Source organism: Garra rufa, chromosome 7 (assembly GCF_049309525.1).
Source record: "Garra rufa chromosome 7, GarRuf1.0, whole genome shotgun sequence".
In the NCBI taxonomy this organism is placed as follows: domain Eukaryota; kingdom Metazoa; phylum Chordata; class Actinopteri; order Cypriniformes; family Cyprinidae; genus Garra; species Garra rufa.
The window spans coordinates 29,698,787-29,819,107 of NC_133367.1; the positions used below are offsets into that span (position 1 = coordinate 29,698,787).

At 37.9% G+C, this 120,321-nt stretch overlaps 5 protein-coding genes across 5 annotated transcripts; 2 read left to right on the plus strand and 3 right to left on the minus strand.

The window, feature by feature from the left end:
* Positions 1-19,528: 19,528 nt before the first annotated feature.
* On the minus strand, positions 19,529-38,458 carry zbtb7a (zinc finger and BTB domain containing 7a). The gene is made up of 4 exons (XM_073844121.1): positions 38,351-38,458; positions 30,297-30,833; positions 29,363-30,216; positions 19,529-27,322 (listed from the first exon to the last, which is right to left on the minus strand). The coding sequence occupies exons 2-4, from the start codon at positions 30,753-30,755 to the stop codon at positions 26,875-26,877; spliced, it is 1,761 nt and encodes a 586-aa protein (XP_073700222.1). The 5' UTR covers positions 30,756-30,833; positions 38,351-38,458; the 3' UTR covers positions 19,529-26,874.
* A 2,463-nt stretch (positions 38,459-40,921) lies between these two features.
* Positions 40,922-53,544, minus strand: map2k2a (mitogen-activated protein kinase kinase 2a). Its single transcript, XM_073844227.1, has 11 exons — positions 53,014-53,544; positions 52,727-52,937; positions 52,498-52,644; positions 52,349-52,426; positions 46,629-46,680; positions 45,591-45,715; positions 45,182-45,395; positions 44,999-45,063; positions 44,807-44,868; positions 43,362-43,407; positions 40,922-42,490 (listed from the first exon to the last, which is right to left on the minus strand). The coding sequence occupies exons 1-11, from the start codon at positions 53,094-53,096 to the stop codon at positions 42,380-42,382; spliced, it is 1,194 nt and encodes a 397-aa protein (XP_073700328.1). The 5' UTR covers positions 53,097-53,544; the 3' UTR covers positions 40,922-42,379.
* A 1,627-nt stretch (positions 53,545-55,171) lies between these two features.
* On the minus strand, positions 55,172-72,365 carry pias4a (protein inhibitor of activated STAT, 4a). The gene is made up of 11 exons (XM_073843988.1): positions 72,325-72,365; positions 69,259-69,640; positions 69,068-69,152; positions 67,746-67,787; positions 67,557-67,647; positions 64,935-65,063; positions 64,732-64,837; positions 59,591-59,664; positions 59,348-59,508; positions 59,122-59,273; positions 55,172-57,874 (listed from the first exon to the last, which is right to left on the minus strand). The coding sequence occupies exons 1-11, from the start codon at positions 72,349-72,351 to the stop codon at positions 57,606-57,608; spliced, it is 1,518 nt and encodes a 505-aa protein (XP_073700089.1). The 5' UTR covers positions 72,352-72,365; the 3' UTR covers positions 55,172-57,605.
* Positions 72,366-78,233: 5,868 nt separating this feature from the next.
* On the plus strand, positions 78,234-81,079 carry foxq2 (forkhead box Q2). Its single transcript, XM_073844894.1, has 2 exons — positions 78,234-78,786; positions 80,248-81,079. The coding sequence occupies exons 1-2, from the start codon at positions 78,412-78,414 to the stop codon at positions 80,587-80,589; spliced, it is 717 nt and encodes a 238-aa protein (XP_073700995.1). The 5' UTR covers positions 78,234-78,411; the 3' UTR covers positions 80,590-81,079.
* A 22,248-nt stretch (positions 81,080-103,327) lies between these two features.
* Positions 103,328-115,477, plus strand: onecut3a (one cut homeobox 3a). The gene is made up of 2 exons (XM_073844815.1): positions 103,328-104,375; positions 115,173-115,477. Exons 1-2 carry the CDS (start codon positions 103,328-103,330, stop codon positions 115,475-115,477), a joined length of 1,353 nt encoding a protein of 450 aa, XP_073700916.1.
* Positions 115,478-120,321: the final 4,844 nt, after the last annotated feature.

Genomic DNA, 120,321 nt, shown 5'->3' on the forward strand with positions numbered 1-120,321 from the left:
AAACCAATGGCCACCATTGAAGCCAACTATATGGAGAAAAATCCTGAAATGTCTTTTATTCTTCACAAAGAAATTAATTTTTTTTGAGGAAAACATTCCATGATTTTTCTCCATATTGTGGACCACTGGTTTGAAGGTCCAAATTGCAGTTTAAATGCAGCAGTCTTATCCAGTGACACAATTGGTCATTTTCTAAAAAAAATAAAATTTACATACTTTTTAACCACAAACGCTCATCTTACATCAGCCCGACCTCACACATTATGTAATGATGTTGGAAAGGTCACACGTGACGTAGGCAGAAGTACCAAACCAGTGTTTACAAAGTGAACTTGCAAAGAAAGTCAAACACAACACGATGTTGTACGATTTTGAAGTTGGAAGACAAAATAAGTTGGAGTTTTTCGCTCTACCCTACCTTTTTGAACCGAAGTAGACAGATGCGTGTTGCAGAGCTAGTGCAAGATGAGCATTTATGGTTAAAAAGAATATAAATATATATTTTTTTAAGAAAATCACCAATTGTTTGGCTAGATAAGACCCTTATTCCTCGACTGGGATCATGTAGAGCATTTTGAAGCTGCACTGAAACTGCAAGTTGTACCTTCAACCCATTGGTCTCCATTGAAGTTCACTATATGGAGAAAAATCCTGGAATGTTTTCCTCAAAAAAAACATAATTTCTTTGCGACTGAAGAAAAAAAGGGAGGTCAGTGTCCTTGTTTTGTGTGTTTCATGTGACTGACAACAGTAATGAATTACATTTTTGTCAAAATATAATACGAAAATAATCTCAGCATGTAATAAGTGTTACATTTAACATTCTTGAACAGAATTATTTAATGGTTATATGTGACCCTAGACCAAAAAAGCAGTTTATATACTTTTTAATCTCTACACAGAGCTAAACAAGACAAGCATTTGAGGTTAAAAACAATATAAATTCAATTTTTTTTTAACCGATCGCTTTGCTAGATAAGACCCTTTTTTCCTCGTCTGTTATCGTTTAGAGCCTTTTGAAGCTGCATTTTGGAAGTTCAAACTCAGGGGCACCATAGAAGTCCATTATATGGAGAGAAATCCTGAAATGTTTTCCTCAAAAAACTATTTCCTTACAACTGAAGAAAGAAAGACTTCAAGAAGGTGAGTACATTTTCAGTTAATGTTTGTATGGGTCAAAATTGATCATGTATTTTTGGCTATGGCTACAAATATTGCAAACCGTTTTTTAATGTATGTTTTCACAGTACTAAGCTGTACATGGAACCAAAGCGAAACTGAGGTCTACAGTGATCTTCACAGCAAATATTTTGCCCTACTGAGTAGGTACTCTCACCTCAACCACATAATCAATTCCGTCTCTCCCTGTGGCTGATTCATAGAGCTGGTCTAGTGAGGGGGGAGAGGAGCATGGGATCACAGAATACAGGGATCATAACAGAGTGTGTAGTGGGGGGATGGGACGAGAGGCCATGCAGCGTGGCCAGAAGAAGAGAGAGGGATGATGGCAGGAAACAACAGATGAAGAGGTACAAGTCAATTGTAGATAGCATACCACAGCCAATCCCACAGAAAGGAACAAGCAGGAAGAAAAGGAAATGCAAGAAACGAGGTCAACCCGAGCAAAGAGAGGAGTCTAAATATTAGGGAAGATCATGGAAAATGTCACGAAGGGGCTTGAATTCCAACAGGGAATACGTAAAGCACAATTATTTAGTTAAATTCTAGAGAGATCGAACAGCCGAGAAGGGTGTGGTTCGCATAATAATAAAAATAACAATAATTCGAAGGAAAGTTTTACAGTGGAAAAGAGGATAAATTGGCTAAATCAGAGCACCGTTTAGGACCTCCACAGCAGGGAGCTAGCAAATTAGTAAATAATATCATGGATCTCTCTTGAATAACAAAAAGCACAGTAAATTGCAATAATTAGCCCCAAGGGTCCTATATGGTGGACAATGGAGCTGTAAGGCAAAGGAATACAGCTGGGTTACACATACCTTTACTAGCGTGCAATAACTATAACGTTTGATCATGCATGCATTTATTTGCACATATAGGCTATAGTTTAGCAGTTTTTCAAAAGACGAATGAGCCTACTGCTATAGGTCAGATTGCGGTTCACAGCGAACAGTGGGATTTCGAGAGCGAAATTAGCGAGCTTGTAAGATCTCCAAGTAGTTTGTAGTAACAGCTGGGACTGACGTGGAGAGCATGCAGTGGGTCATGAAGAAAGGAGGGTAAAAACACAAAGGAAAAGAAAATCTTGAAGCAAAGAAGCGTTGTCAAAAAAGACAAGAAGATATGTAAATTTCCGGATTGAAATATCACTTTGATGGACACTGGGTTTGTCGTAATATGTGAATAATATGTGAAATGTGATTGATTTGCATGGACAAAAAATCCATGATGGTTTAGTATAATATCTTGTTTCCATGCATGGTAGGATTCATTATCTAAGAGCCTCTGTTGAATCCTCCTTCCAGCCATCCTCCGCCCTCTGTCTGTAATTAACGCCAGATGTAGAAGTAAAATTAGCATATGTTTCACACGTTTCTGCTAATCATTCATACATTTGTGTGAGCGTCTAAAATATTTATCTATGTAGAAAGTCTGAATAAAGACTATTGTTTTGCTATTGTGCCGTTTTCCTTGGCATAATATTATACTACTCAATTTGAAGCGTACAATGAAATTACCATGCAATTATCGTTAAATTGGTATATGGAAATTATTCACGACAGCGTGTATTTATTTGGTTTAACAGAGCGTAAGTATTATTTTCGTATGCGCTCATGAATGGTTCAAAAAGCACTTGTTTGGGGGAGTTTAGATGGTTTGGTGCAAAAAAAATCTAAACAAAGTTAAGCACCTTTCACATAATTGTCAAGAAGCATTTTGAAGATGCAAAACTGAAATTAGCATAACAACAGACATTAAAATCAAAAGAAAAAACATTCTGTATATTTTACAATTCCTGTTTTTATGGTTTTATGAATTGGTAATTGAAGCACTTTTTTCTTTCCCAAACTCTAAGTGACCCCACACTGAAAACACTATGAAAATACAACTTTAGGTGAGGTTATTTTATTGATTTATTCATGTTAAAAATGATTGGTATAAAAATAGGTAAACTAATTTCACCCAAATCAACAGAAAGAGACAAAAATTGTCAAAATAAATATGAATAAGTTAAAAAATATATATGGGTCAAAGACGTTAAGATGTCCACGTCAAAAGAAATGTACAAAAGTCATTTTATGTCCATAGAAAGCACATTAAATTAAGTAAAGTGTCTACTTTTAAGGTTTCATACGTTTTTGGAGAATAAAATGTCAAAATTTGGTTGAAATAATGTTACATTTTTCATTCGGTATTTATGAACAAATTCAAACAACATGCTTTTTCTGACATATTAAAATATATAAAAGAATAAGGGAGCATATTACATTTTATTCTGTTTTAAATGAGTAAAAAAAATCTTACTGACAAATGGGCAAAACCTAGCATAGTTGCAAATTTGAAAAATGTAGAATTACAACTAATTAGTATTTTGGGAGAAAGTAATTCATCTTGTAATATGTCACAAATTGATTTTTATGCTTTATGCTAATGAACATGCAGGTTGGGTAAATTTTTAAAAATAAAAAATCATGTCACATTGTACTTACAAAACCTTAATAGTCCTACAATATGTATATTTTATGCCAAATTGATTATTTTACTTATTTATTATTATTTATTTCTTAAATTCATAATTCATAAAATAGTATAAATTAGTATGAAAATAGGGGTCCGGGTCAACCAATTTCAAGAAATTATGTTAAAACAAATGTAAACATATATATGTACGTTTTCCATTATTGTCAATAATAATTTGATTTCTATTATTATAATATAGTAAGTTTTATAGTAAGTGCTTTATGCAAATGAACATGCAAGTGGGTTCATAAAAAAAATCATGTTACAATGTATTTACAAAACCTTAATAGTCCTACAATATGTATATTTTACGGAAAATAATAAATTTTATTTATTTATTGAATTTTTAAATAGGGGTCGGGGTCAATCAGTTTTACCCTAAAATCAACAGAAAGAGACAAAAAAATTGTCCAAATAAATATGAACAATTAAAAAAAAACTGTAAATAAATAATTTTTTACAAAATTCTCATTAACTAGTAAAAATAAAAAATAGTTGAAAATTAAATGAAAAATCTTTGTTACATTATTTGTGTGACAATTTAGCTCATTTTCATCGCCGGAATGAATTTGCTTTTCAATATTGTCAGTAATAATAATTTGATTTATATTATTTTATGCTAATGAACACTAACACAAACACTAATATATATTACAGACAATAATTAATTTTATTAAGTTATTCTAATTTATTTATTTTATTTATTCATGTAAAAAAAAATTAATTAGTATAAAAATAGGGGTCCAGGTCAACCAATTTCACCCTAAAATCAACAGAAAGAGACAAAAAAAAAATTGTCAAAATAAATATGAACAATAAAAATATATATATATATATAAAAAAACAACAAGTATATAACGATTTTTTTATTGCAGTGCAACATTATTTACAAAATGTTGCTTCTTTCATACATTGAAAAATAAATGATTGAAAATGAAATTTTAAAAATTATATACAATCATTTTATAATAATTAATTTAGCCTATTTTTGATTATTAATCTTTGTTACAATATTTGTGTTAATCTCATTTTCATAAACTGTCATCACTAAAATGTGTACATTTTCCATTATTGTCAATAATATTTTAACACTCAGTTTTGCTAATATACATTCATTTATTCATGTAAAAAAATTAATTTGTTTCAATGTTACCCTAGAATCAACAAATAATTGTTAAAATAAATATGAACAATATAAAAACTAATGAAAACAAATATATCTATATACAAATATATATATATATATATATATATATATATATTTTTTTTTTTTTTTTTTGCTACACAATTCTCATTACCGTAATAAAAAAAAACATTTCTGAGATATATATATATATATATATATATATATATATATATATATATATATATATTTTCTTTCATATATTGCTCATTACCATTATACAATTATACAGTGTTATTATTTAAGTAGTAAATAGTATTTGAATAGTATTGTAGTAGATTTTTGTGCTGTAAATGTTCTATTCTAATGCTAATTAATAAATTATTTTTAATCCAACCTGGACAGAATTAATGTACTTCAGTAATGAGAATCTAATGACAATCATTATAAGAATAATGACGAAGCTCAGAAGTGAAACTATGGGTGGATTAATTATAGCAGAAATGTATTTCTCGGTATGTTTTCACCCGATAATACAAAAATACTGCAAAACATCTCGAAATGCAATCAGCGGGCAACCGAACTCTTCTATGGAACGGAGCACCTGCAGTCGGTTGGTTTCAACCTGAAGCTTCTCGCCGTGTGCATCTCCAGAGTTTTCCATTTCCAGGTCATCTGAGCATAGAAACCCACCTTTTATCTCTGTTTGCTCTACAGCACTGCACAGTGTGAACCCCTAACCTTTTCATGCATTCATCCTCCTCAGCGAACTGTCTAATCTCTGATTTACTTCTCTCTTTTCACATCACTAAAAGCCATCTGAGCTCTTCAAAGAAACTCCTCCATGGCTGCTGTATCACACAGATGTTCGGGGTGCGCTGTGCTGCCCTCGTTGACTACCTGCAGCGGAGGGCGAGATCTTCGGTGCATACGGTAGTGATCAGACATGAAACTAGGCCAAGCTTCGCAACCCCAAAGCCTCACCAACCCCCATCAATTCAAACAGTGACATCTCTATGACAATCGCCAGCTGAATTCCTTCTTTCGCAAACAGGAATCTTGATTTATTTTGAGTCTTTGAAATACAGCTGATGCTAAAAATGATTGTGTAGCCTCATGGAAACATTTTTTCTGAAACTCTACTTCGCAGATTGATGTCTTTGGCATCTTGCCCATGTTCTGGGACTATCTGAGTCGAAGGGGAGGTGAGAGGCAGAGCGCGGAGTATCTATCTGTTTTGCTTGCCCTGCACATGGTAAACTGACCCCCGCTGACTTCGCTCGATTGGAGGCCAGTCAACGGACACTAAAACGAAGGCTCCCACCTTTACTGCGCCCTGGGAAAAGGACCATCAATCCAGCATGTTGATTAGTAGCGATACCAATGCTTACCAAATGCCTTGGCTAGATAAGACAAGACCAGACACCTGAGCATGCCTGAAACCGTTGCACTGCACTAAACCTAAAAGAAAAAAAAATCATTTACACCATTATTTTTATAACCATTAAGCAAAAAAGTAAAAAATTACCCCCCCAATAATAAAAGACTAAAACATATCAATTGTATACAGTTATGATCTAATAATTCGCTTAGCCTGTTTTTGATTATTAATTATTATTGTGCCAATATTTTTGTAACAATTAAAGGGATAGTTCACCCGAAAATGCAAAGTCATTAATTATGGTAATCACTGCATTGCCTTGAACGGATCGTCTTTTCTTAGTTACTTAAAGCATGAAAAAACATGAATAAACATCAAAAGGTATTTTATTTCAACTGCGGAAAGACGTCTATACACACGGTTTTTCAAGTTCATGTTCACCGAAGTTAATCTACTCTCCTGTCGGATTTCTGCTAATCATTCATACATTTGTGTGAGCGTCTAAAATATTTATCTATGTAGAAAGTCTGAATAAAGACTATTGCTTTGCTATTGTGCCGTTTTCCTTGGCATAATATTATGCTACTCAATTTGAAGCGTACAATGAAATTACCATGCAATTATCGTCAAATTGGTATATGGAAATTATTCACGACAGCGTCTGATTTGTTTGTCTGACAAAATGGTGGATTTGGCATTATGATTGGTCAGATCGCCTGTTAATCAAGCTGTTTGTGAAGGGTCAATTGCGAGTTTGTATCTCAGTTCTGTGAAAAAAGCCAGAATTCACAAGAAAAATAGTCAGAATTGCTTGATACAAACTCACAATTGCAAGAAAAAAAGTCAGAAAATTCTGCAACATATAAAACTCGCAATTGTGAGATTATATCTTACTATTCTAACTTTATAACTCGCAATTGTGAGTTTATATCACACAATTTTAAGAAAAAAGTCAGATTTGTGAGTTTATATCCCAGTTCTGAGAAAAATGTCAGAATTACAAGAAAATTAGTCAGAATTGCTTGATAAAAACTCACAATTGCAAGAAAAAAGTCCGAATTGCAACATATAAAACCACAATTGCAAGAATAAAAGTCAGAATTGTGAGTTTATGTCTCGTAATTCTGACTTTATAACTCGCAATTGCGAGTTCATCTCGGTTCTGAGAAAAAAAGTCAGAATTACAAGAAAAATACTCAGAATAGCTTGATAAAAAAGTTGCAAGAAAAAGTCAGAATTGCAACATATAAAACTTGCAATTGCAAGAATAAAAGTCAGAATTATTATATCCCACTATTCTGACTTTAAAACTTGCAATTGTGAGTTTATATTACACAATTCTGAGGAAAAAGTCGGAATTACAAGAAAAATAGCCAGTATTGCTTGGTAAAAATTCACAATTGCAGAAAAAAAAAACGAGAATTGCAACATATAAAACTCACAATTGCGAGATTGTATCCCACTATTCTGACTTTGTAACTCACAATTGTGAGTTTATATCACACAATACTGAGAAAAAGTCAGAATTGCGAATTTATATCCCACTATTCTGACTTTATGTTTGTGAGTTTATGTTTCATAATTCTGACTTTATTTCTCGCAATTGCAAGTTTATATCCCACTATTCTGACTTTATAACTCGCAATTGTGAGTTTATATTACACAATTCTGAAAAAAAAGTCAATTGCGAGATTGTATCTCAGTTCTGTGAAAAAAGCCAGAATTCTCAAGAATTACAAGAAAAGTAGTCAGAATTGCTTGATAAAAGCTCACAATTGCAAGAAAAAAGTCAGAATTACAGAGATTATATCCCACTATTCTGTCTTTGTAACTCGAAATTGTGAGTTTATCACACAATTCTGAGAAAAAAAAGTCAGATTTGTGAGTTTATATCTCAGTTCCGAGAAAAAAAATCAGAATTCCAGGAAAACTACTTGCCTGATAGAAACTCACAATTGCGAGAAAAAAGTCAGAATTGCAACATATAAAACTTGCAATTGCAAGAATAAAAGTTGGAATTGTGAGTTTGTCTCACAACTCTGACTTTATTTCTCACAATTCTGAGAAAAATATTCAGAATTACAAGAAAAATAGTCAGAATTGCTTGATTAAAAAAATCTAATTTGCAAGAAAACAAGTCAAAATTGCAACATAAAACTCACAATTGCGAGAATAAAAGTCAAATGTGTGAGTTTGTCTCACAATTCTGAGTTTATATAACAATTTAGAATCACAAGAAAAATAGTCAGAATTGCAACATATAAAACTCGCAATAGCAAGAATAAAACAAGTCAGACATAGAACTGCTTAATAAAAAAAATAATTGCAAGAAAAAAAAGTCTGAATTGCAAAATATAAAACTCAAATGTGATTTTATATCACACAATTCTAAAAAATAAAAAGATTAATTAAAGTGAAAGTTATCCAGAAATGAAAATTCTGTCATTAATTACTTACCCTCATGTTGTTCCAAACTGTGTTTATCATAACTTTATTCAACAATTTCTTCTCTTCTGTGTCAGTCTTTAGCGTGTGTTCACGAAAGTACCACATCGCATACTTGTAGTGCCGGCTTTCTGAGAAGAAATTGTTGAATAAAGTCGTTATTTTTGTTTTCTTTGCGCATAAAAAGCATTCTTGTAACTTCATAACGTTACGGTTGAACCACTGATGTCAAATGGACTATTTTAACAACGTCCTTACTACTTTTCTGGGCCTTATGGTGCGTTCACACCGGACGCGACTTGCGCGGAAAAAACGCGCTATTCGCGCGTAGTTGAACGCTTGAACATTTGAGTTTACTCGCGCCATTCGCGCGGTAAAATTTGCGTCATTCGCGCGTGACATTTTCTTCACAACAGACGCGAATTCGCGTCAAGGGAGGGGCTTCTGCCACTCGTCAGCGGGAAAGTAGTTGTAAAATAGGTGAATGAGCTCAATTTGCCAGCTTTAGCTTGCTTGTAGTCTCAATATGTATGTATAGGTAGGTCAAATTGAGTAAAGAGCGTTTTTTAAAACTAACCAGATTGTCCGACCTCTTCACTCACTTTATTCCTAGCAAGATCCCTTTTATTCCTGTTTCTACAAAAGTCCAAAGATGTATCGTACAGCTCCGAGGAACCACAGACAGCAACGGTGATTTTGTCCGCCATTGTTGTTTCGGATTTCTGCCTCCGTCACTACTAGAGCAAGCTCCTGATTGGTTAACGCGGCGCGGATTTTCGCCAAAGTTCAGATTTTTGAACTCGCGCGAATGGCGCGGCAATCGCTTGAAACGCTCAATGCGCGCCATTCGCGCGTTTCGCGCCGCAGGATGGCTATTCGCGTCTTTGCATTGACTTAACATGTAAATCACTCGCGCTTGCCGCTTCATTCGCGCACCATGTGAACGCACCATTACGGGAAAGACTACGACACGTGTTTCCACCAGTTTCGGAAACATGCGTCATAGTCTTTCCTTGCCAACTTCTCACACCGATTGGTTGTCGCCGGCGTTTTGCGCTCGAAATTTGCATAAAGTTGAGGAATGCCCAACCTTTTGACGCTCTCAGCTGCTCTCAACGCTTTCTCCGCGCCGCTTCCAATCCCAAAATGCACCACGCGACCGTTTATGCCCAACTTCCATATGAATGAATTGAAAACGCTCGCTTCGCCCCGCTCGCTACGTGCCAGTGTGAATTACCATTACGGTGCGTTCACACTACAGTGTCAAATTTGCGCTCAGTGCCGCTGGCAACGCTACAACGCCACTGCTTTGGGGTGTGTCAAATTTAGGGCTGAGCACGCCTCTGAAAAACAATGTTCACACCCTATTTACGTTCCATTGTCTTCTTTTCGCAAACTAAACTGTAGCGTATACTAACAACATGCAAAGTACATTTACTTCTGCGTGACTTTTTCAATAATATGTGATTTCAGCTCAGTAATCCACCAGTTTCGGTAACACGCGTCATAATCTTCCCTCGCCTACTTCTCACAGCGATTGGTTGTCGCCCAGCGTTTTGCGTTCGAGATTTGCATAAAGTTGAGGAATGCCCAACCTTTTGACGCTCTCAGCTGCTCTCAACGCTTTCTCCGCGCCGCTTCCAATCCCAAAATGCACCACGCGACCGTTTACGCGCAACTTCCATATGAATGAATTGAAAACGCTCGCTTCGCCCCGCTCGCTACGTGCCAGTGTGAACGCACCGTTAGACGTGACGGCTGCATTGCTGTCTATGCAAGCTCTCTGATTTCATCAGAAATATCTTAATTTGTGTTCCAAAGTTAAATGAAGGTTTGGAACGACATGAGGGTGAGTAATTAATGACAGAATTTTTATTTTTAGGTGAACTATCCCTTTAAGTGTTACAAGAAATATTGGCTAAATATGTCACTTTATACAAATTTTATTTACTGGCATGTTTGATCTTATTTTATTTATTTATTCATTCGAAATATTACCTAGTAAGGTTGTTGGTTTTCGTCAGATTCATCTGCACATCAAAACGCGTTTGAGAACTCAAAGAAATAGGGCAATGTGGTTGTCTCGTAAGATTATATCACGTGTTCCCCTATCTCTGACACACCTGCCATTTTTGGATCCCAACGTTGCACATTTTGCTCGGGCAGCCCCTGCTCTATCACCCACGCATCAGGTACAGTGAGTGTAGCGTAGACTTCCTGTTTACAAACCCCAAGACCTCCAGCTTCCCGCCACACAGACCTGCGGTCGCTCAAGCGCTAACTTAACGTGACACGGAGTGAGATGCAGTATAAGTTCATTAACCCCTTCACAATCTGTAGTGAGTCTGTTTATATACACGTCCGCATTTGGTAAATGATCTTTCGAAACTTTCGAAACATGTATATGTTGTAAGTAAAACAATAGTTAGGCATGTGTGTGTGTGTGTGTGTGTGTGTGTGTGTGTGTGTGTGTGTCTGTCAGTGGTACACCCACACTCACGTTCACGTTAAAGGGATAGTTCAGCGGAAAATGAAATGTTTTACTTACATTCATGTCGTTCCAAATCTGTATTAATTTTTTTTTTTTTTCTGTGGTACACAAAGGAAATCAGTTATTAAACTGTCTGCTTATCATAAAATTACAATAACTGGAGTTTTAAGCTTCCAATGAGGAACATAAAAGTAGTTACTTATAAGTAATTTGTCAATTTTATGGATCTGGCTTCTGGTCTCATGCACATCCAGCTATTTTTAGCTATAGGCTACAAAACAGCTTGTTTTGCTGCTTGATATTGCAAATTGATGTGTCTTACTAGGTTATTTTAATGTATTAACCTAATTATAAACAGTGGTTTGTAGTGCAAACATTTTACCATTTACCGGATGTTGTTATTCTTATCGTTATTTCCCCATAGCGGCGAATGAACCAGAAGTCTGACCCATAGGCCTACTTCTGCATTAAAGAAAAAGGTGGATATCTTCTGAAATCATACAATAGATATGTGAGAGAGACATGTATAAATTTAAGCCAGTATTTACTGATAAACTTCCCTGCGAGTGAGCTGTTAACCACTGTGAACGGATTATTGAGTATGGAAACCCGTTTCCACCACTGAATTAAAGATAAAAAAGGTAATTGCAATTTTTAATCTCGCAATTGCGAGATTACCTCTCGCAATTCTGCCTTTTTTCTCTGAATTCTTAATACAGACTAGCAGTTAAGTTATAAAGTCAGTTTTGCGTGATATAAACTCGCAATTGCACGAAAACAACTTCAGAATTGCACTGTAAAACCTAACAGTGAAATTCGCTAAATGAAATGAGTTCATTTAACTCAAAAATTTCAAAAAGTTATTTTAACTCAATATATATTTGTGATGTAAACTCAAAAGCTAATTAGGTTAAGCAGAACTCATTTTAAATAAGTTACTAGAAATGAATTGAATCTATTATTGCCATACACTCTAGGTTTATGGCTGATCACAAAATATTTAAAAGAAATGTAAGCTTAATACATGATTTCTAATATTGTTTTTCGAGAAGTCACGTTTGTATAACAGTTCTAGGTCATTATGCTTTAGATATTTCATAACTAATTAAATAGCCTAAATAAATGGTAATATATTACCATTCATAACTAATTAAACAGCAAACGATAATATAATAAATACATCTTTTTCATTTAGATTAATCGTTTTAAAATAATTCCTTCTACTGGCAAATTATCAGAGTTTTTTTTTTTTTTTTTTTTTTTTACAAAAAAGGCGTGCATTTGTTACCTGAATACTGAGTGGAATAAAATTATTTTTTTAAGTTGAGTTTACACTAATAATTGCCTAAGCTAATGTTAAATAATAAGTTAACTTAACTTAATTTATATGAGTTTATAGTACTCATATTTATTGGTTTTAAAATTTAAATGGTTTAAGGCAATCAGTTTCCTCAAACGGTTTGAGTTACCATAACTTGTCGGGTTTTACAGTGTGAGTTTATATCTCAGTTCTGACAAAAAGGCAGAATTACAAGAAGAAAGTCTGAATTGCGAGAAAAAAGTTAGAACTGCAACATACAAGCAATTGCGAGATACAAACTTGTAAAAAGTCAGAATTACAAAAAAAATCTGAATTGTGAGACAAACTCACAATTCCTAGAAAAAAAAGTCAGAACTGAGTTTTTATCCCGCTGTTCTGACTTTACAACTTGCAATTGTGATTTTATATCACAAAATTGAAAAAAAAAAATTAATTAAAGGGATAGCTTTATTTTTCAGTTGAGTTTATATTACACAATTCTGGGAAAATTTTCAGAATTGCGAGTTTATATCACATAATTTTGAGAAAAAAAAGTCAGAATTGTGAGTTTATATCTTGCAATTCTGATATTTTTTCTTGAAATTCTGAGTTTATATCCCACTATTCTGACTTTATAACATAAAACGTAGTATGTTTATATCACACGATTCTGAGTTTTTATCCCAGTTCTGAAAAAAGTTAGATATACGAGAAAAATAGAATTCGAGATAAAAACTCATAATTGCGACAAAACTCGCAATTGCAATAAAACAAGTCAGAATTGAGTTTGTCTCACAATTCTGACTTTATTTCTCACAACTGTGAGTTTATATCACACAATTCTGAAGAAAAATCTGAATTAGAATTGCGAGATAAAAAACTTGAAATTACAAGAAAAAAGTCAGAATTGCAACATAAACTCACAACTGCAAGAAAAAGCAAGAAATTGTGAATTTATATCTCGCAATTCTGACTTGCAATTGTGATTTTATATCCCACTATTTTGACTTCATAACTCGCTATTTCGCATTCATATCTCGGAAAAAAAGCCAGAATCGCAAGATGTAAACTCGCAATTGCGAGAAAAAAAGTCAGAATTGCGACATAAAACTCGCAATTGCAATAAAACAAGTCAGAATTGAGTTTGTCTCACAATTCTGGCTTTATTTCTCACAATTGCGAGTTTATATCACACAATTCTGAGGTAAAATCTTAATTTCTAGAAAACAGTCAGAATTGTGAGATAAAAACTCAAAATTACAAGAAAAAAAGTCTGAATTGCGACAAACTCACAACTGCAAGAAAATGACCTTTTTCTCGCAGTTTTGATTTTATATTCCACTATTTTGACTTCATAACTTGCTATTTTGCATTCATATCTCAGAATTCTGAGAAAAAGAGTCAGAATCGCAAAATGTAAACTTGCAATTGCGAGAAAAAAAGTCAGAACTGCGACATAAAATGACAAAACAAGTCAGAATTGAGTTTGTCTCACAATTCTGACTTTATTTCTCACAATTGTGAGATTATACACAATTCTGAGGAAAAATCTTATTTCTAGAAAAAAGTCAGTATTGCGAGATAACTCAAAATTACAAGAAAAAAAAGTCTGAATTGGGACAAACTCACAACTGCAAGAAAATGACTTTTTTTCTCGCAATTTTGATTTTATATTCCACTATTTTGATGTCATAACATTAAAAATGTAAACTAGCAATTGCGAGAAAAAAAAGTCAATTGCGACATAAGACATAAAACAAGTCAGAATTGAGTTTGTCTCACAATTCTGACCTTATTTCTTACAATTGTGAGTTTATATCACACAATTCTGAGGAAAAATCAGAATTTGTAGAAAAAAGTCAGAATAGCGAGATAAAAACTCGAAATTACTAGAAAAAAAGTCTGAATTGCGACAAACTCACAACTGCAAGAAAATGACCTTTTTCTCGCAGTTTTGATTTTATATTCCACTATTTTGACGTCATAACATTAAAAATGTAAACTAGCAATTGCGAGAAAAAAAGTCAGAATTGCAACATAAAACGACAATTCGCAATTTTGATTTTATATTCCACTAGTTTGACTTCATAACTAGCTATTTCGAGTTCATATCTCAGAATTCTGAGAAAAAGAGTCAGAATCGCAAGATGCAAGAAAAAAAAGTCAGAATTGTAAGACAAAAAGTCGTAACTACCTTTTTTTAATTTCATTTTTTATTTGTTATTCAGTGGCGGAAACGGGCTTCCATATTTGAGTCAGTGGATTGAATGCGAAAATGAATCTGATTTATAGACGAATCATTCAAAAGAACACTTTAACATTCTAAATCTCTCCTCTTGCGTTCCACTACACATCATACAGGTTTGGAAGGACCTGAGGGTAGGTAAATAGTGCCAGAATATTCATTATTCCATTAAACAAAAAAATATGTATCACATTTTGAATGAAGTTCAGCTAACAAGGAGGTGCAGAATGCGAAGCAAAGAGCGAGTGAAAGAAGGAGAGATGGATGGGGAGGGTGGAGGGGTGAAGTGGGAGATTGTGGGTGTCGTGGGACTACTTCAGTAACAATAACAGCATGTTTGTGTGTGCCTGTGTGAGCGAGACAGAGCGAGGGAGTGTGAGTGGGGGGTGTTTTCACTCGCAAAAGTGATGAAATAACATCTCCTCTCCACAACACAGCTGGTGCTGCCATGCAGACAGTCATGCTACCTGACCTCTCCGACATTCTCTCTGTCACTGTGTTTCTCAGGAACTCACCTTCGCCGCGATATACCATAAAACAAGATGTCTGCGATGTCTAGCATAGCCCTACAGCATCCTGTTTATTGTTTAGGAAGTCTTTCAAGGCCTTTGGAATGTCAGCGTTTTGGATTCGCTCAGGGCCAATTGTTAGCATTACTAGCAAATGTTTGGCTGTGGTTATCGAGTGACCTGCACACATTAGTATTGTTATGCAACTCTGGATAGTAAATAAGATCTTTGTAGCTTCCGTAAGGGATTGTGTGATTACATATAGAAGCGACTTTTTAATATTTAGCTTTTTTTGTCTGATTCTTTCATCCTTTTCTCTTCGTTCCCCTCCCCCCTTCTTTGCAGATTAGAATTCATTAGCAATCAAAGAGCCTCCAGAGAGCTCCAGCTCTTAATTACCCACTCATTTGCATTTTTGCATATTAATGACTGCAGAGTTTTGGTGGGGATTTTTGCCGCAGTGGTTTAAAGGTACCTCGCTTCCCAGTCTCCAGGGACCCGGAGATGTCCAGAGGCAAGGCTTCGGGGCTGCGGTGCGGCCCTGAAAGCAGTCTGTGTGTGGAACGGGGTTGGGGGGCACTCGCGATACGGGATGTGAGGTTCAGGGGGTTAAAGGTCAAGGTCCCTAATCAACATATGAAAGGGGGTTGTCTTGAGCGGCACCAAATTATTGACATATGGAATAGTTAACGACAAATCCGCGCTTGAATGGAGACTAGAGTGATACTATTAGCTTTTTCTTTATTTGAATAAGCAATTCGGTGGCAAGTGTACCCAAGTTCCAACCAATTCAAGTGTGATTCTAATGTCATTTGACTCCCAGTAATAATAGGCTGTCAATGAGGCCGATTAAGACATATTTTTCTCTTTGAGATATACCTCCTGGAGTTCATTGTTGGGAAATCTGCAGGGGTTTTATCTAGTCCTGTCATAGCGTGAAATCTCTCTCTCTCTCACTGACTCACACACTGCAAGAGAAAAAAAGGAGAGAATACAGAGTGGGCCTGCAGATATTTAAAAAAAAAAAAAAAATGTAACAGGCTGCTTCAGGGTTTTCTTTGATCCCGGTGACCCTGTTTCCAACTCAATCTGTTCGGACAGAAAAAACACCCCTGAGTGAGAAAAACAATGTAACCCCTTCGCCTGCTCTGTTCTTCTTAATTATTAATCGCCCCTCGATTCTCTGTTTTCATCCTGTTTCTGTCGTGTCTGGGACATCACGAGGAGAAGGACACTACGCATAGTCTCAAATAAGCGGGTTACCTGAGAAGAAAACAATGTTTTCACATATTTTCCATAGAAAAGGCCTAATCAAGTCTCCTTGGATAGTGTATTTATCACACTAATTTCTGTGATTTTACCACACAAGATGTTTTCAAACCAAATAATGCCACAAAATGTAACAGAATTCATATAAATCACTGCTAATCCTGATGTTTGTGTTGTTTCCTGTCACAAACTGTCACTTTTCCACACTTTATTAAGGATGAAGTTCATATTAGTAATATTTCATCCTAAATATTAGACTGGTGAATAACAGAAATCTCTAACCATGGTTTTACCACAAATAAAACAATAGTTAAACCATGTTAACCACAAGTTAACTATGGTTTTGTTCTGCTAACCATAGTTTAACCATGGTATTTGTAGTAAAACTGTCGTTATACACATGGTAATCAATACGCTAAAACACCATGGTTACTACACTTTTACTATAGTATAACCATGGTTAATTTTCGTAGCCTATGGGATAGTCTGTAAGAATGGCCACAGTTCAAAATGAGATTCGTTTATTAACTAATACTAGTTATTTCAGACAACTATTGTAAATGACACTCACTTTACACAAAGAACAATGCAGATAATTTAGATATACACCCGCAAACACATGGGACATCTTGAAGAGTTTGTCGAGGGGGAGAACAGTTAAGGTCTAGTGACATCTTGTGGTGATATAATGAACTACATTGGAATGCTTGTTTTGGCGCCGTCATTGAGCGGTCGATTGGCCTGAGGTAAGAAATAACCAAATGTAATGGCAAAAGTGCGTGTCTATTTGGATAAAGAGTACATGACATGGCACGTAAGTGTTTATTTCAAATTATATTCAACATTACAAGTAATCATATTAAAGTCTCAGCACTGAATTATCGTTTGAATTCATTAGTTTATGTCCTCAGAGCGCTGGCAATTTTTAGAATTGGCGCGTAATGGTTGTTAATTAGCATTGTTGACTATTGTCTCTCAACTTTTGGTAAACTTATAAATGTGAAGGCCAAGTCAACTGACTAAGAAAAGTCAAGCAGATTTTATAATTATGCTTTAGTAACTTTAATATCACATAAAGCCTGTTGGTAGCTGGTAGATGTGTTCTGAAACACATAGCTAACTTATAGCTTGTCTGAGCTGATAATTAACTAGTCTACAATGATTTTTGCTGGCTAGCTACCAGCTTCTATAAACTAGCCTTATGCCACATTCCAGACGAGGTCGGAAGTGGAAACATCTGAGTTGAAATGTGACCCTGGACCACAAAACCAGTCATAAAGGTCGATTTTTTGAAATTGAGATTTATACATCATCTGAAAGCTGAATAAATAAGCTTTCCATTGGTGTATGGTTTGTATATATATGACAATATGTGACCCTGGACCACAAAACCAGTCATAAGGTTAAATTTGACAAAACTGAGATATATACATCATATGAAAGCTCAATAAATAAGCTTTGTATTGATGTATAGTCTGTTAGGATAGGACAATATTTGGCCGAGATACATCTATTTGAAAATCTGGAATATAAGGGTGCAAAAAATCAAAATATTGAGAAAATCACCTGTAAAGTTGTCCAAATTAAGTTCTTAACAATGCATATTACTAATCAAAAATTACATTTTGATAGGTTTACAGTAGGAATTTTACAAAAAATCTTAATGTAACATGATCTTTACTTAATTTCCTAATGATTTTTGACATAAAAGAAAAATCTATAATTTTGACCCATACAATGTATTTTTGGCTATTGCTACAAATATACCCGTGCTACCTAAGACTGGTTTTGGGGTCCAGGGTCACATATTAGGATACAGCTATTTGAAAACCCATGGACGTGTCTCTTTCAGATGTGAAATCTATAAATCGCTAATGATCTTGAACTTACGCACAGCGTAAGCTCTCTGCCTTGTAAACGACTCCTAATTAATGTCATTAACATATAAAAGATCACCATTATCATTCAAATTTAGAACAGCGAGCTGCGAGAACAACTTACATTTATAAAAACCTGCAGTACTCTGACAAGAAAAAGTGTACGTCTGGGCCCTGACGTGACACTAAGCACTTTTCTACGTCAGAGCCAGTTTTTAAGCGCACACACACTCTAAAATCAAATCTGAGCGTACGTATGCTTTATAAATGAGGCCCTAAATCTAAATATTGAGGAAGTTGTCTAAATGATGTTTTTAGCAACACATATTACAAATTAGAAATTAGGTTTTAATATATTCACGGTAGGAAATTTACAAAATATCTGATTTTTGGCATAAAAGAAAAATCGACAGTTTTGACCTATACATTGTATTTTTGACTATTGCTACAAATATACCCGTACTACTTAAGACTGGTTTTGTGGTCCAGGGTCACAGATATGTCACTTTGTGTCAATTATGGCAAAAACAGATAAAAAATAACAATACTTGAAAACAGCTGATGAAAAGCTATAATTAAGGTGTCATTTTATAAACTGTCTAATGTTTTTAAGTTTGACATGGTAGCTCCACATATACTGAGGTCAGGGTAGATCGATTTGGCCCGAGTTTACAGGTCGGATATCCAAACTAAAACGATGTTCCAGACGTTATTTCCAAGTAGGAGGTGGGAAAAATCTTAATTTCAAGTTGTCTGGAATGCAGCATTACCATCTTAAACTAGTAGGACCACCTTGTAAGTTGCTGGACCAAGATGGAAACCAGCTACAGAAAGGCATAATTTGTCCGTAGCCACAATTTATTCAAAATAATAAGTGTTATATTTGATTTGCACACAAGTTATATAATCAAATTAATAGCAGACACCTCATATGTCACACATATTCTGGTGAGAGAAATCTTGATCTATAAAATATGTCTGGATAAGGAGGCTCATGTGAGAAAAAAAGCTTTTTACTCATAAAGATGAAGTTGAGATCACATGATCAGCCAAATAGTGACAACTTAATCTCGGTAACCTCTCTATTATCAGGCACTGTAATTTGAGGAATAAATAAACAAAAAATTTGCAAATACAGACTTAGACTTAGACACGTAAAACTTCACTTTTATGTGATGTTGCATCCACACTGATAGGTGTCAGTATTAAGTTAAAGAACACAACTTAGAAAAGATCAAGGAAAAAGATAAGTACAGTTTTGTTTACTCTGAAATTGCAAACACCGTACATTCACAACTGAAAAAAACATCTTCATCTATAAGCTGGTGTTCCAGCCTGGCTGGTTTTAGAGGGGTTTTAGGTACTTTTTGTGCCGCTGGCCTCCTAAGTAAACTCCAGCTTAGCCAGGCTGGAAGACCATCTTAACACCAGCAAAAAAATAACGATTCTTTATTGGCATCGATGGTTCCATGAAGAACCTTCATCATCCATGGAACCTTTCAAATGCAGAAAAAGTTCTTTAGATTTTTAAAATGTTCTTCAAAATGGCTCTTTTAAGAACTGTTCATTGAAAGGTTGAGGTGAGGAACCAAAAATGGTTCTTCTATGGCATCACCACAAAAACACCCCTTTGGAGTTTTTATTTTCAAGAGTGTGGTAGGTTTTAAAAAGTGTTTTTCTAGCTGGGTTGAGACACTCTTAAAAATAAAGGTTCTTTATTAGCATCGATGGTTCCATGAAGAACCTTGAACATCCATGGAACCTTTCAAATGCAGAAAAGGTACTTTATAGTGAAAAAAGGTGAAATAGTTAATTTAAGAATTGTTCACTGAAAGGTTCTTTGGGGAACCAACAATGGTTCTTCAATGGCATGACTGCAAAAAAAAAGCCTTTGGAGTCTTTATTTTTAAGAGTGTGGTAAGTTTTAAGAAATGTTTTTCCAGCAGGGTTGAGACACTCTTAAAAATAAAGGTTCTTTATTGACATTGATGGTTCCATGAAGAACCTTGAACATCCATGGAACCTTTCAAATGCAGAAAAGGTTCTTTAGATTTTCAAAATGGTTCTTCTAAGAACGGTTCACTGAAATGTTCTTCGAGGAACCAAAAATAATTCTTCTATGGCATCAGCACTAAAACACCCCTTTTATTTTCAAGAGTGTGGTAGGTTTTAAGAAGTGTTTTTCCAGCAGGGTTGAGACACACTCTTAAGAATAAAGGTTCTTTATTAGCATCGATGGTTCCATGAAGAACCTTGAACATCCATTTAACATTTCAAATGCAGAAAATGTACTTTATAGTGAAAAAAAAGATTCTTTAGATTTTCAAAATGTTCTTCGAAATGGTTCATTTAAGAACTGTTCACTGAAAAGTTCTTTGGGGAACCAAAAATGACATTTAACCTCTATATTTTTTTAGAAACAACATAGCATACAAAGACAGGAAGGTCGTAAACATTCTGTTTTTAATAGAAATGTCTTATTTCTTAAACGTCAGACATTTTTGGATATATTTTGTAAAAATAAAACAAAACAAAAAAAAGAAAAAGAATAAAAGGAAAAAGGAAAAACAACATGGAATTGTTTGATTTAGACGATGTAGATTTAGTGGTCTCATATACAATACAAATTCTTTTCATCGCCAAAAGTGCAAATTCTCCCAAATTCTCCTGTACATCTCAATAGCTTCAACACACACTGACAGACAATGGAAAGGAACAGGACTTGAATTAACAAAACAAAAAAAGGGTTTCTGCTGTCCAAGCCTGAGACACTGGGAATTTTCTGCCGCCCCAAAGTGTTAAAAAGTGCCCCCAAAGCCTGAAAATGAGTTATTTATTGTGCAGAGCTTGCGTCCGTTCAGCCGATTACCCATGTAATGAATTAAGCGTACAGATTCGATGTGAGAAACGATAATTTGGAATAGAGTACATAACGAGTCCCTTATAAACTCTTAAACTTTATGCAAAAACATTATGGAAAATACATTTTACTGTCTAACAACAGAAGGAAAGCAATATTGTATATTGTCCATATGCAGGAAAGTTGTATAATGGTCCATTGTTGCATATCTGCAGCCTTTTAGTGGACATTGCTTGGGTTAAACCCTAACAATACCAATCTAGATCTACGTACTTATAAATTCTGTATTTGTCTATGAAGCATATTGCAGAACAATGGAAACCCAGGAAGAAATGTCCTTTAAGCAAAGTCCTTTATAATGGGTTTAAAGGTGCAAAACTGTCGAAAGAAAACATGTATGACAACTTGAACATTGTTTCGTCTGTATTTCCAGAGATGTGTGTGGTACGGGGCGGCAGTTCAAATGGACTTCAACCCAAATATATCGCATGTTCAAGTTTCTTTTTTCATGTAGTTTTTGCATTTAAATAAATCATTACATCCACAATGAGATAACAAAAAATTGCATTAACAAGATGAAAAAAAACAACAACAATAACAACAACAGTAATAATCAAAGGAGACAGCACACAATATTCTGGATGGCCTTTCGCAAAGTGCTTTTTTGTTACAATCACAGAACTGCTATCAGCTTGATGGCTTTGTGAAGCCAGACACACTTTCTTCCCTGCACATTCTGGGTAGAGGAAAACTTTCCTTTAAGACTCAAGAAACCGCCGCCTCTTTTTCCGTCTACCTGCATCTGTTCGTTCTAACAGCTATTAAGAGGAAGTTATGGAATGCATCCTTGACTTGTTGAAGACCTCAGACTTCTTGTCTCCATCCCACAATTCTCATTCTGAGACAATACACCTCTTATCATTTTAGAATGTTAAAACATCAAAAAAACACATTTGCCATTGTGTTTCTACACTAGAACACGTACAGTTATTAGGCAAAACAAAAATGAGGGTGTTGTGGTCACACGGGTAGTTGGCTTTCGATATCATCTTCAAAACTCATAATATATATTCGGTTGGTGTACTCTCAGTACAATAAAGCTTTGATTACACAGAAGGCAAAATTTGAGCTTAAACCAAACGACGAAAATGGACATGGACTGCCGTGATTATTTAACCTGAGAAGCATAGACAATGGCCCATAATCCCAAAATCCCCCCTTGCCTCCCACCACAACCCCTGACATCTGCTCTCCAGAACATCTCCTCGATCAGTGAAACATAACCAGCTGAGGCAGTCAAAAACGTAGATGGCTATAAATTCCTTAGGTATACAGAATGGCACAGCAATACCTGACGAGGCTCTCCAAACCCCCCTTTTAAGACATAGTTCCCCTGCCCGAACTGCACTCCTTGTGCAACATGCCCGCTGGGCATCAAACAGCAGTGGATCAGGTGAGAACAACTGTGCGAATCTAGCCATGCATTATGTCGTCCTCAGCTAGTTGTGCTTCGACCCAGCCAGAACATCTAGAATTAGAGTAATAAGATCATCCTCCTCCATGATTATTACGGTTATCACTGTCATTGTAATCTTTAATGCTTTTTGACATCCTGTCCAATAAATTAAACAAATAAAGACACAAATAGATTAATATTTGGATATTACATACATGGTGCTTTTAAAGTCATGGAAATGGTTGTTTGAGACACTTTCTCGCTGTAGTGTCTGTCAGTGGAGTCACGATCGGGGCGGAAGCAATAAACAGCGCTAAATGGAAGATGACAGAATCTCCTCACTGCAATCAACTTTTTTTTTTTTTAACCAAGTTTTAGCTAGTTGTATTTACAAGTTGAGGTGTAGTAGACAATCTCTGGACTCCATAAGTATTCAAGAATCGTTTGGGAAGCTGGAATGGAAGCCATCTTTTGAATCCTCTTCCCAATCTCCTTTTAAGTTAAGGCACATTCTCTCCAAAATCCTTCTCCACTTGTCAAGCTTCAAGACTCTGCCCCGACTCCGTTTGGACCCACTGAACAAAGTTTACGCCCCCCTGCCCCCCTTCCAGATCAAGCCAATGAGTCTGTGCAAACTCACAAAGACCTCTAATAACTCCACCAAACTGCTTCGCAGACACAGATGCTTAGGGTTTGATCCTGTTAACCATTGGAAAAAAGCCATTCCGTGAATACTGTCTTTCCTCAAGCGGCTTATTTCTCTTGTAGTTGCTTTGGACTCTTGACCTACACTCGTTCTGCTTGAAAATGCAAGATTCACCTCGTTCTTCGAACGGTCTTCAAGTAATCCTAGTCTTTTCCTACTTTGGTCTTCAAAGAGTTAATTGCAGTTGGGAAGTAAAGTGGAGATTAAACAGACTCTGCGTTCACAGAAACTCAAAGGCCTTGCCCGGTTCTCCAGTCCCCCCTCCTCCAAGGACAAGGACATGAGTGACTTTTAGTGCAAAAACTCATTCTCAGCTAAAGCACCATTTCCAGTGCTATCAGGCTTTGTACCTCCCTTACCCTCCCACCCACCTAACCCTCCCTATGATCCACCACCATTTAACCCTAAACCCCACAAAGCTAGCATTATCTTCTCTATAAAAACAAACAAGCTGCAGCAACACATTTTACAACAAAACAAAAGCATCGCAAATTTGAAACTCTCACACTCTGTATCACAGAAGAAATAAAAACAATAGACAGAAAGGGAACTCAAGTAGGCTTTTTCAACAACAATTTGACTCCAACTTCTGCATCTACAACGAGGGAGAATAAATTTGGGTCGTGGTATACACTCTTAAAAATAAAGGTTTTGCAGTTAGAAAGCCATAGAAGAACCATTTTAAAGAACATTTTAAAACCTTTTCTGCATTTGAAAGTTTCCATGGAAGGTTCTTCCAATAAAGAACCTTTATTTTTAAGAGTGTTGGTACAAATACATCCCGGAACAAATCTAAAAGATAAGTACGGGATGGACGCAGGCGATGAGTGAAACGGTTGATAAGAGATGGTCTAGGTCAATGTGTTACCACACACCCTTGCAGGCATGTGATGTATTATTAACTGAGTGTTTTGGGGTGTGAAAAACACAAGCTCTCACACTGGAATTTCCAGAAGGATTAATTCCACCGTGTCGTCCAGTCACACGAAATCGTTCTTCGTAACTTACAGTAGTGTGATGCTTAGGGTGTGGCCTACAACACTACACTTGACCAGCGAAACTCAGCATATCACAATGCACCGACAGAAACTAAAAAGGAGGAGTATGTAGTTGTAGGTAATTATCGTAAATCCCTGCACATCTTGATGCTCTTCCGTATTAAGACAAAATAGAGAACTTTTCGATCAACTTTAAGTGCAATTATTCATTACTCTTTCATATCTCCTTTATTATTCTTTGTTACTCTTCTAACAAACTCTCGAGTGACTGCACTTTTTGGCAGCTCGGTGTCGAGGCCTAAACACTTACGAAGCCAAAATAATAATAATAAAAAAAAATTAAATAAAAAAAATACTAAAGTGTTACTACTCGGATGGGCCTTTATATTTTTGTTTAGCATGTTTGCTCTTTTGTTTGAAGGTACCCGTTTCTAGACTCAAAAGTGCCCCTCTCAGTAACAAAGTGCATTCAAATCTCGCTTCTTTCTTATTAAGGTGCAAAAGGCCAATAAACAGGGTATGATGCCACGGCTTTAACCGTAGTCACCGTATACACTTTCTAGAACGCATGCGCCTAGAAAGTTTGGTTCAAATGTGTCACTTCATCGGCTCTTAAAGGCTCCGCCTTAGTCCTAATTTAACCATAGCACCCACTCTGCTGGATTTTGGGGAGAGCCTGTCTCAACGTGCCCACAAAGTGCCTGCTGACGCTCCAGGCCCCTCTCAGTGAGTCATTCTGCTCTGATGTGGCCATAGGATGTTGCTGCACCCTCTCTCTTACCAGCACAAGGAAGCACATATTATTTTAAAATAAAGGTCTTGGTTTTCAGGACACTTTCTTTCAAAACTTTGCCCAGTCATTTGCATTGAAAAAAGGCGATAAAGTTTGTATAACTGATCCCATTTTGTATCTATATACATTGCGTTTAATAATGACGCTCACATTTTACACTAAAAACTGGACCCTCCCTTTTACTCGGCTACAGCTGTGTGCTTATTTGGAATTGGACGTTAATTTATTGCTCATTTATCGCTCAGGTTGTTTCAGATTTTTTTTTTTTCTTCCGTGGTCCCTTGGGCAAAGAAATTGAATAAGCACTTTGTATCTCTCCTCAACCCAAACTGCCTCCATAAATAGATATTTCTCTATCTCCATTGGATATCTTTAGTAAAGCTGTGCAAATGCATAAAAAAGGTGCTCGCTCTTTATCTCTCCTGCCGTCGCGGAAACAAACAAACAAATAAACGATTCCCTGCTTAAGTTGTTCACCAGCCGTTTGTATAACAGGGGTGAACTCACTCATCTGTTGCATACAGTTTCAATCTCCTGCAGAAAGACTCGAAATGAAGCACATTTATCACAATTCATACTTTGGGCGGAAACTTCTGGGTTCCATTAAGTGCAGCTTAGGAAAAAAATGGGTTTCTCAATAATAATTCTCTAAAACATCAAACAGCGTGTTTCCCCCTGCAAACTTAGCGCGGTGAGAAACCTGGAGTGAAGCTGAAGGAAGATGTAACCCTATCTATCTGCAATATACGTCTTATAAAGGGTCTCATAAGATTACAACCTAATATATACACACGTATACAAATGTAAAGTGTCAAGTACCCAAAAGTCAACTCGAAGGTCAAAAGAAAAATCAAATGACAAAATATTAAGACAATCCCCAAAATAAGAGAGAATATAAGGAAAAGCAGGCCTGTGAGAGGTAAGATTGAACATGATTGTGCCCAGTGGCGAACAGATGAAGGTAGTGCTTTAGAAACACAGGACCTCATCCCTTGTCTTACCCTCTCCCTGCCAGAAACAACGAAATTAACGAAATCTCCCCATGTAGATTCGACTCAAAACGGTAACCTGTTACACCAAAAAAACTAAACAAATGAAAACATCTTTTATAGAGAAAGTAACACTTTAAATCAAACCCCTGTCCAATTCTTTCTGGAACATTTAGAAAAAAGGTGCTGCATCAGAGTATTGCATATATTGCAATCTGAGACAATAGAATTTTTTATAGTGTATGTACATGTTTCTCGTTGCATTAGAAAAAGAGATCTATTGGTTGCCTTGATCGCATCTTAGACCGTTCGTAGCTAACCTGTTGAAGCAGCAGTCAGCCTGGTGTTTGACACCTTACTTTTTAAGACAAGGCCCTGTAGATGCAACCCAGAGATGAGGAACTTGTTTAAACTGCATAGTAGCTTTTTCTCGTACGCCATTGTTACAAAAACACCAACAAAAAGACCCAGAAAGATGGTGACAGCACGGGTGAGTGATTTGAAGTGCTCTTCGCTCTTCCAACATACCAGTAACTTGGTGGTTAGTCTCTATGCGGAATGCAGAAGCTAAAAAAAGGAGGAAAAAGAAACTAGAAGATTAGATTTGCGTGACACCCTGATTTGTTTTTTTAAAGAGGACCATGTAGGTTTTTTTTGTTTTTCTTATTTTTCGCTTTCGTTCTTCCTCTTCTGTTTCAGTTGAGTAAAGCCCTCTCTGACGAAGTCCGATTCATGTTGTCACGAAGTTCCTTTGTCCAGAGGTCAACTCTTCACTACCTTCCCCATCGGCAGCCGGACTGTGCGTGTGACTACCGTGATTTTCCTCCATGACTGCTGTTCCGGTGCCCCTGTCCGAAAGCTGCCGACCTCTCTCGATGTCTGCTTCTGGGCCGTGAAGTTCCATAGGACCTTCCAGGAGCTCAGAATCTCGTATGCGTGGCTTGCGGCCTCGACGGGAAGGGATGCCGTTGCAGCCGTCTTTCTTGAGATGGCGGTGGAGGTGGTCCGAGCGTACAAAGGTTTTAAAACAGCTGGAGCACTGGTAGGGCCGCAAGCCTGTGTGCACGCGCATGTGATTCTTCAGGTCGTAGTTGTGGGCAAAGGCGGCGCCACACTGAGTACACAGGTAAGGCTTTTCTCCCGTATGCTTGCGCATGTGAACCTTTAGCTTGTCCTGCCTAAAAAAAAAAAAAAAAAAAAGCACACGAAAACTTCAGATAAGCCGCTAGCCATGGGTTTGTGCGAATTAAATACCTAGTCTAAGGTAAGTACACTGTTCAGGTAAGTGAATGGCAATTTAAGGCTGGGGTTTTACAAAACAACACCATTATATGCACAAATACATGCTTAATACACTTAATGCACTTATAATTCTTTAAAATGCCCACTCCCAAATTACTCGATGTGCCAGAAAGACCATTTATGACAGTGGGGTGAGTCACTAACTACTGCCTGATGTTGATTTACAAGACACACCGGTAAGGTTAGCCACACAGATCATTAGCAAAGGCAAACATGCACGCATATATTACATAAACTACATATAAACAAAAATCTAAAGATTTGCACATCAAAGACAACATGTGTTCTCAAAAGGAGTCTGACCTCCTTATCTTTCCTTTTAGAGTAAAGTCAAGTTTATTTATCATTCTTTTGTGACGAAACCACCCAAGGTCATATGAGGAAAAGAGCCATAAAGCTCACAGCTTTATCACCATAATTTCTTTTTAGGCCAATGAGGCACCAAAGGGCTCAACGTTCAGTTCAGAGTCATAGTGGGCCCTATGTTTCCCAAAAGAGCCACTTCAAAATGCGCAATTGCGCTTATTTTACAAGCAAAAATTTAAATCTTCTGTGGTGTCGGAGTTCAACTGAGGAGAGCGTTTAGTTTATGGGAAGAAACCAGTGTAAGATCGAAAATCAAAAGGTGTGCTGGGTTGAAGAACAGGTTTGGAAGAATGTGGTTTAACCTTTAATGTCTTTCCTCAATTGTCCTCGAACAATTTCAAAGCACTATTAAAACCAAATTTTGCACTCTATATTTCCTAAATGTTAGTCTAACTTCATGTTGGTCATCAGTTTATATACATTTCTGACTTCCGAGGCACACTATGGCTAAAGAGTAGGCTTTCTTCAACAAGAGACAGTGTACTGTCAAAGTGTATTGTTTTGCACCAATAAGGGAGCTATAACGTGGTGTCAAATGCAAGGCCCTCTGTTGTAAGACTCTGCTCTCAGCTTACCCTACTCAGTCCCTCCCCCTAAGCTTGTGACCGGGGCAGAGTACAACTAAACAAACTAGGGTGGTTGACCCGTCCAGAATACTGGAGGCTTACCGAACACACATAGGCACTCGCTTGCGTCCATGGACAGACACACGCCCGAATATGTAAACACAAACGTGCACACGATGACGCCTACTTGTGTATTTAAACATGTTCGAATGTATCTGGAGATTCTCTCACTCGTAGTTTTCTCCACTTTCGCATTCATTCTGCAAAATACGGACGATATATACATACGCGCCTGTGAGAGAACGTGTTTTCACGCACATACGCTCAATGTAACAGAGTGGGGCACAGAGAGATGAATTATTTAGAAGATGGGATTGATTTATTGCAGTGTGAGTGAAGCGCACTCTTAACCCTGATCAAACAGGATTAAGATTACAGTACCCCTTCCCAATAGGTGGCGTATTTAGGTGGCAAATTTAGATCCATCTCTACGCAAATAGGGTACTGGATATTTTTGGCGCAGTGTCTATTTCCAATGTGTGTCTCCTGATTAATTCATTAAGGCGATGGTTTCGTGGAAGAGGTGATGCCCTTAAGTGCAGGGTAAGCCACGCAAGCAGCTTGCTAACAGAGATGCAGTATTTGTCGGAAAGAGGGGCTGTATGTGCCAGGGGCAATAATCAACGTAACACCCAGGGTCACAAGTTCAGCTGACTCACTGGCGTAGATAGGCCACCGTACTGTAATCCCTTTCAATATCGGTATGGAGAGTTTTATAACAGCATCATCTTTGATAACAGCAGACCAGGCTGTGCTACCACAACCCACTTTTATTGGACCCCCCTTGTTAAAATTCCAGGACTTTGTCATGCAGCCTTTCTGTCAACATAAAACACAACTTTATGGCTGACTGTGTTCTCTTTAGTATACTGAATACCTGACCATTTAAATTTGATCGCACGCAAGATGCTCTCAAAGGCATACCTGGTGAATCGCACTTTGCAGATGGCGCATTCGTAGGGCTTTTCTCCTGTGTGTGTACGGATGTGGCGTGGAAGCTTGCCTGCACCTTGGATGACCTTGGAGCAGATAGGGCACTTCTGGAAGGCCTTAGAGCGCATCTTCCTCTCACTATTGTTACCCCCTCCAGTCGCTTGGTTTCCACCTCCGTTGCCCCTTAGTGACCACAGTGGTAGCAAACTTGGAGACATCGGGGCACTGGCGACTTCCTCATTCTGCACACTATTAAAGTACTTCAAGTAAAACTCCACATCTGGCTCTTCGCCCTCCGGCCCGTCCTCCTCAGCCCCACCACCTGCCGTGGCCTGTTCCCTTTTCCGCTCCAAGGAGTCCATCATCTGTTGTAGCAAAGCACTGGCTGGGCCTTGTTCGTGCTCCCGCTCACCTGTCCCCTCCACCTCTCTCTCTGATTTGGGCTCTGCTTGATGGAGGTAGTAATGTCCATTCTGAGTGGGAGCATAAAGGGACATCATAGCCTCTGCACCTTTCCCTCGAGCTAGAACTGAAGGTCCATCCTGGCACTCCTCATCCACGTTCTCATCTTCAGGGTCACGAGGCGGCTGCGATAGGGCTTGGGCCAGGGAGGAGTAGTAGTCAGCAGGGCCGATGGGCGTGCCATTGCTGTCAGCGCCATTGCGTTGGCTAAAGTGCAGGTGTGCGGGCAGGTCCCTGAGCTCTGGCGTGCTGCAGCTGCTACCCCAATGCGCCCCCCTCTGGAAGAACTCCAAGTACTCACGGGCACGCAGCCGGATGCCCTGCTCTTTTCCATTCTTTCCTCGCTCCTCCTCTTCCTGGTCTTCTTCTTGCTCACTGCCCGCCTGCAAAAAGAAACGGGACTACGTCATCATATCGCCCAGAACATTCAATAGCCAAGTTGTAAGAAACACACGTTACCCACCGGCGGGGAGAGCACTTTGGTGTCCAGCAGGTGTGTGCAGACGTCTTGGACGGGTGAGATCTCCAGCACACGGGCGGCGCTTAAAATGTCAACCACACTGTTGCGGCTGACTGTGAGTGTGGCCGTGTAGGCAAAGTCCAAGAGGGCGGCCAGCGCCTCAGGCCGCACAAAGTCCAGCGCATAGACTTTCTGGCGGTCAGCAGCCAGGCCCGAGGTGAAAAGCTTGTGGAAGTAGGTGCTGCAGGAGGCCAACACGGAGCGGTGGGCAGGGAATTCTCTCTCTTGAGCCACTAGTAGCACATCGCACAGCAGTCCACTTAGCCGTTGCCGGTTGAGACTGCCCAGCAGGTCAGCGCTGTGCTCAGGGAAGGGGATGCCCACTGGTCCTTCCTCTACCTCGCCTGCACCCCCACAGGCCCTTGCCTCACGTCTTCCCCGCCCACCTGCTCCCGACGACATTTTCCACCAGCCTGCCGCCGAGCCGCCAATCGCAGCCGCCACCCGTCCGTCCGTCCTGCCGTCTGTCCGTCTGCCTGTCTAATTAAGAGAAATAACAGTTACTAATCATAAAGTGATTAAAAGAAATGTTATTGATACTAAATTGAGGGAGAAACATTTCTCAAGTATTTTTCAAACTCTCCAATCTAAAACTTTATTGACCTAAAGAGCTCAATTCATGCTACTGCTTAATACACTAACACTTTATGTTTGAACATATTTATGCTGTCCAGTAGCAACCATTTGGCCACTCCATCACCGTCCAGGGTAGAATTACCAAGCCCTGTATGCAAATGATGCAGAGAGGTTAATAGATAGTGGCCAAATGGTTGCTATTATATGAAAGACCACTGGTCAAGATTATCTAAACTGCAAATGGAAGAAACAAGGCCATGACTGCAAATACACAATCTGCTGGTTGCAAGCCTTATTTTAAAGTCCACAGTGAATTGGTGTAATTATTGAAATAAAGAAAAGGTATCAATTATGCATATGTGACCTTGGACCACAAAACCAGTCATAAGGGTCAATTTCCAGAAATTGATATTTATACATCTACTGAAAGTTGAATAAATAAGCTTTCTGTTGATGTATAGTTTGTTAGGACAATATTTGGCTGAGATACAACTACTTAAAAATCAGGAATCTAAGGGTGCGAAAAAAATCTAAATACTGAGTAAGTTGTCCAAATAAAGTTCTTAGCAATGCACTTTACTAATCAAAAATTAAGTTTTGATAGTAGGAAATTTACAAAATTTATTTTTGGCATAAAAGAAAAATCAAACATTTTGACCCATACAATGTATTTTCAGCTATTGCTACAAATATACCAGTGCTACTTAAGACTGGTTTTGTCATCCAGGGTCACATATAATAATGACATGTTCCAGTTCAGTTTACCTTCTCAGTTTTTTTCACTAGTAAAATCCTTTGCCTAACCTTATTGATTTGCTGTGTACTGATGATGGCAAAAATGTTGCTTTAAAGTGATCTTAACAATCAAACAATCTACAGGTTATGTACAACATCTCATTGTGCTATCAAAAAAAGCTGTTTGACCTCAACTTGTGGCATTTGAGACTTTAATCTGTCTTGAAAAGCACTCTAAACAGCCTTCTAGTTTACAGCAATCAGTTCAGAGTGTTAACTGAATTAAAATGTAGCAGCATGTCAGAGGGTGGCAAGCCTGCTGTCATGATGGCAGTGGAAAAGGAGAATCTGTACTGTGCAGCTTTGCTGGGGTGGGGGAGTGCACGGCACATAGAGTAGGGCTGGGCACCATGTGCACTGAATTGCGTGTCAGTTGGCTTCTGGGGAAGGGGGGTGGGGGCAGGGGGTTGCCGGCTAAAGGCCCGAGTGGAAAAAAAAATCCACTAGAGGAGGAGGAAGAGTAGGAGGACACACGCAGGGCTGCAAGGGAACAGTATTAAATAGGGAGGTTGTCAATCCGGTCTGAGCCGGTTACCCCACCCTGCACTGTGTGCCAAGTTTCAGGAAAGGCCTGTCCCCTTGATCACGTGTGGGGGGAGATTAAAATGATCGACCGCAGTACAGGCGAGGGTAGAGGGAGGGGGGCTCTGGAAGGCAACCCTCCTTGATTTGTCCACTGGCAAACACACGTTCACGCGTGAACACCAAACAGCCTAACTACCCCCCGCCCCTCCATCTGCCAGAGTGACCCAGCAGGGGGTGAGGCCACAGGGGGATTATACTCAATAAGAGCAATGCATTCAAATGACATTCCTTCAGATCAAGCCCCTTGGTATGTATGCAAGACCTGCTCAACCTGGCTGCTTGCTCGCTCTCTCTCTCTCTCTCTCACGCTTGCACAAAGCTGCCTTCCTCCACACCTTGAATGCTGGCACCAAGTCAGGTCACTATTGGTGTAGCAACTGAGAGGTAGTGGGAAGTTAAAACACAGCAGCAAATCCGACCCCCACTACCTGTCTTGCGTGCATTATTACTGTGGATGACATTCAGGCTCACCTTTCGTGTGCCGTTTTTTCACGCCATCTAACTTCAGCGAATACAGTTAAAGAGTTCAGTGTCAGAATATGATGAAAATACCATAATCTAGGGCACATATGCACTACACAATTCTATATAGCACACTTCAGTGAAGCCTTTCCAATAATAGTCCCCCCACTGGACCACATCTTGACTTGTTTAAGTTAGATGGTAATGCCCATAAGCCAATGGCTTAAGCCCTTCTCTTTCTGTCTCTACCTTCACCTTTGAGCTAAATGATGGGCACCTGTAGGGCAAGCTTTGATACCACACACTTTTCTCTTTGGTTTTCTGTTATCTCACTGATAACTCCCCCCACCCTAACAGGTGCATTCTATCTCATTGTTTTATTGCGGAGAATTTGAATAAGTTAAGGTAGAAGGCAGGCTGGAGGTTGGGTTAGACAAGTATTTCCAGGTATGGTTCCGCATAAATCAAGGAAAATTGTCTGACTCAAAAATGGTGTTTATTTTAAATGGATAGCACAGGATCAGTTTTGTCTCATTAAACACTAAAACATACCTTTTCAGGTCAGACAATTTACCTTGATTTACAAGGAACCTGTGCCACACCTGAAGAAAACATGAATTTCAGACAAAGACAGCAAGAGTAGTTTTGCTATCATAGGGGAGTTTCTTATAAGTGACACTCAAAACCAAAAGTCATTTCTCTGCACTTCAGCTTGTGGGTGATAGCCCGGCACTAGTTAAGCAGCATCTATGTCCCTGAATAAACCCAGGGCAAAGCTGAAAGAAAGAGGAAACAGTGCAAACAAACCTGATCCTGACACCTTCTCAGGGCTCCCAACATTCTTCATCACTTATTCATGGCTATGGGTGACAGGGGCCATGCAACGGCCCCAACGTCTCATTTCAGACCTCTTCTGATGGCCGCACACACTGGCCTCAACTACTTTGCAAGTCAAACCACAAGTTACTGCGAATACTCATCCCACCCCAGCCCTAACCCTCCCCTAACAGCCCCTCCCAGCCAATGTGAGTGAGGCTATTGAAAATAGATTTCGGAGACTGTCAAACTGTCTTAACGAGTATTGTTTTAATTAATCTGAGCAAGTGTAAACCAAACAAGTTTAGAAGTTCAACTAACATGTTATCTTTTGGTATGATATAACTAGTTCAGAAATAGTTGTGTAAAAAAAGTTGTGTAATCGGTTCGAAATACCACCAACACAGTAAAATCTTTTTACAAAAATCATGAGGTAACTACTGTCAATCAAATTGTGTCAAGGGTGGTTAATGTGTTTGGAGATTAAGTTCTTAGAATGCAGCTGCTTCTTCTCTCAACTAACTCTAAAACAACACTAATCCAGCACCAAACGGCAAATTTACGTTCTCATTATATGAACCAAAAACTGACACCTCAGAATGAAACATCTTAGGCAAGCACATGCCACACATTCCAGGAACACACATTGACTTATGACATAAACCAAAACAAGCAGGAGGGTTTTACAAAAACACTTCGGCGTCTTGCTATTAACTTTCTTCATAAGTCACACCTTTCACTTTGTATTTCACTAGAGCTTGGGAATCCTTCGAAAGAATCTTTTGAGAGGATTAATGACAAACATGTGACCCTGGGCATCTCTCCGACATGCATGTCCACTATGTATGTATGTATGTACGAGCTAGTGTTTGTGTGATTAGCTCCTCCTCATGAGGGAGGGAAGTGGAGTCACTACACTAGGTTGACAGGGTTCAAGGTCAAGGCAGAGAGGATATTACCGGATAATCATAAACAGTATGGAGAGGGGCTGACTGGTTCCAAGAAGAACAGGATTTTGAGCAAGGCCCTGCAAATGAGTCACTCCTGCCAGAATTGGTTAGGGAAGCATGATTGGTCGCAAAAAGAGCAAGCAGGAAGTGGGCGAACAACTGATAAAAAGTTGTAGTGCTGGGCCGTTTCACTGGAGATATGTCAGCAGGCTGCCAAAAATCCAGACTTGTATTCACAATGCCCCCCAAAAGGTATTGGGTGAGGCTGCTTGAAACAAGTGCACACTAGTGCAATTCTTTATTTTACTTCACTTTAGTTGCTGGAAAATTACCTTCTTCTTTGAGCAAACTATGTTCTCTTCATGGTAAGAAATTAAAGGTCTTAGATGCAGATCAGATAAGAGCAGAGCATACAGCAAAAGGTATAGCAGATAAGTCAAGAAACCCAGCTTGAAAAGCAACAACGTGCCTACAATCTTTCTCGACCAGCAGCAGCTTTGTTAGAATCCCATGTTAGAATGAAGCCCACGTGTGAAAATGCCACGACGCCCCCTCATAGTTTGACCAAACTTTTCCAGGCCTAACTCCCTGCATCTGTCTTTGAGCTGCCCACAACTTCGGAGTCTTTTGGACAAACTGTGGCTGGGCCAGGAAATAAGGAAAGAGCAAGAAAACCAACACACGAAACAGAAACAAGATTGAGTAATGGCGGCAGCGCTACTCCAGCCCTTCCAGTGCCCTTGTGCTCAGGCCTCAGTCCGTGTCTCGAGCTTGTCTGCTGCAGTGGCAGCCTGGCCGGTTGGGCGGAAGAAGACTTCCTGCGTGACTCTGGTGATGGTGTAACAGAACCCGCTCTGTTATCAGATGACCAGCTCTCCCAGACACTGCGCTGCACACTCCACCACCAGTCCACCACAGCTTCCACTTCCCTCTTCTGCCTCTGCTGAGGAGGCAAAACGACATGACAACCCACCCAGGATTTTCATTTTCAGCTCTACCTCCCAGCGTATCTCTGAACGAACGTGCTAAGGTAAGTATGTCAAGGACTCCTCCACCTGCTGGAGGTCGAGCTCCACAATAGCGAATGGGGGCGAGAGCATAAACTTACAGCAATTGGATTCCACATTACCGTCAAGGAAACCAAGAAGAAGGCCTCAGTCATCATGTCGACAGACTCTCAGCAGATAAGAACAAGTGGAAGAAGGCCCTTTAAAGAGCGCAATGAGAGAATAATGAGATGAGCTCTCTGATTACCGATAGTGATGCTAGCTTGCAGCAGCCCATCTCCCAGCATCTGTCTTTAATTTGATCACTTCAAAAATGTTTCACAAACGTCCACTGTCCCCCAGACTTAGTAAGTAAAACTAAACCTTATTCAGAGATACTGTTTAGCAAACAGTTGCTGGTAACTTCTACTGCCTTCAGCCCTCAGTCCTGCACTGCACAAGGACACAAAAACAGATGCTTTATATGTCCCAATGACAGACCACAATTTTACCTAACTTCTCAAAAGGATTGTGTAAGTTCAAATAAAATTGTATTTCATAAGCATTCAAAAGCTAGTCGAATATTCCATACATTCAAGTGCATAAAACACTAACCAAATCACACTGGAACAGTTTCTAAAAAGCTAAAAAAAAAAAAACAAGGCAACCCATCACGTTAGTACGAAAGTAAAAACATCACTACATGATGTGTATCAGCGTAAAGTTCACAAATACTTTACCTGTTGTAAACGCTGTCCTGAAACGACCCTACCAGGTAATTTAACTATATACAGGGTTAACTGGTTTATGGTGGGTAAGAATCTCTTTGCCACTTAAACAAGCAAAAGACAATAAAGATCGGCCTCACCCCAGTGAGACAAGGAGCCTTGTCTGTGCATTATTCAGACACTGGGCGTCATCTGTGAATAAAAATACCCCTTGCGTCCTCCCTGTACCCGCACTAGTGAAAACGAGTCGAGCAAGTATGGGTTGGAAATGATCTGCATACATCTTTGAATAAAAAAAGAGAGAGAGCGAGAGCGAAAGAGACTGCAGCTTCCTGCAACGCCTTTGAGTCCAGGACAAACATGCAGTATACTTATTTGACAAGTCCACGTTAAAGACCCTTACCAAGGGAGATGGTGATGTGCATTATGGCACAGCTATAAAAAGAATGAGGGGGCAGAGGAGCCTACAAGGCATCTGCCAAGAGAAGAGGAAAAACTTTCCAAAGTCCAAGGTTCTTGGAGATCACAATGAGCAGGATGTCTTTGATGTGAATTTCACTTTATTCAAAACCACTTCAGCAGTCCACCGGAGATACCAAAGTGGTAAACCCACAGTCAACAACGACAATTGGTAACAGTCAGATCAGATAAAAATAAGAATCACAACAAAGACAGAGTTCAGTTAAGAAAGTATTCGGAAAGTCAAACTCGCTGCACAGAAGCTCACCAAGTCATACCTTAATACAGCAGGCCTCCGTTTTCCATCTCTATGCCATCTGCAAGTGGGTCAAGCGCTCTGAACTTAATCAAGCCAAGTCCCTCTCTTTCCCCTTTTAAGATTCCATTATTTCTCTTCTAGCTTGCCTTTCCCGTCTCAGACACCAGAGAGAGTGAGAGTGCATTTGGAGCTCTTACCGGCCGGCCAGAATTTCGTTTCCCTGTGGGTCAGCTCAGTCTCCCTCTGCCTGCCTGCCTGCCTCTGTGCCTGGGCAGGGCTCTGGTCTGGAGCAACTGCAGACAGGAAACTTCCGAGTGGCCCTAGTTACACAGGCAAGCCCTTGCCTGATCCCACACAGGCAGACACCTACTAACTCCCCCACTCTATTTTCAGCCCACTGCTCTGGCTTCACTTCCCCCTCTGCGATTGGCTTGCCCGCTCCTCAATCACCACACCTCCCCACTGGGATAGGCTACTGGCTGTTCCCTTTCCTGTATGGCCAAGGGCAAAGCACTCTGGGAAGCGCAGTCCTCGAGTATGACTTCACCTGCTTCTAGGCCACTGCTAAGAACTACAAGTCCCAAACTGTCTGCTCTTGCCACCCCCACATCGCAGAGCTTGCTTCAACGTAAGCATTCAGAGCTGAATTATATACTACCGTGTGTTGCTAGCAGGATGCCAGGTATTAAAAGTACAGAGCAGCCAACAAGCAGTGCCAAGCGCTGTACGTATGAAAAAAAGACAAAGGGATCCAAACGCAACTCTGTAGAACTTCAATACACTAAATTTATATTGGCACACCACATCATCTGACATATTCAGCATTCTTGACCCAAATGAGACATTTTTTTAAACCTAAAAATATTCCATCATCAATGCGTAAATGCAATTTGAGACAGAAAGGTGTGTGCAGAAGTTATCAGAGTATGTTTCTTCATGAGTGACACCAAAGGTTTATAAAAAATTAAAAAAAAGAAGTGGACCCCAGTGCGTAGCACTGTACCTTGTCCTATGGATTTTATTTTGGTTCCTTCCTACTACGTTCTCCGTTTGTCTAACCTCCGACAAACACACCCCTTAAGGGCTGCCTCCAAAACAACAACAACGACAAAAGTTAACAACTGTAAAAACAAAAAAAAAGTTTATTGAAGCATCACCAGTGAAGCGAATGTGTACCAAAGCAGTTATTCGGAAGACCAAAGAAAAAGAGGAATAATTCCTTATTGGCACAGGAGCCCCCTCCTACCCCCCACACACACACATTCTCTCTCTCTCTCCTCTCTGTCCCCCTCCCTCATTCCTTCCTCCTCAGCCTTGCTCCCTTCAGTCGATAGGCCCTGGGCAGACGACACGGGGGACAAGCAGGGGGAAACGAGCTCACCTGCGATGGCCGTGGCGGTGCTTGTTATGGGTTAGCTCTTCCCTCCTCTTCTCTCCTCCTCTGTGGAGCTCTCTCTCTCTCTTAGCCGTCCCTGCTGTTCAAAGCTCTGTATGCGCTAACCAAGCACCAGCAGATCAACTCAATTCCCTTCCTGGTTTCTGGAGGGCAAAAAGGTCCCTCCCTTTCTCTCTCTCTCTTGCTCTCCCTCTCTCTTAAAGAAACAGCATTCCCCCATGCTGCTCTCCTCTGCTCATCTCTGGGGAATACAGTAAAGGCTGTTATCATGGCACAATGGCCACCAGCACTCATGACAGCAACACAACAACAGAGTTCACAAGGATATCGCTGGTAGAACCGGCCTGTATTTGTACTAAGTTGTTTGCTGGAGTGTTGCACGTGTACTTTGGGTGAGCGCGTGTGCCAAAATAATGAGAGTTAACCGTCCTTCTTTCTCCCCTGTGTGTGCGAATGCAGTCGCACCCACCCATCCCATTGCCTGAGGTCATGGAGTCCCACCCCAGAACAAGCCATGGCACATTCCAGGACACTCAGGGTCTGCCAGCAGTCCCCCCCGCAATACATATACACACACCCTCCACTGTCTCAAACTAATACAGCTCGCAGAGCGTACCTACTCTCAAGGGGTCGTCGGATAGAACTGACACTGTTCACTTACTGCTACACACCTTTTTGACACGTCTTCCTACTTTATATGTAACAACCGAACCCTCACGAATGTTAATTAAAAATAAGTAACCAAACAACTAAACTAAACTAAACGTACTGTGATTCTCCATACTCACCAGAATCATCCTGAGAGAAGCGATGAGTGCAGTCGACCAGCGGGACAGACATGGATTATCCTCCACCACTTTAGAGACCCGTTCACCCGCTTACCTGCTGCTGGACTGAAAGTTCTCAAAAACAGGAGGAGCAGTATATGACCTCTCTCAGAGTGACTGTACAATCGAGGACTCTCCCGTAAAACAGGGAGTGGACGCAGAGGAGCGTAATTGTGTATGACACCGAGTTGTGCTTTAATGCTGAAGTATTAAGTAGGAGACGAGCATGATGAACTAACACACACCAGACACAGAGGGCAGTATAATTGGGACGCTTAAAATTGATTCATAATTAAAAGAAGCTGTAAAAGTGCATTTCAAGTTACTAAATTCACATTTCTGCACACATTTGCAGAAGTGATGCCAAAGTATTTTATAAAACATGTCTCTGCAGCTTGGTTCTGCAACAACTCATTCCTAAAAGGTGAGCAGCCTTGAAGCATTGGCTAAATGTTAATCTACTTTTTTCTTTATAAATATACCAAAAATTAACAGTTATAATGAAAATCACGTTTGTCTAGATGTCTACAGTTGAAGTCAAAAGTTTACATACACCTTGCAGAGTCTGCAAAATGTTAATTTTACCAAAATAAGAGGGATCATACAAAAATGCATGTTATTTTTTATTTAGTACTGACCTGAATAAGATATTTCACATAAAAGACGTTTACATATATTCCACAAGAGAAATTAACCATTGAATTTATAAAAATGACCCCATTCAAAAGTTTACATACACTTGATTCTTAGTACTGTGTTGTTACCTGAATTATCCACTGTCCGAGGTTCTTCAGAAAAGCTCTTCAGGTCCCACAGATTCATTGGTTTTTCAGTATCTTTGTGTATTTGAACCCCTTCCAACAACGGTATGATTTTGAGATCCATATTTTCACACTGAGGACAACTGAGGGACTATTCAACTACTACAGAAGGTTCAAAGGCTTGCTGATGCTTCAGAAGGAAAAACGATGCATTAAGAATTTGAAGATCAGGGTAAATTTAACTTATTTTGTCTTCTGAGAAAGCTTCTGAAGGGCAGTACTAACTGAAAATATATTTAGACAAAATAAGAACAATGTACACATCTTCATTCTGTTCAAAAGTTTACATCCCTGGCTCTTAATGCATTGAGTTTCCTTCTGGAGCATCAGTGAGCGTTTGAACCTTCTGTAATTGTTGCATATGATTTCCTCAGTTGTTCTCTGTATGATTTTGAGATCCATCTTTTCACACTATTGTTGGAAAGGGCACAAATACACACAAATGCTGTTGGACCTGAAGGACTTTTCTGAAGATCAGTGGGCAGTTTAACTCTTCAGGACAAAACAAGGGACTCATGAACAACTATCACTAAACAAAAAACACACAGCTGTGTGTATTCTGTTGCATTCAGGTAACAACAGTATTAAGAATCAAGAGTATGTAAACTTTTGAACAGGGTCATTTTTATAAATTCAACTATTTTTGTAAACGTCTGTAAACGTATATGTTTATATATATGTAAACGTCTTTTATGTAAAATAGCTTATTCAGGTCAGTACTAAATAAAAATAACATACATTTGTATGACTTAGTTTGGTAAAAAAAAAAAAAATCTACATTTTGCAGAATCTGCAAGATTATGAATACATTATATTATGTAATGAAATTTACATTAAGTATAGTAAACTGCAATAAAACATTTAAACAGTGACCAAAACATAAGACTGACAACAACTACAGCCCAATAATCATTCACAAATAAGTTTTATTTTTATATTAGAACTGTATTCAACACATTCCATATGGTAATAAAATGACTTATATCCTCTTCTCTAAACTAGTCCAAAGAAACAAACAAACAAAAACAAAAAAAAAATAAAATGCTATTTTAAGACTGAAAACAGTACCATTTGTACTGTACATATATTTTTATACACATAAGTGTGGCGACGCATTCACTTGGTCGGAGCTGAATGCCAGTGTGTAATACAGTTTCAATGTTACTGAAAAGTACTAGAGAAAGAGAAAAAAAGAAACACAAAGCTATTTAGAGCAAGTGGGCTTTAGCCACACTTCACAATGCCCATCTGTAACACCCGTGTATTTATAAGACCTACTAATACAGCAATATCTGCTGAGGTTCATTTGATCTGCATAGCACTGTACATGGTGGCCTGAGACGTTACTTTGCACTTTATACACCACTGAAGACCAGACTATGAGTGTACCTGTTGTAGTCTTTGATGTGTTTAAATTCATTGGGCTTATTGTAAAAGCGCTGTAAAGATAGGTGCAACCCTGGTTGTATTCAAACTTGAACTCAAAAGCAAGAAAATTAAAAGAAAACATTTAAGCATAAGTTACAAACAATAAATCTTTTCAAATATACTCTTCTGAAGATGATTTTAAGTTGAAAAATGAAGCAGGATTTAAGAAAAACCATTCAAGCACCCCCCCCCCCCAAAAAAAAAAACAGTATAGATTTATGAATACTAAATGACTGATCTTTTCCACAGGCACAGCAGTAGGAGAAGGGGCATCTGATACAGGAACTCTAATTAAGCTTATGTTTCTTTCTGCTAATGTGTGGCCATTGGTTGGCATGATGTACTTGGCCATGCACTAGCAGTGCTACCTGCAATGCACGAGCTAAACACCTGTACGTCTGCACTTGAGCGCTGCTGATTTGGCCATCTTACATCTATGATCAACAGTAGCCCTCTTTGGTTTTCTTTTTTGTAGACGGCAGTTGATTCTCAATTAAATGTTTGCCATTGAACCAAGCTATCCATTTTAACACAGTGTAGCGCTAACTGCCAAAAAAATAGCTCTTTAGCAAAAAAATTATTATTATAAACAAAAACATCATAAAACTAATGAAGTAGCTGTTATACAAACAAAACCTAGCTGATCTTTACCAATTTGGACGTTCCTGAATAATGTGGTCGTTAAAAATACAGCCACTCCAACTTAAGTGACTCTAATCTCCATATTCGTTCAAAAGACCGTGTTCCAACACCAGAGGCTCTCATAAAACAATGCCCCAGAACGCACCGCAGTGGAAGGGAAGAGCAAGCAGAGAACGGCAAAAGAGTGCACAGCGGTGTGTCGGAGGCTTACAAGCATACAGGCCTGTGAGAGCAGAAAGGAGAGAAGTAGAGCGGAGGATGAGGATGGCATGGGTGGCTACGCTGTGAGCCAGCGTTCATTCAGCACTATGAGTGGGTGTGCTGGGCTGGTGAAGGCCCATGGTTTTACACAACCATCCGGCGAAATCCACCTCCTCAACCTCGGCCCGCTTGATGAACGTGTGGCCCTGCAAATGAATATCACATCAATTACACCATGAGCAGGTTTTGGTGCCAAGGAGCCGATGTTACTTTTATTCGCAGTACAACGTGCCTTGATTCTCATGCTTGTACATCAATTTACCCCTGCAAGTATTATTTTTTGCAATGCAAGATAATACTGCTTTGAGTACCTGTCAAAGCTATACTGAGTGCAAGGGGGCAAACATTTCAAATTCAAGTTGTAACTAGAGCTAATTGCTGTACTAACATGGCCAAAAACTGACACACTGGATGGGTTGTCATTTCAAATTGCTCTCACTATTTAAATAATAGTGACTCATGTCATTCCAAACCCATAAGACCTTCGTCTTCTGAACACAAATTAAGATTTTTGATGAAATCCGAGAGCTTTCTGAGCCTGCATAGAGAGCAACACAACTGACACGTTCAAGGCTTAGAAAGGTAGTAAAGACAATGTTAAAGTAGTCCATGTGACATCAGTGGTTCAACCATCATTTTATGAAGGTACGAGAATACTTTTTGTGCGTCGACTGACATAGAAAGTGAAGAAATAGTTGAATAAAGTCATTATTTTTGATTTCTTCGCGAACAAAAAAATATTCTTGTAGCTTCATAAAATTACGGTTAAAGCACTAATGTCACTTACTTTCGTTACTACATTTCTGGTCTGAACGTGGTAGTTAAGTTGCATTCTATGGAGGGCCAGAAAACTTGGATTTCATATAAAATATCTTAATTTGTGTTCTAAAGATGAACAAAGGTCTTACAAGTTTGGAATGACACAAGGTCCCATGTTATTATACAAGATGTTGTCATAACTAAAATTTGAATTTAATATAGCTCAGAATCTAATACCATACAGGGTAATGTACGTACCATTAACATCTTAAGGTCGGCTCTGTCAGCAGGGTTCTTAATGAGGCTGTGAAAAACACAGGAAAAAAAAAAACCATTGAGACAAAATAAAATTCTGAAATCAATAAAACATTAGTCCAGAAATCTAGAGGGAGGTGTTGAGGTTTTTGTATTACTGCCTTTATTTGACAGGACAGTAAGTATTTTTTGTGTTTTAGTGTTTAAAGTTGTTTTTTGAGTAGTCTTAATTTATCAGCCTTAGTAAACAATTTTGAAGGACTGAACAGACTACGCATGTCACAACTTATTCTTTCGGAGCAAGTGCACAACACTGGGACCAACTGAAGTCAAATAAGTGTGTGCACATGCCGGACAAAGCTATGCTACAATTATATAGATTAGATTAGTAAGTATGACTTTGCAAAAACCGAACTGGTAGGTTTCAGTCAGACTAAACCGTTTGCGTGAGATTTTAAAGGGTTAGTACAACTAAAAATGAAAATTCTCTCATTAATTACTCACCCTCGTGTCGTTCCAAACCTGTAAGACCTTTGTTCATCTTCAGAACACGAATTAAGATATTTTCGACAAAATCCGAGAGCTTACTGACCCAGCATAGACAACAACGCAACTATCGTGTTCAAGGCCCAAAGAGGTAGTGAAGCCATCGATAAAATAGTCCATGTGACATCAGTGGTTCAACCTTAATTTCATGAAACTACGAGAATATTTGTGTGCAAAGAAAACAAAAATAACGACTTTATTCAACAATTTCGTAGGGATACTCTTGTGAATACACGGTGAAGACCGAGCACAACAGAAATTGTTGAATAAAATAATTTCTTTGCACAAAAAAGTACTTGTAGCTTCATAAAATTAAGGTTGAACCACTGATAATACATGGACTATCTACCTATGACTACCTATGATGTCCTTATTACCTTTCTGGGCCTTGAACGTGCTAGTTGCGTTGCTGTTTATGCAGAGTCAGAAAGCTCTCGGATTTCATCAAAATTATCTTAATTTATGTTCTGAAGATGAACAAAGGTCTTACAGGTTTGGAACGACATGAGGGAATTTTCATTTCTGGGTGAACTAACCCTTTAAAAGGACAAGTAATTGCTTTAGTCTGAACTTTTAACGTCCATTTAAATGCAATCACTGAAGAAATTAATGGAGGTATAGAGGTATGAGAATGGGAACAATGCAGTCCAGATTAAAACTTGCATTCCCCAAAATGTACTACACAAGAGGTGTCCAATCATACTCCTGGAGGTCCACTATCCTGCAGGGTTTAGCACCTGAACCAGGTAATCGAGGTCTTTAGAATTAGATTGGACATCCCTGTACTACAACTCTTTCATCGTGGTCCAATTTTGCCATAGCTCAGGTGGCGTTTTGTTCAACACTGAAGATTCTGCAGGTTCGTACAATAAAAACACCAGGGATAACATGCAGGAGCTCACCATTTGGTCACAAACTCCTCAAAGTCAGTGGTGAAGACGCCATGGGGCAGCTTGGGTGGTGGCTGCAGATGTAGAGACAGGTGGGGAGCAGAAAAAGGGGTGATATTGAAGTGAAACTGCTACATAAAAATACTATAAAAGGCAAAAATAAGCACAAAGGAAGTAAGTTGCACGCTAAGCAAATTCTCTGACCTCATTGACAATGTAGTCCAGTAGCTCAAATATAGCCATGGCTGGCCTGCTGTCCATTCCGTGCCCTGGGGGAAAACAATTCGCAATGCTCAACGAAAACACGCACATTAAGCAGACTACGGAGAAGATCGAATGTGCATAAAAACCAATGCCAATGTTTGGGGAAATTAAAGTAGGTCTTACCGCTAACCGGTCGTCCTGGAGGCCTGGGTCTTGGGGACATGCTGTGGCCTTCTGCCCCACCTGTGTCCAGCACTGGCCGGCCAAATATGGCCTCCAGTTCCTTGGCATCGGGAGGGGGGATGGGGTAGCGTCCAATAGCCAGCTCAACCAGCGATAGGCCCATGCTCCACACATCCGACTGAACTGAATAGTGCGTGCCCTGGAGTCTCTCCGGCTGTCAAGGCAGAGAGCAGAGAGCAAGTCAAAGCTCTACTAGGGTGGGGCGCCGCACCCTGCAGGTGGCCAGGAGGAGTGGGCTAAATCTTGGCAGCCACTTCCTCCTCTCCACATGGAAGAATCCTGGGCACCGGCACAGGGCTTGGAACGAGAAGGACTGGGGGTTGGGGAGGGAAGTGGGCGGGTGACTCACCGACATGTACGACCGTGTTCCAACGAAGGAGTTGGCCATGGAGTCGATGAGCTGGCCACTCACGCCAAAGTCGCACAGTTTGATCTCGCCACGCGAGTTCACCAGGATGTTGGAGGGCTTAACGTCTGTAGGGACCAGAGAGAGACACCATGTAAGATGGAGGGCCAGGGTCCAAATCCCAGCGGCACCACCTGGCTTTTCATCCCTGTTTGAGCGCCCTTTCTCCAGCACGCCCAGTGAAAGCATTTTGCAAGATGCTATGCATACTGCAAAGCTAGCTCTGACAACACCGTCGCAGCAGAAAGGACAGACATGCAAGCCACTTTCCACCTCCCTCCTCTTAAACACAGGGCAAGAGGAGCAAATAACAGTGCGGACATGCAACGATTCCACACATGACGGGCCTCCTTCAGCCCTAACACCCACTGGGAGTGGACAGAGGGGTGAGAGTGGGAGAGGAAAAAGCAGGGAGGGGGTTGCAGGGTGCGGCTGCCATGTAATCACATCCGAGAGGCTGTAATTACCGGCTGGGCTCCTCGACAGCTCTTTGCAAAAGGCGAGCGCTCCCTGCCACAACAGCACAACTATAGGCCTGACCCTCCCTGTCTAACCCTGCAAACCCAGTGTGGCTCCTTCAGACCCTCATACAACCTCACAGAGAAACTGATACTTTGCATCTTCAGACATAGTATTATTGCTCAAATGTTGGTTGTGCCACACTATTTCTAAGCCAACTTGTGATCTACTTATAAAATGTGCCTATGTAGTGTTTTTAATTGTAGCATGGAAATAATATCAACTTTTGCAATATCTTTGCTTCGTTTAATCTCAGGTTGGTAGTTGTGTGAAGGTCTCTGGATGGAGTTCCAAGTAAATACCTTTGAAAAGTGAAACCTAATCTCTCTACAATAATCATTTTTAAGCTTCTTATGCAATTTCAATAGCTGCATTAGGGGGCTACTTCCTGCTGCCATCCAGCGCGTGTACGCACACGTACGTTTTCGAAGATATTAGTAAGGAATGTTGCTCTGTGTGTACCTCTGTGCATTATTTGGTGTTTCTCCCGAAGATACGCCAGACCTCGGAGTACCTGTGGAAAGAGAGTTACAGATATCATCAATAGGGTTTATCTCTCAACGGTCAATGCGGTATCTAGCTTCCTGAATTTACAGAACGTGTTACATAGTCTAGTCTTTGCAAAACAACTTCTGCTTTGTGATTACTGAAAGCTGAGATGCACTCGCTCACACGTGTAATAAACAGTATGGACAAACATAAACAGATCTCTGCACCTTTGTTTGGATTTCGTGCTAAAGTGTTTGTCTTCTGCCGTGCTCGAATGCGAAGCAGAAGTTTAACCCTATTCATTTGGAAGAATACGGCTAAATGTGTGTTGAAAAACGTGCATGTTTTGGTGACTCTGACTTGAAAGGGAGTTTGCACATCTGTGGGTGTGGTCGCAGCTTTATTATATTGTGGTCTGTGCGTACTAGTGCCAGACATGTTACGATGGAGGTTGTGTACCATTTTTTGGATTCTGCTTTTAGACAAGAAGAGCAGGTTGCACTCTGTACTTTGATTTAATAGATTTATGTGGGCTATGCATGCATACGTGCAATTTCTTTAGATAAAGTCTTACACTTATTATAAACACAATTACCATAATTAACTGCACACCAAATCAAAAACAAGAAGTTGGTGGAGTTAAACTATATTCTAGGAATGCAACAATAGTAAAATTCTCCGATACAGATAAGATGGCAATTATTTTCATGTTAAGGCTGATGACCAATAAGTGTACGGCTTTAAAAAAAAAAAAAACATACAATACTAAGGGCTAAATTTATTAACAGTCTTTTGGCGTTAAAATAGCACTGTCAGGATTTACTAAAGACGTGCAGTGAAGAATTAGCGCTGGAAAGACGTGGACACAGTTATTTTTGTGCCTAACCTTATTGAATATGCAATTGTAGGAGTTTCCCTTTCAGACACAAAATTTATGGGAGGAGAGTATTAAAATGTCTCACGCAACATGATTTACTAACGTTTGCGCTCGTCAAATTACTGCTATTTGCACCATTATATAATGCCCAAAAAAAGCAGGCGCTGCTTTTGGTAGATTGCGCTGGTCATTATGGAAATGATTTGGCTAAGACAACATTTTTACCTCCCATCTCATCTTTTATGAAATTGCGCTCTAACACTAATTTGCCCTGTTTAGTAAATCTGATCCTAATTGTCTAGGTAAAACAGAAATAAAGCACTAAGAACTAAAAGACAACACTACATAATAATATACAGAACAAAAAAATATAATTTTTTTTTTAGATTTATATGCTAAATATTAAGTTTTTTTTTTTACTTTTAATCAGTGTTAGATTATGGCAAAGTTAAATGTCAAAATAGGGAAATGAATATGCACAATTAACATCCGATATCAGCAATGCACAGTCAAACCAAAAATTATTCAGACACCAGATATAATTTTGTATATTTTTACTAGTGGGTGCAGGACACTGTAGTTCATTTATGTAAGTGAGGATAGCAAAATAAAGTAAACTGTGACATGTTATACCCAAAAATTATTCATATAGTGGACTATCATTGAAATTTATAAAAATTTGGGACAAAAAATTAGATTTGACACTTTGACCTAACCATCAATGGTAACGTTTTGTTACATACCTTTCAAATCAAAGTTATCTGACATTATCAAGATGAATTTGTTCTGACACAGTTTAACGTTTTCTAAACTATAGCAAATAAACTGTGATTTGGTTTGACCAATTAATTTGTGATCATCAAGATGAATTTGTTCTGACACAGTTTAACTCGAGTTCTTGTCATATTTTATTACCATTTTCTAAACTACAGTGAATAAACTGTGATAATTCTGAAGGTGTCTGAATAAATTTTGTTTTGACTATATCTAATATAGACAAATTATATAGCATCAATAACTTTTTTTCTGTCACAGAAACTTGAAGGTTGTATCAGCGATTTCTAGCCTGAAACATAAAGTGTCAAATTCAGCTGACCTTTCATCACGATCCGCTCGCTGCCTGCCCCATAAATTGTCTGTGAAAAAATCGCGTCTCTCTGGTCAGCCTAGGGTCCGAGATATGCCAAAAAAAACAATCGGCACTACCAACCTTTCCACACATAAACAAACAGTGTTCCAACCAATCAGCGTCAGGGGTTTGGTGTTGTGGACTTTCGCTCCGCCTCCCTCACATCCCTGCACCAGTTTTTCACAGACAATTTATGGGGCAGGCAGCGAGCGGATCGTGAAGAAAGGTCAGCTGAAATTGACACTTTATGTTTTAGGCTAGAAATCGCTGATACAACCTTTAATTTCTACCTGAGAAATCTAATAATTAAAGTCAACCTAGTTGGATAATAGGTGACTTGTAGGTCTTATGAAATCACTTTATAGTAAAATTGGTGAAGGGTCAATTGATAACTATAACTGTTATCTGCACAAAATAAATAAAGTTTACAAAAGGTAAAATTCACCCAATACCGGGGGGCCAACTGAACTCAGATAAGTGTGTGCACATGCTGGACAAAGCTATGCTAAAATTGTCTAGATTCAATTAGTAAGTCTGATTTTGAAAACAAACAAACTGGGGTGCGTTTCCCGAAAGCAACTTATGGTCACAAGTTTTGTTGTTACAAACAGAGCTCAATGGAACTAACAACCATAGTTAGCTAATGATGCTTTTGAGAAATGCACCCCTGGTAGATTTCTGTCAGACTAAACCGTTTGTAACATTTTAAAGGGTTAGTTCACCCAAAAATGAAAATTCTGTCATTAATTACTCACCCTCATGTGGTTCCAAACCCGTAAGACCTTCATTCATCTCCAGAACACAAATTAAGAAGCATAGACAGCAACGCAATTACCACATTCAAGCCCAAAAAAGTAGTAAGGATATCAATTAAATAGTCCATGTCACATCAGTGGTTCAATTGTTTAAAAAAATATATATTATTTTAATGATTTCCTTACTACCTTTCTGGGCCTTGAACATGGTAGCTGTGTTGCTGTCTATGCAGGGTCAGAAAGCTCTCAGGTTATCAAAAATATCTTAATTTGTGTTCTGAAGATAAACAAAGGTCTTACGGATTTAGAACGACATGAGGGTAAGTAATTAAATGACAGAATTTTCATTTTTTGGTGAACTATCCCTTTAAGCAGTGGTTCTCAACAGGGGGGGGGGGGCCCGGAGAGATCGGAAGGGGGGCGCAAATTGTTTTCGAGAAAAAACGGACAAGGCATTATTTGGGTACTGGGTGTATTTTATTGCGTTTCACGTTTCATGTAGAACAGATATTCTAAACCGGTGGGCCTCCAGGGTGCCGCGAGATAGCTTAAAATTCATTTAAATATTATCCTAAAATTGTTTAATTTCATTATTAATGTTTTAAATGAAAATGATCAAAGCACGGTCTCTCTCGTGTTCTGTGATTGATTTCTTTGGACTCGACGCAGCAAGTTTCATCGCACTGTTAAATACAGACTGAACGGCAGCTCAAAACTTTCAACTGCTGCACAAAACTTCATTTTAGAGACCTGCAAGGGACATTTTAGTCCCGCTCCCGCAAGTTTCTGTCCCGCAGAAATATCGTCCCTTTCCCGCAGTAATATATGTTATTTCGTCCTGCTCCCGCCCGCGACATTCATGTTTTGTCCCACTTCCACGTCCGCAAAAGTAACCTATACCCCCCGGGAGTGCAGGTCATTACTTCATCTCTTGGCTGCATGAAACAAACCGTCGCGCTAATGTAGAGTTAAAGACGTCGATCAGAGTTATAGTAACGAACTTGCGCGTGCCTAATGTATGACACTCTTGTATATCAGAGTCGTACATTAGGTACGCATAAGTCCACTATTGAATCACAAACTATTCATGCTTTCGGGGCACTGACCCATAGATCCACATTTTTGCGTGAAATTTCAAAATATTTGTATAGTTGTCAAAATTAATGTCCTAGCTGTGAGTGTTTTATAATAGATGTTCACCCATAGAGCAGGATCTTGTGAGTGTCAGTGGGGTTTATGCACGTATTTGCTGTATTTTTCATTTGTATGTATATTTTGTAATGGATACAAACAGTAGATATTCAGTCAGTCCTTTTTAAATGACAGGTGCACTTACTATAAGTATATATATATATATATATACACACACACACACACACACACACACACACACACACACACAGGGTGCGATTTACCAATTTACCTCTGGTCTATGCATCCCTGCCTCTGCTTAATTATTTTTATCCATGGTGTGGATAAAACGTCCCGCGAACCCGCTCCTACGTCCCGATCTAAATCAAATTATTCGTGATACGTGCTTTAAAGTCGTCTGAATCAAATGATTTCCAATACGCGCTTTGAAGTTTAACGTTCTGAATCAAATGATTCGTGATCCGATTGGAGTGCTTTGAAACTGAATCTTTTTGCGACGCAGTGGTTTACTGATTCGGAGTTTACAAAAAGCTCCGTTGATACCTTGCTCACCTTCTCTATAAAATGTATTCATTGTTTGAAAATAAATCATTACTATTTATAGACCTAACTCACAATGTTTTTATTAAATTGTGATCACATAATACAGCTTCGTCGTATTAAAAACATTTCATGACCCGACACTCATCTGGTTCTTGCCTAAAAAGACGGGTATATAATGCGCGTTGTTAACAGATTACACTAGTTTGGTCAACCTCTGCCTATGGAGAGAGAAAAAAAAGTTTTCAAAAGCAACCCCCCCCCTCTGGTTATTTCACAAATCGCACAAATATGTATATGTATATGTGTGTGTGTGTTAAAATGTTAGAACTGAGCAGAGGGCAAAACTAATGTTTTGGTTAATAAAACAGGCTAAAAAATAAACATCTTTAGAGGAAATGTCAGGTATGGGGGGCCTTGCAAAATTGACCGAAGCAGGAGGGGGGCCCGGCCTAAAAAAGGTTGAGAACCCCTGCCTTTAAGGATCATGCATAATAACAAGAATATTGTTCACAGCAAATCTAGAGAACTTATCTAATGATAAAAGGCACAAAAATTAACAAAAGCATCTGCCAAAAACACCTCTGCATCTGAGTTTTAACACATTACAACCCTCAACAAGAAGGAGCGCCCTTATGTTTATTACACTTGAAAAAGATCAGTTAGGCTTTAAAAAAAATCTAGATAAACTAGTCAACCTTGCTAACCAACTAGGTCCCAAAAAGGTAGTATGAATATTGATAAAATAGTTCCTGTCATATCAGTGGTTCAATTGTAGAAAAAAGTTTTTGTTTTTCTCGTTCATAAAATTAAGTTTGAACTACTGCTGTCAAAAGGACTATTTTATCAACGTCCTTACTATCTTTCTGGGCCTTGAATGTGGTAGTACCAGTGCAGTGTATGCCAGGTCAGAAAGCTTTCGAATTTCATCAAAAATATCTTAATTTGTGTAACTAAGATGAACGAAGGTCTTACGGGTTTGGAACGACATGAGGGTGAGTAATTAGTGTCAGAATTTTTGTTTTTGGGTGAACTATTATTTCAAAATGTCATGCAAATGGTTTAGTCTGACTGAAATCTACCAGTTCAGTTTTTGCAAACCCTCAACAAGAAGTAGCACCTTTGTGTTTATTACACTTAAAGAAGATTGGTTAAGCTTTAAAAATCTAGATAAACCTTGCTAACCAACTAATCACTTTTGTGTCAATACAGTCATACAACAGGGAAGGATAATACTTACAGCTATGCTAACTTTGCCCAAAATCTCTTCAGGGATTCTCCTGGCTTCCTTCAGCACTTGATCCAAAGAACCTCCATCCTACAAACATATACATGTCAGTGTGCTGTAACACTTTTGCTATGAACCTTAAACAACAACGTTAGTCCCACCATGTGCTCCATACAGATGCTGATTTCTCCATCGCTGTAAAAGGCGCCGTAAAACCCTACGATGTACGGCGAGTTACATTCGTGTAGGACCTGCAGCTCTCGTATAATCTGGTTCCTGATGGCTGGTTTGATCTCCAAATGAATGAGCTGGGGAAAACACAAAAAGTTCAGCCTTTGAACACAATGTAAGCAAACTAGGAGCAGGTGCATGAGTGTCTCGATCGCTTACCTTCCTGGCCATGACGAGCCTTGAGGGTTTGTGACGGACTTTGTGGACCACCCCACCGTTCCCTGCGCCAAGTTCACATATGGGGTCAAAATCTTCATCTTTGAGCTCGCCCACTTGGGCTTTCTGGGTGAGGAAAGCCTCGAGACGTTTTCTCTGCTGTTCATCCAAGTCTAGCTCTCCTAACTTCCTCTGCAAGGCCTCCAGGTTGGCCCTGAAAGCAGGAACAGGTAAGACCAGGTAAACCAAACAAGTGTCAGATATAGACTATAGCAAAACTATGTACTTACTCTGCTGCTGCATCAATGTTGGTTGACTGTCCTTCTCCTGTAGGGGTTATAATCAAGGGGACCGGTCTTCTTTTTGGTGCCATAGTGCCTGCTATCTATATCAAAGAGTACAACCAGGTTGTCTCTGCTGACATCCAATCCTTCAAATGCTACACAAACCTATAGAAGTTTCTGAGATTCGTAAGCCCCTAATTTCAACACCCTGTCATGCCTCCAGAAGCCGTGCCAAATAATATTACGTTGTCAAGAAGAAAGAGCGAGTGCCATAGGCGCAAAAGTGCACGAAATGCAGTTTATTTCAGCGCATTCATCGCCGGAATGTCTCTTCGATACGGCCCTCTGACTCGAGAGCGCTCCCACAGACAAAAGGCGGCAAAAGACAAGTCAGGCCTGTCGTTCGCAACCACACGACCCACCGCGAAATGCTGTCCAAAACTGTTTGGCCCGGAGGACCCGCGAAAACAGAAGTTGAAATTTCCCCCAAGAAAAAAAAAGGAGGGGGAAAAAGTCCGTCCAGGAAGCCGCTATCCAACCAAGAGGAAGCGTTGACAAGCTCTCGCGAGAACTGTCGTCAGAACACTCGAGTTATCGCGGGGTTTGACATATTAGTGATTATTTGAGTAAGAACGACATCGAGTGGTGAGCTGAAGAACTAACTGTCAAAAGGACCGTCACAAGGGAAATTGCCGCCCCAAAACGTAAGAATACACATTTCTAAAACATTTTAGCAGCTAGTGTCACGTTTATTGTAATATAATACGAGGTTTTAATGTGTTTAAGTCTGAGCTTCGTCAGTAAACCCTGGTAAGTTGTGCAGTTGACGAGTAACTTGACAACATACTACAGTAAACTACATTAAAATGAAAAAAGGTAGGTGATAATAATACTTTACCAGTACTTTACTTTACCAAAGTAGCAAAATACTCAAATACCTCCTTGCTGAAAAAACAAAACAATGCAAAACATCACAGAAATTTTTATGGTTTCCACTACAAATACCATTACATACATTACAAACCATCAACTTTTAACCGTTAAAACGATATATTAAAAAAAAAAAAAAAAAAAATTGGGACGCATTCCATTAGGATTTAGTGGTTTTAACAAGCCACCAACAGAAGGTGACCAATTACCAGTAGAGACCCACAGGGTCCATTACAGTTTCCATTAAAACCAATACAAATAGGCCTACCATTACAAACCATTAACTTTTAACCATTCAAACAATTAAAAATGATTTTCAGTAGTGTGTTTTGAGACATATTCCATTAGTACTTAATGGTTTTAACAAGCCACCAACAGAAGGTGACCAATTACCAGTAGAAACCCACAGGGTCCGTTACAGTTTCCATTATAACCAGTAAAATCATTACAAATTTTGTCATGTTGTCTATTGTTTTGTTTTGTTTTTCTCAGCAGGGCTCAGTAAACTAATGTGGTATTAAAGTCACCAAATCAAAAAACGTTTATGTGATGGACTTGTAATCAGTTTTATTATATTAAAATTAACTGTAACGTTAGTAATTATGGTATTCTGAGGGAAAAACAAACAGAAACGATATTACGTTTTTAAGGAATAGTAGTTAAATACACTACCAGTCAAAAGTTTTTAATGTCTCTTCTGCTCACCAAGCCATTCATTTGATTGAAAGTACAGCAAAAACAGTATAATTTTGAAATATTTTTACTATTTAATGTTTTTTTTTTTATTCCAATATGTTTTAAAATGTAATTTATTCCTGTGATCAAAGCTACATTTTTAGCATTAAATGGTAAAAATATTTCAAAATTTTGCTGTATTTTAAATCAAATAAATTGCTTCTTTAAAAAAAAAAAACATTAAAAAGCTTACTGTTCAAAAGACTAGTAGCGTATATTCTTAAGTAATTGAAGGAGTTAAATCCAAGATTTAAAAATCACTGGAAAGACGTTTATTTTAAATCAGTTTAATTAATTGCACATATAATTGACAGGTGTTAAGAGCTTTTACAGTTCGATTTCAGTTCAGACAGGGATAACTGATTCGCTCCTGTTGTCAAATCCCACGTTGAGGGCATCGCAGAAGGTCACCAATTTACATTTTCCTCCGGAAGGGTTGAGAGTAGCCAATAACAATGTATTTGTGCCCTGGAGCAACTGGAGGCAATTCAAAACTTGATAAAATATTATTATTTTTTATTGGCTTTTAATATGAACATATAAAAAGACACAAACAAAACATTTACATCAAGAACTGCAAGCCACTGCCCATGCTGTCTTAAGCACTGTAATAAGAGGGGATGCCTCCATTCCCAAAACAAAACCACTTCAACCTCACCTGGCTACACAGAGGCCGTCTTCAACTCTGAGCTGGAAATATATTGTCATCAAATCACCAACTTTTCATTGTAAGCAAATGTACATTTTATCCACATCTAATAGATCGTTCTAGGTATCTAAAGATGGACGTCTATTAAGAAGTTCATTACCTTAAATGTGAAAAAGTGTGGTCAAATTTAGGGGAACATACTATGTTACGGGCTTATTATGAGAAACTGTCAACTGCAGCACTGTTTACTCTTTAAAAAAATATAAACAGAAGAGGGGAAAAAAAACTTTTTGAAGATATCATGAAGATGGAAGACCATGCCGACTCAAAGACGAACAAGTATTTTAACCCTTCATGGCGATATTCTTATGTTGAGAAATTCCCAAACACAGATAGGATACAGTACTGAGTATTCAAGTCAGAATTCAGGATTAGTTGAAAAAGAAAACTTTAAAATTACAACTAGTCAGCTTAGTACAGTGATTTTCTCTGAAACCTTGGAGGACAACAAAATGCTATAGCAATATTCATAGGCCTTGAAAGTACATCCTAATTTCCAGATCAGAAACCTAGACTGCCCTACGTGACCTGATGGCGAAGGTAATATTGTACACAATGCTGGAAAACCTGGTTCGAGTGTCAAGTTCGACTGAGAAGAAAATGTAAAGACAAGTAGAACACGTCATCCCTGAGTCCTCCTCAACAGATCAGCCGTCTGGATGTGCCATTTGTGTTTGGTCGTTTAGCGGGAGTTTAATTCTTCCAAGGTTTAGGTCAAGTCTGCATAGTCCTGACTAAGCCCAGTTATGTTCAGACTGTTGCAAATGGCTGAATGTGCGCGTAACAACAGCAGGCCGTGAGAGGACGCAGCGTTATCTACCATCACAAAGCGACATGCTGGAAACTCATTAAATTGCTGCGAAATGCCTCATAAAATGCACAATTCAAATAAAAGAGGCGGAAACTGTTAAATCAATAAATACTCAACAAATTGAGGAAAATATTTAAGATACGCGCCTGTCAACCGGCTGAAATGAACACAAAAAAAAAAACGCCATACAATGGGCTCAAACAAATCAGCCATTTATCTAAACTGAAAAAAGTGAAGTCAACTGAAAAAAATAATCATTTCAGGTATTTTGCCAATAACGTCAGCTCCCCTACTAGATAAACCTAATAATTTACTACAGTCATGTCTAAAAGAAAACTAAAACAACTCTTTGTCCTTTGTCCTCTCCTGAACCTGATTTATCGTTCTACCTTTGTGTAGTAACTTCAGCAGCCTTGTACACACCAAAATGACTGAAAGAAAGCAATAAATGACAATGAGACCTGCAATTTTCTATTAAATGATCAGAAATAATACATTATCATTGTTACATTAGCTATCGTACAATATTTACTCGCTGACAAGCATCTCAAAAAGACCGTTCTGAACCATTCTGAAGTAAATTTGCGCACTACATTCAGTCAGCACACACTAGTTGACCGACAGACTTGACCGGAAACTCGTTGCTCGAGTCAGAATCACTTTTAATATGATGCCTAAATGGGCAAGCACAAATTAATGAGCAATGCATGATGTCTCTCCAGTGTTGCTGCACATGAAAAACATGAAAAGGGATTGAAAACAAAACTTAAAGCAAAAAAAAAATAAATTCAATAACCCTCTGATCAAGTTCGACTGTTAGACTGAGGTAGCTTGTCAACTTCTGTGGACAAAGTCAAAAAAATATATATGAGAGAGAAATATGGAAAATTTTCAGTATCGTCTCCAAATCACATTAAAACAAACAGCTAATGTTAATCTTATGTGGAGGACTAACAGAAAACGCCTGGTTGTATGATCTCGACCCGAAGGAATGAACGTTTTTGAGATACTGTGGCTTGTCTCACGGTGTTTTGAAGGCCTGAACAGCTCCGTATCAAACTAAAACTGGCAAGATCTTAAACGCCCCCCGTCAGAACACAAAGTGGAGAGGAAGTCGAGGACAATAGAGTAGAACTGAAGATGGTGTTACTCTTCCATGGTCTTTAAAGGGAGAATACAGTATTAAGATGCAATGAATGACTGGGAATGGCTTTGCGGGGCATCTGCAAGTTTGTCAACGCGACGCCCGACTGCTCCAGAGGTCAGCAGCAGCGCATGGGTGTGCATGTCTGTGTGCGTGCATGAGTGTGTGTGTGTGTTCGGGAGAGGACACAGGGACACGTTTCTTGAATTTCCAAGGCTCAGATCCCATCTACACCCCTCCCCCCAACAAGTCTTAGTGTCCTGCCAGTCTCAGTAAGCAGTGACCAGGTCTTTGTCATAATCATATCTGCCCCGTTTAGGGGCGGGGCTGTCCTGGCTGTCATCAGTGTCCTCGCTGTCCTCAGCTCCACCCCCTCCTTCTTCATCTGACGAGTCGTCCAAAGTCAGATCCACCACTGCTCCGCCTCCTGACCCGGCGCTGGTGCCGCCGGTTCCTGCCGACGCACCACCCGATCCAGACTTCCCGGTCTGGTTTGTGCCGCTGTGAGCTGGGGAGTGGCCGTTTGCCTCAGGAACACCTTGGATGAGAGTTAAACCCGTTATTTCCCATGAAATACTTTAATTTTACTTTCACAGGGTTCGTACAAGGTGCTTGAAGTACTTGAATTTGACTTTAAGGCCTGAAAAACTTCTGATATTTCTGAAGAGGTACTTGAAAAGTGGTTAAATTATTAAAAGACAATGTATCGATGAAATAAGTGTTTACTTTTTTTAATAAGCACATATTCTTTTGTGCAAAATTCACAGAAAACTATCGAGCCAAACCAGTTGTAGTACTGACAGTGTCGTGTAAACATGGCTGAAGACGCAAAAACTAGAAAAGTTGAGTGAGTCATTAAAGCTGAAACTGCTCCGATTGATTCAAACTTGTAACTTCTTTTCATGTCAAGCAATTAACTAGCAAAATCCATATCAAATTAAAAGTGCCATTAATTTTTACATTTCAACATCGCTTTTAATGATTTTTAAAACCATTGCATCACATGATTTACTGTTTTGAAGCACTCCAATGAATCATTTGATTCAGTTCGGGCCTTTTCCTTTTGTTTGGAGTGTTAGGTGAATTCAGTCACGAAATATGTCACTCAACCTGACCAGTTAGGTTGTGAATGTATCACTAAGCCTTAAGGTTCGGTATCTATAGGTTCACTGTCAAAAATTCCAGTGTGAATGACAAGCGGACCAGGAACAAATTCATTATTTTCCTTTTTGATCTGGACCAAATGAACCAAACTTAGACTTAGATTGGAAATTTGCATATTGCAAATCAATTGATTCAGATCAGGCTTCAAATATTTTTTTCACAAATCATTTGATTTAGATCAGGACTTCGGATGGGATTTGAAAATTTGATTTAGATCAAAATCAATGTGTGTATCGCAAATCATATGATTTAGATTTGAAGTTAAGAGCAGGTTCTTTAATCATTGCGCAAACTAAATGATTTGCAATCTGTGCTCCAAATCATGATCTGAAATTATGGTTTGTTAATCATTATTCAGTTCGGCACTTCGGAGTGTGGATTGCCAATCTTTTGCTTTAGATCGGAACCTAGGAACGCAAAACGCGAATCATTCAATTCAGATTGGGACTTTGGAGCGACTTCGCAAATCTTCTTTTCTTAAACAGTAGAAAACATCAAACCATAAGTGAGATCTTTGATTGAAGTCCTTAAAATAAAAAAAATAGTGCTTGAAAAGTCCTGGAATTTTATTTTACAGTATCTGTACGAACCCTGATTTCTGAAGGGAGAAAACCAGCTTACATATATCAACCACCGGATAGTCAGGCGTGCGGCTGTTTTCCCGCTCTCTCTCTTTCTCCTTGTCGTCCCTGATTGGCCTCCATGAGCCGTCGGTCAAATACTCAATCTCCTCCACATCCTCTGGTGTCTCTTTAAGGATCTCAGAGAGTAATCTGAAATGAGTCGCATTTGATGAGTTCACTGCCAGAGCATGTGAGAAGCAAGCAGTTTAAGTAACGGCGCTTACCCGTCAATAGTTAGAAGCTCAAAGGGAGCGGGTTTGTCGCATACAGGGCAGGTCCATGTGGGTTTCTTTTCATTCATTTGCAAGAAAAAGACAGCGTCGAAACACTGCAGGTGGGCGCAGGTGAGCACTCGACATGGCACCCCGAGTCTCATCTTTACCAGCTGTGTTGAGAAAGACACTTGTTAGGTCTACAACTTTGCTACAGTGGTTCCATAGCGATGAGTCCCAAAAAGGTACACTTACAGGACAGATGAGGGACACTCGCAGTCCTGTAGTGGCGATCTCACTTTCAGGATCAAAGCGCAGCTTGTCTTGAACTGTGTACAAACAAAAATGTTTTAGTAAAATTTTGATGCTAAGATGGGTCATTCTACAGAATTGGTTCAAAGTCAGAGTTGGAAACATCTTGAAAAAAAAAAATTTTTCCACAAATTTTGTATGAATGCAAATTGTATAATATCCAAGGTACACATTTCTAGTAACTGTGCAGGAAATTCTCGTATTTAATTTTCAGAAAGTTTTGGAATATTTGTTCTCTCCCCAAATTTGTCACTAGTGAAACAGTAATATATGATTTAATAAAAGTTATATTGACCTATTAAGATTTTGCTTACATCTATATTGCCAATATGTATTTTTCTATTTTATTAAAATGTTTTCAGAGGTAAATCAACAATCAGAATTTTGACAATATTTCAAGTGTGATTTATAAAATTAGTTGTATTTTGAATCCAATTTTTTCTTTGTAAAAGGCAAAAAGTTGATCATACAGATTTCAAATAAGGATTTATTAGTATGAATATACATTGAACTACTTACCAACATAACATCTTAATGTTGATAATTTAGTATAATTTATTTTTGACAAAACATCCTGTTTCGGTCATGACAGCACATTTTTGGCAGTGACAGTAATGTTTTGGTAGCGACCACGTCACATTATAAAATTTTAACTTGCATACTAAAACGTACTGAAATACAAAAATGTTCATAACTGTACTAAAATTATATTTTTCCCCAAATAAATGATTGTGTGTTCCCTTTTGTCACTAAGCGAACAGTAACATGTCATGTTTCGGTACTGTTATGGTAGTGACAATTTTCTGGGACAATACCCAAAACTAAAACTTAAATAAATAAATAAGATATCCCTCTGAAACGCCACCAAATGTTACGATCGCGACTGTTTTACGGTAATGACAATTTTACAGGATAAAATCCAAGAAGAAGAAGAAGAAAAAAAAAAAAAAAAAAAAAAGGTAATTACCCAAATCAGATCTTTTTTGGGTGTTTAAAGGGATAACACCCAAAAAAAACATGTCACTACCGAAATGTCACCAAATGTTTGGGTTGTGACAATTTTACAGGAAAACACCCAAAAAACAAACATGTCACTACAGAAACACCACCAAATTTTTCAGTCACTACAGAAATCATAACTTTTTGGGGTGTTTTAAGGTACAACACATTTTAGGTACTTTTGAATCTAGCTCAAAGATGCTAATCATCACATCGTTAGCCAGCATAGTTCTGAACCATGGTAAACAAATAACTCCTATAAAAGTGTGTTTAATTATAGAAAAACATGGCAGTGACATGAAAATGTGAGATACTTTTTTTTTTTACATAAAGTTTCATTATTTACAAAGAAAATAGTTTTTTAACTTCACTTTTTTTTATAATCAGACATATATATTAAAAAAAAACAAAATTATTTCAATATAATTTTCATAAGTTGAAATTTAGGGGTTAGGGTTTGGAATAGGGATGCTCATTTCGGTTAATTTTCCTGACCGACAACCGCTGCTCGTTATCCGAACATTAACCATTAACTGATAAAATTTTAATAACAAATTCGTTTAAAATAAAAATAGAATGCACGAGTATCTGTGATGATAAATTAAAAATACAAGCAAATGTTTTATTTTAACGTGCAAACAGCAGCATACAGAGCAACAACAAAAACTGTATTGACATATACTCAAATTATCACGCATCAGCAGCGCTTCTGAACAGAAAAAATCTGAACAGAAAAAATCTGAACAAATAATAATAATAATAATAATAATAATAATAATAATAATATCAATAAAACAAATTAAATAACTATCTAATTAAGATGACAAAACTAAAACACACTGGCGCTTTGAAGAACGGTGCCGGTCTTTTTCTTCCCGTCGGATATAAAAATATATAGCAGGCCAGCCTATACCTCAGTGTGCCTAGTTTTTAACATGTCCACATGCTGTACAGATAGACTAGACCGCTGCCTGTTAACTGTTACTGTGTGTTCACACCGCCGGCGGCGAGAGCGTCAAAGTGGTCGGAAGTCATTCATTTTCAATGTGAGCTGGCGGCGAGAAGCGGCGCGGCGCGGTGTGGGCGTCGGGGAGAGTTGAAGTCAGGTCAAATTTATGGTAATGAGCTATGACGCGGCTCGGCGGCAACCAATCGGAATGTATAAGTTCACCGCTGAGAGGTTTCAAAAGAACGCAGTCCTGTAAACTTGGTTCCGGCCACATTAGTTCCCAAGGAAAATGGAGAAGTTAATTATTGCTGTGGCGGGTTTCCCCATAATCTACGACGTGTCCCTGTTTTTAAGTTTGCACTTAACCATGAACACAAAACCCACACCATACAAATGGCTTTTAATTAGTTTATTTCGTTAGCAAACATGTAACTACTATTAAATTCAATTTCTTATTTTCAAGTTTAAAATATTTAATATGGTTAACTAACTTACACCCAACTTGTGGTCAGTCTGCACAAGATCGACATGCTTGTTTGCTTTGCGGCCGCTTTAAATACAAGATCAAGCGTTCGATCGTCAGAGCGTCAAGGAATCTTTGTACAGCGTTGCTTGCAGGGCGGCCAGAGCGAATTTTGAAGCTCTCGCCGGCGGCGGTGTGAACGCACAGTTAGATCCGCAACAAAAACACCATCACAAAAATCCTTTCAATTTGCGGTTTGGAATTTTCATCCACTGTCATATGCTGTGGAGAAGCGTGTGTTTTACAACGTTCAGCAATAGCCAATCACAGACATGTATGTTAATTTGATTATCACTGTGGCCAATCAGAGGAGGCTATGTTACAATCCACTCACCACTCAAAGTGCCGGTTTCAGTTTTGCTGATTTCTACACTTTCGCGAACTCTCATTAAAACAAAGAAAGTGTATGTATTTTTTAAATAAGAGATTAATTGTGCAGTGTAAAGGTTATTTTATTACTTTTTAATAACTTTATGAGATTGCGATGAACTACTGTAAGATGAGTGACAGCTTTCCAATGATTCTAGACCAGGGGTCCCCAAACTAAGGCCCGGGGGCCGAATGCGGCCCGCCGCCACATTTGGACCGGCCCTCTGAACAATGCCAAAGATATATTTTATCATGTCGGTATTTGATAATAAAGGTTGGCTTTCAACCTAAAATTTCCCTTAGTTATTAACATAGCCTAATTATTTGTTAAATTCACCAACAGAATGGTACATTGCCATAATGTGTCATCGCGATCGTTCCTTGACACGTCTGTGTGTGGTGGCTCTTGATGCCTTGATCCCAGCCTCAGTCCATTGCTTGTGAAGTTCACAAATTCTTGAATCGATTTTGCTTGACAAGCCTCTCAAGGCTGCGGTTCTCTCGGTTGGTTGTGCATCTTTTTCTTCCACACTTTTTTCTTCAACTCAACTTTTTGTTAACATGCTTGGATACAGCACTCTGTGAACAGCCAGCTTCTTTGGCAATCAATGTTTGTGGCTTACCCTCCTTGTGAAAGGTGTCAATGATTGTCTTCTGGACAACTGTCAGATCAGCAGTCTTCCCCATGATTGTGTAGCCTAGTGAACCAGACTGAGAGACCATTTTGATGGCTCAGGAAACCTTTGCAGTTGTTTTGAGTTGATTGTCATATTCACCATATTCTAATTTGTTGAGATAGTGAATTGGTGGGTTTTTGTTAAATGTGAGCCAAATCAACACAATTAAAAGAACCAAAGACTTAAACTACTTCACTCTGTGTGCATTAAATGTATTTATTGCACGGCTCTTTGGAATGCTTGATTCTGATTGGTCAGTTGAGACATTTGCAGGTTCGTTCTTTTCAAATAATCACCGCTCCAAAGTAATAACGCATAGCCGGTACTACTTGTATGTTTAAAATCCCTCCGTGCCAACAAAGATTACCGTTTGGCGCCATCTTGTGACAAACACTGGACAACCACAATTAACAATGGAAAATTTCGACATTAATCTATTTAAATTGTCTTACTAACGTACATAGTTTGAATGTTAGTCACGTGGTACTATATCGTTTCGCGGAAGGATAAAAATGTTAATTTAAAACAAATATGCCAATAAAAGGTTTCAAATTCATATTCATGTCCGCTTCGCGTCGGGTCCTGATCACACTGTCGGGGCTTATTTCTGCGATAACTACCGGCTGCCTGTACATTATCCCTTACTTAATAGACAAGTTTTACAATTTGAGTTGAATTAGTAAAATAAATTAGCTTTTCCATGACATTCTAATTTACTGAGAAGCACCTGTATATCTTTTGAAAAGAAATGATCATTTGTCTGTCTGGTGCATAAAAAATAATAAACTATTCTAGCATTAAAAGGTATAATAAATACAGGAAAAATCATAATAAAATAACAATAACAACAGTAGTCAGTCCAGCCCATGGAATTTTCTTTTATAAACCGACCTGGCCCCCCATTAAAGAAAAGAAAATTATGTGGCCCGCTCAGAAAAAAAGTTTGGGGACCCCTGTTCTAGACTGTAATTCATTCAGAATTTGAATACATTCGCTTACGCATTCACTCTCTAATAACCCATTAACGCCACTTGCCATTGAGTTGCATATACTACATCAGTTTACTAAGCAAAGGTGAAGCGAAATATGTCTGTACACTGCACGTGTCGACACGCGCACGAGTAAACAGGTAACTTACAAAGCATTATTTATTTCACCATGCAGCAAACGTAAAAAAAAATAAAAAAAAAAACCTTTTAAACCGTTTAACTGATAGTAATAATCGGTTAAATTTCTTACTGTCGGTTAACGGTTAAACGGTCAATATGAGCATCCCTAGTTTGGAACAGCCACCTCCCAATTGCAAGTACCCACAAAATGATGATATTTATATATATATTAAGCTTACTAATATTTTTAATATTATTGTTTCAACAGATGATAGTAGGATCTTAGTAAACACCTAAGATTTGAATACTTATGCTTTTTAAATGTGTTTTTTGGTTCTTTGGATCTTGCGCCAATTCTGTAGAATGGCCCATATAACTATAAACTACTTTTAAAAAGTCTGCAGTCTGTAGGATTTTCTGTTTGTTTGCAATGTGTTTGGTCTAGGTAAGAAACTTACTGCGTTCGCGACAACGATCGGGACTCTCGACTGAGCAATGCTTCAGCTGGTTGAAGAGCTCTCCAGATGTGAACACCCTCACCAGGTACACTGCCACCGAGTACCGCTGCATCCAAAACACAGAGGATAGCAACAACACACTTGACTTCATCTAACATGTTCATTCACAAATACAGATAGCTCTTTGTATAAAGTTTTTGTACCTTTCCAAAGTTGCCCCATGTGATGGTGACTCTGTTAGTGACTGTGGAGAGGTGTAACCATGGCGTGATGTTGACGGGTCGACAGGGCCGACGTGGCTCAACACCCGGTTTATTGGAGGGATAGTAACCCTGAATGAAAAGTAAAAATGTATATAATTGAGTTAGTAATATCCACCATTTTTCAATGCGGAAGTAAGCTACTTTCAAATAATGTGTTAGACGTCCGGTTCATAAGCCACCGTAGGGAAATAACGAGAAGAATAACAAAGTGCAGTAAACCGTAAAACTGTTTGTACTAGAAACAAGTAGGGATGCACCGATACCACTTTTTCCAGTACTCGCCCGATACCGATACTTTTATTTTTGGTACTTGCCGATTCCGAGTGCCGCTACCGATATTTTTAAATTTACTGGTAAATTAGTAAAATATTGGGTACAGGAACTAAAATAATGTATAATGGTAGTTTGCTAACTTAATTTTATCAAATAGATACAGTCAAACCAAAATTTATTCAGACACCTTGAAAATTTCTCACATTGTCACAGTTTATTCGCTATAGTTTAGAAAATGGTAATAAAATATGACAAGAGTTAAAATGTGTCAGAACAAATTCATCTTGATAATGTCGGATAACTTTAATAGAAAGGTACGTAGTGCATTACAATAAACCAAAAATGATTTAGACAACTATTAGTATGACAATATTTACACAACTATCAAAACTTTGTCAGGTGCACCCTTAGCCTCAATGACAGCCTGTAGTCTCCTAGGCATGCTGTTAACCGGGTATATTGCTGGTCCCAAATTATCAGTTTTACTGGTAGTCCACTGTATTAAACTTTTTTGGGGGTATATTATGTCTCAGTTTACTTTATTTTGCAATGCTCACTTATATAAATGAACTAGTGTCCCGCACCCACTAGTAAAAAAATATATATAATAAAAATTGTGTATGTGGTGTCTGAATAATTTTTGGTTTGACTGTATATCCTTCAGTTATTTCTACAGTTAATTATGCCCATTAAAATGTATTTTACAAGTTTTTGTTACTTTCACTGTTCATTTTTTGCTCTATGGTACATCTTTAATTCAATAGCATTATAGCAGCTCCATTGCAGCAGCTTATTACTGTAAATTTAACATTTGTTTTTACCTTTTCATATGCTTAATGAGGCTCAGAGGTGGCAGGATTAATGTTTTAAATCTACATTTTTTAAATACAGAAATATGAAAGATTTAAATAACTGCCAGCAGGTGGCGGCAAGACACTGATTTAATTACTGAATCAAATCATTCATTTGATTCGTTCGAACGGATGGTTCGTTCAGGAATAAAGCCACTGACTGTCTTTATGAATGGGAAACTGAATCATTTCACTAGATTCGTTAAAAAATGCACGTTCATTCATAAACAAAACTTTATGTGAGTTTGCTGTGTTTGAGTGGAGATGCGCAACGGCTCAGTTGTGACTTGTTTCAGACTAATTTTGACGACGAAATAGAGCAAAATCAGGCAATGTAAGTCACTTAATAATAACAACTTCTAGTTTATTTAACTGCTGTATTAAATCAATATCTCATTTACAAATGCCCTTAAAAATTAGTAAAAGCTTAGTTCGCAATATCACAAAGCTCTATTATAATCAACGACGCTGTCTATACTGCACAATCAGTCTCTTATTTACTCTCTCTACACTTCATTTATTAAAGGATTCGTGAGATATGTCTGTGATACATTACTCAACGTTGCAAAAACATGTAGAAACCTTTAAATCTCCCATGGTCACACTGAAGAGCCCTGTTATAGTAAACGCACCTATAAATTTTGTTTTAGATTTATAAATTAGTTTTAATTCAAATGATGAAATATTCCGCAACAGAAGTGAAAGTGAATGCGTCTCTCGCGCTCTCTCACTGCCGTTTAATAACTTGTGCATTATTTTCCTTACTTGCTTTTGACCCGAACTACGAACTTTCCAGTGATGTCTGTGAGAAAGGGACATTCATTTGACAAACTTGCGCATCTGCACCACCGCGCACTCGATCCAGCTGCATGCTTTGCTTATCAGCTGTCAGTTATCTTGCGCACATCAGCTATACAGGCATTACTGAATGTTTAACATTATATTAATTGCATACATATAGTTCTTAGACATCCTTAACCTCTAATGACTCCATTCTGCTGTTTGTTGTTCTGTTGTTGATGTTTTTTGTCTGAATACGCACTTGTCACAGCTGGCGTTTGGTATCAGGGCATTTTAACGAGTACGAGTACAGGAGCTCAGTATCGGTGCATCCCTAGAAACCAGTGTGTTCATAATTAAGATAATACATTAAAATATTATGGTAAGACACACCAGTTCAACATCAAGCAGCAAAACAAGCTGTGTACATCTGAAAACAGCTGGAAGTGGATGAGACCGGAAGCCAGACATAAAATTTATTGCATTACAAAAAAATTTATTCTAATTTTTGAAAAAAGGCTGGTGTGTTGCTTATGTGATGCTGAGAAACTGCTTAAATGTTTATTTATATAAAGCAGTTCTGATTTACGATCATCCTGTGTGGTGAAACCACCACACTTCCTCCTTCTTTCAGACTAATCAAATTCACAACACTTACCGGTACATGACAGTAGGACTGATTCACTTTCACAGCAATATTGGGAGGATACTGGTCCTCCTGAACACCGATAGAGTCTGTGTAGCAGATTCTAGGAGAAGAACAGCATATGTTAGCATGAAATAAATGCATCTTTGACACTAAAATTTGACACTTGATTTACAGACATGATTTAGCTTGATGACATACCTGAGAACCACTTGAACCGATTTCATCCCTGGGCGAAGTTCACTGTGCAAAAAATAAATGATGATAATTATAAATGAACACAATTAAAGACAATTAATATTCTTTTGTATTTTCAGTAAGCAAAAAAAAAAAAAAAAAACATATTTAACTTTAAGTGTTTAATTTCCACAATTCTAATAAAAAAAATAATAATTTGAATTCTTTTATGAATACTTTTTATTTTTATGAATTATATATACACTACCAGTCAAAAGATTTTTAATGTTTTTAAAAGTAGTATCTTCTGCTCACCAAGCCTGCATTTAGTTGATCCGATGTACAGCAAAAAGTCAATTTTTGAAGCATTTTTACCATTTAAAATAATTGTTTTCTATTTGAATATATTTTAAAATGTAATTTATTCCTGTGATTTCAAGCTGAATTTTTAGCATTATTACACCAGTCACATGATCCTTCAGAAATCATTCTAATATCCTAAATGCTGCTCAAAAAACATTTAATTTTTAAAATTAAATCAAAAGCCAAGTAGAATTTTTTCAGGTTTCTTTAATAAATAGAAGAACAGAATTTATCTGAAATAAAAAACATTTATTTTTACATTAACATTATAAATGTCTTCACCATCACTTTATTAATTTAAATCATCCTTGCTAAATAAAAGTATTAATTTCCGTAATCCCCTCTCAAACATTTTAAATATTAATAATAAAAATAGAATGTTTCTAGCATATTAGAATGATTTCTGAAGGTTCACTTGACAGTAATGGAGTAATGATGCTGAAAAGTTAGCTTTGATCACAGAAATACATTACATTTTAAAATATATTCAAATAGAAAGCAGCTATTTTAAATAGTAAAAATATTTTAAGATTTTACTGTTTTTGCTGTACTTTGAATCAAATACATGCAGGCTTGGTGAGCAGAAGAGACTTCTTTAAATAAACATTAAAAACCTTACTGTTCGAAAACTTTTGACTGGTAGTGTAACTTCCAGTTATTATTGCCATTTTTTCTTGAAAATTAAACCTTTAGAGTTACATAAATATTTGTCTGATACATTGTTACTAAAAATAAATTTTGTATATTTTTAATCCTTATTGTTAAGCCATGGTTAATTATAAATAAGTGTGGCTAAAGTAATGAATAAGAAACATGGGAAGCACTGCTGAAACATCATAATCCTTTTTCTATCACCAAATCGCATTATGTATATATATTAACTATACACCCTGATTTTCTAAACATCAGCACTGTTATTATTAGCCATTGATTGACTGTTAAATAAAGCCACCAGTTAGCAAGATGACTTATACATTTCTTACCTCGAGTTCCGGATCTGTTCCACCTGACTTGGTGTTAATTCAAAAACGCATTGACTCTCTTGCAGCTTCTCACTGTTCTGAGCGACTGCAAAGAGTGTCAAAAACAGAATTAGCTCACTGCATAACTTACTTGTTGGCTAGAAACGCCTATTATAATTAGGTTATTATTTATTCATAATAATGGCACTCACTTAGTTCTGTGGGTGGCAGCAGCGTTTCTAGGTTGTGGTAGAACGGCAGGGGCACCAGTTTGACTTCGGCCGCAGGAGGCGGTGCCGATTTGGGGATGCCGTTGAGGTAGTCTGTGCCCTGGGCCGTGCCTCTGGGTGAGGAGTTAAGAGCAGGGTAGTTTACGGGCACGGACTCAGGGCGTCGAGCCGCTAGCCAGGCCGAGGCTTTGGGGAAGCGTGTCTCGTAGAGCTGTCGAACGTTCTTTAGCAGCTCCGGACTGTATTCGGTCTGGACGAGTCGAAGAGCTCTTCCCACTAAATCTTGCTTCAACCCGCTTTTACTGCGACCCATCGAGGCCAGCAGCGTCTGCAGATCAGACACCCGGAAACTCTTCACCATGTTCTGGGGGAGACAAAAACAGCCCAAGAGAATGAGAAACAGAAAATGAAAACAGCTCAATATCTAGGTTGTTAACCGAAGGGTCGTGGGTTCGATTCCCAAATGAGAACAAATCGAAAACCAGGGATCTGTTCACACTGGTCCAATATGATAAAGTTTTCACGTGTGTTGTGAAAATTTGCTGCTTATAGAAAAGCAGACATAAGGTTAACAGGTGCAAAAAGCAGCTCTGTGCAGCTTTGTTTCTAAACAGTTTGTCACAAAAAAGTCAGTCACTCAGTCAATAAACACCAAATACAGGACAGCCAGGTCAGAATTTTTCATTTTTTATTTTCTAGGTGGGTTTCCAATATAGATTTGTGCAAAATGTTATAAATGTCAATAAAAACCTGTGGAGAAATGATGGTGTTTACATTGACCAATGTGATGCGTCCAAAACATAATTTTTTCCTCTTGCGATAAGTAATGTCGATGGATGTTGGTAGGTTTACGTATATCGCAGCCACTGCAGCAGCCATTAATTTTAAACGTAGAAGACATAGGTGTTTATCTTTAGCAAAGCAGCTTAACAACTTTTGGGATGCTTCTGAAATGTGCCACGGCACCTCTGGTATAAACACAAACATAGACTAGAGTGACTTTTGAGGTTATATTACATTGAAGAATTATCATGTGACATTTACGTACACAAGGTAATCTGTAAATGAAAAAAAAATGGTTTCTATTTTAGTTTTATGATGTATTCCTTTTTCGCATTGCCTGAAAAACCACCTCATGTGAGCGTAAAAACTTTTTTGCGATATATATGGGAGTTTTTTGCGAAATTGACATGTTTTCGTTATTTTCCAGATATCTTAAATTTGCAACTTCAATTTGCGCAATTTACTGTTTAAAAACATACTGTTGCTCGGCTGAATACTGCCACAAAAGCGCCACAAAATTGTAGCTTTATGAAAGAGCAGCAGCTTTGAGCATGTGACCAAAATCTTGAATCTTGTCTTCTTTATAATACACTACTAGTCAAAAGTTTTTTTAACAGTAAGATTATTAATGTTTTTTTTTTGAAGAGTTCTCTTCTGCTCACCAAGCCTGCATTTATTTGATCCAAAGAACAGCAAAAACAGTAATATTGTGAAATATTTTTACTATTTAAAATAACTGCTTTCTATTTGAATATATATTAAAATGTAATTTATGTTTGTGATCAAAGCTAAATTTTCAGCATCATTACTCCAAGTCTTCAGTGTCACATGGTCCTTCAAAAATCACTCTAATATGCTGTTCAATCCATTTTTTTTATTATTATTATCAATATTTAAAAGTTTTTTTTTCAGGATTCTTTGATGAATAGGAAGATCCAAAGATCATAATTTATCTAAAATAAAAAGCTATACCATTATACCATTCAAAAGCTTGGAGTCAGTATGTTTTTTGGAAAAATAAATTACAGAAAGGAATACTTTTATTTAGAATTTATTTAGAATACTTTAAATTGATGACAAAGACATTTATAGTGTACTTTCTATTCATCAAAGAAACCTGAAAAAAATTCTACTCAGCCGTTTTCAACATATTAAAAAAATAATAAATGTTTTTGAGCAGCAAATCAGAATATTAGAATTATTTCTGAAGGATCATGTGACTGGATTAATGATGCTAAAAATCCATCTTGGAAATCACAGGAATAACATTTTAAAATATATTCATGAATTCGTTGTTTTAAATACTAAAAATATTTTACTGTTTTTGCTGTCCTTTGGATCAAATAAATGCAGGCCTGGTGAGCAGAAGTGCCTTCAAAAAAAAAAAACATTAAAAACTTTTGACTGATAGTGTATGCGTAGATAAACAAGGCAAAATACTAAAATTTCCTAACTTTACAATACTTCACAAAAGTTGTATATACTGTTTTGACTTTCTAATTTCAATCCTCAAGATTCTAAACGACCTCAATCTTTAGTTTACCATGACTGAACTCATGCAGGCCAATGACACTCTCCCTATAAACACTACACATAAATCAATTATGCAAAACAGGTAAAACAACATGAGATTCAAAGCATATTCGTAATCACTCTAGTTCTGAATATACGTATTAATCTGCTGGTATTAGCGATATTACACAAACGAAAATGATTAATCTTTTCAAGCAACCCACATGCATCAATTGTGCATGTGCCTATGTATCTATACATTAACCTGCAGCACTGTAAAGTGTCGAATTGTGTTCATTTCCAACACTACTTGGGGAAAATCCACGTGTGGTTTGAAAAGGAAGAGTCTGTTTTGTTATTTTGCATTGTGCAGACTAATCATTCATTTCTAGAGGCAGCGCGCCCCCGCGCGCGCACACAGACATACTAGCTTTAGTCTCAAAGCCTGGTGAGCTGTTTAACCAAACTGCGTTTTGGACATCAAATGTACATCCAAAACGTTCAAAACTTAGAATCTAGCGTTAGAACACGCCAAATATGTTAGATACATAGACAGCTCACTGGATTTTGAGAGCTAACCATTCACATACACACATATACAAATTGCCAACGCACTTTACAGACTCCCACTTGTCATGAATGAGCACAAAATACATCAGTGTGGAATTTAACTCGAGTTGTTTTAGAAAGCACTGCCTCTGACTAGCCAAATTGCTTTTACTTTAACTATTTTTAAAAATCTCATCTACTCACCATCGCTTCTACCAGTTCGGCCGCCATCTTCGCACAGCAGCCCCGCGAGAGCCTGAAGCGAAAGGCAGCGGCTGGCCAATGAGAAGCCGAGAAGGCGTTCGATGACCGCCGCCGGTGTCCAATCAGCGCGGCGGATTCGCTATAAGTAGGCGGGGTCGTTTGCGAAGAGGCGTGACAACGAGCTTTAAAAGGGACAGTGCAGTCAAAAAAAGAGAACTTGAAGCAAGGTCTACCCTTTCTGATAGGCCTCTGGTGCTTGAAAACCTACCCACCGTCGCCTGAACTTCACAGTCTGATTTGCCCACTTTAATAGTCTGGCGTGAGAGCGAAAGCACATTGCATTTTGCATTCAGATGTGATGCGAGAGGTGGGTTTCCCGCGACAAGTGGAACAGGAGCGCATGGCTCCATTCGATCCATTCCGCGCGGGAAAATCCACTTCGTGGGTTGTAAAAAGCCAGGATATTGAGGTCTGAGTGCTTTGTGTAATTTCAGCCCTAAAATGACTAAGGAAGCACACTAAACAACTTAAACATATATTCACACGCGTTAACTTTGTATTTTTAAATACAATATAACGAACACACTTGTTCACTGAGGATGATTTGGTAAACCGTTTTGAAAAAATCCACACGAGATTGAATCCACAATCCTGTGGAAACTCCATCCCGTGTTTTTCTTTATTGTATGTTGTGGGGGAGGGGACGCAGAAAATGTTTGAGGTCAATAACTGAGGTAAAAATAAGGCGTGAGAGGCAGAACTAGGAAATAAACAGGTGCATTGTTCATTACACATGTTAATAAACCGAATGTAAGTATAATATGCATATATTAAAACAAAAATAATAGCGTTATCAAAGCTGTATCCTCAAGTCATACTGTAACCTCGTACAAGTTCAGCCTTATTACTTCTCTTATTCCACCCTCATGTTGCTCCAAACCTGTATGTCCGTGAAACACAAATGGAGATGTTAGAATTACATCTTAATTCTTTTCACTTTCATTTGGAAAACACACACAAAAAGTGAATGGTCTCTCAACATCTTCTTTGTGTTTTTCTGACGAAAGAAATTTGGGTTTTAAACTTATTGAAAGATGACCGAATTTTAATTATTGGTGGAAGTCTTTCTTTGAGGTAAACCATATGTTAATTTCCCTGTTTTGGCAGAAGATGGCGCTGCTGTCTAACAAGGCTTTGTCTCTGAAGGCCTTCACAAAAGTTTGTCTCCCTAAATGTGACCCTGGAACACAAAACCAGTCATAAGGGTCAATTTTTGGAAATTGAGATTTGTACATCATCTGAAAGCTGAACAAATCAGCTTTCCATTGATGTTTGTTAGGATAGGGCAATATTTTGATGAAATATAACTATTTGAAAATCTGGAATCTGGGGGTAATCTGCATTTTACTCATCAATTAAGCTTTGATATATTTACAGTAGGAAATTTACAAAATATCTTCATGGAACATGATATTTACTTAATATCCTAATGATTTTTGGCATTAAAGAAAAATCGATAATTGTGACCCATACAATGTATTTTTTAGCTATTTCTACAAATATACCCTATTTAAGACTGGTTTTGTGGTTCAGGGTTATAGTATGAAGTTTCAAGAAGTGAAAAAACAGTAACAACAATAACAAAGGAAATTTGTAAATTTACTAATTTAGGATGAAAATCTAATTATTCAATTTGCTCAACCACATGCTAACAATAAAGACAAAGTAACAAAATTAGGATTGGCTCAAGCAAAAGTCGCCCCAGGGTTAAGACGTTGATCTGCAACGCTGACAGTGATGTTATTTCATCTGTTCTCCCACAAAATCCATGTTAACTCACTTCTTGTGTAATCTTTAACAGATAATGTTGTTGTTTTTTTTAGGAAAATGATCTGTTATTATCTCTTTTGAGGTAATTCAGGCATGCAACAAGCAAGCAGTAATTATATACAGTACAGACCAAAAGTTTGGACACACCTTCTCATTGAAATGAATGAGAAGGTGTGTTCAAACTTTTGGTCTGTACTGTATATTTTTCTGTTTATTAAAGTTTTTACTCTACATTTGTGCAGTTTTCAGTGGGTTAGTGATATTTTTTTAAATATATATAAATTAATAAATAAATATTTTTTTAATGGGTTTTTATACAAAAACTGCTTTTTTATCTAAAATTCACTTTATAAAAGACCCACATTTCTAACTTTAATTCATGGGGATAACATGGATAATTTCACATGGTTTAGAGTAAGATTTTTGCCCATCTTTTGGAAAATCCAGTTTTAAAAATAAAAAAAATAATTTTTACCAGTAGGTGGCTGCAGAGCTCCACTATTTGCTATTTGACCACCTGAAAGATATTTTTTCACAAGTTTTTTCAGTTGAATTCATATCAGTACAGTACAGACCAAACGTTTGGACACACCTTCTCATTCATTTGTGTGAAGGTGTGTCCAAACTTTTGGTCTGTACTGTAGATATGAATTCAACTGAAAAAACGTATGAAAAAATATCTATATATATATCTTTACAATATTTGTAAAACTTTAATGTTAATTATATTTTAACACATTTTATAATAACAGTTCTTTTGAATGGTTCTATGTGAATATAACATTTTTACTTGTTTTTATATACTGCCCTACAAAGCAAAAAGGCAGTAACTGCATTTTTGGTCAAAAATGAGTTATTGTCATTTTCATGACATTCAAGGCATCCTTTGTTATGTGACAAAATATCTTATCTCAAATGTGTGTGATTCCGCGTCATCCTCACGGGACGGTTTTAACATTGGATAACAGGCTGGATGACAGGATAACTTTCAAGTCATTTTTCTAATTTCTGCACTCGGCGTAGTTACTGCCTTTTTGCTTTGTAGGGCAGTATAGCTCTTTACTACAAACATTAACAACATGTGCATGCACTTAAAATTTAAAAAAGAGTAACATTGTGTTTTTTTTTAAATAAGACATAAAAGCAATAGAGAAGCATTCAAAATGGAAGACGTAAATATATTTAAAACAATACAAATTATGCACCAATTTACAAAGACAAATAGCTGTTTAACCCTTTTATTTATTTATATGTGACCCTGGACCACAAAACCAGTCTTAAGTCGCTGGGGTATATTTGTAGCAATAGCCAAAAATACAATGTATGGGTCAAAATTATTGATTTTTCTTTTATGCCAAAAATCATTAGGAAATTAAGTAAAGATCATGTTCCATGAAGATTTTTTGTAAAATTCCTACTGTAAACATATCAAAATGTAATTTTTGATTAGTAATATGCATTGTTAAGAACTTAATGTGGACAACTTTAAAGGTGATTTTCTCAGTATTTTGATTTATTTGCACCCTCAGATTCCAGATTTTCAAATAGATGTATCTCGGCCAAATATTGTCCTATCCTAACAAACCAAACATCGATAGAAAGCTTATTTACTGAGCTTTCATATGATGTATACATCTCAGTTTTGTCAAATTTAACCTTATGACTGGTTTTGTGGTCCAGGGTCACATATGTGTATTATGAAAAGCACCATACATAAAACATTGAATTAAACCTTGATTCCATTACAGGACTCTATATAGCACATATGGAGAAGTGTGTGTGTTTGTTCTTGCAGTTTTTTTTTTTTTTAAGATATTTTTTTGATATGCTTTTGCCCACATGTCCAAACTGTCCTGCCTTTTGAGTGAGGACATTACATTGTGTCCCAGTAATATTATTGGCAACTTAAGTGTTAGGTCAACAACAGACAAGCAAGCACACTAACAGTGGCTTTAACGGGAACACAGTTTCACATGTAATCCAATCACTACCCTCATAAGACCGATAATGAACTAATTGACAAAGTCTTTAGGACACTCGTTTGGATAATCTGAAAACAATACAGCATGCTTGTTCACATAAGAGCTCTATGGTATCTAAATGACATTTTACAACTTAAGATTTTGTTTGCCAAGTTTCATTATATACAGTTGAAGTCAAAACCTTGCAGAATCTGCAAAATGTTATTTTACCAAAACAAGAGAGGTCATACAAAATGCATGATATTTATTAGTTATTACTAACCTGAGTAAGACATTTCACATAAAAGACATGTTGTTTGTTTAGTGATAGTTGTTCATGAGTCCCTTGTTTGTCCTGAACAGTTAAACTGCCCGCTGTTCTTCAGAAAAATCCTTCAGGTCCCACAAATTCTTTGGTTGTTCAGCATTTTTGTGTATTTGAACCCTTTTCAACAACTGTGGGGCAGCTGTGGCCTAATGGTTAGAGATTCGGACTTGTAACCCAAAGGTTGCAGGTTCGAGTCTCAGGTCCGGCAGGGATTGTAGGTGGGGGGAGTGAATGTACAGCACTCTCTCCACCCTCAATACCACGGCTGAGGTGAGTCCCTTGAGCAAGGCACCGATCCCCCAACTGCTCCCCGGGCGCCGCAGCAATGGCTGCCCACTGCTCCGGGTGTGTGTTCACGGTGTGTGTGTGTTCACTACTGTGTGTGTGCACTTGGATGGGTTAAATGCAGAGCACAAATTCCTTGTATGGGTCACCATACTTGGCCTCACTCACCCCCTTTCCTTCCTTTCCAATGACTATATAATTTTGAGATCCATCTTTTCACACTGTGGAAAATTTTTTGAATGTGAAGATCAAGGTATATTTAACTTATTTTGTCTTCTGAAAGCATTTAAGTATCTCCTGTAGCTTCTAAAGGGCAGTACCTAATAAAAAAAAAAGATGTACACATCTTCATTCTGTTCAAAAGTTTACACCCTCTGGCTCTTAATGCATCGTGTTTCCTTCTAAAGCACCAGTGAGTGTTAAAATACACAAAATTGCTGAAAAACCAAAGAATTTGTGGGACCTGGAGGATTTTTCTGAGGAACAGCACACAGTTGAACTATTTAGGACAAACAAGGGACTCATGAACAACTATCACTAAAAAAAAAACACAGTATTAAGTATCAAGTGTATGTAAGTGTATTTTTTATAAATTCAGCTATTATTTTCTTTTGTGGACTATATGTAAACATCCTTTTAGGTCAGTACTAAATAAAAATGATCCCTCTTATTTTGGTAAAATAATTAACTTTTTGCTGATTCTGCAAGCTGTATGTAAACTTTTTACTTATACTGTAAAATTTAAAACCGGTGGTTGAAATGTTTACAGTACAACACTTAACAATAAATAAAATAAATACTGGAGCAAAAAGGAAAAATACAGATTATTTATATAGAAACCAAAACCAGTAAAAAGACACTTCACAATCCCATTTAACTTCTGTTATGTTCTGTACTGTTATGCAATGTCCTGTGTGTATTTGTGTGTCGAGTCTTAAATCTCAAAATAGTTTGTAAAATTAGCACCAGGACCTTTAAGAGCATCTTGCTTGAATGACAATAAAAGCTAAAAAAGAATTTTATATTAAACATAATATTTACATGTATTAATTGTATAAATCGTATGTTATAATAAACTAAAATGCAAAATACCTTTGTTTCAGTCCCAAAGACTTGACCCCAACAGCCGAAGCACACCCAGAGGTCATGTTGTACCACTGCAGCCACCACCCGAGACAATTTACATTAATCAAATACATTAATCTGTGTAATCTCTCCTAATTACAAAGATTTGCTTGGTTTAATAAAAATAATCCCCCTCAATTAGACCCCCTGCCTCTAACTCTCTTGTACCCCACTTTGCTTCTTAATTGCGTGGTTAAATATGCGGAGCATTTAAATTAAGTGCCGTTAACGCTCTGGAAGTCCTTCTAGAAGGAGGCTTTCTAGCAAGAGTCGGTGGTGCTGTTGTCTTTGAACAGGTGGCTAATCGAACAAACACACAACTTAACGAACGCATTTACCTGTTTGCTCGATTCACGCATGCCTCAGAGACTGACGTCACATCTGTTACCAAATTAATCGTTTGTTGGACTAATCTTTGCCAACACTTCTAGAAACGGACAAGGAAAAGCACAAGGAAGGACAAAGAAAGTCTAACCAGGACAAAATGTTATAAAGTGGGATCCAAAAACTGGATTTTCAAAAACTAAGCAACAGATTCAAAGATCGAACAATACAGAAATGGAGGACAGCGCATGCCGCAGCAATCAAGAACAACTGGGACTTCGGTTCACCATTGACTATCTTTTGTACAATAAGGGACGAAACAATGAGAAAGCTGAACCAGAGGAACAGCAGAACAATGGCTCTCCATCTGAAGGTCTTCAAAGCACAGTCAATGAAACTCTCTCAGAACAAAATAGTGAAAATGAAGAAAACGGATGTGAAGAGGAACACGAGAAGGCAAATCTGAAAAGTGAAGGAGTGGACGAGAAGCCAGCGCAGTCCTACATCGCCCTCATTTCCATGGCCATCCTGGATTCAGACGAAAAGAAGCTCCTGCTATGTGATATTTACCAATGGATCATGGATCACTATCCTTACTTCAAAAGCAAGGTATTGTACCTTCATGGAAGCAACTAAGATTCCTCAAAGAGTTCTGTCTGGAAGTTGTGGCTAGGTTAAGCTATTTTGTCCAAATCTTTCAAAAAGTCAAAGATCTGTAAGATGTTCTACAACTAACATCTAATTACCACTTCTTATTGATCTACATCCTTGTGATTACTTCCCATTACTTCCCATTCGTTTTACTTTACCAAAGAGTAGCTCTAATCGAATACTTGAATAATCAAATTTTTTACATTTCTTGAAGCGCTCCAAGAAGTCTTTCAGAAGTCAAGAACCATTTCAGAAGTGGCAAAGTACTACTTTAGAAGACCTACTGCACACAACATCATAAGACATTTGGTTAAATTTTGGTTGTGACGTCTGGTGACCAAAATTCAATGTCAACTCAACGTCTAATGTCAACATTATTTTGATATCCAATATGATGTTAGCTGACGTTGATATTTGTGACCCTGGACCACAAAACCAATCTTAAGTAGCAGATTATGCACAAACATATTTATAGCAAAACACTGTATGGGTCAAAAGTTTTCTTTTACGCTAAAAATCAATAGGATATTAAGTTAAGATTTTCAGGTAAAGATCATGTTCAATTAAGATATTTTGTAAATTTCCTTCCATAAACATATCAAAACATAATTTTTGATTAGTATGCATTGCTAAGAACTTAATTTGGACAACTTTAAAGAGGATTTTCTCAGTATTAAGATTTTTTTTGCACCCTTCGAGATTCTCAAATAGTTGTATCTCGGCCAAATATTGTCCTATATAACAAAACCGCTTTTTTTATTAATCTTTTAGATTATGTATAAATCCCAATTAAAAAGGAAAAAAAAAAACTTATGACTGGTTTTGTGGTCAAGAGTCACATTTAGTTGTTTTTAGGTTGTGTAACCAAAATTCAACGTTGAGTCAATGTCAAATTGGCATCAAGTACTGACGTCAAGCCGATTTTCATTCTGAACCAAAATGCAACGTCTCTCCAACGTTGGGAACCAACGTCAACCTGACGTTATATCGATGTCCAGTGCTTTGCTGGGATGAAAGAAAAAGAAACAAAGCAGAACAAATATTATAAACTTGGACCTGAATTTTCAATCTGACATAGCCTTATATTTGGATCTTTATCTGTTAAAGCACAGGATTTTACAGCTAGATTTTGAATCCTACAATTTGAAGAAGACTTACATTTGGATTTTAATCTGTAAAACCAAAGGTTTTGACTTCAAGTGAATTTAAAAATCATGACATCAAACTTTTGCTTAGATATGCTCAATTTTTTAGTAATTTCTTAAAATACATTACAAGCTTTTCCCCTCAACTTTCTCAACAACTTGTTAATAATTTCTACACTGACCATTTCGTTTCTAGACCTTTTCAACTCTAAGATCTCATATTCATTCTAAGAAGTCAAAATATCAAGTCATAATTCAGTTTTCCATTCAACAGGACAAGAATTGGAGGAACAGCGTCAGACACAATCTCTCTTTAAATGAGTGCTTCATCAAAGCTGGTCGCAGTGACAATGGCAAGGGCCATTTCTGGGCTATTCATCCGGCCAACTTTCAAGACTTCTCTAATGGGGACTACCACCGGCGACGAGCCCGGAGAAGAATCCGCAGAGTAACAGGGCAGGTGCCGTTTTCGTTACCCGTGCATTACCAGCTGAAACGGACACCGTGTTGGTGTTGTCCACCGACACATCCGTTGATGTGCTTCCCACCCAGAGTGTACTGGAACTGGGCTGCACTTCAGACACATCGTAGACCATCCCTTCATGGACTGATTTGACCGGATCTACCCTCAAATTATTTCTTTGTATTGTTCAAGTGTTGGAAATTTAAAGGGTTATTTCACCCAAAAATGAAAATTCTGTCATGAATTACTCACTCTCATGTCATTCCAAACCTGTAAGACCTTTGTTCATCTTTAGAACACAAATTAAGACACTTTTGTTGAAATCCAAGAGCTTTCTGACCCTGCATAAACAGCAACTGACATGTTAAAGGCCCAGAAAGTAGTAAGGACATTGTTAAAATAGTCCGTGTGACATCAGTGGTTTAACCGTAATTTTATGAAGCTACGAGAATACTTTTTGTGCACAAAGAAAATAAAAATAACGACTTTATTCAACAATTTCTTCTCTTCCGTGTCAGTTCTAGAGTTCAGAAAGTTCTATGATTTCATCAAAAATATCTTAATTTGTCTTTTGAAAATTAATGGAGGTCTTTACAGGTTTGGAACGACAGGAGGGCGAGTATTTAATTACCACATTTTTATTTTGGGGTGAACATATCCTTGTAATTGTACATATTTTGTAAGCCATGTTGTATAAGTGCAAAAATGTTTGTAAAACGAAAATGAATAAATTCGGAATTTACAAAATATTGCTTTTTGTATTAATTTCGTTTTCTGAAAGGAATATTCCAGGTTCAATATGTAGAATATTGTGGCATAATGTTGATTATTACAAAAAATAATTTCAACGCCTCACTCATTTTCATAAAAAAAAAAAGAAATAATAATTGAGGTTGCAATGAGACCCTTACAATGGAAGTGAATGGGGCCAAATTTTGAAATGTGAGGCAAATCATTTATAAAAGCACTTACTTTAATTATTCTGTTATTCTGTTAAAACTTGTGTATTATATGAGCTATAAAACTTTAATTTAAATCATTTTAACAGGAACTTTAGTGTTTTACCGTTGACATTACACTGTCATTGTAAAATTGTACATAATTTTACAAAGAAAAGGTTAGTAGGTGTTTTTTCTACAAAAAAATCACATTGACATACTTATTTACCAGTCAAACGTTTTTGGACAGTAAGATTTTCAATGTTTTTTAAAGAAGTATCTTCTGCTCACCAAGCCTGCATTTATTTGATCCAATAATTATAACTATTAATATTTAAAACAGTTGAGTTCATTTTTTTTTCAGGATTCTTTAATGAAAAGAAAGGTCCAAAAGTTAGCATTTATCTGAAATAAAAATATAATGGTATAAAAATACCATTCAAAAGCTTGGAGTCAGTATAATTTTTTAGTACTTTTATTTAGCAAGGATGCTTTAGATTGATCAAAAGTGATAATAAAGACATTTATAATATTACAAAAGATTTCTATTTCAAATAAATGCTGTTCTTCTGAACTTTCTATACTTTCTAAACCTGAAAAAATTCTACTTGGCTGTTTTTAACATAATAATAATAATAATACATGTTTTCTGAGCAGCAATAATATCTGAAGGATCATGTGACTGGACTAATGATGCTAAAAATTCAGCTTTTAGTGAAATCACAGGAATAAATAAATTACATTTTAAAATATATTAAAATACAAAGCAGTTCTTTTAAACAGTAACTTACTGTTTTTGTTGTATTTATAGCAAATAAATGCAGGCTTGGCGAGCATAAGAGACTTCTTAAAAAAAATCTCACTGTCCAAACTTCTGCTAATGTACATCTTGTGGCTACACTATTGAAACCGTAAGCTTTTTATTGTTTACAAATTGGCCCCCATTCACTTCCACTGTAAGTGCCTCAATACTTTTTTTGTTGAAATTAACATTATGTTTTAAATCTGTAATAAATAAACTAAAGTAAACTAAAAATCATTAAAATAATGTTTTTTAGAGTTTGAACTAATGAGGTCCATAAGGATGATAAAAAATCCTGTGTGCTTAAAACAGATATAGCAAAACTGTGTGAAATCTTATACTGCAATGAAACAAGTTATTAAGACCAGTAATACAATAATACCATTTAATTTCTCACCAAGCGTGTTGGCGTGCGAGCATCTCTTTGGGAGCACATTGCGCATGGTGTAAAAAAGTGAACACATTCTTCACGGCTGTGGCCACTCCAGATAATAATTAGACACAAGAGCTCAGAAGCCAAATCTTTAGTCCTAAGAGATTTCGGCAGGCTGCCCAAAGCTGACTCCGGGATAAGTACCCAGATAATCCCATAAATCTCCATGCAGTTTCGAAAAATAGGAAGCTTATCACACAGCATAATCTGGTAAGCGTTCCTCGGGTGAGGACCTACACTGCTGCTGGAGAATATGGAGGGAGGGATGAGGTAGTTGAGCGTGGGCCGAGATGAAGCCTCAAAACTGCATTACCTCAAGCAGGACAAGAGGGTCATGAGCTAATGTGAGTCATCTGGACAGAATAATTAGTGGCTAAAATATGATTTCGGCTTACATCCTTTCTGACACCTCTGAAAATCGGTTTCTGATTCCTACTGGCTTCAGGAAGACAGCAGTCTTGTCCCACTTCACTTTCGAAAAGATCAAATTAATTCATATAACCCTGACCCACTTAGAAAAAAGAAGTCAAATGAATGACCTTATTTATAATTATTTAGATTTATACAAATCTAGGGTACTCGTCATCAACATACTTTTTGACATTTGTATTCAGACAGGTCTTAATGATAGTGTCATATATACACTACTATATTTAAAATAATGAATAATATACAATAGTTAAGTGTATATGATAGTTAGAAGACAGTGAGGAAAACTTTTTAAATTTGAAGATCAGGGTAAATGTAACTTATTTTGTCTTCTGGGAAACATGTAGCTTCTGAAGGGCAGTACTAAATGGAAAAAAAAACATGATATTTAGGCAAAATATGAAAAATGTACACATCTTTATTGTGTTCAAAAGTTTTCACTTTTGTAATAGTTGTAAAACTTGTAATAGTTGCATATGAGTCCCTCAGTTGTCCTCAGTGTGAAAATATAGATCTCAAAATCATACAGTCATTGTTGGAAAGGGTTCAAATACACAAAAATGCTGAAAAAACAAAGAAATTGTGGGACCTGAAGGATTTTTCTGAAGAACAGCGGGCAGTTTAACTGTTCAGGACAAACAAGGGACTCATGAACAACTATCACTAAATAAAAAAAACACAGCTGTGGATCATTCAGGTAACAACACAGTATTAAGAATCAAGTGTATGTAAACTTTTGAACAGGGTCATTTTTATAAATTCAGCTATTATCTTCTCTTGTGGACTATATGTAAACGCCTATTATGTGAAACATCTTATTCAGGTCAGTACTAAAAAAATAACAGCCAACAAAAATACATGCATAATTGTTTTGAGCCATAATTATAGACGCAAGGAGTGGGAACCTAGCCAAGAAATGAGGTTTTTAAGCAATTATCACTCGCCATCTAATTAAATTTTCTTAACCAAATCTTTCTTTTCTTCGCATTAATTTGCTTAATTCCCATGAATGGTCCTCGGCATTAAATCCTCTTGCCTTTGACAGCTTTACGACGTTAATTCTCTTGCATATGCGTGCCTTATGCTTATAAGATACAAGCTGTTGAACAGGTTGCAGTTTGCACTCTCTCTCTGCATCTCCTTTATTCATTTGACAAATGATTAAGATAAAACACCATTGCTATAATCATGCAATTTCACCACAATGACAATGAAGCTCACAGTTTGATTGGCAAAGGCCTACAGGCATAACTACTTCTTAATGACTTCTGTTCATTTTCTCATTCGAATAAAAGGCCTGTCCCCTCAACACCATTAAGCTGTGGAGCAGTGCTTGGTGTGTTGATCCCCTTAATCTAATTAGGTACATGGGAGGGGGCGGAGATTAACGCCGGAGACGTGGGCCTGATTAACGGACAGTGGGGTAAGAAGAGATGAGTCGCGGGGCAAAGGCCGATCAAAACATTCTGGCCTCGGTTTTAGTCCAATTCAGCATTCCAAAGCTGATTTGATCAAACGCCTTTACGGTGCCAAAGCTTTCTGCTACCTGGTGATTAACTGTGCAGCAGCTCAGGGTCGGCACAGTTTGGTTAAGACAGACTTACCCCAGATCATCAGACACTGAAGGCTTCCTAATGGTACAGCTTTTTTGGGATAGCAGACTTATTACAGCAAATTGTTCACTAACATCAGTGTGCTGCTTCAACTGCTTGAAAAAATTAGCTTGACAAGTTCCAGTCAAGTCCAGTTGCGGCCTGCTTTTGTTATCTTGTTGGCATCTTTCCAGATACGTTTTAGTGGAGAAAGACAAAACTGTTGTAGCAATGTACATAATCTAACCACTAGATGGCACAATCATCTCACTTACTTTGTACTCAGGGTTTATTTATCCACCGTATTTTCAACTGAAGAGCGGTGAAGGCTTCAGGTGTTAGCCATTTCCATTTAGGCTAACTAGACAAAAGACTGTTCGTTATGGTGCTTGATGTTTCAAACAGATGTTTGTTAACTTGTTAATTAAATGTATTATAATTATTAACTCATGGTTTGTTAGCACAAAATAGTTTTACCGTTTACTGCACTTTTTTATTCTTGTTGTTTACCCTTAGCGGCTAATCGGAAGTTTCGCGCATTCACAGGAAATATCGTATATACGCGTTTAATACCATGGCCATGGACCACAAAACCAGTCATAAAGGTCATTTTTAAAAAAAAATTGATTAGCCTATACATAATCTGAAAGCTGAATAAATAAGTGTTCCAATGATGTATTGATTGTTAGAATAGGACAATATTTGGCAACTATTTGAAAATCTGGAATCTGAGGGTGCAAAAAAATCTAAATGCTAAGAAAATTACCTTTAAATGCATATTACTTATCAAAAATTAAGTTTTTATGAATTTACAGTAGGAAATTTACTAAATATTATCATGGAACATGATTTTTACTTAGTATCCGAACGATTTTTGGCATAAAAGAACAATAGATAATTTTGACCCATACAGTGTATTTTTTGACTATTGTTACAAATATACCCATGCTACTTAAGACTGGTTTTGTGGTCCAGGGTCACATTTGTGCTTGTTGAGCATTTAATTTCAAAACCAATTGTGACCCTGGACCACAAAACCAGTCATAAGGTTAAATTTTACAAAACTGAGATATATACATCATATGAAAGCTCAATAAATAAGCTCTCTATTGGTGTATGGTTTGTTAGGATAGGACAATATTTGGCCGAGATACATCTATTTGAAAATCTGGAATCTAAGGTTGCAAAAAAATCAAAATACTGAGAAAATCACCTTTAAAGTTGTCCAAATTAAGTTCTTAGCAATGCATATTACTAATCAAAAATTACATTTTGATAGGTTTACAGTAGGAATTTTACAAAAAATCTTAAATGTAACATGATCTTTACTTAATTTCCTAATGATTTTTGACATAAAAGAAAAATCAATAATTTTGACCCATACTATGTATTTTTGGCTATTGCTACAAATATACCCCAGCGACTTAAGACTGGTTTTGTGCTCCAGGGTCACAATTCTTCTCTCAGTATTACTTACTTAAGGCTTAATAAACACAATCTGTCAATGCCCTGCTAAAAAAAAAAAAAAAAAAAAATAGAAACCATCACAGAATTTCTAATGTTTTACTGGTTATAATGGACGTTGTATTGGTTTTAATGGAAACTGTAATGGTGCCAAATGGTGTCTACTGGTAATTGGTCACCTTCTATTGGTGGCTTGTTAAAACCACAAATTCCTAATGGAATAGGCCTATGTCATAAAACACAAAAAATATATATATTTTAATGGTTTTAATGGTAAAAAGTTGATGGTTTGAATGTTTGTAATGGTATTTGTAGTGGAAACCATTAGAATTTATGTGATGGTTTCTATTGTTTTAAATGAATAAAAATTGAAAGAGTAACAATCATAGTCGTAGTGTGTACAGCAGAAAAAAAGCAACTAATGACCTTGATGATTCAGTTTTCATCCTTGAAGGGATGGTTCACCCAAAAATGAAAATTCTGTCATTAATTACTCACCCTTACGCCGTTCCAAGTCCGTAAAACCTTCGTTAATCTTCGGAACACAAATTAAGATATTTTTAAAGAAATCCGAGATCTTCCTGACTCTCTTTAGACAGCAAGGGTCCTTCCACATTCAAGGCTCAGAAAGGTACCAAGAACATTGACAATAATGGAGGCAGAGGGTGATTCGGGGGAGAAGAATTGTTGAATCAAGTTGTTATTTTTGTTTGTATTCTCATAGCTTCATAAAATTACAGCTGAACCACTGATGTCACATGGGCTATTTTGTCGATGTTCTTGGTACCTTTCTGGGCCATGAACATGTTGCATTGCTGTCTATGGAGTCAGGAAGCTCTCGGATTTTGTGTTCAGAAGATGAATGAAGGTCTTAGGGGTTTGGAACGACATAAGTGTGAGTGATTACTGACAGAATTTTCATTTTTGGGTGAACTGTCCCTTTAATCTGACTGTTTTTGTCCAGCAGGGGGATCCTAAACCAACAAAACCAGTGGACCATGAAACAAAGAGGACCTTGGCAAGCACCATGATCTCCTCTCTACCTCCCTCTATCTTCATCTATCTCTAGTGGTTTCCATGGCGACAACTCTTGGACCTGCCTGCCAGTAGTCTTTTTTGACCCCTGAGGGTAACCTTTGGCCTAAGGGGTCATGGCCAGGGTCAAGAGGTCAGGAGTGGCCAGAGGGCGATGAAGGCACTTCTGTGATTGGCTCTCTTAGCAGCCCACATATCTTTATTTTGAGGGTTAGGCACAGGCCTCGTCTCTCAGTTCTGCAGCTAAACCAAATAAAAGACTGAATATTTCCTACAAATACACGTAGCAATAATCTCAAGCCAACATCGTGAGCATCTGATTACTCACAATGTGTGGCGGATGAATGCATCGGAACACTCTTGTGAAAACAGAAGATGTAGCATCGATCATTTTCCCTCTGTGTGAACGTGTGGGTGTGTGTTTGTATGAAACTTCTTGTTAAGAGCTACGGTATCTGCTTTGCATCACCAAGCGGCCTATTCATTGCTTTCACACCTCGTTCTTTATCAGTTGAAGAGAAACGGCAATGAAGTGCTTTTAAAGATGGTAATGCGTCTCCTTCCTCAGCCTCGCATTGAAAGGACTTCATTCCGAGTCGCCTTGCATAATGGCGTCAACTAAATGGCTGAAACATAATGTAAAACCTGCCGGTCACATGACTACAGCCATCCACAGTCCCGTAATTCATCCTTCGCATGATGGGTCGTCAATATTGATTTATGAGCGTAATGGTCATGGACTGATAGAAGGGTAGGATGGGGGAAGATGAGTTAAGAGAAGATGGAGAGAAAGAGATAGAGGAGGATAAAGGGGGTGCAGAGGTGAAGGTGGACGCAGAGTGCTTGCACAACCGAAGGAGGAGGAAAAGGATGGCGAATCCCTAACAAAGACACCAGGTTCCTGGGAGACGGTTAGTATTTGATCTGCAGTCATTAAAGAATATTCAGTAATATTTTGCATTACAGAGTCCGTCCACCTATTACAGGTGTAATTAATTACAAAAGCAGTGATAGTGAAAGGCGGCATTTTAATTTACAAGTTGTCCATTAGTATTGCTTAGTATTACTTACATATTGCTCTTCTGCTCTTTTTCAGATTGAATATTTTTGAATATGATCTTAAAACACCTTTTGAGGTTTAGTAAATAATGATATATAAGTTCATCTTTTCATAACTTCATTTAAATATATACATTTAAGGTGAAAGACAACAAACAGCAGTTGAATCTAATTAATTCAGGCTCATTTAGTCATTTAAAACAATATATTTTTACTTGAATACAAACAGTTCATTTAGAATATCACATCATGTAAATTTGGGTTAACTAACAAAACATTTTATAGTTACATTTAATTACAGTTATTCAACTGTTTATATTTCAAAAAGAATTTATGCTTATAACATGTTTCATGAAAATGAGCTTTCATGCAAAAGACCTTGAACAACATTTCTACATTCTCATTAACCTACCACAGGTCAAAATATATTCAGAGGAAGCATCCTTCATATACAGGTTAACAACCTCCGGTCAGCCCATTGCTATTACATAAGATCTCTGAAGGACTCTTAAAAGGTATTTTAAATGATGCTGTGACCTTTCACCTTCCAGAACTGACCCTAGACGGATCTTCCGTTAAAAATAAGGCGCTCATGAACAGTCTGAAGGAACAATTCGCTGTTATGGTGAGTATGAAACAGGAAACAATAAAAACTAACAACGGATTGATTGTATATTTAAATACTGCTAATAAAATCATAAAAAACTGTCTTAAACCAATTCTTTAAGACATGACTGACAGGGTTTAGTTTTCGCGAATGTGTCCTGAAAATTACTGACAAACAAAAAATCCTTTAAAATGTCGATCACCCTTAACGTCTTTGTATGACTTTTAATTGGGTTTTTCTGAAGAGTGAATCGGTAGCCTTCAAGTAGGCTACAACAAAACAGAAAGAGTCATATTACAACATGCACGTCAAACTCAGAAGTTTTCTATGATACTACAATCATATTTTATGCTTGTTTTTAGATCATTATCATTTCTGTCTCTTAGCCTATTTATACATTATACCCAAACATTTTTGTATAAAGCTGATTGTCCTCATATGTTTTACATAAATACCAGATGGCAAAGCAGAAGTGTGGTATTTTCCATCAATGTGCAAGACGATTTATTTGCTGCATAGATGAATTAATAACAAAGTAAACGATAAAACTATTTGCCTTTGTGTTTATGATTATGCCAATAAATGAAAACAATATTATAGCAAAAAAGCAGGTTGCAGCATAAAGCAGACTGACAGACTGCTTTTATACAGGTAAAAATAAAATAACACCGGAAGCCGCGCACATTCAAGTTAGCTGCGCCGGATCTTCCGTTAAAAATAAGGTGATCACGAACACTAAAGCAACAATTCGCTGTTATGGTAAGCATGAAATAGGAAACAATAAAACCCAATATTGGCTTGATTGTAGATTCAAATATCGCAAATAAAATCATAATGGTCTTAAACTAATTCTTTAAGAGATGACTGACACTGTTTTGTTTTCGTGAGAGGAACCTCAAACGCCAATGCGTCATGAAAATTAATGACAAACAAAAATACTCGAAAAAATCGATCACCCTTAATGTCTTTGTATAATTCACATACGTACTTACCTTCAATTGGGCCTTTCTGAAGAATGAATCTGTAAAGATCCTGCCTTCGGGAACACCTGCGAAGATTCTGCTTCCAAACTAGAAAGAGTGATATTACAACATGCACATCAAAGATTTTGGAATTTTTCTATGATTTTACTACATTTTATGTTGTTTCTAGATCATTGTTATTTCTGTCCCTTACATGTACATTAGCCTATATACCAAAACATTTTTGCAAAAAGAAGATTTGTCATATGTTTCGCATTTTAATGTCACAATTCAGCAAAAGTTTTTCGTAAATACTAGATCTGTTTGCAAGAGCTTATTAGATTCAAGCTTATTAGATTCAACAATTGCTTAAACTTGCTCATGAAACCACAAAACCAGTTATAAGGGTTACTTTTTTTTAAATTAAATAAGCTTTCCATTGATGTTTGGTTTGTTAGGATAGGACAATATTTGGACAATAGGACAATATTTGACCGAAAATCAGGAATCTGAAGGTGCAAAAAATCACCTTTAAAGTTGTCCAAATGAAGTTCTTATGCATATTACTAATCAAAAATTAAGTTTTAATATATTTACAGTAGGAAATTTACAAAATATCCTCATGGAACATGATCTTTACTTAATATCCTAATGATTTTTGGCATAAAAGAAACATTTATAATTTCGACCCAAACAATGTATTTTTGGCTATTGCTACTTAAGACTGGTTTTGCGATCCAGGGTCACATATAAAGTTATAAGGTTACTGGGACAATTGCCTGCCATTTTATTGTACTAACATGTAGGCCTATTACTTTAATTTATTTCCATTTATTCATCAAGTAAAACAATTATTACAGCATTACCTTTTTACAATGTTTAAAAAAACGACTTCTACTTCCACAGGTGCATGGAGAGTGAGTCTGCGAGGAGCTTTGTGGCTTTGTGCAGTAGGAGAAACCACGGTTAGTGACACCATTACAATTGACAGAGGTTAAGAGATGTCAAGACTCTTGTAGAGTAAAGGAGGACTCTCCAACACTAGGACTAACACCCTACAGGACCTCTTGGCTGATTAGCTGCAGTGTCCTCAACTAAAGAGGCTCATGCAATCACACACACATTTAACACAATGACAATACGACATGTCCTGGCACACAAGAGTCCTTTGCGGTACGACGCTGTGACACCTCTGCTTCTCGGTCTTCCTCACTCTGTCGAGAAAGCTGTGACCATAACAGCCAATGTCCACTCTCTCACATGAGGAAGCAATACCACAGGGTGTTCAGCTGAAGGTATGGATCTCATACACTATTACCAGAGGTGTGAGGAGTCCAGTGGTCTCTCATAGGAAGGCCTGGCGCTACAGAAATGGATTTCTCACACTTCAGATAAGTGATGGACATATGGACAACAAGGTGTCAGCTCATGTACAGCTGTGTCTTACAATGTACAAGTGACACGATATGCTTTCATCTAGTGGTTTCTTAAAATACACATATTATAAAGCATTGCACACATATACAGTTGAAGTCAAAACCTTGGAGAATCTGCAAAATATTATTTTACCAAGATATATATTTTTTATTGTGATAGTTGTTTATGAGTCCCTTGTTTGTCCTGAACAGTTAAACTGCCTGCTATTTTCCAGAAAAGTCCTTCAGTTCTCACAGATTCTTTGGTTTTTCAGCATTTTTGTGTATTTGAACCCTTTCCAACACTGTGGAATGTGGAATGACTGTATGATATGTATGTTTGAGATCCATCTTTTTTTTACACTGAGGACAACTGAGGGACAACTTAATGCAACTATTACAGAAGGTTCAAACTCTCACTGATGCTCCAGAAGAACACACAATGCATTAAGAGCTGGGGCTCTTGACACATTTCAGGCTTTGTTGTCAACGATTCATTAGTCCACCAAAAAACTCTGTATTAGCCAACTGTTTGTAGTCCTTTGCTTGTCCCGAACAGTTAAACTGTCTGCTGTTCTTCAGAAAAATCCTTCAGGTCCCACAAATTCTTTGGTTTTCCAGCAATTTTGTGTATTTGAACCCTTTCCAACAATGACTGTATGATTTTGAGATCCATCTTTTCACACTGAGGGACTGTGAAAAGAATATGCAACTATTACAGAGGGTTCAAACATTCACTAATGCTCCAGAAATAAAAACCATGCATTAAGAGCCTTAATGCATCATTTTTCCTTCTGGAGTCCCTCAGTTGTCCTCAGTGTGAAAAGATGGATCGCAAAATCATACAGTCATTGTTGAAAAGGGTTCAAGTTCACAAAAATGCTGAAAAACCACAGAATTTGTGGGAACTGAAGGATTTTTTAAGAACAGTGGGCAGTTTAACTGTTCAGGACAAACAAGGAACATTCAGGTAACAATGTGGATCAAGAATCAATCATATGTAAACTTTGAACAAGGTAATTTTTATAAATTCAATGATTATTGTCTCTTGTGGACTATATGTAAATGTACTTTATGTGTAATATCTTATTCAGGTCAGTGCTAATTAAAAAGTAACATGCATTTTGTATGATCCCTCTTATTTTGGTAAAACAATTACCATTTTGCCGATTCTGCAAGATGTATGTGAACTTTTGACTTCAACTCTATGTAAAAGCTTTTACATCCCTTAAAACAATACGAGGAATTAAGGTATCAAATATCATTGGAGATTATGCGGCCTTTACGGATCCATGTAGCCAATTATTCCGAAAGGTCAACATCTATGGCCTTCTAGGTCAGTAGCTGGAGCCCAAGACATTTTAAAATACTGACATATTAGTACTTTCATCTTTTAGCAGGCACTTCAGCAAACGCTGTACTGGCTACATCCTGGAAGCGTCCTCAACCTGAGACTAATGACTGGGTAAGTACCAACCACGGAGGAGAGAAAAGCTTGCAAACAAAACTTTCATATCTATATCTCCAGGATTTTTGATTTAATGTTCTAATCGATGAGTCCCGCAGGCCAAAACAAAAAGGGAGAGAGATTAAAGACCTGCAAAAGTAGACCCGCAATATTTATCAATCCTTCTTCCTCTGGGCTGTGATGTAGAAAATGCGAGGATGCGGGGAATGGCTGACAGTGATAAAGAGAGGAAGGAACAGATAGGGTTGTTGGGGTGTGGATGACGGTTCTCCACACCTTCGCTCGGTTCCTTCGCTTTACCTCTCTCGAAAATGTTTTTATTAGCCCCGTCAGGTCGCAATTTGCCTAACTGCAAATACACACAGCAGGCTTAATTAAGAATTTTTGACCAGGGAGACTGTCAAGTCCGGAAACATTAAGGAGATGAAACCAGGTGTCGTAAAGATAGATGGACACAAAAATGGAAGGATGAGGGACGAGGAGAACAGAAAGAAGGGAGGGGGTGGAGTGCTCGTGGAGTACAACAACGTGGTATTCTTCTGTTGCTCTGGGCGTCCAATTGAGATGGGGAGGAAAACATGGGGACAAACGATTTTTTATGCATTAACAGCCTGCCGGTGGAGAGCAATAACAAGGACGAGATCGCCGCTAAAATGTTTGACATCCTGCGCAGAGATCAATGCAAGTCCAGCTTCACGCATTAACACGCCATACACACGTATCACCACACATCCGCCTGCGATACCGGCCCAGATAACATAGCCTGCACCCCAAACACTGCAAAGTGCAGGCCAATTGGCCTTAAGGACAGATCAATGGGAACTCCCCATCAAATGCGGAGATAAAGGTATAATAATGGTTGTAATTTGGTATTTTATATGAGTTTTCGTAGAGTAAATTGATGAGGTGGACAATACATGTTGAAGAACTGTTTTTGGCAATTTAAAAAAATTCAAGACAGCATAGGACTCCATTAACCTTATTGTATGAAAAAAGCACACATTAAGGCATTTTTCAAAATAAGTACTTTCATGTTCCACAGAAGAAAGAAAGTCATAAAGGTTAGAAATGACATGAAGGTTAGAGAATTGGATAAATTTGCCCTTTAATAGTCTAGAAAGAAGAACAAAGAAAAAAAAAAAAACGACATCCAAGTTTTGGATTTCTGTGCAAAAAATTATTTCTTATTGGTAGACTTTGACATAGTGCCCCAACAGACACTGATTAAAGTTCACATAATGTGTTTTGGCAACACGGTTTAAGGAGGCAAACTATGCCCTGTGAGTCAGCCAATCCCACAATGCACCAGAACTGTTTCAAAACAGGCAAGACAAACAAGATCACCTGCTTCCAGTAGAAGCATTCATCTTCTAAACAGAAGATTTCAAAAACCTGCATTTCACAGTCAGCCCCCACCGCCTCTCTCTTTCTTCCTCGTTCGCTTTCTCTCAATTCCCCCAACTCCATCCAATGAAAATCAATAACCTATTGATCAGTTCCCTCCATTTCCATTATGCCCCGACGACAAAAGAGCCTGCGATTGTTGCGGCAAAATTATATGCTTTTCATCCATTTTGCAAATGACTAACTTGCAAAATTCATAGTGTACTTGAATGGGATTGTCTGGTCAAAGTTAAGCACATGTCAAGTCACTCCAAGGGATTGAGGACGCGTTGAGGGAGCGAAGCTGATGAAGATGATTGTGTGGTGTCTGGCGATTCAAGGATTTTATTAAAAATGGAAAAAACACAGTATTTGAACCCGTTTTCTGCTTTAATGTTGGCACCCCCTCCCTGCTTACCCCCATAAAACACATCCAAAGACTGACTCACTCACACACACACACACACACACACACACACACACACACACACCATAGACAATGCTACAGGCAAAATCAATACTTCAAGAAAGAAAGGGAATATTTTTAGCCGTGTTTGATACAAAATGTTTGGATAAATCATGACTGTGGTAAACGAAGGGAATCTGAAGTGGAAAAAATAAAGGATGCAAAACAAAGAGACGAAGAGCATCTAGAAGATCCCTAGAATAGAAGCTGGAGATTTCAGCGGGTCAGCATTGAGGGTCAGTGGGACATTATGCAGGACGCAGCTCTATTATACACAATATGTAGACGCACAGACCTTAGTCGGGGTAGACGGCTTGTTTAAATTGATGCCAATGAGGCAAAACTAAATGTTGAAAATATTTATATCTAAGAGAATTGAAGTCTGATAAAATGGGTTAGAACTAAAAGGGATTATTCACCCTCCTGTCGTTCCAAACCTGTAAGACCTTAATTTATCTTCAGAACACAAAGAAGATATTTTTGATGAAATCCAAGAGCTTTCTGACGTTCAAGGCCCAGAAAAGCAATAAGGACATCGTTAAAATAGTCCATGTGACATCAGGTTCAACCTTAATTTTACTTTTGTGAATGTGCATTATAGACTGACAGGGAAGAGAAGAAATTGTTGAATAAAGTTGTTGTTTTTTGCAGACAAAAAGGGTGAACTAACCCTTTAAGTATAAAATGCAAGGAGGACACAGTACATTTATGTACATTTCAAAAATAACACATGCCATTACTACATCTATGTTCTTTTTGGAGCATGAAACTTTTGGACCCTATTGATCTACAATGTATAGCCAAATCTTCTATTGTGTTCTGAAGAAGAAGAAAAAAACATGGATGGAACTACACAAGTAATGTAATTCTGTAATGACTGAATTTTCATTCTGTGTGAACTGTCCATTTAAAAGAAAAACAAGAAAGAAGAAAAACACTTGTTCAGTCACATAACTTAAAAACTGCACCAGGTAAAAATCTCTAATTTTTTTTAGTGTTTTGAATTTGTGACCCTGGACCACAAAACCAGTCATACGGGTCAATCGTCTGATAAATTTGTTAGGATAGGACAATATTTGGCTGAGATACAATTATTTAAAAATCTGGAATCTGAGGGTGCAAAACAATCTAAATATTGAGAAAATCGTCTTTAAAGTTGTCCAAATGAAGTTCTTAGCAATGCATATTACTAATCAAAAAATAAGTTTTATTATGTTTACGGTATTAAATATACAAAATATCTTCATGGAACATGATCTTTACTTAATATCCTAATGATTTTTGGCATAAAAGGCTGATGACTGACACTTAAGACTGATTTTGTGGTCCTGGGCCACATTTATGTTTGTACTAACATTGCATGTCTTTACGTCATACGTTGTACTACATCTTTTCTTCTGATTTGCAGATGTAGCTCGCGGCAAGGAAGAGTATTCTGGGCGTTAAGTCCATACAACTCCCTTGCCAATGCCAATTTGATTGACACCATCCAACGTTGAGCGCTGTCAGTCAGCGCTCAGTCCAAATTCTATTGGCTGAGAGGTCCGTTGATCCAATGACACCTGCTCTGATTGGACAAATAAATGGAGGGGGTGAGGACATTGATTTATCTGTGGTATTAAGAGATCAATTAATCCCCATTGTGTGTGCCAGCACAGATAGAAACCAGTGTCTTATTGCTTATGGCTTGTTTCTGCATGGCGGAGATAAGGATCCCCCATCGCTTTCCAACTCAAACTTAAACCACCTAAATCTGATTGAAACAGGTAGCTAATTTGATGCTACCACAAGAGCAACATGTAGAGTTATCAAAAACAGCCGACAATAATAAGGAAGGAAGAAAGAAGGAAAGAAAGAAAGAGAACGGACGAACTGCGGGTGAGGGTGGGGGGTGGGGGGTGCTGATTCCTACTTTTCAGTTTAAATAAAGATTGGCGCTGGATAAGGGCCATTAATGGAGGAATCAGACAGGCCTTGCTATGTAGGACAAGAGCTGACTGCAGGGAGGTGAGTGGAAGGATCAATACTCAGTCGATACACTCAACACTGCTCTGTGCAGACACACACTGCGGGGTGTGAGCGTGTGTGCGGCTTGCAGGGGGGGGGGGGGGGGGGTGGAGGGGCATCTGTTCGGATCTGTCGAATCGGGCTGTGAATTGCGAACTGCACGTTTTTCAAAATCCCCCGTCAGTTCGGGACCAACTCGAGGCAGGTGGACCGCCAGTTTTGAAGTCACTCAGAAAATGGCGGCCGGCGGTAATGTTTTCGAAAATGTTTTAGCGGCGGCAGAGTAACGGCGGAGTAACGGAAACGGAATGTAGCGACGGTTTTTAACCGCGCTTAAACATTGCAGTATGATTTTGGCCGCAATCGCTTTCTCTGGGTCACTCTCTCCTTTTCCCCCTCACTCTCACCGGAATTGATCGACTATGCCTTTTCAATCCATCTCTCCTTCGCCTGTCGCCTAGCAACCGGTGCTTTCTCGGCTGTGGAGGCTGGGAATGTTTTTTTCCCTCTCTATTTCTCTCCCAGTCCAAAGCCTCGTATTGAAAGCCGAAGGTGCGCGCATACACACACGTACACAGATATTGATGACTCTAAATTCACTGCTCTACCAGGAGTTATTACATGCTATAAATGAAAACAATTTGCAACATATACAGTATGTTGACTTTGCATAATAGTATAATGCTGAATATGATTGTTTTAAGACCGCGAAACTGTATAGGCTACATGTTCTTTTTGTTCACATATACGGCTTTTGACCATTCAAAAGTCAGTTTGGGTGTTTATTTTGTGATTTAAAATTATGAAACAGTTTAAGTAAGCTTGTTATAAAGTTACCTAAATTTCTAACACGGTGTGTAAAGATTGCAAAATGGCTAACTTTGAGTGTTCAAAAACACGATATACATTTTTAAATCTTAAATGCAGATAAAAATAGTTTATAATGTTTGAACTAATTAGCTAGGTAGTGCGGTTTCAATAAATTGAACTTTTATGATCGATCGATTGATATTAATTTTAGCATTATTAATTAGCCCTATGTTTGTATGCGTTATCATTATTATTACCTCAGTTTAAATGATACAAAAATGCTAAAAAGAAAAATCAGTAAGCTGAGGTGTCTGATACAATCCAGTGGTGTTGTGAATGCCGACATTTATTCAGTATGAGACAACCGTCCAGTGAAACTGGATAAATTGAGCATGAAGAAGTCTAACACAAAACAATACTACATTATGTCAGCATAGGCCTACCTTATTGTGGCAAAATTGAAAGAAATTAGTTTAATAGGTAATTTTAAAAGTTACCGGAAATAAATATTAGGCTAAATATTAACATACAGCAGAACCAAAAATTAAGCGATTATCTCCTTTTTTCGTTTTTTTTTTTTTTTTTTTTTTTTTTTGTTGTTGTTACTGCGCTTCAAATACTTTCAGACTTGCAGCAATATAAACATTTTCATCCGAAAAAAATCAGAGGTCAGATAAAAAAGGAAAGTGCATGACATCTGTGAAACGGCCTACAATAATCGATATAATCGATCATATTTAAATGATGATGCTTGCTATCCGTAGGACTGAGAAGGCAGAGACATTTAAGGTTGTTTTAAAATGTGTATCCTTGGGTTTGCAGCTGTACATTAAGAAAAAAAAAAGAGATAATACATATGAAAATAGTATAGCTATATTATAGTGGTAACGGAAGATTTGCTTTAAAAATAATAAACCTAACAAAATAATAATAGTTGTAGCATATATTTGTCAATGTGAAAATTATCAGATAACCGCAAAGTGATCTAATTTATTTAGAATTTATTTATACAAGATATAAAACAAACAAAAAACAAAAAACAAAAGTAAAAGTATATTTATCTTGAGTGTTAGGGCTACAACTGTATTTTCAGTCTGATATTTCTGAAAGCCAGTAACAGACAAAACGTATGGTATAAAACAGGATTTAAAACAACTCAAAACTATTTGATATATTTCATATTACTTATTTAAATGATTACAAACACAATTAGCCTAAAAACGCACATTTCTAACATGATATAAAATGCGGATTAAAATATAGATATAAATATCTAATATATCTAATATCTTTATTTTATTATTATTTTTATTTTTTGTATATAAACAAATAGTTCTAAAAGCCGCGTTTGCCTAAAAGGGGGCATTTTCTGATGGAAAGCTTTTTACGGGTCCCTGAGATTTCTGCCATACCAATCGATCAGAATGCGGATATATCGATCAGAGACCAGAGCCATAGATCACATGCTCTCTTTCGCTGAGCATTTTCAAATACACAGGTCTCTAAATACACGGAACACTGAAAACCCGCTTCCACATGCAGAGCAGGGCTCGTCTTACAAGATGATGATTTTTATCATCGCAAGAGAGATTTAAACCATTCAGTTTAATAACCAATAACTGAAAAGGGGATAAGGATAAGGATAATGTATTTAACATTCATTTAGAAAGGTTCATGTATAATTCTTAAGAAAAACAAATACATGTTTTGGTGCTTTAAAGACCGCGGAAACCATGAATTACCGAACTAGAAGAACTTCCATATCCAAACAACCACAGCAGCACAAAAATAAAAAAAAATAGTTAATAATATAATTCTGTCAACCTCTTTGATGTGTAGAACTTATAGTTTTTTATTTGTAATAATGTATTCGATATATTCAACTTATGAATATATCGTGTCAAGAGCTCTATAATATCTATATCGTATGAAAAAGCCTGCAAGTTAACTAATCTCTGAAACACATAAATTGTCGTTTTAAAAAACAAATACAACTTTATGAGCTACTACAAGAAAACATCACGTTCTAAAGAACTTGTTTATTATTTAAGTTAAAACGACATTGCAACAAAATGTTTTGTCGGAGAATTCAACTTTTGTGCTTCACGTTTTAATTTAAGTATTAAGATAATACAAGCTTAACAATGATTTTATATAAAAACGTCAAAGATGTTTTAAAACAAAGTTTTAAAGTGGAATGATTTGAGGTATTACAAAGCCAATTCTTGAAGACTTTATTGTCCGATAAGAAAATAAATTTCAAGTCTCACCTAACTCCATGCTGCAATGGTCAGTTTCAACAGGACTGCTTGACTTCTGCCAATAAACCGATTCAAGTAAATTTACTTTAGTGTGTGATCGATCAGCCAAGTGATACTACTAATGCAGTCAAGCAAAATTGAGTCTATCTTTGTCACACTTCGTGATAGAAACTAATCAAACCCCTGAAAAAAAAATACCTGGACCTTTGAAGCACACTAAACAGAAGCCATTTTATCAGCAGTGCACACTTTTAAATGAACAGCTTCCCATATCCGAATGACAGGCTTGAAATGCAATACATACCGAAATAAATGGATTAAATTGTTAAATATATAATAATACATTTAAAGAAAATATTAGTTTTAAAAGAAGCTCGGAAAAAAAACTTAAAGGGTTCGTTTGAAGTTCGGCGTGTTAACATTTTTGTTGTAGGCTACTTTATTTGTTAATTTTGTTCGTTGAACATTTCAGGGTAATTCGTTTCTAAAAAAATATTGATTATTGATTATTGGAAGGCCTAATGCAATGTAAAATAAGTAATCTGTCATTGTGGCCGTGATAACTAAATTTCAAGTGATTATTTCTGACAATTTTTTCTATCATAAATTTAAAGTGTAAATGGTTATTTTAAAATATAAAATAAACAGATACATAATGCAACCGGTGGACGCACTTATTAAGCAATTGTGTTTGTAGACTCAAACCCTTAGAAATGCAAAATAAAATATTGAGTCTCTATGGCTTTCCTAGTCTCTATTTGGATATCGACAGTTTTAATATTTCATACTATGTGAGCCACAGGGTACGTCTAGCACATTTGAATATTCGAGCGAAAATTAAATCAGGGTCTGCTCTCTAATAATTTATGCAGCAAGTACAATGTTGCATTATAGGCTTCTAGACATTGTTCAGAGAATCAAAACACTGTTGTTATAGAATAGCACAAAACTTTATCCCCTAAAGAATTCAATTTCTGTTGGGTAGATTTTAAATATGCGGTATGAGCAACCTCTCAGCCTACGCAGGGCCCACACAAATAATTACAATTAGAAAAACCCTATAAAAAGTGTCATTTTAAAACAAAGGCAAATGTGTTTCTACAGAGTAAAAGCATTTATACAAATATAAATATATTTTTTCTTATATTTATACAGAAAAAAGTTTGAATCGAATTATCTGAAGTGTGTACAGACTCACTTACCATGTGTGTGGTACGTTTCTATCATTTCATCTGATAAACCATTGATATTCTTTCCTAACTTCATTATTTGCCGCCTTTTTATCTTATGTTTACTTTTAGCAAATATAATAACTTGTAAATATATCGACAGGTAGGTAAAGGCACTGTAGAGGCTGCAATATACTGTGTGTCAATATCATAAATGTAACGATATGCAGAAAAACTTATCATAAAACTGACTGCACGATGTTCTCGTGAGCAAACGCATCAGCTGTTACCGTTCATCTCCACATTAAACCGCATTCAATTATCCTGTCATAGCAGAGCATGATTTTGTAAATAGCAAGGAACAAATCAATGCGATAATCAATTGTGGTTGTGTCCAGATATATGAGCCAGAAATATCTGAACCCTTTTTGTCGGGAATAGCACACACGGCCGCCATAACATTATCGTATCACTGACCCTCGAGTTCATTTAGATGTCTGGATTTAATATAGCCTTCAAAATACACTGGAAATAAGGATTATGTTGCAAATGGTCAAATACCAACTAGTTACTTCACAAAATGTGATTTTATGTAGTTGTTAAGTATGAGAATAGAAACAGTGATGGCACCTTGAGTAAAAAATTTGCAAGGCTGCAGCAAACAGATTTGCGAGCGGCCTAATTTATTTTCAATAACACTGATTGCAAGGATCAATAAGAAACTGCAAATCCCAAAGGACAAGGTTGTTGTTTTCTAATGTCATGGTCCTGTTCATCATTATAATAAAATTATAACTTCCTATCTGGATTTTGCTGTGAGACTAAATGGTGAAGTTACTCTAATAAAGGTATATAATAGGCCACACACGAAGATAACTATTTTGCTGTTCCTCGACCAGCGATTAAGATCCACTGAAATTCGGCCGAAAATAAAGTGGCCTTTTCTATAAATATATCGATGTTTTTCTTCCGTTTTATTTATTGGCGGCAATAATTATAGTCAAATAAATGAGTGGGCCTATGATAGTCAATAACAATGGGGATTCACCCTTTGAGAGGCCATTCTTAGGGGAAACAAATATATTACATTTATTACCCGTCCCATTCTGAATGATCAATTTATTGATCTATGACTGAGTGCATTAATAATAGGCGTGAACCGGAAATGATCATCGTGTGGGGAGAAAACAATAACGACTAAGCACTGTCGTATTCATTTAGGCTAATCAAATTAATTTAAGCAATGTTATCTATAGTTTTGGGGAAAAAGAAGATCCCATTACTTTTGCTGTAACATATACAGCGGTTTAGAAAAATAGAATAGGCCTACTAATAATTCAGTTGTTGAAAAGACTAGTGAATCACAAAGTTAGGCCTGTATGTAAATGTAACAACTAAGTAAAGAAATCAATGTGATATATTTGCATGTTATCCTTATCCATGCAGCATCATGAAAATACAAAACAGAAGGAAACTTGTCTAATGAAAATGTAGGCTATGCAGCCTAAAACTTGAGTGAATATGAAGTGTGAGTTGTTTTTTAGCTTCTTTCTTTTTTTCTTGTTTTAATAAGTTTATTTTTTCGGCTATTCAAGGTGCTGATAATTACATCACATGAGTTTCTGTCACAACACAAACTGCAAACAGCCCATTTGGTTGACAATAAAATTTCGTTAAACTTTCAAACATCTAACACAAATATGATATGATTAATCATGTGATCTCATGTCGTTCAAAAGGAATTTGACTATCTTATCTACTTTGGGTTTGGGAAATCCATTAATATTTAACCGTTAAGATGTCGCTCGCTGGCGCCAAGTTAAGCAACTTTATCAGGAGAAACCGATGAATCATGTCCATAAAGGAATCCCCAATAATTCACAGCAACGCGGCTAGTGTCAAAGTGCGAGGATGTCACCCCATAAAGGCTAAGTAAAAAGACTCGATTTCGGTCTTTAAATGAATGACAGCACAGGGACGAATTGTGAGAGTAAGTGAATCACCTATATTAGGTGTCTCTTGTCTGTACAACAGCCAGTATTGGTGACGTCAGCCCTAATCTGAAGCAAAAGGATTTTACATTAGGATATTTTTATTATTTAAGTCTTTAGAAAACATCTGTAGGCTACTGGCGCTTTAAACAAACCAGAAACCAATAGGCTGAAGAACGTGTATAGGCTACTGAAACATCAAGAATTTAAATATCAATATCTCCACAAAACCCAAATTGTTTCTGGATAGAAAAAAAAGGTTCTTCACTGAACCTAAGAATCGCCGAAGAACCTTTATATTGTGCGGTGCGCGCGCCCGTGCACACAGGCACAGCACATCTTAATATATTGCGCGGTCACGAGGCAGACACTCTCAGTCGGTCAGCTTCGGCTGTCAGTAGTAAGACGCGCGCCACGGCGATAGATACAAGCGTTTAGACACCAGGCGTGCGTACATGTGCGTGGTGAAATGCTGGATTGACTACCACTGAAGATCTCGGGGATCAATGGCGCGCGGCTTTGAGATCGTTTAAAATTTATTGGAAGGGAGAGTGTGAGAGAAAGGAAAGAGAGAGAGGGGAAAAACAGTGTCTTTCAACAATGGAACTTACAATGGAAAACATTGGGAATCTGCACGGCGTGTCACACTCCCATCAAACGGGGGACTTGATGAACTCGCCTCACGCACGACAGTCGGCGACACATAGGAACTTGGTGTCATCGCACGGGAGGTCAGCGATGGTGTCCAGCATGGCCTCGATACTGGACGGGGCCGGGGAGTATCGCACGGACCATTCGCTGTCCGGTCCTCTCCATCCAGCGATGACCATGTCGTGCGATTCGAGCATGAGCCTGAGCAGCACTTACACCACCCTGACGCCGCTGCAGCACCATTTGCCTCCCATATCCAACGTCTCAGAGAAATTTCACCACCACCCGCACCCTCACGCTCATCACCATCCCGCGCACCAGCGTCTCGCTGCCGGGAACGTCAGCGGCAGCTTCACGCTGATGCGGGATGACCGGGGCCTCGCGTCCATGAGCAACCTATATGGCCACTACTCCAAAGACTTGTCCGGGATGGGACCACCGATATCGCCTCTTTCCAACGGCCTTGGGTCTTTGCACAACTCTCAACAGACTCTGAGCGCGTACGGTCCCACCGCTCACCTGGGGAACGACAAGATGATTTCCACGGGAGGCTTCGAGACCCACGCTGCGATGCTCGGCCGGGGCGAGGAGCACCTGGCGCGGGGATTAGGGGGCCACGGGGCGGGCATCATGTCTTCGCTCAACGGCATCAACCACCATCACAGTCACTCACACTCTCAGGCGAACGGTTCGGTGCTGTCGGAGCGGGACAGGCAGGCAGCAGGAGGCGGCGGACAGGGTGGTGGGTCAGGGCAGGTGGAGGAGATCAACACCAAAGAGGTGGCTCAGCGAATAACGGCGGAGTTAAAGAGGTACAGCATCCCACAGGCCATCTTTGCACAGAGGATCTTGTGTCGCTCTCAAGGAACTCTCTCGGACCTCCTGCGGAATCCCAAACCCTGGAGTAAACTCAAGTCAGGTCGGGAGACGTTCAGACGGATGTGGAAGTGGCTGCAGGAACCCGAGTTCCAGCGCATGTCGGCCCTTAGGCTTGCAGGTGAGTGAAGGTCGCTTAAGTTTCCTCGAGTGAAAGAGGTAATCAAAACAATCTCGCAAAATCTATATATTTTACTCCTATCTCCTTCCATGCTGTTGAAAAATGTAATCAATACACTGTGAATGAACCCACAGACATTCTTTGTTCTTAATAGTTGTTTGATTTTTCACAGTTCACCTTAAAGCGTCTGTTCCTATTCAGAAAGACAATAAGAGACGATAATGATTAAAACATAGAATCAGGCCGTGTATCCGTAAATTAACAAAAACAAGTATTTTAGGGACATCTAAAATTATTCTAAATACAGGTACATAATTATTATGGACACTGTCAAATTATTAGCATGTGTTTAAGACTGGAGGCAGGGGAAATCAGTTAGCCTGTGTAAACTATTTTACTTACCATACACCATCTGTGGCCTATTGCAGGTGTTTAGGTTTGTTGAAATAGTGTATAAGTGTATAATAGTCAATAGTGTAAAAGTAAAAACGGATATTTATTTTTCAAAATATTCCTTTCTGAAACATTTGATTCCATTGACTTGAAATGGAATGGACTTGGAATGGAACAAAAATTAGTTTTGCATCTGTCTGTCTCCTACCCCAGCTAAATTTCTTTTCCTTTTACTTCAAACTAAAATAGTGCGAATTCAATACGAATGTGCAGTCTTGCCTTAAAATGTCTACACTGAAAAGCAAATGTGTAAAATTGATAAGAAAAGGTGTGTGTACTGAACATTACCTTTGATAACGGTTGGCAGAGAGGCCGCTGACCCGTCCAAACCTATCACCTCACGTCGTATTTCAGTTGTGGGTTCAATTAACCAGGATATAGTGGCATATTTTAGTTCCAGTCAATGCCCCGTTGAAAAGCACTTAATGGAATGTAAATTGTTCCTTTGCGCATTTAAAGTTGTTCTGGTAAATAAAGATTTAAACGCTATTCAATTGTCCTCTTAAGTGCCGTTGCTGTTAAAGCTAATTGGGCATCGAGATTTTTTTTCTTTCACACCCTATTAAAAGGAAGTTACCCTAAACACAAGACGAACTCTGTACTGCTACAGGTATGACTTAGAGGTGTAGTAACTCATTGTCTTTCAGGTAAACTTTAAAATGCGTCCATATTAAAATCAATATATAGGCCTATATAATGATATATTACATATAAAATATAAACGATTTATTTTGAAACACCTTATATTGTAGCTTTTAGTAGACGTATTGTTTGTATGAACTATTGTTAAACTCCAAAACTGTAATTTGACAAACACCGGCATTCTTTCCAATAAAATAACACCTTGCACGTCCTGGATCTATAGTAAATTTAGCTCAATGAGGAATTACTATGATATGCAAATAGCAAAAGCAAGTGCATTTAAATGAGCCATTATGCACTGCGCGCATGTAGAAGTTGGGGGGTTGTGTTTCATAGTGAGTCTGGGAATACTCGTTCACTACATCAATCAATAAATTCAAATTACTATTCCAAATTCATCACAGTCACAAAAATCAATGCCGTGGCACTGCTTGGCTAATGTGAAAATGCCCGTGTCTGTGGGATCATTTGGTATTGTTCTTCTGGGGCGCTGAAGCGTCTTTTTTTCTTTTTGGACAGTAATGCTAGTTAAAAAAACAAACAATGAGAATATTTTGGAATATTTAAAAACGACCAAATAAGCAGCATATATATATCATATCAGACACATCAGCGCGTAAATCTGACAGAAAAATTGCAATCCTCAAATGCTGCGCAATGCGCAATGTTTAAAGATTGCATTAACGATGAAAAACAATTCGTCTCAGCATCTGTGCTGTATTCCACACTCCATCTCAATGTATTTGGCCCAATCAATACGGCGATCAATAAAGATAGCCAGTACATCTATCAATTATACCGGCTCAGCACTCTCTCCCATTGGACTCTGGATTTACCTACTGTTTCGTTTAGGAGGAAGGATGTAGATTTTACTGTGTATAATATGGAGACTCTCCTGCAGAGAAGGAAAGAATAAAACAGTATGTGTTTATATACGCAATGCACCACGACGATGATAAATTTGCCTTTTTCCTTATATATAATTCCTTATATTATTTAAACTAAAGGCCTGTTCTCTAAATTGCTTGCATAGCATTCATATGGGAGTTCTACCACCACCTTGCCCTTCTGTGTGTGTTTTTAAACCACTTGACAATTTCTGTTAAACTCTACAGATAAGAATTAGTCTCTCGCATGAAATTGAGCGCAATCAATCCATGTTATATACACACTTTAACACTTTGAAGTGTAGTGTTTGCTTTTCACTCAACATCATCATCCTCATCCTCATCAAAATGACTTCCAGTCTCGCCTCCAGTTCCCAGCCCACGAGGATGGACGCAATTGATTTAGGATTAGCGAATCGAGGCATTTTCAGGGGGAGACGGGCTTTGGCAGGCCAAGAAAATGATCGATGTTGACCTTAATAATTGATAGAGCCAGAAGTGAAAAATGAAGATGCGGTCACCTGTTCGGTAAACAAATGCATGGAAGCCGTTTATTTCAAGGTATTATTTCAGCAAATTTCATGACCACGCCTGCATCTTTAAGACCTAAGGTTTGTATATGCCCCATGTGACTAAAACGGCCTCGCATTATAGTTTGGGTCTATATAGCAAGCAGTGAATTTGTATTGATTTCCATTGCTCGGTTTGCTATTTCAATAGCTTGAGTTGAACCAAATGGGAGAAACTTCACTTTCGTCCCCTCCCCCTTTGGCCTACTGCCTTATTCTAATTTTAAAGATGGAGTTTTTCTATTATGCGCCTTATTTGGCAGTCGACTTTTAAACGTATTTTCCATATCTAATGTTTTGATAAGGTTCGTCTTGCTTGAACCATTTTGTGCTCTACTGCTAGCGAAAGGTCAACTATTTAAAAAAAACATAAAAAGGTAAATCTAAAACGCTGAAGTTCTACTTGATATGTTTAGTGTCAATCTACAAAAACAGTAAGTTTGTTCTTAGGTAGTACTTCTGAGGAAAATCGCGCAAATGGGTAACACAAGCATAGGCGTCAATTTAGTCAACTGCGACTTATCTGTAATAATTTTTGTTGGTAATTAAACACTGCTCAAAAAAGATTTTATGCCTATACTTGTATATAAAACAGTTAGTGCTGGGCAACGATTAATCGTGATTAATCGCATCCAAAATAATTGTGTTTATATATTAAATATTTTCAAAATATATACTGTGTGTATCTATACATACATAATTAATATACACAGTACACACACCTATATAAACAAAAACTTATTTTGGATGCGATTAATCGCGACTTATCGTTGCCCAGCACTAAAAAAATACATACATACTAATAAAAACATTTATTATTTACAAACAACGTGGACATGTGCATACCAGCTAGAAATGCAGATGTTATTGCATCTATTTTTAGATTGATGTCCACATTTGCCAGATGTTTATTCTGCTGATGTTTCAACCTTGTTTGCAACAGTAAATGCCATTATGACAGACAACATAGCCTACAGTATCTTATGCAATACCTTAAACCAGCTCTCTACACTCGTTTTTAAAAATAATTGAGGACAGAGTAACACATGTACGCGCCACCATAAGATCTAACATTGTTGCTCTATAATGCGTGCAGTACTGTCTCGGCGAGCTTAGATTTTCATGATCAATCTCTGTGCTCGCCCGCCAAAATGGATCGATAGGAGAGAGTGACCTTTAAATCAAATTGCTAAGAGACCGTGCCGCCTAGGAGGAGAGCATCAAAGGGTTAAATTGCATTGCGTCACCACTAAATTTTACCAAGGGGGGATTTAATAATTTTATCTTAGCTGATATTACAGAACAACGCCTCCAACTCGATTGAGTCACGGCACAAAGCACTTGGGCATGTAGTAAATATACTTCACTTTCCGCCTTATCTGATGCATCCTAGTGTGACCTGAAAGCTAGTTCCGCTATACTTTTTCTTGTGTTCCTTTCTAGTGCAATATATTTTAAATTAATAAATTAATTTGCATATACATTTGACATAACGCAACACACGTAAATTGTCTATCATAATCGCAAAATATGTGACCCTGGACCACAAAACCAGTCTCAAGTAGCAGAGGTATATTTGTAGCAATAGCCATAAATGTATTGTATGGGACAAAATGATCGATTTTTCCTTCTTGCCAAAAATAATTAGGATTAGATATTTTGTAAATTTCCTACTGTAAATATATCAGAACTTAATTTTTGATTAGTAATATGCATTGCTAAGAACTTCATTTGGACATCTTCAAAGGCGATTTTCTCAATATTAAAAAAAAAGAAAAGATTCCAGATATTTAAATAGTTGTACATCAACCAAATATTGTCATATCCTAACAAACCATACATCAATGGAAAACTTATTTATTCAGCTTGCAGATGCTATATAAATCTAAAAAAAAATTGACCCTTAAGTTATGACTGGTTTTGTGGTCTAAGGTCATATGTGCATTGTTACATACATGGATGCACAAGATTTTATTGGCAAAAACAGCAACAAAATCTAACCCTAGTGCATAAAATGTTCAAACTAGCCAGTGTGGTCAGATTCAAACCACATGTTCCCTCCAGAGCCTGAGAGACTGGCTGGTTACTGACACATCTTGAGGCATTAAGGCCCATTTAACAATGTAGTGACTCTGTTGGTGTGCCATTACACCATTTACAAAGAATTGAGCCCACAACATGCTAAATTAGCCAGTCAAACCAACTTGTAACAGCTGTGAAACCCAAAGCCCACAATGTTTAGTTGCACATCATCGTCAATATTTTGAAATATTCCTTAAAGTTACAGTATTATAAATAAAGACCATAATAGGGTTCCACAATGGGACCACCTTCTTAAAAAGCCCCTACAATAACCATTTTTGCTGTATATGGTTCTTCTTGGAGATGAAAAAAATGTTTCGATGTCAGATCAGATCACCAGTACTAAAGAAAAAGCTAAAAAATGTTATTCTGGCATCAGGCTGTAAAAAAACTTTTTGGTTTTGACTGGAATCTTTTTTTTTCTTTTTTTGTAGAGTGTACTAGCTGTGCATGTTCAATGACAGCTTGAGTCCACACAAGAAATGAAACGTATTGATCAATCCTGTGGTATTTTCAGAGGTTTTAAATGTTCTTTCAAGACTTTGTGGAGGGTGTTTGGTCTCTCAACCCTTCAGACCTCTTAAACTCACTTCACTGTAATTGCAGGTCAAGCAGTCTTTACAACCAAACACAAGCCGATGTGTCGATATGCCTATAGAGTGGACGTTTAACTTAAACAACAGTTTTATTAGACTGTTCAATTATTGATCTCCTGTGTTATGATTCCGTCAACATTAATGAGAGTGTAGGAAAAGCTTAGTTCTTAAAGACAAATGTTTTGAGCACTTAACTTGTACAGTAGTTAACCCACAGGTTTGGCCCACCTTTACCTCGCCCACCATGGCTAACTCAGCAGAAATGGCCCCTGTCAAAACATCGACCTTTGAGACGATTAGCACCAAGTCACGCTGATAAAACCAGTGGACATCCAATAAATCAAATCAGAGGGAAAGATAAAATCAATCTGTGATAAGTCCTAAAGAAATGGTAGCCTACCAGTGGGTTGTTTTAAAGGTGAGAGACTTTTAAAAGTCATGTGCTTGTTTAGTCAGGCCACTTGATAAAGATAACAGCTGGGAAAAAAAAATAACGGAAAAAGGCGTAACCTCATTAGTAATGTTCTAGCCTCACCCACATCATACTAACCCTGCATATCAGCTGTTTACATTAGTGTTTCCCAACCCAGACCCTTCAACAGATTATGAATTCAGATTTCCACACTTATATCTCTAATTGCACTGATATTAAATATATTTAGACTATACACAAGCATACTCATGCAAAACACGCCCCTCTGTGGAATAGCTGCTGATGAAAGCAATTCATATTCATACAAGGGCAATTTCATGACACACTGACTTTTTAACCACCGCTGGATAGGCCTCTATGGGAGCCACTCCGCTCCCAATTTCAGCTCAGCCGCACTCTATGCATCGATCCTAGGCAGACTGGTCGGCTGAGCGGCGCGGCCAGCCATCGATCCTTGCACTCCCTCAGTCCTCCCACTTGAAATCCAAGAGAGTGCACATACACCTCCAGCTTTCACAGGAGACACCATTTATTTATTTATTTATTTAGACTTTGTGAAGTCCAGAACCCCTAGACTGAACCCTTGGAGTTTGGTTATTATAGTTCCAATTAGCTGTGATGAGGAACCCACGTTTAACCCTCAAAGACAAGAACCTGCCATGGGCCTATAAAGCCAAATGTAGTCCTATACTTCAAACATGTATGGCTGCCTTTGATGGGTAGCGCATTTATCGTTTGCCCCTTACATTTCACTGTACCTTCAAAGAGACGCACTGTATTCTGCAATATTAATAATTTATCATATGGCAACGATTCATATCATAAGCTTTGAACGTATAAGACTAATATCCATCTGAAACATTGAACATTGTTTGCTGGTTTAGACACTTTAAGGCAACAAAGTTCAAAAAGACTGTTGTTCTTCTTACGTTAAGTTTAATACCTGTTAGTATTACCATAGCAACAGAACGCTGATCGAACGCTTTCCATTCGAATCTTTATGTTGCCCAACATAACCAGGCCAACCTCATTAACGTTTAATATTTAGTACAGAAAAAAAAACTGTTCCCGCCTAAAAATAACTGGCTATAATTCACACCGACAATACGCTTTACTATAGTACTAAACTACATCTTCGTGTCCTAGTTTATAAAAGTGTTTTTTAATGTCTTCATTATTAAAGTTTCTGACGTAAGTTCACGTCTAACGATTTGCGATAATGTCTTGGCTTCAATAACTAACTTTAACAGTTTGAGTTGTTATTTCAAATTACCTGAAAATTAGCATACTGATCTTTCCTTATTGAGTTACACTAAATTTAGTCGAGTATTTAGAGAGAGCCTTGAGCACAATCTTGTTTACAAGAAGAGCTAACCAATTTAACAAAAAAAGGGGGGAAAAACACAAACAAACGGACGCATAAAGGCCAACTCTGTTTTCATACTTTAAATAATGTTCTCGTTATTTGACATTATTTTCAATTATTCTAATAATACTATTTTAAACTGCTTTTGTATACAATTTATATAAACGTAGTTGATGAACACGATGAACATTACAGCTAATCCACTGGACCGTACAATAAAAAATGCTTAAATCTAAGTGCTCATTGCAAAACGCACTTGTTCATAGTCGAATAGATTAAGCCTCATTTATTACAAATAAATAAGCGTTAGACGTACATTTGCGGTAAATACGGAGTAATTTAAAGACATACCTGTGGTTGGCCAGTGTCCCACATCGAGACTAATTAACACTATCATAGGCCACACATAAATGAGGTTTTCTGGACGCTTGCAGCTGTGTTTTTTAGTCATTATTCAGAATCATACTGCAGTGTGTCCTCATTTGTCATTCCCCACACTGCACAGCACGCAGTGCTATTAAATTGGTATTATTTCGAATTTAGACTCAGCGCCCCATTGGTACAAGGCAGGCCTACCATAGTTTCTGGCTCATTACCAGAACAATTTTCATGGAACTATAATTAATTAGATGAAATGAATTTCAAAAACGAATTATTTACGGATTTATCGACCGGTATTGAACACCACAGGCTTACCCAGCTATCACTGGCGTGTTGTGTGTTGCAAGGCAAGTCAGAAACTGCCCTGCTAAGAGAACATAGGAAATAGCTTTAGAAAAAGTTCGGAGTCGGGTTTTACTTAACCATCTTAAATATTTGCGTACATGAACATCAGAGTCACTTTATGAAAATGAATAGCTGAAGTGCTATGTGTCATCATACAAATAATTATATTTTCCCCCGCTTTCTTCCTTATTATTATCATTATTAAATAATGTACAATTACATTCTATCCGCGTCAATATATAAACAAAAACGGTCTCGTTTTATCGCTTTGTCATATTTTTGATCAAAGTCAACTCTGTTTTATGATATTTTACAGTGAACCAAATAGATATTTACAAATATAAGATTCAAATTATTTTTCTAATAAACACATCGTGTCATGATCTTGAGTACAAGTCTAGCAAAGCCTTAACGAAATGTCATTTTTTTTGTAGACAAGGCCTAGCTCGCAACATATTTAACTTAAGAAGGAACAGCACAATTTATTCACATTTGAAGGCATTCCTTTGTATAACAGACGTTAAGAATCTCATAGAAATTTAAATAAATAAAAAACACACCTTTTTAAAACAAGTGAAACGACCGTTGTGCTCAACCGCTGTACCTGCAACAGAAGAGGTGCCAGGTGAAAACCCTTCAATGTTTTGTTTTGAGTAATTAATTAAAATAAAAACTGTAAAAATTAAGTCTGTATAACGTACTATAATCATAAACAGCGGAACAATATTGATCATTTTGAATCTTTATAGATCTTCTAGGCTACTGAGAAAGAAAGAAAGAAAGAAAGAAAGAAAGAAAGAAAGAAAGAAAGAAAGAAAGAAAGAAAGAAAGAAAGAAAGAAAGAAAGAAAAAGACTAGCTATAAGTCTGGTTTTATTTAGAATTTGTGAAATTCATCAAACGTGCTAATAAGCGAGTAGAAAGTGTCAAAAACACTATACGAATATTTCAATTCACTCTTCGTCACTCGTTGGTTTATTTTTTTCTGTACAATATATTTCTGCTTCTGTCCCACTCTCTGCTCACTGTAGCTCTAAAGTCTGCAGCTATCGATTTTTTCCTTTTCTACGCCGAGCTTGGTTCAGTAATCAGGGCCCCCTTCCCAACCGATCGATCAATATTGATTACAAAATCTTACGCCTGTAAACCGTTTACACCAGGGAATAGCGCCAGCGACACCTGCTGGTAGACGCAGATTTTAACAGATTTAAACACAGTCTAGATATAAATATAAATATTAAAAACGCGCCGTGTTGGAAAACCACTGTCAAAAGGCAAAACAAAAGGCTCCAGTAAATCTTGCTGAAAGGTCGTCCACGTCAGATACGCTGAGGTTTGCTTTTTTCAGGCGTAGTTATTTCAGTCGAGCAACACAGACGACTCATTACTATTTAAAAGGCTTTAAAGCTTCATCATTCATTTCAGACTCAGCGCTCCGAGACACCTTTATGCGATAGGAGTAATGTTATGCGAAAACAAATATTATAGGCACGTTAAAGTACCGTCAACATTTAAGCGGTACACTTCAAGTGTACTATGCATTTAACGGCGTGTGCTTGTGTTGTGTGTCTGTGTGTGTATGTGTGTGGCTGATATGGAATCTGAATATGATGGATGCGGTCCAGGCAGTTAGACGCCTGTAGTAAACAGATTTGACTGCGAGAGGTGACGTGATCAATGGGCCTCAGCTCGGTGTAATTAGATACATGGCACCACAGTTTGGCTCCAGTCACTCCACAAACGCACACAGACAGATAAAACCCGGGTAAGACGCAGAGCTGCTGCTTTTACAGGCTACAGAGGTGGCGGAGGTAAGAAATGAATGATCCATTCAGAAAAAACGCTGAGGGAAGCAAAAGGTCTGTGAGCGCGTTGGAAAACAAACCAATAATAAAACACTGAAATAGTGTCAAAATAAATGTGACCCTGGACCGCAAGTAGCACGGGTATGTCTGTAGCAACAACCAAAAATACATGGTATCGATTTTTCTTTTATGCCAAAAATCATTAGGATACTAAGTAAAGATCATGTTCCATTTAGATATTTTGTGAATTTCCTATTGTGAATATCAAAACTTAATTTTTGAATAATAATATCCATACGAACTTCATTTGGACAACTTTAAAGGTGATTTTCTCATTTTTTTTGCACCCTCAGATTACAGATTTTCAAATAGCTGTATCCCGGCCAAATACTGTAATATCCTAATTCAGCTTTTAGGTGATGTATAAATCTCAATTTTAAAAAATGTACCCTTATGACTGGTTTTGTGGTCCAGGGTCACAAATATAAAATACATCTTTTGTGCTTGCGAGCTCCAAACGAACCAAAACATTTCTTGGCATACTCATGTTTACTGCCCTCAAGTAGGCAGCCAGAATCTCTCTCTCTCTGCATTGCCAGGACAGAAACATACAGGGAGGTGGTGGTGTGAGTTAAGGCAGTTTGAAAATACTCTGCCTCTCTTAGGTCCGTGCCCTCCAGTGGCCTCCGTTTGAAGTCGCAGACTACAGACCTGCTGGAGGGGCGTTCAGACCGAAGTCTCTGCGGACGACCCCACCTCCAAAAACAGACACATACACACTAAAATAGGATGAGTCAATACCCCCCTCGCGTCTTTGTGTTTTTTTTATTTCTCTTTCTTTCTTTTCTTTCTCTCTCTCTTTCTTTCACACAAAGACCTCTACTTTTGTATACCAGTCACTCGCTCTCCTACTGTGAGCCCAAACTGCATTAATATTGAATCAAACAGCAGTGTCTCCAACGACCAGGCTGAGGTGCTCACCGCTGGCCTGCTCTGTCTGCTCTCTTTAAAGGGATGATTTTTGACCTCCGGGGAGATAGAATGGATTTGTCTTAAATCACTATTAATCCACAGCCAAACAGGAGAGTCTGAACATTTCGACTCCCTGCAAAGCTGTTCATCTGTGGAATTTGCTCTGAAATGGGGCATTTCGGTATGTAGAGCAAACACGAAGCTAATGAATTTTTTTCTTCTCCATTTTCTTTGTCTGCTTCCCTTTCCCTGATCTGTCCCATTCAGCCTGTAAACGTAAGGAACAGGAGCAGCACAAGGAACGCAACATGGCACCCAAGAAGCAGCGTTTGGTCTTCACCGACCTGCAGCGCCGCACACTCATCGCCATTTTCAAGGAGAACAAGCGGCCCTCAAAGGAAATGCAGATGACCATCTCGCAGCAGCTAGGCTTGGAACTCAGCACCGTCAGCAACTTCTTCATGAATGCACGACGCCGCTGCGTCGACCGCTGGCACGAGGAGCACCATCACGGCCATGTAGCCAGTCCTGGCCAGCCAGGCACCTCGGCCACCACCTTCTCCAAGGCTTAAATCTAAATCCCTTTTCCCTGGGTGGCTGAGACTGGATCAGTCCAACCTCACAGTCACCCGTTGCGTGCCAATCAATCCCACTGCTGCCAAAAAATGGCGACGTTTCATGTTAAATGCAACCTTTTACTTTGGGACTGTTATGAAATCAAGCCAAACATCTCCACATGGAAAAGCACCACATAAACCACAAGAAAGTGAGCCGATTTGTGCGGTCGAGGACAAACGAGCACTTTCACAGCTCACAGCACAGAAGGCTTGTTACTCAAGCAAGGTTGTCAAAGAAAGCCACCACCTGCATCATCACTCTCTCGGGCCCACGGCGGCACAATTCCCTAATGGCCAGTTGTTTCACTGAGGCTCTCAGATCATATGCTAAGCTAATGAATTGAGAGACTAATCGATACGGACAGAAAAGCGAAGGACGCCGACCTCTACTGAAGGTGAAACGGAACGAGCTCCCACAACAAGGACTCACACGTTCGCCCAGCACAGCTCTCCATACGGTTTATTTTGCACAGATGGAAATGGAGAGCTGGACTGCGATGTTTCATGGCACTTGTGATTAACAAGCAAACCTGTCCACAACCGTCTTCAAGTCTGGAGACAAAATACTGGACCATTTTTAGCAAACGGTGCATCCTTTCTGATCTCGACATACTGCGACCTATGATATTTCAACTATGAATAGAATATTTTTCATTCCGTATCTAGGCCAAATGTCAAGACAGGTACACAGCCAAACACAACGAGGCACATTTTTAACATGTATGGAAATATTTGTTACAAAATGCTACATCCACACGCAACTGAAATATCTTACTGACAAATCAAATATTTTGTTTATCCTGCAACGTGGACAAGGGGTAAACACAGTCCAAAATGTTACATTTAATCTAGTGCCAATAATGTTTGCCTTAATATAATATAAAGTTCACATACTCTCAGCCAGAGTCCACTCCCAAACCGGCATTATGTGCCATAGCAATCAACAATCATCTTTTAAAAAGAATCAGAATCTTTTTTAAAACAAAAAAATTAAAATAATCAATGCTTTAAATCATTCAGTACAGCTAGTCTATGATAAAACCGACTGAAAAGGTAGAAATATCTCTACAGCAACACAACAGAAACAGAAAAACACTAAAAAAAAATGTTTCTCCTCCTCTTAAACCCCTATTTTTCTTTGAATCTCTGTCCCACTTGCTTTCTCTTCATAATATTAAAGCGGGTAATTGGTACAAAATATTTCTATTTCTTATTAAACTTGTGATCCGTGCGTAGGCACCTTGTTGATCATTTGGAAAATTCATAAAGACTTTATAAAAGAATAACCGAACTTGGGAGGACTGCAGCTGGACATCTCTGCATTGCATGTGAACTACCACAGGTCATAACGGAAGGAACTTTCACTGACCGTGAAAGAGATATCGCTCTCTCTTGGCTCTGTTGAAGAGTAAACAAACCAAAAAAGAAAAAAAAAACATGAATTCCACCCGAAATTTCTCCCAAAAATCCTCGAAAACCCTGCCAAATGGGTGTGAAACAAGGGCACAACCTTACCTCTGTGGGGAAATGTTCAAAATCGAAGAGGAGTCTTTTTTTAGTGTCTTTGAATGCAACAGTAGCATTTCTGGAAATGTTGCAGGACTTGCTGAACAGATAAAAGTGGGCACTGTTAATGCAGCAATGCTCTGAGCATTGATTTATAACCAGGCCCGGACGGAATCTGCAAAAGTTTCAGAATAGAAATCAGCGGTATTAATTGAAACATGGTGCAATGTGTAGCTGAAAGCATAATCAAATTAGCCAAAATATTTAATAAACAACTATTCAGGTGTGCAGAATTGTCCATAGATTCCGTGCGGGCCTGATTATGAGCATTAAGAGAGAGCAGATTTGTGCTACACAAATCAATGGGCATCTATATGTACATTAGCTGATAAAACGGACCTTTTGTTTGTAGTGAGAACCAGTGTGGCTACCTCACTGAGCTGGGTGGTTTGTGAAACAGCCACTGATACCAAAGATTCTTTGACCTGCCAGTCCTGTGCTGCCAAAGGGAGGAATACACACCAGATACCAAAAGCCCAATAGCATAACCAAAGCTGTTACAGATGTAAACAAACATACAAATGAATTTTCACGTATTGAGGTGACGTACATACTCTCACAGTGCAGTCAGACTGCATAGCACCGCACTGAGGGATGTGGCTGCTGTGTAGATTGAGTTGAGTGCCTTTTTCCTTCAACAACGGGTGGGACTGCTCTGAAACACACACACTACAAACACAGAAGCACACACACTTGGTTAGTTTACACACCGAACGCGTTTTTGAGTTCCACTGCGCGGATTTTGGCAGTTGAGCTGCGTTTCGCGCTGCCGCGAATTTAAAGGCGCCGTATCTAGTTTTAAAAACGCGTCAGGAGATAGTTGTCCGATTTCAAATCCTAAACGCGGCGTATCGCGTTTTTAACCGTAAGAACGCGTTCTGTGTGAACAGCACCTTGCACAATCATGCTAACATACAACTGTACAGTATGCAGGCATACAGACATTGAAACGGGGCGATTTTAATGTTAATTTGATATAAACTGGTGTTTAAGCACTTTATAATGCCAACTTTATTTATTGTTTCTCCAGTATAACTTAACTGTAATTATTTGGGATAGGAGTTTGGGCTTTATTTCACATTAGGCTTGTCTTGAGACTCGAGTAAGTCCAGTTATTTTATTTGCACTGGCGGATATTCGCAAAATATCTTTTAGCGTTAGCACTGTGTACTTGCACCCTGATTTCACTCGATATGCCACAGTACTGTACAAACATATGGCCTATTTTCAAGAGTACTGTCTAATTTAAATCGAGATATATCATAAGTCAACTTTTAAAATACCAAAAACCCTGTTTTTGACTATTTGGTTATCAAGGATTTAAATAGCAGCAGGTGATTCAGGAGAAGAGGCCATTTTAGAAGACACACTAAACCAGTTCCCTCATACATTTCTCCCGTTGGAAACCACACGGACTTGGCAGGAAGGTGTTGACAATTGATTCTGAAATACCTCAAATGTTTGTGTAAAGTTTATGTAATTTAGATTAAACTAATGCTAATTACAATGAGTACACTAACACTACTAAGACTAATAATAGTTAGTTTTTGAACTTGTGACTTGAAGCTTTATACTGTTAAATTGTGTTTTTGTTGGTGTTGTTGTTCGGTTGACTCATTTGCCAATTTCTTGTTTATTATTATTATTATTATATTATTTTGATCGATGGCGGTACATAATTCTTTATAAAAGAAAGACATCTGAATGTTTAGATATGATATGAAGGAAAAGGATTTGAGAGTGGAGGAAAACAAAAAAAGTGAATTTCCAATATATGCATCAAGTTTCTAATCATTTGTTTCAGCATTATTCAAACTAATTTCTTTTTATGTTATTTAAAGCTCGATTGTGTTAAGTGCTCCTTGCATTACTTTAAAAAATAATGAAAAAACAAACTCCTCCCAATTGGTGGGGACACTTTTTTCTGCATGACTATTGTATACTGTATAGAGTAAAGCTGGATCGACCTGGACTTTGGTGGGAGCGACTAGGACGAATAGACCCTGGGGGAAGTCGGACATGGGTGGGACGGGTGGTAAAAGTGTTGGAGGGGTCTTTGTTTTGTAGAGTTTTCTGTCACTGTTGTTTTTCACTGGTTGTGTGCATGTATTGTTGCAGCCCTCTCTGCCCTCCTTGTATTTCTTTTATGTAAATAACTCTTTATAACGGGGCATGGCCGTGTAACTTGGTCATGGACCCCTATGTACACACGTCTCCTCTTCTGAAATGTAATCTTGTGTGCATTTGTTTACATGTGGCGTGTTTCTCGATTTGGGTTGCACACCATTTCACACGAAACTGGAATGCTACTGGACAGTTTTTTTGCAACAGACCCCTCCAACCAGAAACGGTCTCTCATCGACTGTAAAACAGCATCATGTACATCATGTTTCTCTCCGGGTCTGTCTGCAGATCCAACCCCCCAGTCACACTGTGCTCTTCCTCTTCTGTTACCTGTCAATCAATCAGAACCAAGTGTCTTTGTGATGGTAGAAGACAATCAGTTTCAAAACAAGGAGAAAAAAATGGTAGAGAGAAGACAGGCTGAGAGGAGGAGGAGAAGAGGAGAAAGGAGGGAGGAAAGAGGCTCTCATTGGTCACAAGCAGGTGACCGATGCCCTATTTAGCTTGTTGTGGTGCTTATGGTGTGCAATGTTAGCTAACTCTGCGAACGCTCTTCCTTACCAATCTAAACGTAGCATTGAGTAGTAATTCAAGTCTTTCAAGAAGATTTAACTCCCATAAGAACTTTTAGCTACCAAAAATGGACAATAGTAGTAGCAGCTTAGCATTTGAATAACTCTAATGTTTACTTTAGGATCGAACTACATTTTCTCTCACTTAACTACTCCCACACTGCTAGACCAATTGAAAAGAGCTAGCGCAGACAAGTGCTAACGTTTGCGCTAACAACGCTCTCTAATAACCACAAACCAGTCAATAAAGAGCTGCTGAGGCTGGTTGTCTTTGTACAGAGAACTATGCAAAAGAAAAAAGCCTTTACCTCAATCTTAATCGGTGTTGCTGGTTCAGGCTCCTTTCCAGTTCCTCAAAATCCACTTCAGTCACTCATGTTCAAGAATACCTGCAACTATTACAGATTAGAAGCTTAAAATGTTACCTGCTTAACAAACCATCTTAAACTAGCCTTTACCTGTTCACTGGGATTAGCAAATCTGGTTTGTTGGTTTTTATAGTTGTTTCAGGCACTTGGCAGGCTGTCTACACTGGAT

What these genes read in the sequence shown, in the direction of transcription:
- foxq2 (XM_073844894.1), top strand. Translation starts at nt 78,412, where the DNA reads ATGGAGGACAGCGCATGCCGCAGCAATCAAGAACAACTGGGACTTCGG. An exon ending in ATCCTTACTTCAAAAGCAAG is followed by an intron (nt 78,787 to 80,247) that starts GTATTGTACCTT and finishes TCCATTCAACAG; the next exon opens with GACAAGAATTGGAGGAACAG.
- onecut3a (XM_073844815.1), top strand. Translation starts at nt 103,328, where the DNA reads ATGGAACTTACAATGGAAAACATTGGGAATCTGCACGGCGTGTCACAC. An exon ending in GTCGGCCCTTAGGCTTGCAG is followed by an intron (nt 104,376 to 115,172) that starts GTGAGTGAAGGT and finishes TGTCCCATTCAG; the next exon opens with CCTGTAAACGTAAGGAACAG.
- zbtb7a (XM_073844121.1), bottom strand. Translation starts at nt 30,755, where the DNA reads ATGTCGTCGGGAGCAGGTGGGCGGGGAAGACGTGAGGCAAGGGCCTGT. An exon ending in CCAAAGTGCTCTCCCCGCCG is followed by an intron (nt 30,217 to 30,296) that starts GTGGGTAACGTG and finishes TTCTTTTTGCAG; the next exon opens with GCGGGCAGTGAGCAAGAAGA. An exon ending in TGCAAAGTGCGATTCACCAG is followed by an intron (nt 27,323 to 29,362) that starts GTATGCCTTTGA and finishes TTTTTTTTTTAG; the next exon opens with GCAGGACAAGCTAAAGGTTC.
- pias4a (XM_073843988.1), bottom strand. Translation starts at nt 72,351, where the DNA reads ATGGCGGCCGAACTGGTAGAAGCGATG. An exon ending in CCGAACTGGTAGAAGCGATG is followed by an intron (nt 69,641 to 72,324) that starts GTGAGTAGATGA and finishes TGTCTCCCCCAG; the next exon opens with AACATGGTGAAGAGTTTCCG. An exon ending in GAACAGATCCGGAACTCGAG is followed by an intron (nt 67,788 to 69,067) that starts GTAAGAAATGTA and finishes TTTTTTGCACAG; the next exon opens with TGAACTTCGCCCAGGGATGA.
- map2k2a (XM_073844227.1), bottom strand. Translation starts at nt 53,096, where the DNA reads ATGGCACCAAAAAGAAGACCGGTCCCCTTGATTATAACCCCTACAGGA. An exon ending in AACATTGATGCAGCAGCAGA is followed by an intron (nt 52,938 to 53,013) that starts GTAAGTACATAG and finishes TCCTGCTTTCAG; the next exon opens with GGCCAACCTGGAGGCCTTGC. An exon ending in GAGGAGTTTGTGACCAAATG is followed by an intron (nt 43,408 to 44,806) that starts GTGAGCTCCTGC and finishes TGTTTTTCACAG; the next exon opens with CCTCATTAAGAACCCTGCTG.